Here is a 133,810-nt window from a genome sequence, read left to right as displayed (position 1 = left end):
GCATGCCTACCTGGTTGAGCGCACATGTTTCAATGCACAAGCACCTGGGTTCCAGCCCCCAGTCCCCACCTGCAGAGGGAAAGCTTTGCAAGTGGTGAATGAGTGTGACAGGTATTCCTCTATCTCTCTCCCTCTCTATCATCCCCTTTCCTCTCGATTTCTGACTGTCTCTACCCAATAAATAAATATAATACAAAAATATTTTTTTAAAAACTGATATGTCATTTTTTAAATTTATTTATTTATAAAATAGAAACAATGACAAGACCATAGGATAAGAGGGGTACAATTCCCACAACATGCAGTTTTATTTACAGGATTAAACTTGACCCAGTCAAAACTTGGAACCTATGTTCCAAATAGAAATAATAATCTAGGGCTAGGGAAATAGCATAACGGTTATGTAAAATGCCTGAAAAACAAATATTAATGTATTTGATATGTGGTTTTAAAATTATATGTTTCTTATTTTGTTCTCCTACCAAACATGTTATTTGTCTAAGATGTGCATGTTAACTCAGCTCTTGATGCTGTTAATCAGGGTAGGGAGGGTCTACACAGAGCGAAGACTGGATCAGGTCAGGTCAGGTTAGGTCAAGTAGACCAAAATGGGTACAAGTGAGGGAGATTAAAATAGGAGGAAGTCAATGCCCAGATAGCTGTTTGGACAAAGATCAGAAACCTAGTGGCTATGGGGGGAGGTGGGGGAGAGGGAAAGGGAGAGAGAGAGGGAGGGAGAGAGGGAGAGAGAAAAGGAGGGAGGGAGAGAGAGAGAGCTGATCAAGCAGCCACCCTGGGCTGGTCTTTGTCATTTGGCACAAGACTAAAGGAAGACAAGAGTGAGCTGTGAGGTAGAGAGTAATAAAGCCCTCGGAGGCTAGACAGCGTAATGGTTATGCAGATTCTCACACCTGAGGCTCCAAAGTCCCAGGTTCAATCCCCCACATCACCATAAGCCAGAGCTGAGCAGTGCTCTGGTAGAAAAAAAAGAGAGAGAGAGAGTAATAAAGCCCTTCTGATGAGGGCTGGCAGGAAGGTATAGTGCCTCTTCTCTGCGGAGGACAGATATGTTAGAAATATATTACTTTATGGGAGTCGGGCTGTAACGCAGCGGGTTAAGCGCAGGTGGCGCAAAGCACAAGGACTGGCATAAGGATCCCGGTTCGAACCCCGGATCCCCACCTGCAGGGGAGTCGCTTCACAGGCGGTGAAGCAGGTCTGCAGGTGTCTTTCTCTCCTCCTCTCTGTCTTCCCCTCCTCTCTCCATTTCTCTCTGTCCTATCCAACAACGACGACAATAATAACTACAACAATAAAACAACAAGGGCAACAAAAGGGAATAAATAAATAAAATAAATATTTAAAAAAAGAAATATATTACTTTATTCTGCTAATTCAGGAACCGTGAGAGCGAGTCCAAGTCCCACAGTCTAATGAAGTCATCCCATGGGGTTCTGACTCCCATCCAGTGCATCTACTATTGCTAAGCCATTCCATGCAAACTAGGCAGGCAATTCTGGAGTGGGGGCCAGGTGATAGTTTAATGGCTGTGCAAAACCTTTCATGCCTTGGGCTCTGAAGTACCAGGTTCAATCTACTCCACCATAGGGCAAAGCTGAGTAGTGCTCTAGTTAAAAAGATAATAGTAATGATAATAATAAGCTTTTTAATTAGAACAAATTCTGGAGTGAATGAACTTTGCTCTGTCCTAAACCTCTCCATACAGTATGCTAAAACTGCCTCAACTTTAACTACATTCAAGAAAACCCACTGCAGCTTCAAGAAGAAAAGCCCAAATTACAAGAATCCCAATGAAACTTGACTAATTCATAACTAGTAGAGTTCCCTAGAATGACTCTCAAGCCTAATGTCACTACTTTTCCTGCAAATGTCATTAAATTTTTAAAATTCATTTTATTCATATTTCTGTACTAAGAACACCTGGTTTGGAGCCAATTTTTTTAAATTCTTTTTCTTTCAAATAAAGATGGAAGAGAGACACACCACAGAGCAATTCTGCCATCCATGAGGCCTTCCTTCCCCAGTGCCATGTTGTCTCCATGAGATGCTCCTATTTGGTGGCAGGTTTCATGAACAGTAAAGTGTGAGTCCTCACAAGTGAGTGATCATCAGTCTGCATAGTTTATTTTTAAAAGATAAACATTCACCTACAGCAATGATGTCTCTATATGTAGAAATTGATTTTATTTTTACTTATAGACACAGTGAATTATACAGTACATCAGACTTTCCCTCTGGAGTTAAATTGGAGATACTAGAAATTGCCTCCAGGAAGTATTTAAACATCTTTAATAAACACTCTTGAATTAGGGTTCAGGTGCCTGCACAACGAATCCACCACTCCCAGTGCTGTTTAATTTTTTTCTTATTTTATCTGTTTATTTATTTTTGACAGGACAGAGAGAAATTACGATGCAAAGTAAGGATGTAGCTGGAGAGAGACGGAGAGATGCCTGCACACCTGCTACTCTGCTTCACTGTTCATGAAGCTCCTGCCCAACCCTTGTAGGTGTGAACCCGGGACTTGAACCTAGGCCCTCGAGCACTACGATGTGTGCACTTGGCCAGATATGCCACAGAGAAGCCTGCTCACTGACTTGTTTTTTAATCTTTTTAAAATTACTTTTACTTATTTATTATTGGAGAGATAGAGAGAAACTGAGGGGGTAAAGACAAAGAGGGAGTCAGAGAGACACCAGCAGCCCTGCTTCACCACTTGTGAAGCTTCCCCCTACAGGTGGGGACCAGGGGCTTGAACCTAGATACTTGCACACTGTAATGTGTGTGCTGCTTAACCAGGTGCACCACCGCCTGACCACCCCCCCACTAACTTTTAAAAAGTTACTGCTCACATAAGTTATCTTTATACACTTAAGTATTTAATAAGCTACATTCGATCCTAATGGAATAATGGAATACGTTAACAGAAGAGAAAGAAAGAGGTCAATAAAGAAGTAAATAATATGAATGTGGAGTGATAGCATCTTCCTAGGACGTTCTAATAGTAAGGCATTTTTCACTTCAGTAACTTTAGGCAGACAAAGCAGGCCCAAACTAAAGGCCCAATGCATTTTGGGTTACACACAACTCCTTTGCTCTGTTCCTAGTGCCTCAAGAAGTTCTAATTATTGATTCTACAAATGATGGTATCAGTTGTGGGACCTGTACTTACAGACATAGCCAACAGTAGAAGCAGGCAAGGCCTCATGCTCAGAAAAAAACAAAAAGCTGTGTCAGGAGGGGAGGTGGTAGTGCACCTGTTTGAACGCACATGTTACAGTGTGAAAGGACTGAGGTTCAAGCCCCAGTCCCCACCTGCAGGGGGAAAGCTTTGCGAGTGGTGGAGCAGTGCTGCAGGTGTCTGTCTCTCTAACTCCCCTACATTCTCAGTTTCTGACCGTCTCTACCCAATAAATAAAGATTTAAAAAAAAAAAAGCTCATGTTAGTCAGCAAAAAAGGCAGGGGTGTCACTAAGAGAAGGACATTGGAGAAGTCTCTGAAAAGTTTTTTTAAATATCACCAAAATGCAAAGTATTTAAAAGATCATCATAGCTGCTAACAACCCCAAACATTGAAAGCATGTACTAGGAAAACATTGGGGCTATATTTGAAAGTTATTTTCTTCTTTGGGTTGATATAATGCAATTATAGCCAAGGACTCTACCAAAATCATCAATTTAGTTTCACCGATCCAATCTTTTATGAATGTTCTCTCTGTTAAGCATTTACATGTCCCTTAGTTCTACAAGGAACTAAGGCTATGAGACAGATAAATGAGACAGTCTGTACTCTGGGACTCTACATTCTAGTAAGAGGTAAACATATTAGTAATAATAGAGTGTCTCTTGCAGTAATAAAATGTGGTAAAAGCATAATAATAAAGTGAATTCAGTCTGCCCTAGGCTAAAGGGAATGGAGAATCAGAGAAAGATTCATACAGGAGTTAAAATTCAAATTGAACTCTAGACATAAGGAGTCTATAAGCATCCACTCAAGATGGAGAATACAATTATCTGGAGCAGAGGCCTAGAGGAATGTAAGACATAGCCTGGAGAGTGAGGTGCTAAAAGCTGAGATAAGGATCTGGGACATTTCTGAAGTTCATGCCATATCTAGCCATCTGGCCTTTATCCTATACCTGGCACGAAGATGCTGTAGGATTTTAAGCAGCCAAACATAATCACAATTATATTTGTTAAGGATGACTGCACTAGAGGCAACAAACAGATCAAAACACAAAAATATGTACAAATCAGCTGGGGCCCTAGTTGGGGAGTCCTATGATTCCCACATAGACATGATGAGCCTAGACCTGGAATAGATCCTTCTCTCCATTGTCACTGGTCATCTCCATCAGGAACAACACAATAGACCCCTTTGTGGGGCCCCATAGGACCTTGCCCTCAATGTGGATCAACAATGGTAGAGAATGTTCCATCCTCTAAAGGGGAGGGGGGGTTGTATAACATACTCTATACCACACCTGAGGAAGATGGGTCCTGAAATTAGTGCAGCTTGGAATGTTCCTACTCATCCCCACAGAATGTGAGTTCAGACCTACAGGGATGTAGAGGTTACATAGGCTCCTATGTTTAATATGAGCCCCAGATCAAATCTATGGAGTTTACATCAACAATATTTATACACTTTTCACATATTTGAGAGCTACTCTCTTCCCTGATACAGCTTTCTAGCCCTTTTTCCAGCCGTGACGTCATCTCCCCAGACAATAACCTGGGTCCACCTGCATATCAGATTTCAGGCTCAGGCAAAAACTAATAAATTCATGGGCCCTTTGGAATATACCTAAAATAGACCTGCTGGCTATTTCTAAAACAGAGACCCCAAATCTTCATCTGCAATATTCCAGCCTTTAGTTTCATGATTAATCAACAATTTGTATAGTTTTGTATCTTAACTCTTTTTCAGCGACCAGGTTCCAGATGTTACCATGACGCCAACCGGACTTCCCTGGGCAAACAACCCCACCAATGTGTCCTGGAGCCCTGCTTCCCCAGAGCTCTGCCCCACTAAGGAAAGAAAGGACAGGCTGGGAGTATGGACCTGTCAAGGCCCATGTTCACTGGGGAAGCAATTACAGATGCCAGACCTTCTACCTTCTGCACCCCATAATGACCCTGGGTCCATACTCCCAGAGAGATAAAGAATAGGAAAGCTGTCAGGAGAGGTGATGGGATATGGAGTTCTGGTGGTGAGAATTGTACCCCTCTTATCCTATGGTCTTTTCATTGTTTCCATTTTATAAATAAAATTTTTTTAAAATGTGTAAAAAATAGTACAGGATAAGATACCATTTAAGACCATTTAGTTAAGGGGCCGGGTGGTGGTGCACCTGGTTGAGCGCACATGTTACAATGCGCAAGGGACCCAGGTTCAAGTCCCCGGTCCCCACCTGCAACTGTCTCTCTCTCTCTCTCCCTCTATATCACTCCCTTCCCTCTCGATTTCTGGCTGTCTCTATCCAATAAATAAATAAAGATAATGAAAAAAATTTTTAAAAAACCAGTTAGTTTTTGCAGTATCAGATTGAAAGTTATCAGCATGTGGGCTCATGATATCATCAAAACCATGAGGATGAGTGAATTCACTAGTAAATAGTAAGTATAAAAAGACAAGAAGAGGGGCAGTAACACACCGGGTTAAGCACACATAGTGCAAAGCACAAGGATCTGCGCTGCACAAGGATCCTTGTTCGAGCCCCGGTTCCCAACCTGCAGTGGGGATGTTTCACAAGGGGTGAAAAAAAGTCTGTGTCTATCTCTCTCTCCCCCTCTCTGTCTTCCCTTCCTCTCTCAATTTCTCTCTGTCCTATCCAACAACAACAGCAGCAGCAACAACAACAATAACAGTAAGCAACAACAACAACAATGGGGGGTGGGGAATGGCCTCCAGGAGCAGTGGATTTGTAGTGCAGGCACCAAGCCCCAAAAATAATCCTAGAGGCAAAAAGAAAAAAAAAATTTTTTAAAAAGACAAGAAGAATGAGAACTATGGTGGTTATCCTGGGGGAATTCATTGGTGGTAGGTGTAGTATGGAACTATACCCCTGTAATTGTATAATCTTATTAAATAACAAATTAAAAGATAGGAAGAAAGAGACAAAGAGAGGGATGAATGCAGTATAAAGCACCAATGGTGGGATGGGCTGAAGAAGATGAGCTACACAGATGCAGAAAACAGTCTGAGAAAAGAGATCAGCACTAGAAATGATTTTGAACAGGAAACTGAATTTGCAAATGGACCACATGGGAAAGGAATGGTCAGCAGTACCTAGCGAAGTAGGAAGTGGAGGAAGGCATTGAACCTGGCAGTGCAGGACACCTGTGACTTCTGCAAGGGCAGTTACAGTAAGGACTAAAGACAGAAGCCAAACTTAGTAGTTACATGGAGGTAACAGGAAGAGATCTTCTTTGTTCAGATGTTTGGCTGGGAAGAGAAGGGTGCAGAGGCATATTTGGAGAAGTCAAAAATTTGAGTCTCTGGGTAGATAGGGTAAGCTGGCTAAGAAAAGACAGTTTAGCATCTATAGAAGGAAGGAGTGGATGGGAATTGGAAGAAGAAAACAGATGACTCCGGTCTTGAGATGGAAGCTGGAAGAGGTAATCAGAAGAAAAAAGTCAGCTCCGGAAATCCTTCAAGTCTCTGAGAAAAAAGACCAGTCTAGGGGGCTAGGTGATGGCGCATCTGGTTAAGCGCATGTGGTATAGTGCGCAAGGACCCAGGTTCAAGCCCCCAGTCCCCACCTGCAGGGGAGAAGCTTCACAAGTGGTGAAGTGTTGCAGGTGTATCTCTATCTTTCTCCATTTCTATCACCCTCTTCCCTCTCAATTTCTGGCTGTCTCTATCTAATAAATAAATGAAGATAATAAAAAATTAAAAAAGAAAAAAGACCAGTCTAGCAAGTTATCTGACATGGCATGCCTGCATTTTTTAAACTGTTTCAGTCTGTTCCACTGAACTTTTTGAAAGCAGAGACATGGTGACCTATTTAAATACCAGCCAATAGAGTGACTCAAAATATTTTTCTTTTTCTTTTCCTTTTTTTCTTTTCTGTGTGTGTGTTGTTGTTGTTGTTGTTGTTGTTGTTTGCCAAGTAAATCAGCCTGTAAAAATGTTATCAATGCCTAGGAAAAGATTTTTAATCCCACTTTTTTTTTTAAGTTTTGATGTAACTGTTGAAGTTTTAAACGCACTTTTTTTCTTTATTGAGGGGATTAATGGTTTACTATTGACAGTAAAACACAGTAGTAGTTGGTACCTATGTAACAGTTGTCAGTTCTCCACATAGCACTCACCCCCACCTACGCCCTGCTCCACCATCATTTAGGACCTGAACTCTCCCCTCATCCCAGAGTCCTTTACTTTGGTTCAATACACCAACTCTAGTCTAAGTTCTGAAAAACATGTTGATTTTAAGAGGTAATGAATACTAAGATAAAATCACTTGTGAATGAATACTTACTGTTTGTGGAATTAAAAAACAGTAGCTTGCCAGCAACGAAACAGAAAGGACACTGTGACTGAGAGACAAACACTCCCGGATCCGTGTCCTTGGCTTCTCACCAGTATAGGTATTATTTCCAATCTTTGTAGACAAGAAACTTCAGCTAAAACTAGAGTTAATTAATTCCATGTTGTTCCCATCTTTAATGTGGCACTTCCTGCTGGGGAAGAAAAAAAAAAAAGACCAGTGAACCATAAAGTGTACAGAAACCCAACAATGAAAACCACAAGTACTTTCCTACAGCTTGAGGCTGGGAATATTTCTGTCCATAATTCTCATAATTTAGGGCACCTAGCTCATGGACCACCCTCAGTTGTAAATCATATTTCCAAATGGGAAGTTATGATTTTCTTTGTCCATAGGTTGCTACTAACTTTTTACTGAAATTTACTTTTTACTGAAAACACATTCTATTGTTGTCTTTTTTTTCTTTTGTCATTTTATAGTAGAGGGAGAAGAGGGTCTTAATATTACAGTACAGTTGTTGCATATGGGTACAATCTCTCTCTCCTTCTGATGAGTGTTTGTAAAACACTCTCACCCCAAGCCCAAGTCATCCCCCCATCATGCATCAGGACCCACAGCTGTCCCACTCCTGTCCCTTCCTTCCCTCCTTCTCTAGAGCCATCTGCCTTGGTGCAATACACCATACTTTTTATTACTTTTAACTAAATTGTACTAGAACTTATTTCTTCTTCCTCATTGCAAATTTTCTTTTGTTTTCCTAGAACTATTTAAGAATTCTCTACATGGACAATTCAAATAAAATTTAAAATATAATAAAATCAGGAATCAGAATTCTTGATTTATCTTATGTTAGAATAAATCTCTAATTTATTAAATAATAATAAATCTCTAATATTTTTACTAGAAATATAACAGGCTTTTAATTAAGTATAATAATTGCAAAATCAAAGACTCTTGGCTAGAAGCCTCAGAGCTATGTTTAAAAATACATTAAGTTCTCCCAGCTCTTCATCTGCACTATTCCAGCCTTTAAGTTCATGATTGATCAACAATTTGTTTGGCTTTGTATGTTAACTCTCTTTTCAGCCACCAGGTTCCAGATGCTAGCAGGATGCCGACCAGACTTCCCTGGACAGACAACCCCACCAATATGTCCTGGAGCTCTGCTTTCCCAGAGCCCCACCCCACTAGGGAATGAGAAAAGCAGACTGGGAGTATGGATCGACCAGTCAACACCCATGTTCAGAGGGGAAGCAATTACAGAAGCCAGATCTTCCACCTTCTGCATCCCACAATGACCTTGGGTCCATACTCCCAAAGGGATAAAGAATAGGAAAGCTATCAGGGGAGGGGATGGAATATGGCGTTCTGGTGGTGGGAATTGTGTGGAGTAGTACCCATCTTATCCTATGGTTTTGTCAGTGTTTCCTTTTTATAAATAAATAAATAAAATACATTAAGTTGATATTTATAAAGAGAGTATGAACTCTGCCTATAATGGGAAAAAGAATGTTTATTGACTACATACATACAGCACCGTCTCTGTGCCCCCGACCCCCATCACTAGGGCTTCAATGCTCCAGGCTGATTTTTTTTTTTTTCAGATAGAAAGACAAAAGACAAAGAGAGAAAGGTACAGACATAACAACACGAAAACTGGGAAGGGGTAGATAGCATAATGGTTATGCAAACAGACTGTCATGCCTGAGGCTTCAAAGTCCCAGGTTCAATCCCCTGTACCACCATAAACCAGAGCTGATAAGTGTTCTGGTAAAAAAACAAACAAAAAAACGTAAAACTTCCCCCAATGAGTTGGGAGTCAAAAGACTACACAGTTTCTTTACACAACTAAAGGAACAAGATCTCCAAGTCCCATTTGTTTTAGGTAAACCAACATGTGCACTACATGGCAGTACTGTGTGGCTGCAGAGAAAAGTGAACTCAGAGACATGGGTACTGGTAAATGAATATTTGACGGTATGTGTGTGTGTGTGTGTGTGTGTGTGTGTGTGTGTGTGTGTAGCTGGGCTGGGTTATGAGGTGGTTGGTCAGATTTCAATTACACAGAAACTGAGGGGGGGAAATGCCAGGGAGAATGGCAGAGGCAAGAACAGTATGAGAAACTTAAAAGATGTGTGTTGTTTGTCACACCACCAGAAGATGATCTCATCTCATCTGCCAAACTCTGAAATGCAGAAACAAACCTGATATGGCCCACACTCTCTGAATTCTTTCAGAACATGAAAAGAATAGAGGCAACAACTCCGCAAGATGCACCAGTGCTGTCTGCCTTTAGGAGTTGCATTGCTTGACACAACTGGAACTTCACAGGAGAAGGAACAAAGCCATGTGGAAGCAGTGTACAGAAAGAACATAACATTTAAGGGTTGGGCTATGGTGCTCCCCGTCAAGCACACACATTATCATGCTCAAGGACACAGGTTGGAGCCCTCACTCTCCGGCTAAAGGGGGGCACTTTTATGAAATGTGAAGTAGATCTAGTATCTTTCTTTTTCTCCCTCTTTATCCCTCATCCCTCTCAATTTCTGTCTGTTCTATCAAGTAAGTAGAAAGAAAGAAAAAAGAAAGAAAAAAAATTTTTGAATGGCCACCAGGAGCAGTGGATTCATAGTACTGGCACTAAGCCCCTTGTGATAAGTCTGGTCGCAATAAAAATAATAAGAATAAAATTTTAAAAAGAGCATAACATTCTTCTTGTTATATAATTATTGTTTATAATTATTTAAATATGTAAATAATGATATTCACGTTTATCAGACTCTCCGTAACTATTTGCCAGGTGTCCTTTGGAAGAAGACAGTGCCTTCTTTTAACAGACAAGGACATCAAGATAAAGGCCAGAGAGCAACGTGGGCACATTCACACAGCCTGAAGGAAGAATTTCAGTGTCGGAAGTCTGGCTCCAAAGCTCCCATCCCGATGGGGGGCTGAGTGGTGACACGCCTGGTTAAACACATATGTTATAATGCCCAAGGACCTGGATTTGAATCCCCAGTTCCCACCTGTAGGGGGAAAGCTTTGCAAGTGGTCAAGCAGTGCTGCAGGTGTCTCTCTCTCTCCCTCTCTACCACCCCCTTCACTCTGGATTTCTGGCTGTCTCAATCAAATAAATAAAGATAATAAAAAAGAGAGAGGTAATGGAAATGCATGGGGATATGCTCTTACTAGTTCCACAATTTGGGGAATAATTATATTTTTCAAATCCTGAAAGTTATCTGAAAGGTGGATGGTCTCAAGCATGCATTGACATTCTACTCAAGACATTTCTGAAACACTTATCTCTGGTTAGACAGGAGTGGACTCCTAGCATGTTCTCTACACAACATCTGCCTTCTGAGGACTTCTCTTCCACTTCTTTAACCATGGGACCCGGGGGTGAACTCCATGTTCTTGAATGACTTCATCACAGTTGATGGATCTAGCAGTGTGCCTACCTGGGCTTGATTCAATCAGAACTGAGAAATGACAGCTGGTTAAGATGTTGGCAGGGGCTGTGAACTGCAAATCTGGCATCATTTTCATCATGTGTTCTTGGTTGCACAGAGGACATTACTCCACAACACTTAAGCACAAGACCAACAGAGAGAAATTCAGTTGAAAGTTATGAGGAGTTATGAAGCCTAGCACGGAAGATACCATGATCACAAAAATGGTTTTCCCAGGGCGAGGCTTATCCACTGCACTCAGGATGTGCTGACCCCTGCGATTTCCCCAAATGTGGGAAACTTGACTGTGTAATTTGTGGTAGTGGGGGACTGCATTTGACCTCTCCCATGGGGAAAAAATTCTTTTTAGTTAAAAAAAATAAAGTCTAAACCCAGCATACCTGTGCTCCGGCTATATAACCACAGCTGTCTGAATTTAGGTCATTGAGATAAACCTAGTCTTTACATTTTTAAAACGTTTAAAAAATTCTTTTAACCAGAATGCTACTCGACTCTTGTTGATGCCAAGGATCAAAAGTGGGACCACTGAGATCAGGCCTGAAAATCTATTGCACTGCACTATCTCCCAGACTGCCCTGTTTCTCAAGTGGGTTGGTATTTGACTGGTAGTCGAAAGCTTCTGACTGCAATGAAATGGGTAGAGCACCAGACTTGCCTACGTAAGGTTTGAATTCACTCTCCAGCACTACATATGGCACTGACACTTCAATTATTGCTCCCTCTCTCCCCCTCTCTCACCCCGCCTCCTCCCGTTAACAAAAGAAATTTAAAAAATGTGAGTTCCTGACTGACACAAACTTAAAGAAGAAATGCACATGAGCATGCCCCCCCAAATGTTCATGAGACAGCCTGTATTACCATTTAAAACAGTATGTGAAGTGTAGAGAAAGTTGGGTTGTGCAGCACTTTGCCAAAGGTAGTGATTAGCAACAGCCATCTTTGTGCATGCTGGCAAGTGATCGTTTCTCCATAATTCTTGAGAACATGGCCTCAGAAATTTTAAGGTTAGGTGATTCTAAGTGCTTTAAATCAGGGCAGACTCCAACAGCTTCCTGGATTTAAAGCCGTGTGTGTGTGTGTGTGTGTGTGTGTGTGTGTGTGTGTGTGTGTGTGTGTCTGTGTGTGTGTGTGTGTCTGTGTCTGTGTCTGTGTGTGTCTGTGTGTGTCTGTGTGTGTGTGTGTGAGAGAGAGAGTGCATGCATGCCTGTGTGTGAGAGAGAGAGAGGGAGGGAGAGAAAGAGAGAGGGGAACACCAGAATCACTCTGGCACATGCAAAGCCAGGAATCTAGCTCAGGACTTCACTCTTGAGAATCCAGTGCATAATCGATTATGCCACTGTCCAGGCCACTCCTAAATTAGAAGTCTAAAAGAGATGTGTTTCTAAGACAAAGGTAATACAGAAGATAGGAATCCACAGTAAACAAATGCGTGACAAAGGTAATACAGAAGATAGGAATCCACAGTAAACAAATGTGCTTTATCCTTCGAAGTCATCCACTTCAAGTCATATACTTGGTCTTGAAAGCAGTCACCTCTCAAAGCAACATTGACACTTCATGGGGGGGGGGTGCGTAGAGAGAAGGGGGCCTTCACAGTTTACCTTCTACACATCTAAGTCTTTTTTTTTTTGCCTCAAGGCTTATCACTGGGGGTCGGGTGCCTACACTATGAATCCACTGCTTCTGGAGGCCATCTTTTTTTCCATTGTTGTTGCTGCTGGACAGAACAGAGAGAAATCAAGAGAGGAGGGGAAGACGGAGTGAGGGAGAGAAAGACAGATAACTGCAAACTTGCTTCACCACTTGAGAAGCGACTTCCCCCCCACCCCGCAGGTGGTGAGTGGGGGTGGGGGACTAGAACCTGGATCCTGCCAGTCCTTGCACTTCACATTATGTGCTCTTAACCCGGTGTGCTACGCCTGCTCCCCCTAAATATTCTTAATGGTAGCAAATCATTGGAAACAAGTCTAGGCTTTTGGAATGAGCCAAACTATTTGGAGCTAAGACTGTTAATTAAGGTGAGTAATTAAGCCTAGGAAACTCTTTGGTGTTACAAATAAAATTTAAATATAAATATGGAGATATATGTCTCTTTGTTTACAAGTTGCTTTTGACAGATGATTTTGCTCAGTTATATAGTTATAATTTTATAATTTACCTTCGATGTAAGATTTTATGTATATGATTTAGCTAACCAAGTTTTCAAATGAGAAAAAAACCTTCTTCCCCTCTAAGTCCAAAATTTTTCCACTAGAGCAAACCATGTACTTCCCCACCCTAAAATACTTGCATGTATTGTCAACTCATTACAGTAATAATAGCACTTTTGCAAGTATCACTCTGGGTTGTACAGAATCTTCATTTCAATAATACTGAATTTATTATCCACACTACCATTTGTCAGAAGGATGAGAACTAGCAATATGCAGAAATTCTTTACATTTCTCTTTGAAATATGTAGCAATTAAAATATAGGCAACATTTTGCCTGTTAAAATGCTTTCTTCCTCTGTAACCTATTCTGTTGTCCACCCACTGGATCAGTGAGTCCACTGAATGCTCTCTAAAGGTCCAGGAGATGAAGCTGTGTATGGCAGGATTCTTTTCCTATCTCCAGAAATGTTACCACTATAAATAACTTCCAGAATCTTTTCTACATATTCTCTGTGAAGTTTCAGAATATAAAGGCTGCCAAGTAATCACTCATATTTCCCAGGAAATAAATACATCTGATTTGGAGATTCTTAGATCAACAAGATTAGGCAAATATTATTTGTACATATTATTCTTAAAAAAATAAATAAATATCCCCCCAAATCTTTTTTAAACCATTTCAAACGACACAAATAGAAATGTGACGTGCATAGCATATCTGTCTGTTTCACTTGTACTGTTTTCCTGTTTCATATTCTGAGCAAACAGAGAGGCGATTTCCCCCCCCCCAAGGGTTCAGGAGGGCATAAAATTTCATCTCTTCAGAAAATTGTTTCTCAAGATTTCAATCTTCTTAGCTGGAGATGGCAAAACATAATATCAGAAACACTTATGCTTTTTAGCTACTATAGTTTCAAAGCATAAATAAAAGTTCAGTGTACATTTAAGACAGGTAGATTCAAACTTGGGTATAAATCACATATAAGTATTGCATGATAATTTTAAAATGTCAGAGCATTTTAATTTAAAAAGGTTTAAGAGAAGATATTCTCTTATAAAAGCCAAGTCACTGAAAATATTTTGCATTGTCACCATTATTCCAAAGATTGTATTCATAAGTTTCTAAATCTTGGGGTTAATGAGACAAGTAATAAAAAAGTAAATTGGATTTTTAGAAAAAGTTACTCAAATAGGCTGCATTCAACAAAAGCTTCTTTTCTCTACACAGTGGTGAACACTACTTTGGTTTTCAAGCTCATTACACTTCTACTCAGAAAGCATAGCACAGAAACTTTAAAACTCAAATGTTTTAAGAATAAAACAAATCATGCATTTATGAAAAGATGAGCATAATGGCTTTTTTGTAGCTTGCCTCATGCACTTCTCAACTGGCCTTGCACGACATTAGCGGAACCATACCCATTCCATGAATATGCTTTTACGTTTCTACTGTCCTGTCATTGGGACAATAATTTGAGGATCAGTTCGATTTCATGGGAATTTCACTCTTCCAGACTGGTTTTGGAGAAGAAAGAAGTTTACAAGTTGAGGCCCTGGTAGTCTCGAGGTTTTCTAGAGCACCGTCAAAGGTGTATACATGTACTCAGCACCAAAATATCAAGGAAACATAAGCAGGAAGACAGCTAATCAAAATACCCCCAGGTAATATCTGTATGCTCGGGAAATATGTGGCCAAGGATTATTGGAGCTTTTAGAGCCAGGACGGAGTTCTTTATTTACAACCCTTTGAAGACACGCTTATGATAATCAGCATTTTTGACCTTTGGGATTGTTCAATTAATGTATGACCAACAGGCTACATTCTATTTTGTTGCTTTCTACTGAAAGATTTTATTCAGGACTCTTTCTGTCACCTTATTGATGTTAAGCACCTAGCCCTTTTAATCTGCTTTATTCAGCAAGTACATATTAATATTAATATATATATTATACAAAAGAAAAGCAGCAGTTGACTTTCATAACTGCTTTTTGTCTTACCTTGCTGGCGCTCTTTTGACCTCTTTGAATAGTTCTGTGCCACTTTCCGATTCTGTTCTTAATGAGGTTATTTACCTTGCATATCCAACGTGATTGTACCTTTTCTAATAAATGCTCTTCTCTGATATTTGTCTGAGAATGTAGCCTATTCAACTATTAGAAGAACTTTTTAATCAGTAGTGGTTTTAAGCCAGGACACAACTTTCATGCTGAGCCTTCGATTACTTAAAGACGTCACGATAGTTTATAGAAGTGCTAATATTTATAGATACTCATAGATCAACCTTAAAAACAGCTATTGACAGGGGTCAGGCGGTGGCGCAGTGGGTTAAGTGCACGTGGCGCAAAGCGCAGGGACCGGTGTAAGGATCCCGGTTTGAGCCCCCTGGCTCCCCACCTGCAGGGGAATCACTTCACAGGCGGTGAAGCAGGTCTGCAGGTGTCTATTTTTCTCTCCCGCTCTCTTGTCTTCCCCTCCTCTCTCCATTTCTCTCTGTCCTATCCAACAACAAACAACATCAACAATGGTAATAATAATAACCACATCGAGGCTACAACAACAAGGGCAACAAAAGGGGGAAAACATGGCCTCCAGGAGCAGTGGATTCATGGTGCAGGCACTGAGCCCAGCAATAAGCCTGGAGGAAAAAAAAAAAAAAAACAGCTACTGACTTTGCAAACGGCTAGTAAGAAAAAAAGTTCATTTGAAAAAAAAATTCATTTGTTAGTATTGCAAATTAATGAAATATGTGTGTTACCCAAGCAAACTAGGATGTAAAAAATAATTATTTCTAATGCATAAGTATTGTGATTGATAGTGCATGCTACCTAATAAACTACATGGAGGGCCTGGTTGAATGCACATATTACATCGTGCAAGGACCCTGGTTCAAGTCCCCAGTCTGCACCTGCAGGGGGAAAGCTTTGCCAGTGGTGAAGCACTGCTGCAGATGCCTCTCTGTCATTCTCCTTCTCTATCTCTCTACCTCTCAATTTCTGGCTGTCTCTAGTCATTAAATAAAGATTAAAATGCATGGAGGTACAATCCATATGAATGCTTCAGATTTCCTCTTCTGTCAATAATCTCTCTTCACCAAACCTTTTGCCATAACATACATATACAATAGTAATATCTTACCATAACCTTGACTGTATTTTTTGATGTCATTCCAGGTGGAAGGCAGTAATAAAGTCAAAACTCTATAACTAGAAAATGAATGAGGAAAACTCAAATGGCTTAGATAATCTACCACGTGGACAATCAAGGTGGCTATAACTCAGTCACGTGGTGGCAGTAAAAATGAAGGGGAAGGTTGGTGGCTGAAGGCTAAGAAAATCACTTCCTTAGGCTAATGAATGTAATAAATATTTAAAACAATTTGGACTCTAATTCTCAGTAGAAGAGTAACCGAAATTAGAATCACTCCTGGCCATAACCCAGCTTGTCTGTAATCTCTGAAAGTTTTTCAGGAAAATCTAGTTTGTTGACTAATACTTGGGGTATAGAGTTACTAAGTGAGTAAGGAATGATCTCAGAGAAAGGATGGACAAAGAAGGGGACTAGCCAGACAAGGTGGCAAACCTATCTGAGGTCTTTGCAGAGGTCAGAAGCTCTAACTGAAAGCCTAGGCAGCTGGACACCGATACCCCAACGACCAGGTAGAATGCAAACAGCAGCAGCCCACTTCCTTCCAACTCCAGTAGAAGACATAAAGGCAAAAGGAAATCCAAAACTGAGGTTTCTTCACTCCAGTTCTTAACTTGTTAAGCTTACCAAATCTTAGAGGAGAAAAAAACATCTGTACCAGTGGCACCCTGTCCTGCTAAGAAGCAACTCAATGCAACAAACAGACTCAGAAATATATTCTTTCCAAGCACTGTTCTAAGTGGCGAGTTGAAGGTAAATCACTCAATGAGGTCTAGTTCAGAAAGAAGCCTACCTCATAGTACGAATCAAACCAGCATTTGATATAAACTTGAGAAAACATTTTGACAGATGAAAAATAGATTTTTCTGCAGTGCTTTCAGTGAAAATTCCATTAGACAGACAATTTTTCATGGAGCTGACTCAAAGAAATCAGATGTTTTAGAAATTCACTTAATACCCAAAATAATGTAGTATGAACAGAACAACTTTTAAACATCTTTTCTGCTGTTGTCACAAATTAGATCCACTCTGTCCAATATCATCAAAGAGACAATCAGTGGTAAAAGGAGAATGAATATGCAGTGCTCCTCAGTGAGGGAGCCACCAGTGATCATGATTCTCTTTTGTTTTTGATTGTTTTTGCCTCCAGGATGAATGCTGGGGCTTTCTGTATGCACTACAAATCCACTGCTCCTGGTGGCCATTTTACATTTTATTTTATTTTATTTTATTTATTGGATAGGCCAGAGAGAATCTGAGAGGGGAGGGAAAGACAGAGAGGGGGAGAGAAAGACACCTGCTTCACCGCTTGTGGAGCGACCTCCCTGCTGATGGGGAGCCAGGGACTCGAACCGGGATCTTTGCATGAATCCTTGCAATTTGTACTATGTGTGCATAACCCGGTGTGCCACCACCCAACCCCCAGTTTTATGCACTTTTTTATAGACTTTATTTATTTAATAATAAAATAAAAGAGAGAGAGGAAGAGAACCAGAAAATCACTCTGGCATTTGAGCAACCAGGGATCAACCCTTGAGAATCCAGTGCTTTATCCACTGTTCCATCTCCCAGGCAGCTAGCATGATGTTATCTTTTGACTTCTAAAATAAGGTAAAAATAGTGTTTCACAAAATCAATACAGTCAGAAGAGTTGCACATTAAAGGAGTTAAGATATTCTTCGGGGGTCAGGCGGTGGTGCAAAGCCCAAGGACCGGCGTAGAGATCCCGGTTCAAGTCCCCGGCTCCCCACCCGCAGGGGAGTCGCTTCACAGGCGGTGAAGCAGGTCTGCAGGTGTCCGTCTTTCTCTCCCCCTCTCTGTCTTCCCCTCCTCTCTCCATTTCTCTCTGTCCTATCCAGCAGCGAACGACATCAACAATGACAGTGATAACCGCAGCGAGGCTAGGCAGCAAGGGCAATAAAGGGGGTAAAGGTGGCCTCCAGGAGCGGTGGCTTCATGGTGCAGGCACCAAGCCCCAGCCATGACCCTGGAGGCAAAAGAAAAAAAAATATTCATTTTTCAGAATACTGAATGCATTATTATGGAGCATTTTATAGAATCACTTAAGCACTTTAAAGTGTGAAAGAGAAATGCACTGTTGGTGACAGATCAGTAAGGCAAGGTGGTGTGGACAGTGAAGCAAGCATGGATTTGATAATCATATCCACCCACTTTCAACTCTTTCTTTTGCCACATACTAGTTGTATAACCTTACATAAGTTACTTTTTTTTACTTCAGTTTTCTTATCTATAGTATGGAGATTAGGATCATCTATGTCAAGAAATAGTTATTAGTGATTTAATGATTAACAAGATAATAAGGTAACAGGGGTACAATTCCATACAGTTCCCGCCGCCAGAGTTCCGTGTACCATCCCCTCCACTGGAAGCTTCCCTATTTTTTTTCTGCCTCCAGGGTGTTGCTGGGGGTCAGTGCCTGCACTACAAACCCACTGCTTCTGGAGGCCATTTTTCCTCATTTTTTGTTGTTGTTGCGCTTGTTGTAGTTATTGTCATAGCTGGTGTTGTTGGATAGGACAGAGAGAAACTGAGAGAGGAGGGGAAGACAGGAGGAAAGACAGACACCTACAGACCTGCTTCTCCGTTTGCGAAGCGACCCCCTGTAGGCAGAGAGCCCCAGGCTTGAACAGGAATCTTTTGCTGGCCTTTGCACTTTGTGCCATGTGCTCTTAACCCGCTGCGCTACCGCCCGGCTCCCGAAGCTTCCCTACTCTTTATGTGAGTCAAATGACACTTAATATCTAAGAAGCTTAATAGGGTGGGTATGTAATAATGCTTTCCCTCAGAAACAGATTATAGGAGTAGACCCCTGGGACACTGCAGTTGGGGATCCTTGTGCTTTGCACCATGTGTGCTTAACCCACTACGCTACCGCCTGGCCCCCTAAATACATCTTTTTAAAAACAGAAGTGACTGTATGAATTAATACAATGGGGTGACTATCCTACAGACGGTGGCATATGCTATAATCTACCTGTGTGTTGCCGTAACATAAAGACCCACCATCACTAAGAATTCTTAGATGACTGGGCTAAAACTTCAATATATTTCAAGACACACATAGCAAAACTCTTGTGCAGAAAGTGTTTAACCCTTTTGTAATATAAACAGCTCATAAAATCTATCTGTACGGGGGTTGGGCAGTAGCGCAGCGGGTTAAGCGCACTTGGCGCAAAGCACAAGGACCAGCCTAGGGATCTCTGTTCCAACCCCTGGCTCCCCTCCTGCAGGGGAGTCGCTTCACAAGCGGTGAAGGTGGTCTGCAGGTGTCTAACTTTCTCTCCCCCTCTCTGTCTTCATTTCTCTCTGTCCTACCCAACAACAATAGCCAGAAGGCTCCAACAAGGGCAACAAAAGGGGGGAAATGGCCTCCAGGAGCAGTGGATTCATGGTGCAGGCAGCACTAAGCCCCAGCAATAACCCTTGAGGCAAAAAACAAACAAAAAATCTATCTGTGCAATAATCTTTCTAATAATATGAATCCAACAGTTAACATCTTTTGATATAAGACTAATACGGCACCTTTGGAAAGTCAAACTTATGTCAGAACTAAGTGCATAAGTGAGCACAATTCCATGCTTAATTTTATAAAATTCGTAACTGTAACTGAGATAGATACTTGTTTTCGCAATTGCTCTGAAGATGAAAACTAAAGCACCATTTCAATGCCGTAGAGGTAATTGCTACATTTACTGCTCTTGTCATGTTGATGTATGACTGTATATCAAAGGTCACCCTGCTGTACTCATACATTATCAAATTTGAAAGCACAATATTTGATTCTGAACAACCTTTAAACTGCCCACAATGTGTATGAAAAATAGATGGAGTTCTACTTTGGGCTTTGAAAAAATGAATCCATGTTTCGGAAGCAGAAGGGTCAAAAAGCCAGCAGCGAGGTTAGATGTCAGCACTATGAATCTTACACTGTCTTGGCTTATCAGTGAGGTCTAGGACAACGATCACAAGCTAAAATTGCTGTACTAATGAAGACAAAGGTCTAAAAAATTAGATAGCATAGACCCTCTGACAGAGGGCAGTACCTTGTGGACAATAACGCAAAAAGAAGGACATAAATCACTCTTTAGAGACAATAAAACCTATAATGCACAAATTGAATTGTTTACATGTCTACTGGAGGCACGGTTAAAAAAACGCAAATGCCAGCCACCATGTCTCTTCTTACTCATCTGGAACACAGCAGCCCTGAATTCCCCTTCTGTATTACAGGGAAGTCATCTGCTTCCCATCCCTCCTCTTCCCATTCCAAATACACAGCACTACTAGCCCGAGATACAATTTAGTAGCTTTGTGCTGTCCTCATGTAATAGGAGTGCTAGACAGTAAGCCTTGCTTCAAATTATTGCTTGCAGTTGTGTCCTGGGTGGACAGGTTGGTCTTATCAGAATTTACCAAAACCTAAACAGCTGTTTCGGAGTGTGTGTTAGAATTTTGCAGGGTAGGTCCTGAAATGTGATGGCAGAGGACCTAGTGGGGGTTGTATGTTATGCATGTACAAGCTATTGTATATACTGTCGACTGTAAAAATTACTCCCCCAATAAAGAAATTAAAGGGACCAGGAAGGCCAACAGCAAGGAGGAAAAAAACCCACTGTTCTGTAATGATTGTTTTTAAATAAAACACCTTTTAACTTTATCAAGTTCAAGCAAAAGAGGTTGGCTTGTTACAAAGATCAGGTATATGTACAAAGAGGACACAGGTCTCTAAAAATAAAGATAAAACATGCTGTAAATAATTCAAATCTACCCAAAACATGTTCTGATTATATCAAGTTTATTTCAACCTATACTCAATTATCTTATAAAATTCACAGCATCCTGTTCTGAAAAGGCATTCTATTTTTTTGGCTTAGTGAACAAGTAATTCTGAATACAAATCCATTCCAAAAATTATTAATATTACTTACCTAGGGAAAAGACTTTTTTTAAGCAAAGCACTGTACTTTAATAAAACAGATCAACTCTTGGCATGTAAGCAAAGCTTTTAAAATCCCTGCTATAGACAGTGAGACACAAATAGCCTGTTTCAGTTTTAGAAATTATGAATAATGATTATAATTTATAAAATAAACCATATGAGTGACATGTTTTACAAGTATGGTTCAAGCATGAGTTATACTTGCTACATATGGTATATACTTCCTGTTGGTGGTTTATTGAGGTAAATTTTCAACTTTAAGATCCAAATTCCTATGGTCTATATACCGAAAGAGGGACTCTCCTTACACACATGCAAGGCTCACAGTTCCCACTAGAGTTTAACAAAAGCAATTTAATACAGAAAAGTCCATCAGTTGTTATAAGCTTGAACTGTTCAGAAATAAGACAAAAATCAGAAACATGTTTTTTTTAAAGAGTTATCTCACATGAACACCGGAGCATGTTTCACATGAGAAAGGTCAGAGAGCACTCATTGCTCCGGTACATGCTGTGCTGGGGATCAAACCCAAGACAGGCATGCAAGTCATGCACTCTACTAGCTGAGCTATCTGCCCCAACCACAGACACACACACACGGCTTTAAACATGACCTTTCGTAACTAAGAAAAATATGGTATTGAGGTGGAGAAATAGAGAACTTTAAGAGAGGCTATGGGTGTGGCGTAGTACACCAGAGCACAGGACTCCGGGGAGGAAGGGGTGGGAGGGGAAGCAGAGGGCACTAGGTTGGAAATGGGTATCTTTGGAAGACACCTACAAAGAGAGATGAGACATTGTACCGATGTGCCAACAACTGTAATGTAAACCTCTACACCCTAGTAAATGATTTTTAAAAATGCATTTAAATTCCAATTATTGTATATACAATCTAGACATCTTGCCCCAAATAATAGATTTATGTGAGTTAGAGCTTATATTGTGCTTCCACCCAGCTTATTGGCACTGATGTCATTCCCATTCATCTGTTATTCCTTGAGGCACAAAGAGAAAAAAAAGTGATGGACTCCTCCCCCTCTTCAATATGCCCAGTTAGCTTCCATGTGCTCAACTCTTGTGTTAGCTTTTTCACTTTATAGCCCCATTCCTGTATTTTTAGGAAGTTTCAGTGAAAAGTAGAGCACCAATCACTGGTGCGAAGTGTTACTTATTCATATGCATTCACTCTCTAAACATGCCTATAGCAGGCACTGTGCCCAGTTTGATTTTGTTTTTTGTCTTCTGACATGCAGAAAATAAATATATTAGAAGCATAGCCTATCTTTGGCACTTACAATAGGAAAAGCAGACAGTAAGGAACCAATGAGCAGGAGGCTACAAGTTACAGATATGGCATACAGTGGAGGCAAAAAGGAAGTAAATGCTTAGGAATAATGACAGAGATCACAGATAAAGATGGGTCTCAAAGAAATGAGTTTACTAGGATAGTGTCATTAAGATCAGTACAGGAACATTCATCTGTGGCCACACATGAGAGTTATAGGAGTTACAGCTGGGAAAGTGATTTTTAGTCAGCAGGGCGTCATCAGAAGTCATCTAAGGAGCCTACAATACACAAATGAACATTTCCCCCTTTGTATTGTAAGGCTTCAACAGCAGTGTGGATTATGAATCAAAAAAGAGCAAAGGAGAGGACTGGAATTTGCCTGCATTGTGAGCAACAAGTTTATTTAGCCCTTTCTCTACTTGATAGTTGAAATAATCCAAAATTTGCAAGTTTCCCCCATACCATAAAATCTGTAGTTAAGGGGGCCAGGTGGTGGTGCACCTGGTTAAGCGCTCACATTACAGTTCACAAGGACCTGGGTTCAAGCCCCTGGTCCCCACCTGCAGGGGGAAAACTTCAGAAGTGGGGAAGCAGGGCTGCAGGTCTCTGTCTCTGTCCCTCTCTATATCCCCTTCCCCTCTCAGTTTGTGTCTCTATCCAATAATTTTTTTTAAATCTGTAGTAAGACTACAGCAGTATTTCCCATTCTGTGTGTACATACATATATTACCAATTTAACAGACACTTTATTGTGTCTTCTGTCAGACTAATAAGTAATAAGCAAAAATGAGCATGACCTTGCCTTTATAGTCAGTCTGTTCAGTCTGGGAGGGAAAACAGTATTAGGAAGCAATCTTAAGGGGATGTTATGTGAGTGGAGAGTCAGGTAAGCTAAGAGAGGACCCAAAAGAAACAAAACTTGAATTATCACAGAACTAGGAGGAACCACTAAGAACACTCACCTATTTCTTTCAAATACCAAAGGAAAGAATTCATAGGAAATAAAATGGACGAGAACTTAAAAGATCCTAAGTTCAGATTTTATGTACAGTATCTATACACTCTGTGGCCTTGAGGAATTGATCTAACCCCCTGCTTGAAAACTTCATATCCTCATATTACTGTTCTTCAAACTGTAGAATATATTTGAGAGTCCCCAGAGTACAGTGCCTGACCAAGAGAAGGTATTCAAAAAATGCTTGTTTAATTCCTTATTTTCTTCACTCTTCAAAATCAGACTAAGAAGTATTTATTCTGACAAAAACTAAATTATTTTTCCTACTTTTCCTAAACCAGGCGCCAGGGATCTGGTAAAAGTCTTTGGCATTTAAATACCTGGCCTATTCTCACATAATCTTGGAATAAGGACTTTAAAAAACTAATTTATGAGGAAGATTTTTGAGAACACTTTTTAGTCTTCTCTAAGTACTTCCAACTTCTATTATTTGCTGCCAAATAAAAAAGGATGACTTTAAACAAAAAATTAAAGAAAATTAATAAAGCAGAAAACCTGGATGGGGAAAAAAAAACAAACATTAGAGAACAATATGTAGTGTTTTCTTCTCCTAAAGTCCATGAGTAGCGTGATAAGCCACATATGGGAGTGGGGTGGTAGCACAGTGGGTTAAGCGCAGGTGGTGTAAAGTGCAAGGGCCGGCAAAAGGATCCTGGTTCGAGCCCCCGGCTCCCCACCTGCAGGGGGAGTCACTTCACAGGCGGTGAAGCAGATCTGCAGGCCTCTATCTTTCTCTCCCCCTCTGTCTGGCCCTCCTCTCTCCATTTTTCTCTGTCCTATCCAACGACGACAACAATAAAACAAGGGCAACAAAAGGGAATAACTAAAATTAAAAAAAAACTTTAAAAAATTTTTAAAAAGATAAGCCACATATAACAAGGTTCCTGGATAAAATGAAAGGGAACCATACGGAAATACAGACTTCATAAAAAGACACACTGGCAAAAGACAGTTGGGAAACCCACTATCTAGTAAATCTGCAATTTATTTAAAAGATGAATCTAAATAATATTAATGTGTACTAAAACTTACTACCTTGTAAATGAATACTCCCTCAATATAAAAATAAATAAATAAAGATTTAAATTGTGACCTTCAGAACTCTTGATGGTGGAAACTATGCCCCATTATCTTACAATTCTGTAAATCAACATTAGACCACTAAAATTAAATAAAATGCATGAGTCAAAAAACAAAATTAAGTGACTTTAAAAACTAGTCTTGGATATGGTCTAGGAGGTGGCTTAGTAGATAAAGCACTGGATTCTCAAGCATGAGGTCCCAAGTTTAACCCCCTGCAGCACATGTACCAGAGTGATGTCTGGTTCTCTCTCTCTCTCTCTTCCTATCTCCCTCGTGAATAAATAAATTCTTTAAAAAGAAGTAATGATGGGATTTTTAACAAAAACAGTCTTCGAGCCATCCCAGCAGCTCACTTCATAGTTCACTCTCTGCCAGGCATGCAGCCCACGTCTGAGGCTGGTCTTCACCCTGCAAGAAGTTTCAGTGTTGTCCTTTCTTTCTTTCCCCTCCCTAGGCAGAAAAATAAATAAATAAATGGTATTAGAGTAGAAAACATAGATTGTTCTGAGGAGTGAAATTAAACTGAGACAAACTAATTTATGGATAAAACTTATTAAGATTTTTAACTATGTACTCTTATTTTTATTCTTACTTATATTCTAACAAATGTACTTTTTTCTGTAGTTTTATCTAGGAAATTTAAATTATCTTATGAAAGAGAACTTACTATGTTATTTCCTTCCAATTTCTAAAGTATCGTTATTTCAGAATAGCTACCTAAAATTCATAAATTATCCCCATTCTCTAATGCCTTAATGATTTGCACACAAATTAGATAATAGTGTCCTGGAACCCCACTTCCCCAGAGCCCTTCCCCACTAGGGAAAGAGAGAGGCAGGCTGGGAGTATGGATCGACCTGCCAACACCCATGTTCAGCAGAGAAGCAATTACAGAAGCCAGACCTTCCACCTTCTGCAACCCCATAATGATCCTGGGTCCATACTCCCAGAGGGTTAAAGAAAAGGAAAGCTATCAGGGGAGGGGCTGGGATATGGACTTCTAGGGGTGAGAACTGTACCCTATATCCTACAGTCTTATCAGCATTTCCATTTAATAAAAAGATATATATGTAGCGTAGAGCAAAATAGTATTATAGTTTTATATCAGGCTCAACCTGATGCTGTTGACTGGCTACAGAAGAAGGGCAAACGCTAGAAGAAGAAGGAGGAGGAGAAGGAGAAGGAGAAAGAGAAGGAGAAGGAGAAGGAGAAGGAGAAGGAGAAGGAGAAGGAGAAGGAGAAGAAGGAGAAGAATAGTTTTATAAGAAAACCATTAAATAGTTAAATAGCTGTTGCAAGCTGCAAACATAAGACATCACATTTTAAAGTAGTCTTAAACATAACACCAGTATTGACAGTGTAGTATTGGCAGTTCATAGCATCTTGCAAGAAGAGTTGGAACTGGGGTGGGAGGGAGGCGGGGTCAGTGAGACAGCTCTCACAGAAGGGTATCACTGTTGCCATTTGTGCAACCCGGGTTCAAGCTGCTAGTGCACCAACTGGAAGTACAATATGCAGGGAGACTTTCAGTGCAATGGTATCTTTCACTCTTATCTGAAAGTGTCAGCAGCCCAGAGAGTTGGAACGCCACCCACGATATCAAGAGTTGAGTCTGCTAGCATAGTTCAGCTGCTAGTTGTGGCCTTATATATGCCACTTAACTGACATTCAGCATAAAACACTTAATAGAAAGCATATATATAGTACCTATCTCCACACACAAGCTGTAGCTCTACTGATTTACTTATTCTCTGTAACAATACTAATGGTGCCTAGTGCGTTAAATAAGACCAACTTAAACAATGAAAAACATAACAACTTGCAAAATTTGCAAATTTGGGTTTTAACAGACAATTTTAATGCAATCCAACGACTATTTATTGAATGTCCCTGTGTCTAATTACAAGAGAAGGAGGAGAAGAATGATGGGAATTAGGAAAAAAAAATGTTGCATATGCAAACCACAGTAAACATTACAGCTACGTTAAAATTGGGTGGGGGTAGAAGATGGTCCAAATAGTGTAACCAAAACCATCACAGGGGGCTTTGGGTCAATGGAAGGCGCTAGTTAAGTCTGAATTTCATCCTATGATCAAGGAGGAATGACTGAAAAGCTTTAGGCAATAATGTGTGTGGCATAATTCATCATTCAACTTTGAAAACTCATTCAAGCAGTGGTACACAGAATAGGTAGCAAGTAGACCAGACTCCAGACAGGGAAACAGAAGGGGGTTAGCAATGACTTAGAAGGCCAGCACAGCAGTCAGTTAAGAGCAGGACTTCGGAAGTCATTTGTTGGTTTTCAAATCTCAGACTTTCCACTTTCCAACTTGGTTATTCTCTCCACATTCCAATTTTCCATAATCTACAAATAACAATCTTCAAAGGTTTGTTGGCAAAGAGAAAACAAAACACATTTAATAGTTCTTGTTAAGATGTTTAGAAGACAGAAACTTCAAACCCAGGTAGAGGGGAGAGGGAGAGTTGACACTCTAGCTGCTCACTAAGATAAGGGTCCTGTTAAATGAGAAAGACCAAGTGGGAATGTTTTGAAGGCTTGAAGGAGGCAAGAGTGTTCATTTCTATATTTCTTTCAAAGATATTCCTCACTTCTTCTTGATTCAAATAAATTATATTTCTTAAGGAACTTTTAATTTTCAAGCAATATACACCATAATTTGAATGTTTTAAAGTAAGACTTAGTAAAGTATGACAAATATATTCATGGGTAAATAATACACAAAACCTGATGACACTCAAAAAAGTCTATATTCCATAGAGATTATATTTCATAGAGGTTCAGTTTCCTATTTTCTTTACATATTTATATACATACAGATGAAAAGTGGATGCAAAAGTCTTTAACTTGTTTCTGAGCAGTTAAAGGTTGCTATTATTTCTTTAAAATGTCATTATCTACAAAAGAATTTATGGCCCTTTCATATTTTAATGAAATGCTACAATTTACTTAATATCTATTAACTATCAGTGAACTGTGCACATTACATAAATTAATTTGAGTAGTCTCCATATACTCAATGTAAATATTTTTCCTATTTTACAAATGTAAAAAGTCTGCTCAAGATTATAGAGCTCGTACTTTATCCCATTTCTGTAACCTCAAAAACTCTAGTCACTACAGCTTGGTGCCTCAGACTATTAATAGATTCTGTTCCTTAAAACTAAAGACTACCAGATAAAATATATTAAAACAAGAGATGAATTTTAATAATAAATATTACTTTATTTAATTTTTAATATGCTGTTTACATCTTGGAAGTATTTGTCACGTACCATTCCTATATATTTCCCCATTTGGCTTAACTTGATTTCAATGTTATTTTCAATAAGGGAGAGGAGAGAGAAATGGAAGTCAGAAAAGATAACCACACCATTGAGGCCAAGAATCACTATCACAGGTCAAAATTTCTTCCTGTTAACCCTCTGGGTAAGTATTAAATCTAAGGAACTATCAATAACTACCTATCTTCATAAACTGTATTTGTCTTTCAAAATTACAAATGCCCTCAAGTGTTTCTAAATCAGAAAAATCTACTGATCAGAATCTCTAAACTTAACTATTTCCCTGAATTTGAAAGGTAGCAAGTCTGAATAAAAGCATCATAAAATATTCTCTTATCATGAGCTCATCCTACTAAGAGTCTTCTAAGGTAATATAAGCAATACACCAAAATACTGTTTGAAGAAGCCTGAACAGTTAACAAAAAGAAACTGCTGCCAGATCATCTTTATTTTCCTTAACAAAATACACACAATAGCACAATATTCACTTATATATCGTCATTATTCTACAAATATAAATAATGCTCAGAATTCAAGTACAGTCAAGTGCAGAGATGGTTCCTATATGTTAATATGTAAACATAAGCAAATCACAGACATCATGTGCCTTTGGCCCAGCTGCAAAATAAGAGACTTCTTAAAAAACAAACAAAACACTGCACTTGACTGTTGAATTATATTCTTACTGAAAATTCGTACCAATTCCTATGTGATTGCAGTGATGTTTCATATCACTTAATGTAAATGTTTACACATCCCTCCTACTCCTGGCAAACAGCTGGGGAGTTAAAATTCTAGCCAGTTTTCATAAAGACATATTCAAAAATTAATTCATTCCTCAAAAAAAAATCACTATTCGAACTTATTCTTAACTAGAGTTCCTCCTCTGCCAAAATGGTTAATATTTAAAAATCACCTATACAGAAAATAAGTTCTCATGCTTGCTTATGTACAGAATGGGAAGAAATCCAAAATTTGTCTTAACCAGTCTAGATCTTTGTACATTCAAGGGAACTTTACTGATATCATTTGTTTTTTATTTCAGTTCCCAGAAGCTAGACCTGTGACATATTGGAGTAGGCGAGCAATGTGAATTCAAATGCTATCAAGAAGTTATCTGGGGGTGGGGGTAGAAAGCATCACCTAAGAAAGAAAGAACCGACATCAACAAGACTGCAAATACCCAGCTGAAGGCACATGGCAGCATTTACTACATGGTCAGCAGAGACTCCGCACTCAGATCAGGGTTAGGAAGAGCATCAGCTCCAGAATCTGTTGAATTGGCTTCACTGATTGAGGTTTCTTCACTCTCAGCCTCTTGCTTCTTCTCTGGTTCTTCTTCTGTGACAGATGCTTTGTCAAGCGCTTGGTCTGTCTGCTCTTTTTCTAGCATTTTGTCATCTGTCTCATCTGTACTGTTGTCAAGAATATCTGGCTCTTCTAAAGATTCTGAAAAGATAGAGTCAAAATTTAGAAATAAAATACTAAAACTCATTGAGATAACCAAAATACAATGCTTATATGAATGAGAAACGATCTGCTATCCTCCTTAGTCTTTTGAATGTATAACTAACTAAATGTACTTACCTCCCTATAACATACCATATAAGAACTGGTACAAATGAAAAAAAATCAGTTTGGCAGAGACAAACCATAAAAATAGTTCCGTCCAAGGTTACTTATTTTCATGAACACAAGATCCTAATGAAATGTTTGAAAGTTTAATATTTAGTAGTCAAAGTAGCACAGAATCACATTCTAAAGAAACAACAGCCCAGAGTACAAGTGTATTAGCTCCAGTTTGTTTCCTGAGGGAACTGTCTCCCTTTTAGCCAGACTCTACGGTGCTATTTCCTACAGAGCTTACACCATTATTATCCAAAACTGAGAAAGTCAGGATCCACCGTTTTTCAATGGCATGACAAGTCTGTCCTCATCCCTCTGCAAAGCAAGTTCTCCGGATCTGTACTACTGCCAGTAAGACGTTCCTTGATAAGAACTTGTTATATGCCAACAAGGCAAGGGAGAGTAAGAAAGGGTCTTTTTTCTCTGTCTTCACAGAAGATAGGCTAAGTGTCTTGGCTCATTCCTGAAAATTCATGTCCTTTCAGCTCCCCTTTGACTTTCATTATATTCCAGTCATAAAGTTCCTTTTGTGGCAGAGGAAGTGGCTAGAGGAAGAATGAAGGGCTTGCATGTGTGAGTCTCTGGGTTTAAGCTCTAACACACTACATACACTGAAGTCAAGCTGTGTTCTGGTCACTCTCCCCCTTATAAAGTAAATCTTTAAAAAACAAAGACCCCGGAGGGAATTGGGTGGTAGCACAGCTGGTTAAGCGCAGGTGGCGTAAAGCACAAGGACCGGCATAAGGATCCCGGTTTGAGCCCCCGGTTCCCCACCTGCAGGGGCGTCGCTTCACAGGCAGTGAAGCAGGTCTACAGGTGTCTGTCTTTCTCTCCCCCTGTCTTCCCCTCCTCTCTCCATTTCTCTCTGTCCTATCCAACAATGATGACAAAAATAAAACAACAAAGGCAACAAAAGGGAATAAATAAATAAATAAAAAGACCCCTTCATTTCTTAAAGACAAAGAATGGGATAAAGGAGGGAGGGACATAAGTAGTAAACTCTGACTGCTCAATTTCCAAGCCAAAGATAAAATTCTAGATTTGGACTATTTCTTGTTTTCAAAATACATAGCAACTGATATTCTCACATCTTATGGTTAAGTCACATATGCCAAACTAACATGCAGACTGGCCTACCCCCAAAGGAAATTCCTTATATTACAAATGACACTGATTTTTAAAATCTGACAGATCAATCTAAACATATAAAGTTCTACTTAACAGGCCAGGGTATTGATCAATCTGCCAATGTCCTGCAATTACAGAAGCCAGAATTCCTTTCTTCTGCACCCCAACAAGAATTTTGATCCAAAGGGGTAAATGTTTATGGAAGATGACCAGAGGGCTCTGAACCCCAATTCCATCAGTAACCCAGAGAGAAGAAAAGAAAGGACATATGAAAGTAGCAATATATGTAAGTGTGTCTTCAAAAGGAAGAGAAGGCAAAATCATAGAAAAAGAGAAGACGAATATACATAAATACAGAGTTATAGAAATAATAATCATCCCCTATCTGTGACCTTGGAAGAACTACTGCAGTTCCCAGTGGAAGGAATGGAGACACAGAACTCTGATGGTGGGAACGGAATGGAACTATACCCATTACCTCATAATTTGGGAAATCAATTTTAAATCACTAATACAAAATTTTAAAAGTTCTACTTAAGTTAAAACCTAGTATACTACAGGCAAGAACTTTACTGAATAAGATTAATAATCTTAGATGAAATTATGTTATGTGTACATGTTAAAGTGGAGGTCTTACAGATTTTGGTTCTGATAAATCAATTTTTTAATATTTATTCCCTTTTGTTGCCCTTGTTGTTTTATTGTTGTAGTTAATATTATTGTTGTCCATGTTGGACAAGACAGAGAGAAATGGAGAGAGGAAAGGAAGACAGAGAGGAGGAGAGAGAGAGACAACTGCAGGTGGGGAGCTGGGGGCTAGAACCGGGATCCTTACACTGGCCTTACACCGGCCCTTGGCACTTTGCGCCACCTGCGCTTAACCTGCTGCACTACCGCCCAACTTTCTATAAATGAATTTTAATAATAAAAATTAGGGGGACCAGGTGACATCCTAGTTAATTAGGTTTAACTATATGAACATTTCACATGAGTATAAAAGTTACTGAAGAATACTGAAAATCATGTTTGTGTCAAATGTCACAAAAATCTTTTTTTTTTTTTTAAACAGGTCAAAATAGACTTACTACACCACTTGGAGTCTTTAAGACCACAGCAGAAAAAAACAGTAAGTAATTTGAGATTTTTCAGTACGCAAAAGAAAAGAAAAAAGTGCACATAAAACTCTACAGACATGCACAAATCATTTCAGCTACAAGGGCAAGTTCAACAGTGGGAAACATCTAGAGCTGCCAAATAAATGTCATTCTACCGTCACAGAACTCACCCGGAGTAGTCTTTTTTCCCCAAGTAGAATTTTAATAAGTCATGGTTTCCACAACCCTGGCCACAGGGCAATACTTACTTGCCAAGGACTGTAAAATTGTTATAACTTAGCAAACTTTCTGAAACAAACCAAAAAATTCAATGAAGGGGGGGGGAACCTCAGAACTCAGTACTTAACACACCATTAAAGTGCTTAATTCAGCACAGTCCCACACAGTTTGTCATTCTCTAACAGGTGACCTGATACTGACATTATGTAAGACAGGTACCAAAGTTCAAGGCTAATCACAGTCAAGTTCTTGTGGTGTAATTATCTTCAAAAACAGACATACTAATAGTCAAAATTCAATTCAATTTTTAAAATTCTGGGGTTTTAAAGACACAGCAAAGGGGCCAGGTAGTGGTATACCTGGTTGAGTGCACATGTTACAGTGTGAAAAGACCCAGGTTCAAGTCCTTGGTCCCCACCTGCAGGGGGAAAGCTTCATGAGTGGTGAAGCAGGGCTGCAGGTGTCTCTCTGTCTCTCTTACTCTCTATCTTCCCCCTCCCTCTCAATTTTTGGCTGTCTCTATCCAATAAATAAAGATAATATTAAAAAAGTTATTTAAAGTGGTCTGGGAGGTGGCACAGTGGATAAAGCATGGGACTCTCAAGCATGAGGTCCTCAGTTCAATCCCCAGCAGCACAGGTACCAGAGTGACATCTGGCTCTTTCTCTTTCCTCTTATGTTTCTCATTAATAAATAAATAAATAAAATCTTTAAAAAAAAAGTTATTTAAAAAAGACACAGTTAACACAAAGACGACACTGTGTTGGCATTCTTCATGTTGGTTTGACCCCCTTCGCCCAACCTCTGAGAGAAATGGTTTGGCCCTTGCTGGTTTCGCGCCCGCTTTCTCCCCGCCCCCTGTGCCAAGGACGCGCAGAGTCCCAGCAGCAGCGGAGAAAGAAACATGGGGAAGCACGTGGTGTGGTGATGCGCCCGCTCGTGAATAGAGATTCAACTGCGGCTTCTCAGCCCGGCCGTGTGTCCCCGAGTCTCTGTCGACCGCTGCGAAGCCAGCCCGGCCCGCTGGCGCCCCGAACCTTAACGACAAATGGCGCCCAACGTGGGGCTCGAACCCACGACCCTGAGATTAAGAGTCTCATGCTCTACCGACTGAGCTAGCCGGACTTGTTGATATGTAAAACTCTCGATTACCTTCTCTATTAGAAATGGTAGATTACACAATGGCTATGCTAATGATTCTCATGCCTGAGGTTTTCTTTCCTTGATTCTTATGTCTATCTTTTGACATTCTATTGTTTAAACTTTAAAAACCTTAAAATCATTCTAAAAAAGACTTCCAATTGTGATAGAGTTATCAATTGTGATAAACTTCTAACCTGCTACAAGTTTTGTTTCATAGTAAGTAAATTGCAGCTGCCAAGTTCTCTACAGAAAAGCAGAATTCCGATGGCTGACATTCCCCATCGAGACAGGAGTGCAACAATTCACCCCCTGGCAATTCTTCGGTGGACATCTGCTTTGGACTCGCTTCTATCGGACTCACTGGTACACCTCGGACACTTTGCACAAAACTAGCGGCTTCCCTTTATGCTGCTGGGTTTCTCAAACACTGACTGCAGCCATGCCTTGGGACTCTAGGCCTCACCCTCCCCCCATGCTAGAAAATGCCCGTGGAGGCAAGTACGCCCCCGAGAGGCAGGAAATGTTTTTTTTTTAAGCTGATAAAGTTTTGCCCACAGAGGCAAAAAATGGCCCCCTCAGGCCTTCCCTTGGCAGCACACTGGTTCTTGTTACTCGCTTACATGTTTCTCCATGTTTGTGCCAGTTTCTTTTTTGAAAATCCCTGTACGATATAGGTTTCTATTCACCCCACACCCCTGATACTGTGGTCATTTAGTTAAAAAGAAAAGGGGGGATTGTTGGCATTCTTTGTGTTGGTTTGGCCCCCTGCCCCCTACCTCTGAGAGAAATGGTTTGGTCCTTGCTAGTTTTGCATCTCTCTTTCTCCCCACCCCATATGCTAAGGATGCCCAGAGTCCCAACAGTAGCAGCAGAGGAAAAAACATGGAAAAGCACATGGTGTGGTGATTTTCCCATTCGTGAATAAAGATTAAACTGCAGCTTCTCAGCCCAGCTGTGTATCCCCGAGTCTCTCTACTGCCGCAATGCTAGCCCGGCCAGCTGGCGCCCCCGAACTTTAACAACAACACTGAAAATTGTAAATACTTATACCCTGATCTGTCACAGTAAGAAAATAACATCATGTACAAAGCTTACTGGTCAATACTCCAGAGAAAATATGGAGTATAATATGTATTATACTCCAGAGGAAATATGGAAGGTTAAAATTCAGTAAGTTATCAGGTGGAACTTGAAAATTATCAGAGTTTTTAATGACTACTTTTCTTCCCCCAGGTTAATTTGTTGGAAAGTAAAAAAAAAAAAAAAAGTATTTGATAAGACAGAGGGAAATTGAGAGGGAAGAGGAGATAAAGAGATAAAGGGGGCAGGGGAAGGCATCAGCAGGACTGTTTCACTACTCACGAAGCTTCTTCTCTGCAGAGGGGCTTGAACTCAGGTCCATGTAAATGGTAACAGATGCTCTCAATGGTGTGTGCCAATGCCAAGACCCTCAGGGAAGTAATTTTAACAGTAGTGGCACAATAAAAAAACTAGTATGAGAGTGGGGGGTATATAGCATAATGGTTATGCAGAGACTTTCATGCCTGAGGCACCAATGGTCCCAAGTTCAATCTCCCACACCACCATAAACCAGACTTGAGAAGTGCTCTGGTCGAGAAAATTAAAAAAAAAACTAGTGTTGGGAGTCAGGCGGCAGTGCAGCAGGTTAAGCGCATGTGGTGCAAAGTGCAAGGGCTGGCGGAAGGATCCCAGTTTGAAACCCCGGCTCCCCACCTGCAGGGGGATCACTTCACAAGCGATGAAGCAGGTCTGCAGGTGTCTGTCTTTCTCTCCCCTTCTCTGTCTTCCCCTCCTCTCGCCATTTCTCTCTGTCCTATCCAACAATGACTACAACAATAAAATAACTAGGGCAACAAAAGGGAATAAATAAATGAATAAATAAATAAATAAAGGACTTCCAGTGCTTCTGTGAAAGTCTGAATTCAGCAACACAACTCAAATTCATAAAACAGACTAAATCATATAATGAATATGGTAATCATGTATTTGCAAAAATAGATTAAAGCACCACTTTACAGGCTTTTTCCCTTTACTTTATTGGAAGAGGGGCTAGTGGCTGATAGCCCAGTTGCTGACACAGGGTACAGCGCATCTCCCTGTGATAAATGTCTGCAGACCGTCTCACAGCCACCTGTGTTCTTTCTGCCATCTTGCACCAGATTCCCCAAGGTCTCCAACCCTCCCTCCTTCCTCTCCTTCCCCAGACTGCTTTCACACAATCCACCAAACCCAGATTTTTATTTTAGTTTTTTTTTAAATAAATATTTTTACTTATTTATTATCGGGTAGAAACAGAGAGAAATTCAGAGGGAGATAGGGAAGGAAAGAGGCAGAGAGCCACCTGCATTCCTGCTTCACCACTTGTGCAGCTTTCCCCCTGCAGGTGGGGACCAGGGGTTTAAACCTGGGTCCTTGCGAACTGTCATGTGTGCACTCAACCACCACCTGGTCCCTTTATTCCAGTTCCTAAAAGAAAATCTTTGTAAGAATATAAAAGGCTTGCAAAATAATTTTAAATATTTCCCAAGTTAATATATAATTTCTATAGAATACATGATTCTATTTAGTTCATACCTTCAAAACTTGCTAGTATGTTAGTCAATTTATTTAGACTTCTAGGTATTATTGCTTTATAAAATAACAATTTTATTTCCTTGCTAACAAATCTAAAATTTATTGACTGATTAATTAGGGAAGGGAGAAGGAGCAGCTCTCCAACATATGCAATGCCAGGAATTGAACTTGCAACCTCATGCTTGAGAATCCAATGCCTGATCTATCTCCAAGGTCACTCAACTCCCAGATGTGATAAGCCAAAAAGAGAAACAAGAATACCAGGTAATTTCTCACACAGGTAGAACTTCAACAAGGACAAAACAGGAAAACACAAAGTGAAACTTGAACTGGGTGTGGTGTATAGCACCAAAACAAAGGATTCTGGGAAAGAAGAAAAGGGGCGGAGAGAGTATTGGGCTCCTGGTGCATGGTGGGAAAGAAACTATACTGGGTGTGGGGAAGACAGCACAATGATAATGCAAAACAGACTAATGCCCAAGCGTCCAAGGTCTCAGGTTTAATTCCTCACACCACCATAAACTAGGGCTGAGCAGTGCTTCAGAAAAGGAAGAAGAAAAAAAAACAATGTTGGTATGCATGAGACCCCTTCTGTTTCATTTGGTTTAAATCCCCCCTGCTTAACACTATTCTATTTACATAACCACTTCATTCTATTTACATAACCACTGTTAACAAGTTCCACCCTCCCTCCAGGGCATTTGTGGTTCAGTGATAGGATTCTCGCCTAATCTGCCCCCTTTTTGTCACACTCTGATTTTCACCAGTCACTTTTCTCTCCACCCTCTCTATGTCACATCCTGTTTCCGCCTTACTTGGCAAGTATATATAAAGACAGCATTGTGAGTTTTACGGTACTGTACTTTGAGTTTAACTTAGCTCGTCTTAGATTGTGCTGCGTCCTGCATGAATAAAGAGATACTGCCTACAGCTCAACCATGAGTCCCCTGGTCGTCTGTTACCCGCCCGTGAAGCCAGCCCGGCGAAAACAACATAACCCGTCGAAAACAACAAAACAACACCTAAATTGGGGGTAGGGAGAGTGTTTTGCAGACACCTATCACAGAGATAAGAAGTGTGTCAACAACTTTATTGTAAACCATTAATAACTTACCACAATAAAGTAATTTTTTGGGGGGGGAAATAAAAAAAATTTAAAACACGCTAGTCTAAAATCACTCTACTAGTATACCAATAATATAGAAATCTTGCAATATTACCATATCTAACAAAGACTGCAGTGTATCAGTTATTTAGGAAAGCAAATTAGAGAAAGTCAAGCTGAAAACCAGTTTAATATAGACTAGTAGAAATTCAAGCATTACTGTGCCATTCATTTAACCATAGAAACAAACATGGGCTCCTAAAAACAGTTCATTGCTTTGGCATAGAATATTTATTTAGTAATGCTCATAAAAGTGCTAATTTCTTGTTTCTCTAATATTCTATTAAGACAGATGGTTCTTTAAAAACAAGAATTAAAGAGAGAGGGAGAGAGGGAGAAAGGAGAAGAGACTGGAGGGGAGGGGAGGGGAGAGGAGACGGAGAAGAGATGGGGAGGGGAGGGGAGAGAGAAAAAAGGGAGGGGAGAGAAAGGGAGAAAAGAGGGAGGGGAGAGGGAGGCGAGGGAAAGAGAGAAGAGAGGGAGGGGAGTCGAGAGGAGGGAAGGGGAAGGGAGAGGAGAGGAATTCAAGTGAGTAATTAATGGGAGAAATTTCTCCTAGGCCTTCTTTGATGAACGTTTTTCCAAGATTTCACATGCTGTTTGCTCTAAAGAGTGGTCCAAAACTTCCAATAGCCTTGCGTCTCATTCTAAAAGCAAAATCTTCCAGTAGTAGAATCAAGATAAAACTTAACTTTTCAAAGTCTTGCGTTACAGATTGAAAAGGAAAAGGCTTCTTCTATTTTAGATTATTCATATAAATGGTAACTGCATTTGTTGAGAGAAAAATTCCAGTGGAAGAAAGTTACCTTTGGTTCCAGCTGCAAGTTCAATAGTCCCATTGCTGTGGTTCTTGCTGTTATCAAGGAGCTGTTTCAATACTTTTTTTTTTAAGTAAATCTTTAAAATATTTATTCATTTATTTCCTTTTGTTGCCTTTGTTGTTTTATTGTTGTTGTCGTTAGGACAGAGAGAAATGGACAGAGGAAGAGAAGACAGAGAGGGGGAGAGAAAGATAAGACACCTGCAGACCTGCTTCACTGGCTGTGAAGCGACTCCCCTGCAGGTGGGGATCTGGAGGCTTGAACCAGGATCTTCTGCAGGTCCTTGCGCTTTGCGCCACATGTGCTTAACTTGCTGTGCTACCACCCAACTCCCTGTTTCAATACTTTTAAAAATATGAGCATTTTAAAGTAGGGAAGGTATATTTTTCAGAGCTCAAATTTCTACATCAAGAATGTAGAAACAAAACTCTAAATCCTCTTTACATTGTAGATGGTTGAGAAGATATAGTCTTACTCAATAGTTCAGTTTAATAATAAGGTATGCCACCAGCATTTAAAACAAATACAACTTCATCTGTTCATAAGAAAAACTTCCAGAGTTCAGCTTGAATTGAAAAGCGTGCATCACAGTGGTGAGTCACCAGTCTTGAATTGAATTGAAAAGTGTGTATCACAGTGGTGAGTCACCAGTCTTGGAGGAAAAGTTCAGTCTTCTAATGAGTCAAAGAAGTGAAAGGTGCTTAGAATCATTTGGTGAATCAAAAGAGATTTATGAAAAATTATCACTGTAGTAATTATTTTAACCAAATGAAATTGTTGCTTCAATCTTTATTGCTAACAATTGTCAGACCCTGCCTCAAATTCTGTCTTCACCTATCAACATTACCTTATTAAGGTTGAGTTTGAGCCAGTTAGACTTCGTTCCGGAGATTTCAGACAGAAAATGTGACATCTGGGGAATTACTGCTCCTAGATTAGATGAGAAGGAAAGGTATAGCTGGGTGCTGTTTCCTAACTGTCCATCGCTCCCTTAACAGAAGACAAAAGCATGGGACTCAATGTCAATATTTTTGTTTACTTGGCTGACTTCTCCGCTTGTGTTTTTTAATTTCCTTTTTTTTTTTTTTTGGTTCCAATTATTGGCTTTCAAATATTCACTTTAGCTTTCATAACTAAGGTTTACTTATGGAAAGGACTTCAATTTTTCCTCTAGGCATCTTCAATATCAAATTCTTTAATTTCCAGTTCCAAGAGATTGCAATGGCAAGGCAGATGTTTTACATGTGATCACATGCAGCTCAGAGCCCGATTTAAGCAAAAACAAAAAAACAAAAGTTTCTGATACTATGTTTGGAGTTGATGCTGTAAACTTGGCGAAGATGAATAGATTGATTCAGTATTGGAAGTATGCAGGCCTCCTGTCATGGCTATCTGTATTTAAATTCATTTTGATATTTGTTAGTAAGCCAAAAGTCATGCCCAACCCCAAGTCAACACATACTTTAAGTTCACTCTTCAAAGGAAAAAAAAAAAAAGATAAGCATTCATTAAATTTCTGCTATCTGAAAAACTCACTGCATCAGATATTTTTCTTGGTTAATTTTTTTTAATATTCAATGTCTTTATAAAGAAGTACATATGCATAATTTTTAGAAACTATAATAGAAACATGAGTACTGACTGCTATGTGAACTAATCTTTCAATGTGGGTTTTTTTCCTGTCCAGACAATACTAGAATATCAGTCTGTCTTATAATTAATTTAGCCATCACCATAATTCAGAGTTGCTTCACAAATAGTTCCTGACTTAATATTAAAAACAAGAGTTCACAATTAACAGTTATATCTTCCATTTCATCTTTTCCATTTTTTTTTCCATGAAACTTCCAAGAAATCTCAAGAGAGAACTGAAAGTTGAGTCTAAATTCCAATCTGATTTCCTAAAATAAAGTTGCTTTATACCAAAGGTATACGTGGACAGTGCTAATCTCATGAGTATAAATTGTGTCAAAGTCCTATGAACATTGTCATTCAAAGAATATAAGGATAACTTTCTAACTCCAATGTTTCCTGCTTTATGGTAATTGATGTCAACTCAACTGGTAGGACCAAATTTATTTGTCTTATCAATATACACTACAAACATTATGAGAATTTTATGCCTTAAGTAGTTATTTCATACTTTTCGTAATCTGTTTCATTTAAGTAAATTGTAAGAAAAAAAGAAAAGATTCCATGAAAATACAGCCAGTCAAATTTCCTAACAATTATAACAGGAGAGGTCACTCCATAAACAATGTTTATCAAGCTGTTACTAAACACTGCACTTAATATAACCTGCACTTTAAAAATGAAGCATCACACCAATCACTCAAGGCTACAGCGCCACAGCAAAGTCGGCAGAGGCATGCTGCAAAGTTTGATAGACTGAACTTTTCTTATCCAAAAGCACTATGCTTTCACTGTTAAATAGCAAACTCTTAAGGCACAAGCTGTTTCAATTAATATGTCCATACCTTCACTGACTTGGTTCTCTGATGAAACCACAGTTTCTGAGGTTAAGTCCACTGAACTTGAGCATTCTACAACTTGTCTCTTCTCAAAACTAAATTCTGGAAGTCTTGGAGCCTGGGGTCTGGTTTTTCTTGCAGGATTCAAGAAAAAACAATAGGCACACCGAAAAGCTGTAGGGAATATGTAAAATTAAATAAAGCCACAAACCAAAGAAAAATCAAAGACTAGTCAGGTAACTCTCAAATATAATTTATATACAGTCAAAGAAACTTTCAAAAGTCATTTATTCCTTATGAAATTTATATGTGGTTTTAATATACTAGGTTTTTCTAACCAAGCTAACTTTAAACCATAATTTCTAGTTTATTAGGAATATTAGCTGTAATGCAAATAAATAAATAGTAGGATAAATAATATCAAAACCATTAATTATGATCTAATAATATTTAATAGAAATTATATTTTGAATCACCAGAATCCTAAGGTATTTTCAATGCATAAACTCAATCATTGTCTAACAAAATTTAGTCTGTCATATTTGAGAAGTATAATTTAGTATAGTAGCTTTGAATAATGGTCACACTACAGAATCATCTGAATAACTTTCAGGAAGATGCAGATGGCCCACTCCTTATCATTAAAACAGATCCTGTATCTATATACAATTCCCAGCCATTCTAATTTTTAGTTCCTCTGGTGATTCTTCTGATGCATAAAGAAGTATGAGGACAACTAACACCGTGAGGAAGAAACCAGAATAGTCTATCCTGCTATGAGAACCATGTGCATGAATACATATAAGTGTGTATGTGGTGGGTGGGGGTGGGCTTTATATCTATATATACGGAGAACCTTAAATAAATGACATTGCATAGGGATTAGCATAGAATGAGATATTTGAGTTAAATATTTAAATCTAGGTGTCAATAATTCTTACCAATGTATTCAAATTCTTCCTTCAATGCCATGCCATTATGAGAAAAGCATTGCTGACATATAAGGGCATACCTAAAAAAGGAAGGAAGGGAGGGAGGGAAGGAGGGAGGGGCAAAAAGAAGGGATAGAAGAAAGGTTGGAGGGAGGGAGGGAGGACCAGGGAGAGAACAGCTTAGCTATAAATGCAGTGAAAGTTCACAGGGGAAGGTACTTTAACCATCACAGAAAATTTATATTTCAACACAACCAATTATGTCTTAGCAGATTAAATGCTACTTAGTAGCTAACAGCTTTAAAATTAACAGGTAAATTTCAAATTTCAATCATTTAAAGGTATAATTTATACAACAGATTAAAAGTACACTAGATAACAGTCATATGAATATATTGGGTTGTTGCAAAAATCATGATGTATTTTTATGATATTCTATGCAAAAATGTGTTATGACTTTTCCAACAGCCCAACATCACTACTAGGTTATAAATAAAATAACCATTTGATATTAAAACAATTAAATTCCATTGTTTAAATATATATTCCTGAAGAGAGATTCCAAATCCATGGTCAGATAAGACAAGCAAATATGGGAAATCTTAGAAACTCAGAAGAAATACTATTAAAATATCTCAGTAGTCTCACAGTAAATAAGTATATTTAATTTTTTAGTAAAGTACAAAGATTAATTTTTATAGGTCATGATTCTTAGATCTATCTCAGCTACAGCTAAACATTTTTCTAATTTTCTATTTATATACTTTCTCTATTCTCTGTGTATGTATTAAAAAAAAAAAAAACTTGGTTCTACCAAACAAGTCTATTTGGAATAATATATAATTTATTATATTAACAACAAGTCTTATTACTTTCATTAAAGTAATAATATTAATCATTGATCTTGCCAAAATCTATTGTACTATAATAATTTATATCTATGTGAACTATTATTCTGTTCACATATTTCTCTTCCTATACTATAAGGATAAATAAAATAATTATAAAATAATCTATAATTCTTATAAAATCATAATCATTTCATTGAAGTACTAGCAGAAAATATTGCCATGTACATGTAAAATTATTGTCTGCTATTTAAATCACTATCATCACCACATTTAGTACTAATAAAACTCCACTGCTTCCAATCTATCAAAGTTTCAGTATTTTTTAGCCCTTTAAGTTTAAAAGTTTCAAGTAAATTATTCCATTTCTCTAAAAATAGCCATACAGTAGAGTATCACAAACTTTCTATTATAGGCAACGTTTTCGGTACATTACCGAAACTACTTTATTCAGTCTCCTCGTTCTTGGTTTGGATACTCTAACACATAAGTGAGACACACAGTGTTTCGTAATCAGGAAATAAGAGCCACAAAAATGTACATCTAGGGAGTCGGGCTGTAGCACAGCAGGTTAAGCGCAGGTGGCGCAAAGCACAAGGACCGGCATAAGGATCCCGGTTCGAGCCCTGACTCCCCACCTGCAGGGGAGTCGCTTCACAAGCGGTGAAGTAGGTCTGCAGGTGTCTATCTTTCTCTCCCCCTCTCTGTCTTCTCCACCTCTCTCCATTTCTCTCTGTCCTATCCAACAACTACGACAACAATAATTACTACAACAATAAAACAACAAGGGCAATAAAAGGGAATAAATAAATAAAATAAAATAAAATAAAATAAAAAATGTACATCTAGTGCATGAACACACACACATACCCTGATCAATAATTTCCTTTCCATTTAGCTATCACTTAAGTAAGCATTACCTGTTCTGCGGACCATCGCCGACTAAATACTCCACAATTCTATCCACAGCGCCTCTTTCTCGGGGAAGAATAGGTCTTGCTAAAGGTGGACCTGGAGGATGAAGACCTGGTAAATAGATACACAGATATGAAAATTAAATATAATACATTTATATTTCAAATTACTTACAAGAACTATGCTCATCAGAACCTGCAAAAAAAATTTTTAACAAAATCAGGTTAACACTGATTTTTACATATTTCTGTAGAGCATTCAAACTTTCTTTGGAATAATAGCACTACTGCAACCTCGTAGGTGGTGTAGTGGTTGAAGTGTTAGACTTTCAAGCATCAGGTCTCAAGTTGGATCCTAGCCTTGCACATGGCAGTGACTCTCTGGTGTTCTCTCTCTCTCTCCCCATCTAATAATTCCGGATTTTATTTGGGTTGCTATGACCATGTTACAATGCTCTATCCTACATAGTAACTCTGCTCTACAGGGTTGGGCTTGGCCTCTATTTATTCAGAGGAACTGTAAGGTAGCTATCATTCCAGTCACCTTGTTATTTTTTTCATATATTTTTTAATTTTTTTAACCAGAGCACTGATCAGCTCTAGCTTATGGTGGTGTGGGGGACTGAACTTCAGAGCCCTCAGGCATGAGTCTTTTAGCATAACGATTATACTATCTGCCCCTCCTTCTCTTTCCCTCTCTGTCCTTCATATAAATTAAGTAAGTAAGTAAAACTATACTACAAATAATGTTTAAATATGTACTATTCTGACTCACTAACATAGCCTATTAAGTCCAACTTTGTTGGGGTTCTGTAGAAGCTGACTTTTTATTGCCACCAGGGCTATTGTAGTCTATGTAGAAAATAATACAAAATATATAATTTTTTTAAATGCCACCAAGGTTATTGCTGGGGCTCCATACTGGCACTATGAATCCATCACTCCTGTTGGCTATTTTTTCCTTTTCTATTTTATTGGATAGAATAGAGAGGAATTGAGGAGAAGGGGGAAATAGAGAGGGAGAGAGAAAGATAAACACCTGAAGACCTGCTTCACTGCTTGTGGAACCCTCTACAGGTGGGGGGGGGGGGCTTGAACCTTGATCCTTGCACATCTGAATCTATCATTAAAAACTACTAAGACGGAGTCGGGCTGTAGCGCAGCGGGTTAAGCGCAGGTGGCGCAAAGCACAAGGACTAGCATAAGGATCCCAGTTCGAACCCCGGCTCCCCACCTGCAGGGGAGTCGCTTCACAAGCGGTGAAGCAGGTCTGCAGGTGTCTAGCTTTCTCTCCTCCTCTCTGTCTTCCCCTCCTCTCTCCATTTCTCTCTGTCCTATCCAACAACGACAACAACAATAATAACTACAACAATAAAACAACAAGGGCAACAAAAGGGAATAAATAAAATAAATATTAAAAAAAAAACTACTAAGACTAGTGATTGAATCTAACAAGGTTTCAGGGCATAAGATTGATATATAAGTTGACTATGTTTACATACATACATTAAATGCATAGTTGGAAATAGCCAATAAAATAATGCCACTGACAATAAGATAAAAATGTGAAATGATTAGATGCACAATTAACAACAACAAAAAGACCAAGTAAAACCTAAAACTAAATACAAAACACTGCTGAGAAAAACAAAAGATTTAAATAGTGGCACTATATATATTGTGCTCATATAATAAATTAGGCAATACCAACAAACACAGATGAAGGTGGAGGGTAGAAGGAGAATCTGGAATTTAGTTAGGGATGGTGCTTTGTTGGAACAAGTCTTAGAATGCAAGAATTTTTAAGACGGCTGATTCAAAACCCCTTTAAGTCTTTAAAACAAAAACAAACAAACAAAAAAATTACTTTAGAGCAGCCAGGGAGGTGGTTTGGTGATAGAACACGGGAAATTCAAGCATGTGAATTTGAGTTTGATCCCTGGCATCACTGATGCCAGAATGATAATCTGGTTTTCTCTGGTTCCTGATCTCTCTCTCTCTCTCTCTCTCCCTCTCCCTCCATTCCTCCCTCCCTCCCTCCCTCTCTCTCTTACTCTCTCTCTCTCGCTCTCTCTCTTCTCTCTCCCTCTCTCTCTTTCCCTCTCTCCCCCACTCCCTCCCCACTATCTATCAACACCACCCTCCACCTCCTCTTTTATTAACAAGTAAATCTAGAAAGAAAGGCTTTAGGGTAGAAATGCTATAGTAATATCATCAAGGTAAACAAAAAAGAAGAGGAGGAGGAGGAGAGAAAGGAAAAGATTTGCTATGTAAATAATCACAAACCTAAAGGGTTATTATCAACTGGAAAAGGGCAACTGGTGTGAAAATAACAACTATTAGTAAATGAAATTTAGATTCTAGAGTAAATTCCTCATATTACAAATAAAGGACAGTTTCCAGATTTTACTAAATAAAAGTTGTCTGCCTGTACTAACAGTCATTGCTATTAAAAAATAAGCAGAGCTGTAATCACTGTTATCTCTCAATATCAAATTTCAAACTTGAGTAAGTATGCCAAATAAAGTTTTGAAAGCATTTAAGCTAACTTAAAATTTGCTGTTATATCTTATTTCTCCATGTTTAAATTTTAAATGTCCATAAGGACAGGATAAGACTATCAGAGTTCATAAAAATATCTTAAATATTAATAACTTTAAAGATAATGCATCTTCATATTCATTCCATTACAGATAACTGTAATTAATACAAACATCAAAAATAATCATTGCAGGGATACTGGTCATTTTTACACAGCTTGGCAAATGATCAAGAACCTGCTGGTTATTAATTTTCAAACATATGGGAGCCCTGTGGTGATACACATTAAATTGATTCTCTTCCACAAATATGACATACTGAAAAAATGAATTATTAATTTTATTAGAAATCACCTCATTCATATTTCTGGTAATGTACATTCTAATACAAATAGCTTCTTACATGTGGAGGTCAGGTTATGGGAATTGTGCAGAATTATACCCCTCTTATTCTATGGTTTTGTTAATGTCTCCTTTCTTAAATAAAAAAAAATTAATTGAAAACTTCAGTTAAAGTGTTATGTTTACATGATCACAAAATTTAAGCCACTGTTCCTTCTATAACTCTATTCTTTTACACATACAATACAGCTCTTCGGACCTTAGATAATTTGCTGGATTTCATTTCTTTAAAAAGTAGTTAGTCCTGCCACCTGGGAAGTGACATGGTGGCTAATGTCGGACTGTCAAACAAAGTTCTGAGTCAGATATATCAGAGTGATCCTCTCTGGTTCACTGACACTTGCCTCTTCTCTCTCATACACACAATGAATAAATAAATCTCTTTTTTGAAATAAACAAAAGGCAAACAAATGTATTCAATTCATACATTCTCACACACAAAAAAAGATCTCTATGTGGTGAGAACTGTATGGAATCGTACCCTTCTAATCCCACAATCTTGTCAATCATTGTTAAAATACAAATAAAATTTTAAAAAATAAAATAAAAAACTAAGCACTTTAAATAGTTAAAGGGGAGCAGCTCAAATCAATCAGATAATGAGGAGAAAACAAATAATTTATAACCACCTTTATCTTGTTTGCTTTTGCAAAGCATATGGCTGCCATAAATAATATTCTTATGCCAAGTTCCATTTTTCAATAACTATTTTAAAAGTTAAAGTTTGTACACAGTTCATTTCTGGTCAATACTCCTTATTATAAATTAGTAGTTCTCTAAAATTAGGCTATTTTAAAAACAAAGCATACGTTATTATAGTAACACTTTGTAAATGTTTTTTTACTTTTATGAGAGAGACTGAGAGAGACTGAACCCAGAGTATTAGACAGTTTGGCCATCAGTTAGGTTCATTGGCACATATTTGGAAGAGGGGTGGCATTGTAACCTTGAGACAATTTTCCCAATAAAAAGTAAACTTAGGAAGAAAATGGCAATTTAAAAAAAAAAGTTAATCGTAGTGAAGAAAAAGGAAATTCAAAGAAATGAAACAGTAGTAAAGACAGTATGCTAACTAAGCAATTTTATGCTAAAGTATCAGGACACACTAAGATTCTAAAACTTAGAAAAAGGGGGTAGATAGCTTAACGGTTATGCAAAGAGACTCTCATGACTGAGGCTCCGAAGTCCCAGGTTCAATGGCCCCCACAACCACCACCATAAGCCAGAGCTGAACAATGTTCTGGCAGAGGAGGGAAAAAAACAAAAAAAAAGGAAGAGGAAGGGGGGAGGGGGAGGAAGGTGGGGTAAGCCAAGGCAAGGCTAACATGATAACACAAGTGAGAAGTGATGCCTTAGTTACGGCAACAATAATTAGTAGTAGTAGTATTGTACAACACAGTGAAAGAAAGTCTTCTTGATAGGGAGTCACTGGGCGGTAGCGCAGCAGGTTAAGCGCAGGTGGCGCAAAGCGCAAGGACCAGCAGAAGGATCCTGGTTTGGCCCCGGCTCCCCACCAGCAGGGGAATCGCTTCACAAGTGGTGAAGCAGGTCTGCAGGTGTCTATCTTTCTCTCCTCCTCTCTGTCTTGCCCTCCTCTCTCCATTTCTCTCTGTCCTATCCAACAACGATGACATCAATAACAATAATAGCTAAACAATAAAAAAAACAGCAAGGGCATCAAAAGGGAATAAATATTTAACTAAAAAAAAGAAAGTCTTCCTGATAATATGCTATTGTTATCAATATATATATAGTTTTTTTGGGGGGAAGCATGAATATATTCCAAAGCTGTTCTTCCCTATCCACACTTTATAAAAATCTGGGTTCACTCCAAGCCAAATATAAAAGTAGATGCTATACTGTTGAGTACGAAATACTACAAAATTTTATTGCCATTTCAACAAAGAAGCTATAACAGCTAAATGAGCTCAAGAAATAGGTTTCAGTCTCACAAGGTGCCAGCTGTAAAGAGTTATGGCTAATTGGAAATGGAACTCCTGCTTAATCAGATAACTGCTCTGCTATTTCCAAATGAAATGCCATTTCCATACTGTCTGAAAATGACCCGTTTTATTGGTAACCAGAGAAAACAATATAAACTGTAAATAACATTAAGTGCTCTGTTTACCCATTCCAGGCACTGAAGTAGCAGGGGATCCAAGACGTCTTGGTAACACATTTGATGATACGGCTGGAGTAACACATCTTTCTGGTGGTCCACCAGGGGCTGAAGAATCCTTTGGTGGCACAGGAGATCCTGGAACTTGTGAAGGAGGGCCCTGGCTAAAGCTTGCAGGTGATGAAGAAAGGTTTCTTTGAGCGGCAGTTCGCTGACGAATCTCTGAGAGTAAGAACAAACTGTAGCTATTAGATATAATACTCCGTGTACCACACTAGTCAATACCAAGTAACTTAGACTGAATAAGGTTTTGTGGCACCAGAAAGCATTGTTTTAGGCTCAAGTCTGCTAATGTTGAAAATTCTATTCCAATTCTGAACCTACAATTCAACTGCATATATTTACAAAATAAAACTTGACGTACGTCTATATACTGATAATACTTATCAAAATAAATTTAAATAAAATAAACATTACTGAATTCTGTGTTCTATCTTTTTATAGTAGTTCTTCCAGGTTTATGATAAAGGAAAACAGATTTATAGGAATTTTGAGTGAAAACTTTAAACAGCAGATTTGTCTTATAATAAAAAATTAAGTTAACCCTAAAAAGTTAGTTAATAATTACTCTCTAAATAAATACTTATAGCCAAATAATTTATGAGCTTATGAATTCAATTGATCATGTTGAAGTTTGTCCTTTCGGGTTTATTTCTGAGTAAACATTCTTTATTTAAAATACTATTTCTATTCTCCTCTAATAGTTTTACTATGTAAATCATTAAAGACATTTCTTGCAAGTATAATCAATAAAAACTTCTGTTCTATAAAAACAATGCATCATCATAAATAAATGTTATCTTTTAGCTGCATAAATTATATGAGTGAGTTTTAAAAAAGGGAAGTTGGCAGAAGTCGGGTGGTAGCACAGCAGGTTAAGCCCAAGGACCGGTGTAAGGATCCCGGTTCGAGCCCCCGGCTCCTCATCTGCAGGGGAGTCGCTTCACAAGCAGTGAAGCAGGTCTGCAGGTGTCTGTCTTTCTCTCCCTCTCTCTGTCTTCCCCTCCTCTCTCCATTTCTCTCTGTCCTATCTAACAACGACATTAATAACTACAATAAGAACTACAACAACAGAACAACAAGGGCAGCAAAAGGGAATAAATAAATAAATATAAAAATATTTTTTAAAAAGAGAGAGAGAAGTTGGCAAATATGACAGATCCAGACTGGGTTTTTTTTTGTTGTTGTTTGTTTGTTTTTGTATATTTACTGAAATCACAGTAGTGCTCTTATTTCCTTATGGTCTATGACTGTCTTCTGTATGCGTCTATGTATATGGTTGCAACAGTGACCTGGCCCTTAAAATCCATCACTATCTTTACTATATAGCCCTTTAACTGGAATTGTCACAATTCCCTACTTGAGTACATAAAACTTAATTCTATCATTCTCATTTCCACCAACATCTTACTTGAATATAAGAAAGATCTCAATTAAAAAAGCACTAACAGCTTTTTAATTCTACATATTGCATAGAGATATCATAAATCTTAAAAGAGCAGGCTGCTAGCACTGAAGCAGCCACATTTTAACTGGCATGATTGGATAAAAAAAAAAAAATACACACTTGGAGAAGCAAAACACTATTAGGATCGGAACTATTTGGCAGGTTACATTTTTCATGAAAATGTCCTGCAACTGAAAGTACAGCTCCACCATCAGCTCTGGGTTACTCCCATCTTGTCTACTAGTGAAGAACCCAAGTACTGTGGTAAGAAAGGTCTGGTCAGAATTCTGGTTGTAGCTTTGTGACTTATCATGGGTTATTTAATTGAGCCAAGCCTATATTTCTGTCTGTGGAATTACAATAGTAAATTCTTAACTCATAGAATTGTTATGAGAAATTTAAAAAAAGTCTGTGACTTGATAGTTCATATTTACTAAGTACATACTACTTCAGATGACAATGTTCTCACACAAGTATTTTTCCAATGACACTAACTGAAGTTACTGGGACTAGTTCCTTTTCCATTAGTCTCTAATCAAGTTACTACAATGGTAAATTATAAGCATGCCATTACTGTTTTTAAAAAGATGACACTGTATTTGCTTTTTCTAGGCAATTTATATAGGAGAATTCAGATTTCTACCTGGACAAATATCTCCTGCAAATTGATCACTTAGATAGCCTTTGTTCATAATGAAGAAGTTAATAGGAGGTTACACATTAGAAAAGTCATTAAACACTACAAAAGGTATTGAAATCAATAAAATTGTATCAAGAGCTGATTTTTTTTCTTTTCTATTGGAGGGATGAATGGTTTCCAGTTGGTACATGTGTAAAATTTCTAAGTCTTCTGTATAACACTTAGCCCCCCCCCCACCCGGGTCCTCCTCCACCATCATGCTATAGGACCTGAAACCCCACCCCTCACCCAGAGTCCTTTACTTTGATGCTATACACCAAACCCAGGCCAAGTTCTGCTTTGTGTTTCCCCTTCTATTCTTATTTCTCAACTTCTGTCTGAGTGACATCATCCCATATTCAAGTGCTGATCATTTAAATTGAAAATTAGGGCCTAGGAATTTAGAGCAGTGGGGCAGGTTATAGGCTTTGCATTAATCAGTCTTTGGGTTCAGTTCCCAGCACCAAAAAATACATAAAATGTCAATGAAATAAAAGCAAGGCACTAAATAGTGACACTTATTTTTGAGCCTATATTTAGGTAAAATAAAACTGAAAAATATCATTTTCTTCTAGAAAAATTCAATACTTATTAGACTATTAAAAATCAGACTACAGGACCAAACTGTCTTGATCTAACTTTTAGCTCTGCTTATTAAATGTGCATACAGTCTCTTCCAAATTGATGACAACATCTCTTGGTTCATTTTTCTCATAAGATACCTACCTCTTGTGGCATTAAAAAAAAAAAAAGCTAATCTATGGTGAGAATGAGGTAGCACAATAATCATGGCTGAAGCGCAGGTACTTAATATGAAGTGACTATAAACAGAAGCATTTGTCTAAAGGGCAATAAGAATATCTAAAATAATTATTAAAATTAAGATATTAATTTACAAATGAACTTTTTATAAAGTTATTTGTGAACCTGTTTGAATGTACACATTCATAACATATGTAAGAATTAAACCTACCAGGAGGTGGGCGGTAGCGCAGCAGGTTAAGTGCAGGTTGCAAAAATGCAAGGACTGGTGTAAGGATGCCAGTTTGAGCTCCCGGCTCCCCACCTGCAGGGGAGTCACTTCACAGGTGGTGAAGCAGGTCTGCAGGTGTCTATCTTTCCCCCTCTGTCTTCCCTTCCTCTCTCCATTTCTCTCTGTCCTATCCAACAATGATGACATCAATAATAACTACAACAATAAAACAACAAGGGCAACAAAAGGGAATAAATAAATAAATGAGATGCACTTTAAATGTAAAAACACACTAAATGGCAATGATAAGTACAAAAAAAATTAAACTGATCACTGTAACTTATCATAATCAATTCTTGAGCTAATGTCCTCTGATACAAATAAACATATCTAAATTAAAAGGCTTTCAAATATTGATTTGTCAAAATGTACTAGAAAAAAGTTTGTGTTTGCTTTTATATTAAACATCTAACAACAGTTAAGAGTCCTAAATTTTCAGGCTGAGGAGACAGCATAGTAGTTATTCAAAAAGACTCTGATGCCTGATGTCCCAGTTTCAATCTCCAGAACCATCATAATCCAGAGCTAAACAGTACTAGATAGGTCTGTCTCTATCTATCTATCTATCTATCTATCTACCTACCTACCTACCTACCTACCTACCTACCTACCTATCATCCTCTCTGTATCTCTCTATCATCTATCTTCCTCTCTGTATCTCTCATTAAAACAAAAATTTTTTTAAAATTTAAATATATATATATAATTTTTTTAAAGTCCTAAGTTTTTATCATAGCCACCAGGTAAAGTTAAAAGTCATACAGTTTCAGTTTCAAATTTCTTTGAAATCAAAAGTGATTTTATTTTCCTAGCATGGGTGCAAGGATGCTATCAGTAGAGAGGAAAAAACTTCAAGCCTATAAATGATTTATACATAAGAAGCTGTGGAGACTTAAAGGGGTGTACAGTTACTGCTTCAATCTTAATTTTCTTGTATTACTTAAAATAGTAACATCTACACAATTGCCAAACCAAAAACCGTTATCTTGACTCCTCCTCTCATCACATTTCTGTATCTAAGTGCAATGTAGTCCCGCCAGTCCACTCTTAAATGTATTACCTCTTAAATCTTCTCCACTCCTTTGCCACCCTTTTATCTCTTTATTATATGACATCCTGTATGATATATGACATCCTGGTAAATTTCTATGTATTCAACTGTGCTCTCTCCAATACATGCTAACAAAAAAATTTAAGTGTTCTTTCTAACATGTAGATGTAGGGGAGTACAATTTGGCAGTAAAGGGGGGGGGGCGCCTGATCATTGACAGACTGGGTAGTGGTAGTGCGCACACATTACCATGCATAAGGACCCAGGTTCAAAGCCCAGTCCCCACCTGCAGGAAGGAAGCTTCACTAATGGTGAAGCAGCGCTGCAGCTTTCTCTCTTCCTCTCTTCCTAGAGCCCCTCTCTCAGTTTCTATCTCTATCAACAAAAAGAAAGGAAGGGGGGGTGTTTGGGAGCAGAGAATTTGTCAAACAGGCACTGAGCCCCAGCCTTAGTGGCACTAAACTGTAGTCCTCACTCCTTTACATGGCACATGGCACTATTTGCAGTCCCTTGAGATACCAACTTATTTCTTGTCATTATATGTGAATGGACCAAAAATGTCTTTTGCAAGCCAGCTCTCGTAGTAAACTATTATTAAAATGTATAACGCAAGGATGGGACAGAGAACTCTAGTGGTGAGAACTGTATGGAATTAGTCTCTATTACCTCACAAACTTGTAAATGAATACTAAGTCACTAATTTTAAAAATTAAGTAAGAAAAGAAAAATATATATAATGCAATATAATTTGTGCCTACTTTTTTATGATCCTTAATATATTAAGATAATCTATTATGGTTATATCCGTTTTAACCAAGAGCTAATAAGAAGGAATTGTATCTTTGTAGCCCTGGGGTGTGCAAGACTGACTAACACAGTGTACGAACTGAGTAAAAGTCTATAAAAGAATTTACTTTCCTTCTGTATTTCAATATTTAAGTTCCAAATGCCTACTAGCTAACTTTATAGGAGATTAGACAGGACAATGACCTCTCAGACATGTCTGCATCCTTATCACAGGGACCAGTAAATATGTCATGCTACATTTGAGGAGAGTTAGGGTTACAAATGGAATTAAGATTATTAGTCAGCTAAACATGTGCTGCTTAATGCACTGAAAAAGGGCATCCAACCTTGAAGAGACCACATAGAAAGCTGTCACCAAGCAGAAAATCTGCTAGTAATATACCACTTGACAACATTCTTAGTTGTTCTGTTTTTTAGATTAAGAATGTATTTTGTTTTATGGTTCTTTATATTGGTGTTTACTTTTCATCATCACAGTGATGGTTTCACTCTATTCTAGTCTGCATTCTGCCTCTCTCAACTTTAAGCAATCTACAATTTATCATCTATCTAGTAAAATACTATTTTAAATTCAGGTGACATTCATAAATCCCAAAAATAGTTGCCTTTTTGTTTGTTTTATCTTACTTTACTTTAATGAGAGAAAAAGAAAAAGGAAGGAAGGAAGGAAGGAAGGAAGGAAGGAAGGAAGGAAGGAAGGAAGGAAGGATGAAAGGAAGGAAGGAACAGAGGCCAGAACACTGCTCAGCTCTGGCTTGTGGTGGTACTGAGGATTAAACCTAGGGTCTCGGAATTTCAGACATGAGAATCTTTTGCACTATCATTATGCTATCTCTCCAGCCAGTAGTTTGTTAACAAACTCTTTTTGTTAAGCTATCCTGATCCTGATGAGTAGCAAACCCCTACTGAAGGCAGAGGTGGAAAACAAAGATACCATTTACAATACACACGAATGCAAGATAGGTGCCAAAAAAGAAAAAAACTCAACAATATATCATAGAGGATTCGAGAAGAGGGAGACTGACCTCAATAATGGGAGAGTTTATATTACTAGTAACAGTCAAGTTAAACACTGAAAATCATTAAAAGAAGAGCCGCCCCTCACTTGTACACTAGATCTCACTCCGCCCTACCTCTTACACACAGTTCCCATCAGTTCTCTCTGCTGTCTCCTAACATCAGCCACTTCTTTGCACCTTCTGGATCATTCTCAGAAGTACAGAGCACACTCACTACTAATTCTTCCATGTAGCATACTCACGAATACACAGAGAATCTTTTTTCTTCTATTTATCTTTTCACTTTTTTTTTCAGGTTTTTGAGCTTTAGATCATTTTTAAATTGTCTTAATTTTATTTGCTGGGGCAGAGTAAAATTGAGAGGGGAATGGGAGTTAGAGGAGAGAGACTGAGGCATACCTGCATCACTGCTTCACAGCTTGCAAAGCTTCTACCCCACAGGTGGGAACTGGGGGCCTGCACCCAGGTCCGAGTGCCTGGAAACGTGTGTGCTCAACCAGGTACCCCACCACCTTTCATGATTTTTACTCAAAAACAAACTATCTTTCCTCATTGTCACTGACCTGGCTCTTTGCTCACTGTAGTACGTGCACTCAACCAAGCTGCCGTCATCTGGCTCCTTAACATTCTTTTAAAAATACTATTTAAAGTGGTGCAAAGTGTAAGGACCGGCGTAAGGATCCTGGTTTGAGCCCCCGGCTCCCCACCTGCAGAGGAGTCGCTTCACAAGCAGTGAAGCAGGTCTGCAGGTGTCTATCTTTCTCTCCCCCTCTCTGTCTTCCCCTCCTCTCTTCATTTCTCTCTGTCCTATCCAACAACAACGACATCAATAACAACAACAATAACAACCAAATAAAACAAGGGCAACAAAAGGGAAGATAAATAAATATAAAAAAAATTTTAAAAAACACAGAATTTAGATCATGTCGCTCCTCTGCTCAAAACAAAACAAATTTTTAATTGAAAACATAAAGAGCCAAATGGGAGAACAGAACACAATAGGCTTTTAAGCAGAAAGCACCGCGTGCTAACATACGTGAAAAATGTTTCCAGTATGGTAGCACTGACTATATTAATACATGACATTTCAAGAAAAAAAAAAACTAAGGAAATCTGAGTAAACTATGGACTTTCCATTAAGGGTAGTAAATGAATATTGGTTTGCTGATTTTTAACCAATACACTGTTAATTTAAGATAATGATAATACAGGAAATTTGGTACAAGGATATATGGGCTTTACACTGGCTTTGCAACTGTTCTGTAACTCCAAAACTGTTCTAAATGACAAAAAGGGCTTCTGTTCCAGTTAGATTGGTTAATTGTCCAATAGACTTAATGTTCCTTTCAATGCTAAGCTTAAGCAAATTAAAGATTATTATCCTCAAAATTTATAATCAGCAAAATATAACTACTAGGTAGCAAAATAAAATTATTATACATGAATCAATGATCTCGTTTCGGTAATCATGCACAAGAGTCAGTAAAATAAGGTCACCAGAAAAAGATTCAATTTGGAGAAGAGATATACTCAAGGACCACGTGTGTACATACATATATCCTTTAGTAGACTTTCCCTCTTTCTGTTATATGAGTTCAGAAAAAAGGGAAAGGAATGGGGGATGGGGCGGGCAGGAGAGAAAGAACAGTAGGTGAAGAAAACAAGTGTATGTGTACTTAATTTGAAACTTGCAGTAACAGTGCTAAGACTCTCAAGAATGAGGTCCTGAGTTTGATACCCAATGTTACATGTGCCAGAGTGATGCTCTGCTTCTCTTCCTCCATGAATAAATAAGTCCTAAATAAGTGAATAAACTCATAAAACTTAAATGTAATTTGAATTAATGACTGAGTCACCTATAAAAATGATAGGAAAACAAAAGATATTTGAAAAATAATAGTTATGTTGTAATTCTCAAAAAGTGTAATAAATTTGAGATACAATTTAGAGTTAAAAAAAAAAATTACAGACAGAATTAATTACCACAGACCTGAAGAGATAGAAATACTACAGGACAGAAGAAATATTTTTAAAAGAAAAAAAAATACAGGTTATAAGCTTTTTACAGTCAAACCCTTACTGTATCCACCTCTTTATTCCCTATGGTGTCAACACATAGTAGTTATTTAACAGATTCTCATAAGTGATTTGTTTATATTATAGGTAGATGGCAATGTTCCCTAAAAGAAAATCCAAATGCAAAAGGGATCCAAAGCAGACACCAGCAGTGGTTTGTTCTATACTTAGCATATGACATCAGAAGGAGAACATTTGGATTTTAGTTTCTATGGAAAGATAAGTTTAGATTCTCAAAATAACTTATTATCTAATATTAATAAATATTTAAGGAAGTCTACAAAGGGGATCACACATCTGTTTCTTTAGTAAGAGGAAAAAAAGGTTTTTAGTAACTATAGCTTTCTATAAAATATCACTTTAAAATATATATTCACTAAGATTTTTAAAGTATTCTTGTTTTTTGTTTTTTATGTTTTTGTTTTACCAGAGCACTGCTCAGCTCTGGCTTATGGTGAGGAAGGGGACTGAACCTGGGACTTTGTGGAGTCTCAGGCATGAGTCTCTTTGCAAAGCCATTATGTTATATATCCCCACCAATTTCTAAAGTATTCTGAAAAAGTTAGTGCCAGTTATTCAATAGAGTAAAAATTATAAAAACCTGACCTACAGATCAGACATCTTTTTTACAACTAGTAAAAAGTTTGCACTGTAGAAAAAATGTGACCTGATTCTGAAAGGAGTATCACTCCAAGTATCTGTGCCTGATTTATTTTAAAATATATGTAAAATTTTACTTTTATCACAAAAGCACACTAATGTTTCTATAAATCCAAATTCTATTTACAAAAGATGGACAAGGGTTCGGTTCCTCACACACAAGTCTACCAATGGAAAACCTAAAATTATTATGGTGAATTTAGCTACGGATAGCTTTACAAGTACTCACAAAGGATTTAATTCTCCAAGTTCTAGATTGTCATCTTTCCTATTCTTCCCTAACGGAAGACAACCATCGTAAACTCAAAGCTATTTTTTCACATGGCAGTCATGAGAACAGAGAGCAAACATTACAGTGCCTAAGGACCAAGGCTCAAGCCCCACGTCCCCACCTGCAGGAGGGAGGCAGGAGGGAGACTACAGATGTCTCTCTTTCTCTCTCCCTATTTCTCCTTCCTCTCTCAGTTTCTGTCTCCAATTAATTAATTAAATATTAAATATAAAAAAAGAATTTATAACCAGAGTTAGGGAGATAGTATGACAACTGTGCAAAAGTCTTTCAGGCCTGGGGAGTCGGGCGGCAGAGCAGCAGGTTAAGCACAGGTGCACAAAGCGCAAGGACCAGTGTAAGGATGCCAGTTCGAGCCCCAGCTCCCCACCTATAGGGGAGTCTCTTCATAAGTGGTGAAGCTGGTCTGCAGGTGTCTTTCTTTCTCTCCCCCTCTGTCTTCCCTTATCTCTCTCCATTTCTCTCTGTCCTACCCAACAAAGACAACAACAATAATAATAACTACAACAATAAAAATCAACAAGGGCAACAAAAGGGAATAAATTAATTAATTAATCAATTAATTTTTTTAAAAAGTCCCAAGTTCAGTTCCACACACCACACAGCTGAGCAGTGCACTGGTTAAACATAAATATTAATTTAAAATAATAACTTTAAACATCTTACAGAACACTTAATACCATAATAGTGATTTTAACTAATAATCTGCCAATTCAATTTCAAAAAAGAAAGAATAGCACTATTCTAGCACTAGTGTCGATTTTTTCATTTCTACATTATTTTATTCTCATTCTAAACAGATGCGTTATCTTACAAGAAACTTCAAACGTCATCATTTATCTTCTTCAAAAATAAACTGTTAAAACCTAAGAATTTTTATAATAACAGAGACCCTTATTTGAAGGTAGAAAATCTTCCAAAACATCACTAGTTAATTAAACTTCAGAAGATTAAAACCAATTCTATTCAATCAACAGACATTGAATATCTTATCAACATAATCCTATAAAATCAAAATAAACATACTGCCATCCACTCCAAGGCAAATCCCAAATCACCACACACAAATTCACATAAAAGCATTCTACGTCAGCTTTTATACACCTCTACCACTCTTTTTGAACTCACTTGGGTAAATATGGATCTTTCCAACAGCAGCAGCAGTTTCTACAAAGTTATTTACCTTGTCCAGGTCTGGCAGTTACAGCTGCTCCAGCAGATGGTGGCTCAAACTCCTGTCAATTACAATATGTTATTACAGTGACCTATTGCAATGTGCAACTTATAATAAAATAAAAGTGATATTACAATCTTACCTTTGCTTTCTTTGAATCAGGATCAAACCTTTCAAGAATTAATTTGGCTGTCTTATAAGTTTCTTTTTCCATGACTTCTTCAAGCTGGGAACAAAAATTCCCATAAATCATCACATTTTAAAGCACACACACTACTTATTTTGCAAGTCCTATTCAAAAGTGTCTGAGTACAAGACTTCAAATAAACAGCCAGCATATAATATATCCAGATAGCATTAAAGACTTCCTACATTCAAATAATTAAAATCCAGATTTTAAAATGGCTTCCAACCTCTAATGTGTTATTTGTATATAACAGCTTTACTGAAAGGAAATACCAAATATCGCTAATTGTTTACATATAATGAGGAGAATAATTACATGCACCAACTTCAATAATGGAATGTGCAAAAATCTATCAGCCATCATTATTGGAAGTTATTAGACATGACAAGCAAATGACAGGCAATTCCTCAGATTTATTTCCTCATAGCACTTAATGCTATTAATTTAAAGAAGGTCGTTAGCCGAGAGCTTTACAAAATAAAATCTCTGTGCCAATTAGCTGCTGTCAGCATCGATTTTAGATTATTTATTAGCAGAAGCAATTAGCTTGCTGCAAATGCAATGAAAATTCACTAACTGGGAGAACAGCCATCGAATTTGTTCAAATGACTTTTAAAAGCTGAAGCTCCCCCGGCCCCTTTATACTTAGACTCAAACAACTTTAGAGGGCCAAAAACTGAACAGAGTAAGGATTTAAGTAAAAATTTTACTGAGTTCTTTGCTCACACTAGAGACTGTCATTAAACCACTTCATTATTACAGCATTTTATTTACAATGCACTTAAATCACTTCATGGTTTAATACATTGATTTAATTTAAAAAGTAATCACTGGCAAAGTATCATTTTAGCAGTTATGCCCAATATCAGAAAAAGTTTAACTATTTTTTTTTTTAAAGTTTAACTTTAGTACAAGTCCTAGTTATGACAAGTAGCTAGTGTATAGAATAAAGTGCCTTTGCAAAAAATTGGAATGGGACCTTTTCCTTCTCAGTGACCACTGACAGCCACTTACACTCATTAAATGTCATATTTATTTCAAAGTTCATTTACTTTTAAATACTGCACAGAACACATTTACTATGTTAAAAAAAAAAAAAAGCTTAAAATATGCTGCCTTAACATATATGTATATAGTGTGTCCAGGAGGTGGTGCAATGGCTAAGGCACTAGACTTTCAAGCATGAGGTCCTGAGTTCGATCCCCAGCAGCACAGATACCAGAGTGATGGCTGTTTCTTTCTCTACTCCTATATTTCTCATGAATAAATAAGTAAATTATAAAAATATATATATACTGCCATAGTAATAGTTAACAGATTCCTCATTAAAAACTCAGTTTAACATTTAAGAAGTTGGTGCTTTAATAAAAGACTTATTAATCTTGGTCTAGAGAAACTAAAACATTTCACTATTTCAAAATTATGACAAATTCTGAAAACAAGCAAGTTTAATTTTTCTCATCAAAGAAAATGTTTACAATATCACTTTAGGGTTGGGGGAGAAAAAATATAAATGTGGCTGGAGAGAGGGTGTGATATAAATATATTCCCAAAATAACATAATTTACATGGAATAGCAAAGAACAGAAACTCTGATCCCTACAAATTAATTTTTGATGTTTTAGACAAATGTTGTGGCAATCAAGTTTATGTAATGATGGGAATGGTTTACGGCTACATAATACAGTCGCTACTAACTAAAATGTAGTGAGTACTAAAAATGTTCCTTGTGCAACTAGGGAAGCTGGATTGTCGTTTATTTCATTTTAAATAATGTAAATCTTTAAAAGTACACGGAGCTAGTGGTTACTGATTTACACAAGAAAGTTCTAGAATAAGACTACGTACGGCAGGGAGTTGGGTGGTGGCACAGCGGGTTAAGCGCAGGTGGTACAAAGCAAAGACCGGCATAAGGATCCCATTTCGAGCCCCCGGCTCCCCACCTGCAGGGGAGTTGCTTCACAGGTGGTGAAGCAGATCTGCAGGTGTCTTTCTTTCCCCCTCTGTCTTCCCCTCCTCTCTCCATTTCTCTCTGTCCAATCCAACAACAACTACAACAATAAAACAACAAGGGCAACAAAAGGGAATAAATAAATAAAATAAATATAAAAAAAAAGAAGAAAAATATCTGTACTCAAAGCACATCTTCATTCTTTATTAACCAGAAAGCCTTAGCAAGTCTGTTAACTCAGTTTCTTCTTTCCTAAAGCAAATACATAAAAATCTCTTCACAGCACATAAAATACAGGGGGAAAGGCTGTCATAGTATCTGACACCGTAACACAACCTTCAGTGACACTTCAGATATTCAGAAAACAAGCAGTGTTTCCGGCTATCAAACACAGTAATGCTGACAAGAGAGAAATTGGGTTCTTAGGTTCCCTAAATTATAAATTACCCTGAATTTATAATATATATATATATATATATATGTACTACTAAATGATAAAAGACTAGTTTTCTAGTATACTAAGTTTTGTGGATTTTTTAACTGAAAACAATAAACACATGGTTGTTTATTTCAAATCACTGTTTTGACAAGATTATATATTTTGATGAGATTACTTCCACCTGATATTGACTTTTCATCATACAGAACACTAAACAAAGGATACTAACATAGGATTAATGTCAAATTCTTATTGATTTTGAAAAATAATTCCATAAATATTTAATATTTATATCTATTTTATTTTTTAATTTTTTAATATTTATTTATTCCCTTTTGTTGCCCTTGTTTTATTGTTGGAGTTATTACTGTTGTTGTTATTGATGTTGTCATTGTTGGATAGGACAGAGAGAAATGGAGAGAGGAGGGGAAGGCAGAGAGGGGGAGAGAAAGATAGACACCTGCAGACCTGCTTTTATTTTTTAATTTTTTAATATTTATTTATTCCCTTTTGTTGCCCTTGTTTTATTGTTGGAGTTATTACTGTTGTTGTTATTGATGTTGTCATTGTTGGATAGGACAGAGAGAAATGGAGAGAGGAGGGGAAAGCAGAGAGGGGGAGAGAAAGATAGACACCTGCAGACCTGCTTCACCGCCTGTGAAGCGATACCCCTGTAGGTGGGGAGCCAGGGGCTCGAACCAGGATCCTTATGCCGGTCCTTGCGCTTTGCGCCACCTGCGCTTAACTTGCTGCGCTACCGCCCAGGTCCCCTAATATTTATATTTAAAAATAAAACAAAGCACTGATTGCCCTATCCAATATTTTTATCTTAGTTTCATAACAGATACTCGATACCTTAAAAAAAAAAAAAACCTTAATTTTACACAGACTTAAGTCAAATTTATAATAATGTGCTCAAAAAATCTTCAAATTATTGCATGTTACATTGATTAAACTCAACTTTTATAATACTAAAAATACTGTCTGCCTATCTTGAATTTGGTTGATTTTGCTACTGAAAATCAGTATCATTATTACTAAATCAGATTTTATATCATTTTATGATTTCAAAAAGAATTATTCTATAGTATTAGTGACATCTTTTCTTGCCATGTTATTCTCTATTAAACTGTTTACAAAGCTCTGTAGACAATAATGAATATTCAAACACTGAAAATGCCAGCAAGCACTGCTGGATAACATAAAAATATAATTCTCGGGAGTCGGGCGGTAGTGCAGTGGGTTAAGCGTGCGTGGCACAAAGCGCAACGACCTGAGTAAGGATCCCAGTTCGAGCCCCTGGCTCCCCACCTGCAGGGGGTTCCCTTCACAGGTGGTGAAGCAGGTCTGCAGGTGTCTGTCTTTCTCTCCCCCTCTCTGTCTTCCCTCCTCTCTCCATCTCTCTCTGTCCTATCCAACAACAATAATAACTCCAACAATAAAACAAGGGCAACAAAAGGGAAAATAAATATTAATATATATATAATTTTCAATACTAGTAGTATATTGTCAACAACAAGCAAAACTCACAAAATTGTATCACTTTTCCACAGGCTCTCAGTCTTCCCTGAAATACTCTGTCTCACTGAGTCCTAAGAAGATGTGCAGCTTGGCGATACGAGAATCCGGCACGAAGCCCAGCCAGTCTATCTTGGCGTTACTCTCGATCGCACTCTGTCATTTCACGAACATCTCATAAAAACTGCAGCAAAGGTGGGTGCGAGGAATCACATCATTGCAAGACTGGCCAGCTCCTCATGGGGCGCGAGCGCTGCCACACTACGATCATCCTCTCTGGCATTACGCTATTCCACTGCAGAATACTGTGCCCCAGGATGGTTCCGTAGCCCCCATGTCCACTTGGTTGATTCCAAATTATATTCCTCCATGAGGATAATTTCTGGAACCATCCGTTCCACCCCGGTTCCACGGCTGCCAGTTCTTAGCAACATCGCCCCGCCAGATATTCGTCGGGAACGGCATCATCTAAGTTCATTTCCCACGTCTACGCTCGACCGGACCTGCCAATATACGCGGATATCTTCGCCCACCCTGTCCAACGCTTGACGTCTCGTCACCCAATCTGGTCCCCTACACCTACACTGAACTTCTCTGTTCCAGACTCTTGGAAACAGTTGGCAGTCAGCTGAGGTCAAGAACAAACACCTCATCACAGACCCCTGCGAGCGTCAACCCGGCTTTGACCTAGCACGTTATGATCGGGCCCTCCTCAATCGCTATCGAACAGGCCATGGCCGGTGCGCCGCTATGTTCCATCACTGGGGAGCCAGAGACGACCCGAACTGCCACTGCGGCTACAGACAGACTATGACCCACATAGTCAACGACTGCCACTTCTCCAGATTCAAAGGAGGTCTCGAAACTCTACATCAGGCTCAACCTGACGCTGTTGACTGGCTACGGAAGAAGGGCAAACGCTAGAAGAAGACTGAGTCCTCAAATAGGATGCAATGACTTAGCCTCCCATGGACATTGCAAATGTCCATCCAACTTCTTACTACTGCCTAGTAATATGTTCACTATTTTCCTTAATTAAAATGCTGGCTAAAAGAATACTTATTCCTTAGAGAGCCATTACTTATAACATGCAAACAATCAATTTTTAATTTAGTTTTATATAAATTAACTTGAAATAAAAATTAACTTACTATTTTTTTCTTCTGGGATTTTAAATCATCCAATGCTTCATCTACAAAACAAAATTTAAATAAAAGTTAAATCAGATACTAGTATATTCAGGCAGAAGAAAATAATATGCCACATTATATACATAAAATACATCAAGCAAACTTTGTTTTGCTTTCTTGCCACAAACATGCATGATTCCACCACTCCTGATGGAATATTTTTGTTTGTTTTGTTTTGTTTTGTTTCGATACAGGGTGAAAGGCAGAAAGGAAGAAAAAGACAGGATGAGCTTTTTTTAAATATATATGTATTTATTTATTCCTTTTTTGTTACCCTTGTTTTATTGTTGTAGTTATTACTGATGTTGTTGTTATTGGATAGAACAGAGAGAAATGGAGAGAGGAGGGGAAGACAGAGAGGGGAAGAGAAAGATAGACACCTGCAGACCTGCTTCCACCGCCTGTGAAGCGACTCCCCTGCAGGTGGGGAGCCGGGGCTCGAACCGGGATCCTTAGCCAGTCCTTGCGCTTCACGCCACCTGTTCTTAACCCGCTGCGCCACCACCCAACTCCCAGGATGAGCTTTACCATTCCTGCAGCTCGCTGGATTCCCATGCTTGGTAGAGTGTGTACTCTACCAAGTGAGCCACCTTTCCTATACTCCCCTAAAACGTTCTTATTTCAAGGTTTCTCTAAAATCTCCACTCTGGTGAGACTTTTTCAGATAGAGACAAAGAGAGACAGATGGTAAGACATCAAAGCACCAAAGTTTGCTCCAGTGCACAGAGGTGCAGGTAGAGAGAGAGCATGGAAGAGTGCGCAACATGAAGCTTCCTCCACAATGTTGGGGGCAGGGTTTAAACCTGGGCCACGCACATGGCAAAGCAGCACACGACTGAAGTGAGCTATTTTGCCAGTCCTTTCACTGAGATTTTTCTGTTTGTTTTTACAAAAAGCTAGAACAGTAGCTTGAGCCCAGATAATGCAGCTGCTATAAACTTGTGTGAGAATGGAGATCTTACTTTCTTACTTTAACTCTTTTTTTACATCTTACTTATTGATATATGTACATATATATATACACACACATATATATTTTTTTTCTGGGTGGAGATAGAAGTTGAAAGGGAAGGGGGAGACAGGACGAAACACTTGCAGCACTGCTTCATCACTTGTGAAGCTTCTACCCTACAAGTGGAGAGTGGGAGCTTGAACCCTTGCACACTATCATGTGTGCTCTCAGCCCGGTGTGCCACCTCCCAAGCCCCCCCCCCTTACTTAACTTTTATTTTTATGTACTTTTTAGGGAGATAAGTGTTTAATGAGACAAAATTAAGTGTTTAATGAGACAATGATAGAGAAGAGGTAAATACACGCTACAGAGGCATATAGACCAGAGAGAAACAGAAGAGAACTTTTTAATATATATTATCTTTTGTTGCCCTTGTTTTATTGTTGTAGTTATTATTGATGTCGCTGTTGGATAGGACAGAGAGAAATGGAGAGAGGAGGGGAAGACAGAGGGGGAGAGAAAGATAGACACCTGCAGATCTGCTTCACCACCTGTGAAGCAACTTCCCTGCAGGTGGGGAGCTGGGGGCTCAAACCCATCTCCTCATGCCAGTCCCTGCACTTTGCGACACGTGGCTTAACCCGCTGTGCTACCACCCAACTCCAGAAAGAGAACTTTTTATAGAACACTTAAAAACTCATTTGTCATTGCAATGTTATTTGTTTACTAAAGGGCTCTACCACAGTCACAGTTTCACATGAAAGTCTTGTTTTGCTCTGCAACTTTGGGCTGAATTCATTAAAAACTCTTATCTAGTCTGCAGGAAAAGCTAATTTCCAAAAGCAATCAACATTCACTTTAACTGGAAGTAATTCTTCTCTCTAGAAAAATTTCAATCTGGGGCCTAAGCTAAAAATATAACAATAAAATTTTACCACTGCTAAGTCATCAAATCGTTATTTGACAGAGGCATAGACAGATCAGGCTATCTGCTTCTACACATAAAATTCTTCACTATCTGCTTCTTCACATAAAATTCAGTAGCACATGATGGGTTCGAATCTGCTCTGGAAAGTAGCTGCTGTCTAAAAATACAATGAGTAACCATTGATTTTAAACACCTTACAGACAAGTTTTGGAAATTAATCCAGTAAAGTCTCTGCTTCACACATTTGCTATCAAAGCTCTAGGACAACTTGTATCTGATTCCACTTGAGTTTGTACTGAAGTCATGCTTATTTATCTTCTTTGAAAATAATTTCTCCTGGAGTTGTTCAACACAGACTTTCATGAAAGCTGATTCTTCAGTCACTTCCGACTCAGTTTTGAATCCTTAAATCAAGTACATCTGAGTAGTTATCGGTAACATCTGTCAACTCAAGAAGAGTCGTGGAACATCACGTGAAGTCATCTGCCAACTGACTACACTGCAGGCAGCGGTCTCAAGTCTTCAAGTGACTGTTCTTCCCAAAAGGCTACTAATCTTAAATAAGCACATTTTCTCTTGACACATTTGTACAGCTACTGCAATCAAACACATTTTAGTTAACTCACCAGTCACTCGTAAATGACTTTCCTTGCTTCACATATAAGTCATTCAGAAACTCACTTTATCTGAAGTTCCATTTTCACTTTTTATTTTAATAGAGAAATCCTGTAATAAGCTATCCCATTTTAAATACTCGGTATATTTTTTCCTGACCACTATTTTTCTGAGCTGAGAACAGCATAATAGCATGGTGATATCAATGTATATTATGTTCTTTTAGCCCAGCTACAATATCATTAAAATAACCCATGTTGAGTTTTGACAAAATAGCCCACACACCAGTGTGTCCTAAAAATGCAACATTCAAAATTTTATTTTCTCTTCTAGTTTTCACATGGTAAGTTTGCACTTATAAATAAATAAGTAAACTGCCACACTACAGCAATACACATGGCCCTTTAAATGCTGTCAGTGCCATAACTGCATTTCTGTAATTTGTCTTGTGTCCCACAATTTTCTGAAATGTTTAGAGAGCTATACACAGTCTCTCACAATGACTCAACTCTGCGATTTGAATGAAAGCAGCTACAGCCAATTCATAAATGAATGAGTATGGCTTTGTTTCAATAAAAATATAAAAATTTAACATGCTACAAAATAGTTTTTCTACAATTTTCACATTTAATAACCATTCTTATAAGGTATTCAAGGTGGTAGGCAAGAATAGGCTTACATGTTACAAAGTGCCAACCTTTACTTTAGATTTACAGTAATTTCATCTTACAAAACAAAGAAGATAAAATAACAACAAAAAATAAGGACATGATCAGTAATACGAAACTTATAGTCTGTCTTAACGCTTAAAATAAATGTTTGGCTACATAACAATTTATTCTAAATGTCTATGTAATACCTATCGAGAGGAATCAGTAAATTTTCTAAAATTAGCCTGAAATAAAATGTTAAAGTAAAAAAAAAGTATTTTATATAATAACCACATGCTGATATATCTATAACAAGTTAAAAATTCAGGCATTTGTTTCCCAAGGATTTAAGGTTTCTTATAACTCCACTATTTTGCTAATTCCAAAAGATTAAAGAACATAATTGTTTTAAACTTCTTCCTGATCTGCTTGTCTTTATTATATTACTAAATATCACTGGAAATTTTCCTTTATCTGGTAAATATATATATATATATATGTATATATGTGTGTGTGTGTGTATAGATAGATATATATATATATATATATATATATATATATATATATATCAAGAATATTTAAAATACACCATGCTCAATGGTAAAAATTAAAAGTTTTTTAGCTGAAATCAGGAACCGAAGCATACTTCACATCAATTCAGTACTGTACTGGATCCTAGCCCATTAAGTTAGGTAAGAAAAATTTTAAAAATATATAGGTTAGAAAAGAAAAATCAGCACCAACCACTCACACTAATTTAACATCTTTCCTAACTTTAATTTATGATATCTTTGCCCATATGTTTCAGATACTGAATTCAGTTTCTTTTAAAATGGAATTTAGAAATATTAAAATACTTCAGACTAAACTAACTGTTCAGAATATTAATTAGATATCCCAGAAATGGCAGGGTATGAGCACTGACAATAATTTGCCCTCCATTTACCCCAAAATGTTTGTCAAAACTTGCCCTATCACTTGGACTCTGAAAAATTGCAATAAAAGAAGGAAGTCTGCGTGCTGGTCTATGTCCTGGAGTGGAGAATGAGAAAGAGGAAGAGGAACTTGTGGCCACTCTATTCTTCCTGAGAGTTCTCCAGCCCCACCTTTGTAGAAGTAGGATTTCCAATGTGACAGTCAGGAACCAATCGGGTCTATAGTCTTAAAACCTGGACATCTAGGGAATCCCTGTTAGGGCCACACAAGAGGTAGAGAGGAGCAAATGCAGAGTGGAGTCTGTCTACATGTTATTTATTTATTTTTTTTGGAGGGGTGTAGGGTGGGAGGTGAAAGGGAGCTGAGGGGGACTCTGGGGTCTGAGTGCATGATGGCAGAAAAGGAGCCAACATGGGGGTAAGAGTGTTGTGCAGACACCTATCATGAGAAGATGAGAAACTGTAGCCATATAACAACTGGACTGTCAAATATTAGCCCCCCAACATAATGATTTTTTTAAAAGAGAGAATAGAAAAGTTAATAAAACAAATCAATGATATGGCACTGTATTTCACTCTACAGTACCATAAATTTTAAATAAGGTTTAAATAAACGGCTTCATGATTAAAATGAACTGTCTTATGTAAAAATTCTAAATAAACAAATCAAAAATAAATCAAATAAAGCCATTTTGATCAGCCATAACCGTTCTTACGCTTCACAGTGAGCAATTCTATTTACTAGAGTGGCATCTCATTACAATAGCAAATCACAACTTTTCTTTCAACTATAAACCAACACAAATACTTATAAAAGTATAAATACTTAAAAAAAAACTCAACTTACTGTTTTTTTCTGTCCTCTTGGAAAAGAAGAAAATAAGCACTGTCCTTATGCTCAAGACGCTACAAGGAAGCAAAAGTCACACAAACAAAATTAGAAATAAAAATATTAAAATAAAATTATTTTATTAAAATAAAAATAAATACATATTTCCAATTTGAGTTAGGTACATTGTTTTACTTTTCATTTTGGAAATAAAAGATCTTTTAGAACACACCAAGTGTCTACCTGGGCTTTTTCAAAAAGAATTCTCAGTCTAAAATTCATAGACCCTCTCAAGATTCTCCTGAGTTGCAAAACCATCTTTGTATAAGTGCATTTTATATAAAGACCACAGCATTCATCACTCTCAGAGTCTCATGGCCTGGCCCTAGAGGTATTTTTATGGAATTCCTTCTTACTAAGTAAGCATCAACTCCAAAAATGGGTCCATTCTCATGCATTAAGGAAAAGTGCATTTTAACAAATCGTGAGCATTATAGAAATTTAAGCTGCTATCCTTTCCCCGTTATTGAACGTTGGAAGGATCTGCTCTAATGAATAAAAAGAATAAAGAATCTAGAGAGAGAAAAAAAAAATCTTCCCTTCAAATAAATACTTGAAAAATACTTATTAGCTAGAAATCTCCTTCTAAGCAGCAACAAATGCTGGAGAGGTTGTGGGGACAGAGGAACCCTTTTACATTGCTGGTGGGAATGTAAATTGGTCCAGCCTCTGTGGAGAGCAGTCTGGAAAACTCTCAGAAGGCTAGACATGGACCTTCCATATGATCCAGTAATTCCTCTCCTGGGGTTATACCCCAAGGACTCCATAACACCCAACCAAAAAGAGGTGTGTACTCCTATGTTCATAGCAGCACAATTCATAATAGCTAAAACCTGGGAGCAACCCAGGTGCCCAACAACAGATGAGTGGCTGAGAAAGCTGTGGTATATATACACAATGGAATACTATGCAGCTATCAAAAACAATGAACCCACCCTCTCTGACCCATCTTGGACAGAGCTAGAAGGAATTATGTTAAGTGAGCTAAGTCAGAAAGATAAAGATGAGTATGGGATGATCCCACTCATCAACAGAAGTTGAGGAAGAAGATCTGAAAGGGAAACTAAAAGCAGGACCTGACCAAATTGTAAGTAGGGCACCAAAGTAAAAACCCTGTGGTGAGGGGTAGACATGCAGCTTCCTGGGACAGTGGGGGGTGGGAGTGGGTGGGAGGGATGGGTCACAGTCTTTTGGTGGTGGGAATGGTGTTTATGTACACTCCTAGTAAAATGTAGTCATATAAATCACTAGTTAATTAATGTGAGAGGGGGAAAATTAATTGTATGTCTCGAAGTTTTTCAAAACACAAACTGAATCTTTTTAATATATAGGCTGTGTATTTGATATGCAGACTCTCTCAAAAGCCTAGACCAAGTAGATCAGAAGCAACCAATAGCACAGCTATATACAAGATACTGGGTACTGTACAGCAAACCCTTACAAAAGGACTTTTCAAAGTTAACCCAATTACCAAATAATGTGATGATAACATTAACTATCCATTGTCTTTTTGAACCCTAAGACAGCAGGAACCTCACATCTCCACTATACAGCCTCTACTTCCCCCAGTCCTAGAACCATTGTATAGGGCCCACTTTCCCGTATGCCTCTCCCAATCCATATCAAATAATATTGCATCTGCCGATCACAACCTAACCAACACAACGATTGCCACCTCAAGATGCTTCACTTCAGACTGTGTCCAGAGACTTCACGTGTGGAATGACAACCCTTCAGCTTCATTACTCGGGTGAGACCTTTCCTTTCATAGTATACTCTAATTCCATCTCAGGTGGTTCACTTTCTAACAAAGTCCCAAAACCTAGATATACACCAGTTTCTGTGAGAGAGAGCATATGTTCACACGTATCCGTAACTACTGCAAAATATATACCTGAAAGCAGAAGTACACTAGAGTTTGCAGTGAGTACCCCCCTAACACTTCCTCTCCACTATTCCAAGCTTTGGGTCCATGATTGCTCAACAATTTGTTTGGCTTCGTATATTAACTCTCTTTTCAGTCACCAGGTTCCAGATGTCATTAGGATGCCGGCCAGGCCTCCCTTGGACTGAAGACCCCACCAATGTGTCCTGGAGCTCCGCTTCCCCAGAAACCCATCCTACTAGGGAAAGAGAGAGGCAGACTGGGAGTGTGGGCCGACCAGCCAACGCCCATGTTCAGCGGGGAAGCAATTACAGAAGCCAGACCTTCTACCTTCTGCAACCCACAATGACCCTGGATCCATGCTCCCAGAGGGATAGAGAATGGGAAAGCTATCAGGGGAGGGGGTGGGATATGGAGATTGGGTGGTGGGAATTGTGTGGAATTGTACCCCTCCTACCCTATGGTTTTGTTAATTAATCCTTTCTTAAATAAAAAAGAAAAAAAAAAGAAATCTCCTTCCAAAAATTTTATAACACTAATCCTTTATGTGTTGCACTGGTTGCAACATATGAAATGCTATAGAAAGAAAGAAAACTATCCTCATCTCAGACATGCCCAGCTTTCTCTTAAATTCAATATAAATAAAATAAAATACCTTTTCCCACATAACATTACAGATATAATTATACAAAAATAATTCATGACTTTAAAGAAATAAATTCTATCTGAGTATATATTTAGACAGTAAGCATGAAAGGAAGCTCTGATACTTGAAATATCATATTGCTACTTTGCAGAGTCTGTCTACCAGCAAACTGTCTCCTGATAGCCACATATTTGCATAGTACTCTCTTGGCAGTATTGGTATGTATGGACCAGTAGTATATAGAAGTAATACTGAAGTCACTTTAAGATTGAATTATAAAAGATTGTAGCTTCTATCTTAAGTCTCCTCTGACTTGTTGTCTTTCTCTACTGCCCAGATGGCGTGGAACAGAAGTCTCTGGCAAGCAGCCAGGCAGTGAGTGAACCTTGCCAACAACTACGTGTGTGAGATCCCGCCTTGGTCAAACCTTGAGATCATGACAATCCAAGCCAACAACTTAACTGCAGCTTATGTGTAAAACATCTGGAGCCAGAACCACCCAACCATGCTGGTCCTATCACTGGAACTGGGAGAGACAATAAACAATTGTTGTTTTTAAGTTTTAATTGTTCTTTTAAGCTCTAGGACAATGTGTTATGCAACAATAAAAAAATAACACTTTTGGGAGTCGGGCTGTAGCGCAGGGGTTAAGCACATGTGGCGCAAAGCACAAGGACCGGCATAAGGATCCCGGTTCAAGCCCCCGGCTCCCCACCTGCAGGGGCGTCTATTCACAGGTGGTGAAGCAGATTTGCAGGTGTCTCTCTTTCTCTCCCCCTCTGTCTTCCCCTCCTCTCTCCATTTTTCTCTGTCCTAACAATGATGACATCAACAACAACAACAATAAAAAAACAACAAGGGCAACAAAAGGGAAAAATAAATAAATATATTTTTTAAAAATTCAAAAAAAAAAGTAACACTTTTACCATATTTGTGATGACTTACTATTATGGTATAAGCATGCCAAATAGCTAGCACCAGATTCATACATAGAAAGTACTGCGACACCTTCCCAAGCACTGAAGAAGACACTGCCCACGGTCCTCATGAGAAGGAAGATGCACATAGAAGAGTCTATTCACTCTCAAGGTTCCTAACACACTAGAGAAGCTTCCTACCATTTTTCCATGCAAAACTCACTGAAACAGTGGCAGACAGAGAGAGGAAATTTAGAGATGGAAAGATAAAAAAAAAGCCTATCCTTGAATGGCTCTTAATAAAAGAAAAATAAGAACACATAAGAAGAATCAGGGACATGACCACTTTTCTCAGTTCCTTTGCTTAAACTGTTTCCCTTATAGTCTCATTTTAGAAGACAAGCACAGAAGATTAATATAGCTAAATCTCTAAGGCCAACATTTAATAATTGGTCTTGAAATGATCTTAAAGAGAATAACATTTTTAGAGGATTACAATGTACGAGAATAAGTAAAAATGAGTAAAAAAAAATGTACAAGTGTGTTCTACAAAGGTAGAAACAAAAGTTTAGTAACTGTTTACTAAGAATACGAGTAAACGGGAGTCGGGTGGTAGCACAGTGGGTTAAGCACACACCTGGCGCAAAGCGCAAGGGCCGGTGTAAGGATCCCAGTTCGAGCCCCCGGCTCCCCACCTGCAGGGGAGTCACTTCACAGGTGGTGAAGCAGGTCTACAGGTGTCTCTCTTTCCCTCCCCCTCTGTCTTCCCCTCCTCTCTCCATTTCTCTCTGTCCTGTCTAACAACTACGGCATCAATAATAACTACAACAATTAAAAAAAGGGGGGGCAACAAAAGAGAAAATAAATATAAAACAATTTATATATATGTAAACAAGGAAATGCTAATCGGCCAGAAAGCCACAATCCTAACTGTAGCATGACCTTCTCTCACAATGGAGCATACATAACCTATTGACTCTTACAAAACTAAATTCAGTATTCAGATTACAATTTAAGTTTCAGTAATAGCTGGAAAAAAAAAAAAAGAGGTAAAGTGTTGGAAATGATTCTGGAATCATTCTATGCTCAGTCTTAATCAGGTCCATGACCTCTCTGGTCAGTAAAGACATTTGAGCAACAATCACTTTTTGCAGTTATAAAGTAAGCTCTGTAATCAATGTAGACAGTGAAGTTAAAAAAAAATTTAAAAAAAAGCATGTTTTTTTGTTCCTTCTTACTGTCTCCAGTTCTTTAAGAAAAACCCTAGTACAGATTTCAGTACTTCTATTTGTAAAGGATGAAAGTCCAAAAGAAGTAAGCTTGGGTAACAGCTTACGTTATAAACCAAAGAAATGGTCGTTGGTAAAACTTCTATTTACCACAATAATCACTTTTCACACTGTTGCATTTTATTTCATGCTTTTTTGATTGTCATCAATCAGAAAGACAATCCTTTTCTTTGTAACTGGTCTGTGCTTCCAAAAGTCAAGAGCTCACTGAAATAGAAGCTGCAACTGTTGAGAGCCAGGTCACAAACGTGAATGAGACAAAGTGAGAAATGGATCTGAACATGACAAATCAAAAAACACGACTGTAGATGTAGAGGACACAGGACAGAGGAATACACAGTAACATAGTGAAGCTTCATAGTACAATGGCAGAGAATGGCAGGGAGGAGAGCTTAATAGTTAATGCAAAAAGACTTCTATGTTAGAGGCTCCAAGATCCCATGTTCAACCCCCCAAATCACCTAAGCCAGAGCTGAGCAGTTCTCATGTAAAAAAAAATAAAGTCTAAAATAGAAGAGGTCAAGCTGAAAAAACTACAGACATCTTTTTAAATAAATAAAGACTAATTTTATTCTGTTTACTGAGGGAATAATCATTTATACGGTTATTGTTATTATGTGGGTTTTTCTTATTCCCCTGTAGAAGTCTACTTTTAAAAACAATTAGTATATGATTTGACCCCAACCCACCTCATACACACACACACATCCGAAAAAAAAAACTGTCTTGGGATTGAAAGTAGCTCAGCGGGTAGGGCATATGCTTTGTCATGTGCACAGTTGGGGTTGAAACCCCAACACCAAACAGGAGTACCATAGAACTGGGGGCGGGCAAGCACACACGCATGCACGCACACATACACTATGCTGTGGTATCTCTCCATCTATCTGTGTACACACACATACAAACACACACAATGCTATGGTATCTCTCCCTCCATCTATCTGTGTCTACATGAATTAAAAAATTAGCCCAAGAGCTGTAAAATCACACATGTATGAGGCTCCAGCTCCACCAAAAAAAACCCTGTCATGTCTCATGAAGAGCAAACCCTGCAGACCACATTTTGCAGACAGCCATTAGAAGTAGCGTAAATCCCACATACACCTCAAGGACATCTTTGATGAATCAAACCCAATTGCAAGGAAGACTAAAGCAGAAACAAACCAATGGGACTCCATCAAACTGAAAAGCTTCTGCACATCCAAAGAAACTATGAAACAAACAGAGACCCCTCAAAGAATGGGAGAAGATCTTCACATGCCAGACATCAGACAAGAAACTAATCACCAAAATATAAAAAGAGCTCAGCAAACTTAGCACCAAAAAAGCAAATGACCCCATCCAAAAATGGGCAGAGGAAATGAACAAAACATTCACCTCAGAGGAGATCCAAAAGGCTAACAAACATATGAAAAACTGCTCTAGGTCACTGATTGTCAGAGAAATGCAAATTAAGACAACACTAAGATACCACCTCACTCCTGTAAGAATGGCATACATCAAAAAGGACAGCAGCAACAAATGCTGGAGAGGATGTGGGGACAGAGGAACCCTTTTACATTGCTGGTGGGAATGTAAATTGGTACAGCCTCTGTGGAGAGCAGTCTGGAAAACTCTCAGAAGGCTAGACATGGACCTTCCATATGGTCCAGTAATTCCTCTCCTGGGGTTATACCCCAAGGACTCCATAACACCCAACCAAAAAGAGGTGTGTACTCCTATGTTCATAGCAGCACAATTCATAATAGCTAAAACCTGGAAGCAACCCAGGTGCCCAACAACAGATGAGTGGCTGAGAAAGCTGTGGTATATATACACAATGGAATACTATGCAGCTATCAAAAACAATGAACCCACCTTCTCTGACCCATCTTGGACAGAGCTAGAAGGAATTATGTTAAGTGAACTAAATCAGAAAGATAAAAGATGAGTATGGGATGATCCCAGTCATCAACAGAAGCTGACTAAGAAGATCTGAAAGGGAAACTAAAAGCAGGACCTGATCAAATTACAGCAGGAACCTCACATCTCCACTACAGAGCCCCTACTTCCCCCAGTCCTGGAACCCTTGGATACGGCCCACTTTCCCGTATGCATCTCCCAATCCAAACCAAATAATATTGCATCCGCCGATCACAACCTAACCAACGCAATGATTGCCACCTCAACATGCTTCACCTCAGACTGTATCCAGAGACTTCACGTGTGGAATGACAACCCTTCAGCTTCATTACTCGGGTGAGACCTTTCCTTTTATAGTACACTCTAATTTCATCTCAGGTGGATCACTTTCTAACAAAGTCCCATAACCTAGATACGACCAGTTTCTGTGAGAGAGAGCTTATGTGCACACGTATCCATAAACTACTGCAAAATATATACCTGAAAGCAGAAGTACACTAGAGTTTGCAGTGAGTACCTCCCTAACACTTCCTCTCCACTATTCCAAGCTTGGGATCCATGATTGCTCAACAAATTGTTTGGCTTCATATGTTAACTCTCTTTTCAATCACTAGGTTCCAGATGCCACCAGGATGCTGGCCAGGCTTCCCTGGATTGAAGACCCCACCAATGTGTCCTGGAGCTCAGCTTCCCCAGAGACACACCTTACTAGGGAAAGAGAGAGGCAGACTGGGAGTATGGACCGACCAGTCAACGCCCATGTTCAGCGGGGAAGCAATTACAGAAGCCAGACCTTCTACCTTCTGCAACCCTCAACGACCCTGGGTCCATGCTCCCAGAGGGATAGAGAATGGGAAAGCTATCATGGGAGGGGGTGGGTTATGGGGATTGGGTGGTGGGAATTGTGTGGAGTTGTACCCCTCCTACCTTATGTTTTTGTTCATTAATCCTTTAAATAAAAAATTAAAAAAATTTAAAAAAATAATAATAAATAAATAAAAAAGAAGTAGCGTAAAGAGTTACATGAGGTACCTTTTTCTGCAACTAGGTACAAAACATTTATAGTCAGAAAATGTATTTTCTATGGAAATAGATACCAAGTAGGATTTTTTTTTTAGTTTCAAGGTAGGTGGTTCAGTGCATAGAGCACAGAACTTGTATGTTTGAGGTCTGGGTTCAATCCCTGGCATTGTGTATGCCAGAGTGGGGTTCTGGTTCTCTATTTGTAGTATTTGCAATATTTCTCTCTTATAAAATATTTTTTAATAAAAAGATGTTTTGGGGAGTCGGGCAGTAGCACAGCGGGTTAAACACATGTGGCACAAAGCACAAGGACTGGAGTAAGGCTACTGGTTTCAAGCCCTGGCTCCCCACCTGCAGGGGAGTCACTTCACAGGTGGTGAAGCAGGTCTGCAGGTGTCTATCTTTCTCTCCCCTCTCTTGTCTTCCCCTCCTCTCTCCATTTCTCTCTGTCCTATCCAACGACGATGACATCATCAACAACAACTACAACAACAATAGAAAAACAAGGGCAACAAAAGGGAAAATAAATAATTTTTAAAAAGTGAGCTAAAAAAAAAGCTATTTTGGCAATGATACTTTCATACACCTCCCTGTGGTTATATGTGTTCGTATATACCGTACACAAAAATAAGTTTCCATAAACTGCCAGCTCTTTTCATCAAGTTCTGGCTCATACTTTAGTTCTCAAGACAAATAGCAAGGCAACATGAAAGGTCTTCCACAGTCACCCTAAATTAGACGGGCCTCTCTATCACATCACCTGTCTGCTTTATTTATAGCCCTTCCCTCTCATTCTTTGCCCAGCCCAATATCAGCCCTATGAGAGCAGGGCTTTTTCTGCTACTTTCTCAACTGACAGTAAGGAGCCCTATACCTAGAACAATGCAGGCACCCAAAAGTTACTGAATAAACAAATGGTGACCTTGATCAATATTCAAATGTTCCTAACCCCTAAGTTCTATCTCCCATTTAAATATCTATACTGAGCTTATTCCTATTTAACCATCTCACTTGGTAGCTTTATATGGAAAGAACACAAGTATTTTTTTGTTTCAATGGGTCTCCAAACCTCCTCCTCACAGCTTCCTATTTACATAAATAACTACCACCCAGGGAGGTACAGGGCTGAGGGTACGCGTTGCAATAACCACCCTCAATCCAATTTCCCAAGTCAAAACTTGGATTTTATCTTTGATGCAATTCTTTTTTCCTTCACCTCTGTGAAGGAAACTATGAACTGAAGAAACTATGAATTGTCAATGAAATCAGCCTGAACCCACCATCTTCTATGGAAATATATGTGTAAGCCAAAAAAAATGTCAGAACACAGAAGTTCTGCTCCTATGAAAAGCCCATACACCAAACTTCCTGACTCTGAAGAAGCACAGGTACAATGATAGTCAGTCATGAAGGCACAAAAAACAGCAGGTCTAAGACACCCAACTCCAGTTCCCAAAAGAATAAGTTATCAGGATAGAAAAAAATAAAATAAAATAAAATAAAATAAAATGACCATGCTTGGTCACCTCAATACAGAGATTATGCTACCTTGTAGAATCCCCTAGATACTTTATACATGTATATACGTTATATAAGATCTCCACACTAAAACCCCATCCTGATTCTCTCAAAGCAATGTAAGAATTTGTTTCAGGTTTGAGTTCATCCTGGACTCAAGTTGTCAGTTTAATTTTTTAATAAATTTACCTTAAAAAAACTAAGTATGGGGCAGGGGGAATAGTAAGTATGGGACTGGAGAGATATCATAGCAGCTTACATAACAGACTTTCATGTCTGAGGCTCAGAGGTCCCAGGTTCAATCCACAGCACCACCAAAAGCCAGAGCTGAGCAGTAAGTTCTCTGGTCAATTTTTTTAAAATCTAAGTTTGTTCTGTTCGTTTTTCAGTTAACACCTCCCATTCAAGCAATCACCAAGAGCCTCTAGATAAGACTTCAATTCGGTCTCCTAAGTCTCTCCATCTGTTCACTTCATTCAGTCCACCTGCTTCTCTTCAACCCTGCTACCACCACTCACGTACAAACAATTCTAGACAACTATAAAAACCTTTTTTGCTTTTTCTTGCTGCTCCTGATCGACTCTTATTTCCCTCTAATTTGGTTTCCATGTTGTAGTCTCAGTGGTATTTTCAAGATAATGATATGATCATGGGATCACTCCTTTTAAATTCTTTTTCAATGATTACCCACAACTCTGAGAGCTAAAAATCCTTACCATGGATTTGAAGGCCCAGGAGAAATATCATTTACCCAACTCATTAGTCTTTTCTATACGATTCAGCCTAAATTTTCCTTCCTGCACATCATTAAGTTCACCGTGTTCTTTCTATCTTCTCACAGACCTTTCAACTATGTTGTCCCTTCTGCCTAAAATACTAACCACCATTCACAACCATTATTATTATTACTCGTATTTACCCTTCATGTCTCAAGCTCAATCACTTCCTCAGGGAGGCTGTAGGCAGAATTCCAGCAACATCTTTCGCCCATTCTTCCCTAAAATTGTCACCCTCCGGTGATACCAACAGTAGTCTAGATAACAGCTATGAAGAGACTTTGCAGCTAGAATTAATTGTTACTCATCTGTTTTAAGACAGGAAGGTTATGCTGATGGGTATTACATAATCACTTAAGTCCTGTTAAAAGCAGAGCTTTCTCTATTCAAAGACAGGCCAAGAGTCAGATGATATAGTGCAAGTCTACCAACAACCTGTTTGAGTCGCGAAGAAGATTCTTCCCAGAAACTCCAGATAAGACTCCACTGACACCTTGACTTAGGCCTGTAAAACCCTAAAGTGAAGAACCAATGAAGTCACCTGGCCCTCTAGTCTAAGGAATTGTACACTTAAAATAAATAAATAAATAAAAAGGGGCATGCCTTAAACCACTAAATTTGTGGCAACAACAGGAAATTAATACAGAGGCCCATTCCTGAACCCCAGCATACACCTCAGAGTATTTAATATTCCCATTAATATACATCAAATTCCCCTTAACTTTCATCCTACTTACTATTTAATGTATATAAGATCTGCAGTCAGAAATTTTGTATACATGAGTATACTCCAGCATCTACAAAGCTGGTACCCACGTAAGTTTGCTGATTATGTGAGCCTGCTTTTTATTCAACTGCCTAACAAAATTCTCAACCAAGATCTATCTTCTGCTAAGAAAGATATACCTCTTTGCTTTTTTTAAAATTTTTTAATATTTATTTATTTTCCCTTTTATTGCCCTTGTTTTTTACTGTTGTAGTTACTATTGCTGTTGTTGTTGTCATTGTTGTTGGATAGGACAGAGAGAAATGGATAGAGGAGGGGAAGACAGAGAGGGGGAGAGAAAGATGGACACCTGCAGACCTGCCTCACCGCTTGTGAAACAACTCCCCTGCAGGTGGGGAGCCGGGGGCTTGAACCAGGATCCTTACTCCGGTCCTTGCGCTTCCCGCCATGTGTGCTTAACTCACTGCGCTACCGCCCAACTCCCTTTTCTTTTTTTCTTACACCAGAGCACTGTTCAGCTCTGTCTTAGGGTGGTGTTGGGGGAACTGAACCTGGGACTTTGGAGCCCCAGGTAGGAGAATCTGCATAACCATTATGCTATCTCCCATGCCCTATATTATACTATATATTTCTTTAGTAAAAAACAATTATTTTACAGCAGTAACTGAAAAAGAAAAGTAGGTCTGGATAAATTTTAGATATTCAGAATAATTGGGGAAGTTTTTCTTTCTGTTATCTAACCCTACTGAAATGCCCACTCCATACCCAAAACACCTACTACACAACTAATGGAAAAATCACAAAAGATGGTTATGCAGTCACATCACCAATGTCACTGGCCACGTTCCTCAGCTATGTTGGATTGTAAATTAATGTTTAAAATAGTTGTTGTACCTTTATTTAAAAGAAATAATTTTCAAACTGCAAAATGTACATACAAATTTACTCCATGTGAAATACTTATTTCATAATAAAAAGACAGAATATATTATAACCACATAATCAGAAAAAAGAAAGGCTGTAAAAAGAACAATTTACACCTTCTACACCCCACAATGACCCTGGGTCCATACTCCCAGAGGGATAAAGAATACAAAAGCTATCAAGGGAGGGGATGGGATATGGAGTTCCGGTGGTGGGAATTGTGTGGAGTTGTACCCCTCTTATCCTATGGTTTTGTCAGTGTTTCCTTTTTATAAATAAAAGGAAAAAAGAAGAACAATTTACTTACATGAATGGAAAAGCAAAAAATGGGAGTGTCATAACAAGTCTTGCTGTAAATTCATCAGGAAAATACCACAGCCACACAATTGAAAGTGTGAGCAGATACAGTACTAACGAGTAGAGAAGAAATCTTCCAACCCATAATTTTTGTAATCTCTGATTTTTTTCTCTAAATTCTTCCAATGCTTGAATTTCCTGAATAGAGAAAATATTTTTTATTCTCATACTTCATAATTACAATGTTTTATAAAATATTAACATGAAAGAAACTTTTAAATTCAAAGAAATATAATACTTTAACATTTTAAAGCAACATTTGAAAATCAAGCTAAAATGAAGTTTGAAAAAAGATGTGAAAAATACCTATTCTGGGCAGAGGGTAGATAGCATAATGGTTATGCAAACAGACTGCCATGCCTGAGGCTCCAACATCCCAGGTTCCCTTGAACCACCATAAGCCAGAACTGAACAGTGTTTTGGTTAAAAAATATATATATACCTATTCTGCCAAGTTACTTTTTTTTTTATTGCCACCAAGGTTTTCACTGAGGCTTGGTGAAGGTCAAGCACTACAAAACCACTGCTACCAGTGGCTATTTTTATCTCCCTCTCTTCCTCCCTTCCTTTCTTTCTTACTCTCTTTCTTTCCATGAGGGTTAGACAAACATCTGCAGACTTGCAAGGTAGGGAGTGGGGGGCTCAAACGGGTCCTTGCACTTAATAGGGTACGTTACTGCCCGCCCCCATCCCCTGACAAATTACTTTTTTAAATGCAAATTTTAGATTTGTTTTCCTTTAATGCAACAAGGTTACCACTGGGGCTCAGTGCTAGTACTACAAATCCTCTGCTCCTAGAGACCACTTTTCCTTTTTTGCTTTATTTTATTTGATAAAACAAAGAGAAACTGAGAGAGATGGGGCAATTCAGAAGGAGAGCGCCTGCAGACCTGCATCACTACTACTGAAGCCTGACATCCAAGATGCTATTTTTAATCTAAACTGGTAAATATCAGGGCAAGAAATTGACATAATACTTAAGTCAAACAATTAATAATTCTCCCTGTACAAAGGCTTTAAAGACCCTAGCTATAAAAAGAATCAATAAAAATTGAAACAGTGACACATACTAGACCCAGTCTACTCACTGCTCTCAATATTGCCAAGAATAGCCATCTTTGTAATGACAGAAAAGAACAAAAAGCTGTGAAGTTTATCTTCTGATAAAAACTATTGGGGCCAGGTGGTGGTGGTGCATCTGGTTGAGCACACAAGTTACAACGCACAAGGACCCAGGTTCAAGTCCTGAGTCCCCACCTGCATGGGGAAAATTTTTGCGAGTGGTGAAGCAGTGCTGCAGGTGTCTCTGCTTCCATTCCTCTCTACTTCCCCTTCCCTCTCCACTTATGGCTGTCTCTAGCCAATAAATAAATAAAGATAATAAAGAATCATTTAAAAAAATTATTAAATTATTTTATAATCTAGTTTATCCTAGGAATATAGCTAGGGGTATATTGTTTTACACCACTCTGTAGATTCAACTTCATTCTAATAGGTGCTATTACTTGCACTTAGAATTATTTTGACATCATGTAACCTTAAATTTCTCAGGTTTAGGAAGCCGGCGGTAGCGCAGCAGTTAAGCACATGTGGTGCAAAGCACAAGGACCAGCATAAGGATCCCGGTTCCAGCCCCTGGCTCCCCACCTGCAGGGGAGTCGCTTCACAGGAGTTGAAATGAAGCAGGTCTGCAGGTGTCTATCTTTCTCTTCCCCTCTCTGTCTTCCCCTCCTCTCTCCACTTCTCTCTGTCCTATCCAACAACAATGACATCAATAACAACAATAACTACAACAATAAAACAACAAGGGCAACAAAAGGGAAAATAAATAAATATTTTTAAAAATTAAAAAAAATACTTTAAAAAAATTTCTCAGGTATAATCATATCACCCTAAATTCCCATGCCAGAGCTCCAAAAGAATGCATACTAAATTAGCATTTACTTGACACTTAAATGAAATAAAAACACCTCATGGTCAAAGGACATACCTTATCTATATTTTCCAGAACTTCTACAGTTGAAGGTTTTGTCTGTTATAGAAACAGAACAGAACATCAGCACTTGTTATAGCAAACTTAAAGACTTGAAGTATAAAGTAACATTTTAATACAAAATTAAGTTTTTCAAATGCTGTCACGCTATATGTATCCCTGTATATTTATAGATTTAAATGAAATTATAAATATAAACAAAACTTCACAAAATTAAATATTTTCCTACTGATCCTTGTCTGAAACATTTTTAATTAGTTTGATTTTTACAATTTTTTTTAATATCAACAAAGTATGTTTTCCTTTTGTATTAGAGAAACAGTGATTTACAAGGCAGCTGTTATCACATGGGTACAATCTCTCATTCCCCCTAGGATAACGATCACACTGATCCTACCACCAACGCCAGTTCTCGTAGACCACTGTGCACTGGGTCCCTCGTGCACATTCAATCCCTCCCCAAAATACATTTATAGAAACACATTTTCCTCCAAGAAAAATTATATTTAATCGCTCAAAAGAAACTCATAGATTTGAGGCCGGGCAATGGCACACCTGGTTCGGCGCACATTACAATGGGCAAGGACCCAGGTCCAGGACCTCAATCCCCACCTGCAGGTAGGAACCGTCTCCAAGCCGTGACGCGGTGTTGCAGGTGGCTCTGTCTCTCTCCCTACCACCTCCTCCCCTCTCGATTTCTGTTTTCTAGCAAATAATTTTAATATTAAAAAAAGACTTGTAGATTTATATATAAAATATAAATATATAAATATTGTCCAGTTTGCTACTGCCAACACCACTTAACACTTGAAGGTAAAAATTAGTAGGCTACTTTGGTTCTTATTTCCAAGAAGTACTTTTGTGGAAATCAGATTTTAAAAGGGCATTCAGACTACTTCATTATAGTAGAGCTTGTATGTCAAAAATATTTTATACCACCTAGAATTTAAGTCAACCAAAATGGCTCACACAACACTTAAGAAAATACATACACTGCACAATCTAAAAGGGTAATAAATAGCTCCCTCAAGAGATGTTAACGTTAGGGTGAACTATACAAAATTGCTGTTTATGTAAGTCAAAGCTGTTATATACTGACAACTTCATATAACTCAATCTAACATGAAAGATAAAGCAGGAAAAATAAATGTGATCATTAGGCAGAATTTCAATAAGGGGATAGAGGTTCGATATTATGCCAATCAAAAATAATTATTCACTCTATCAATATCTGTTATATAAGTATGGATACATATGGGTTTATATACCAAGTATTGATAGACTCGATTATTATAGTAATAAGTGAAAAGCCTAAGTGAAGTAGCTTTCTTGGCCTGAATAATCTTCTCTTAAATTAGAAAAGATTATTTGTCAATATATTTTAATAGCTCTAAATTTGAATTATACTCTCTCCAAAGGCTTAAATAATAAAATCAAACTACATTTAAGATTTTATTTAATCTAAAATTGCTAAAGTACATTTACTGTTACTTCAGTAAGTAACTGTGATAAACTTTAAGCAAAATGATACAGCTGTGAAAATATGTAAGTACTATATATAGGATACTTACTGTTTTTTGTTTATTTTTAACAACACTGGGACCTCACCTGTGGGATATAACACTGCTCCTGGACCAACCTTTTTATTATTTTTATTTCAGATAGAGGGTCACTCTCCACCATTCACGGAGCTCCCTTGTTGGCTCCCACATGGTCCCACTTGTACGTCACCCAGTGTACTACTATCTGGCTCCAGAGTACTAATTTCAAGTGGCTTTCAAATAAGTTTGAAATTTAGGCAGCACAAGAAGAAAACAAGATAATCATCTGGACAGGAATACACAGCTAAATAAAATGAAAGCTCAGAAGTCAAAATGAATCGTTCTGTTAAAAAAGAAACTATTAAATCCAAATGAAAATCAAACACTAAGAAAAATGGATGAGTGGCGACCTTAGACTATTATTCAAGCCTACGCCACACCGGGGACTTTTACAGATAGCTTTCCGTGACACTCTCATGTTAGTAAGAACCGGTGCAGCCTGGGATGCTGTGTAGTACAGGAATCACCGGTTTCTTTCAGCAAGAGGTCATGAGATTGACCCCTTGTATCTTATGTACTAGAATGATGCTCTGGTTTTCTCTCCTCCCCTCAGAAGGAAGGAAAAAAAAGGAAGGAAGGACTGGAGGATGAAAGGGAGAGAGGGAGAAAGGGGTGGATGGAAGAAGGGAGGGAGGGAGGAAGGGAGGAATGGAATGTCTGGAAGGAAAAATAACTTACCCTCCATCTCGAAAATAATCCACCCATCATTTATTTGTAGAAATTAGGTACAGTCGAAACGTCATCAATTGTCCAAAGGAATTCACAGCTAGAAATAAAGCAAGTGTTTTAATTTTTTTAGTTAAAGGCAAAGCACACTCCTCTAAAATTTAGATGTTACAAAACTGCCTAAAGATACTATATTAATGTTCTGGACTATATTTATGTGGTATTTTATTCATTCATTCATTCATTCATTCATTGCCTACAACGTTATTGCTGGGGCTTGGTGCCTGCACTACGAATCCACTGCTTCTGGAGGCCACTTTTTCCCCTTTGTTGTTTATTGTTGTTGTCATTATTACAATTGCTGTCACTGTTGTTGGATAGGACAGTGAGAAATCGAGAGAGGAGGGGAAGACAGAGAAGGGGAGAGAAAGACACCTGCAGACTTACTTCATCGCTTGTGAAGCGACTCCCCTGCATGTGGGGGACCAGGTGCTCCAACTGGGATCCCTTTGTGCCATGTGCGCTTAACCCGCTGCTCTATGGCCCAAAGCCCTTATGTGGAGCTCTAATTCTGATAGCTGTGGACATAATCCACAAGTCAGGGGGTCAGGCGGTAGTGCAGCAGGTTAAGCGCACATGGCGCAAAGCACGAGGACCAGCATAAAGATCTGTCTGGTTCGAGCCCCCAGCTCCCCAGCTGCAGGGGCGTGGCTTCACAGGCAGTGAAGCAGGTCTGCAGGAGTCTTTCTCTCCCCCTCTGTCTTCCCCTCCTCTCTCCATTTCTCTCTGTCCTATCCAACAACGACGACATCAACAACAATAACTACAACAATAAAACAAGGGCAACAAAAGGGAATAAATAAATAAATACAAAAAAATTAAAAATTGAAATAAATAATTTAAAATTAAAAAAATAAAATGATCCACATGTCAGGGCTGAACAGTGCTCTGGTAATATATATATATATACATATATATGCAATAATAATTATAATTCTTCTTCTTCTAGCATTTGCCCTTCTTCCGTAGCCAGTCAACAGCGTCAGGTTGAAAGCTGTCAGGAGCTGCTTGTTGCTGGCTTTGAAAGTGACTGGGATCCATGTGGATTCAGTCGGCTAGGAAGGATCGTCAGTTTCCCCAATGAATGGGTACTCATGGGATGCACCATGGGAAGGTCGATCCAATGCATCCAATAATTATAATAATACAAATTAAAATCACATTCTTCTGAGCCAAGGTATGTTTAAACATGAAAATGAAAGCTGGCAAGGCATTTTAAAAACGTATGTTCATACGGAGTCACATTTTCTTATCTTGGTTGGCACCACCTTGTAAGCAAGCAGTTTGAAAGATTCTGGACTTGACTTTAAGAATGATGGGAGGGGGTCAGGTGATAGCCCAGGCAGGCAATAGACTAGCTTGCTGTGGGTGCGGCCTAGGTTCAAGCCCCACATGGGGAGCACCACTGTGGCAGTGAGCAGCTGTAGAGGTGGTGGAACAGTGTCTCTCCCTCTCTGTGAAATAGCCAGAACTAACCCAGAGAGGCTGCTCAGTATGTTGCTTGCACAAAGCCTTGAGCTTGTATATAGAATCATTTATACTTCTATATTTACACTTATTTTTGCCACCAGGATTATCACTGGGGCTCAGTGCTTCCACAGTGAATCCACGGCTCCTGGCATCCATTTTTCCTTTTTTTTGTCCATTTTTTATTATATAGAATAGAGAGAAATTGAGAAGAGAGGGAGTCAGCAAGGAAGAGAAGAAAAAAAAAAGTATGTTCATACTACTTTGCAATTTTCTTTACAGAGGTCCTTGTGTTCTTGCAACCATACTTTTGATTTCGCTTCTATACACTGCAGTAGTAAAATCATTTCTTTTTTTTTTTTTTTCTCCAGGGTTATTGCTGGGCTCGGTGCCTGCACCATGAATCCACCGCTCCTGGGGGCCATTTTTCCCCCTTTTTGTTGCCCTAGTTGTTGCAGCCTCGTTGCGGTCATCATTGCCATTGTTGACGTTGCTTTGTTGTTGGATAGGACAGAGAGAAATGGAGAGAGGAGGGGAAGACAGAGAGAGGGGGGGAGAGAAAGATAGACACCTGCAGACCTGCTTCACCGCCCGTGAAGCGACTCCCCTGCAGGTGGGGAGCCGGGGGCTCGAACCAGGATCCTCACGCCGGTCCCTGTGCTTTGCGCCACGTGCGCTTAACCCACTGCGCCACCGCCCGACCCCCAGTAAAATCATTTCTATCACTCAACTACCTCCAACTAAACTAATTTATTTGGAATCAAGGTCATTTTCCCATGTTTAGGATAGCATCACCTTATAAGTAACAAGAGAAAAGTAACTAGATTTTTAATTTTAAAAAAAGGGAGGGCTACAAGGCTAACTGGTGACTTGGAGAAAATTATTTGTTTCTGAGCCCTGATTTTCTTTTCTTTGAGAGTTATTATTACTACCACTTTTCACAGGATAACCATTACCATTTTATAAATTAAAAAAAATAAAATGTAGAAAAGGTGTAACAATTTAGCCCAACAGCGCACAAGACCCAAAGCCCGAGATCACTCACTCAGTCTGTAGCCTTCTCCACCGTTCACTGTTGTCCGGCACCCAAATACACAGGTTTCCTGTGGTAGTGGATTTAAGCCCCTTGCATTAGTCAACCTTCCTGTTAACCAAATCTACACCTCCTTTTCTTAGGTATTTTTTCTACAACTCTGCAATGTATTATATTGTTACCATACATGTGAAAAGATACCAACAATACTACATTCTATTAATTTACCAGTAATAACTACATAAATTTATATCCTATAAAATTGAAATGGGGGGCCAGGTGATGGCGCATCTGGTTGAGTGCACACGTTACAATGCGCAAGGACCCAGGTTCGAGCCCCCAGTCCCCACCTGCAGGGGGAAAGCTTCGCAAGTGGTGAAGCAGTGCTGCAGGTGTCTCTCTATCTCACTCTCTCTCCCTATCACCCCTTCCCTCTTGATTTCTGGCTATCACTATCCAATAAATAAATGAGTATTTAAAAAATTTAAAATATATATGTTTAAAAAATGTTAAAGTTGAAATAGGGAATGCATATTTCCAAATGCACATATTTTACTAGGCTAGAGTTATATATTAACAATATATAAAACCACTTCACCCCCACATAAAAAAGTTAAGGCATAATTCCTTTATGCTATTTTTAATCACTTTATTGAGGAGTGAATGGCTTATAGTACAGTTGTTGACACATGGCTACAATTTCTCATCTCCCCAAGATAGGCTTTTCCTCCATCATGAACCTCAACGCCCTCCTCCACTTCCTCTTCCCTCTCCTTCCCCAGAGTCCTTCACCTTAGTGGGATACACCACACCCAGTCCAAGTCCCACTGGTTTCCCTGCCTTAGGTTCCACCTGTAATATTTTATAAAATATAAATGGCAGTCACAAAATACCAGTGCCATATAAAAACATTTACTCTGTAATACTATTTATAAATGAATATACCATAAGACATAAGTGTCTTGGACTATCTGGTTAAAGAAGTAATAGAGTCAGCAAATAGTTCACTTGAACAGTGTACCTGCTTTGCCAGGTGTGGTGCCCAGGTTGGAGCTCAGCCACCACTGCACTGGGGTAAACTCCAATGCTATAGTTTCTTTTCTCTCTCCTCTCTCTCCCTCTCTCTCTGAAAGAGTTGGCCTAAAGTAGTGAAACCTCAAAATAACAAAAGAAACAAAGTATTTATTTTAAATATGCTCTGACAAGATCTTCCCAGGCAATACTTTCAGTCTACCTGCATGTTAGCTATCAGGCTCAAGCAAAAATTAGTAAAATCATTGCCCCTTGGGACATACCTAAAAGAGACTTCCTAGCTCTTCCTACCTGAAAATCCCTAATTTCATCTGCTCTACTCCTCCCTTTGGGTTCCTGTTTATTAAACAATTTGTCCTGCTTTATATCTTAACACGTACCAGCCACCAAGTTGAAGACATTACTATGATTCCAGCCTGACCTCCCCAGGCAGATGACCTCCCCAGCATGTCCCGAAGTCTCACCTCTCCAGAGCCCCGCCCTGTCAACGCCCATGTCCAGTAGGGAAGCAATTACAGAAGCCAGACCTTCCGCCTTCTGCACCCCATAATGATCCTGGGTCCATGCTCCCAGAGAATAAAGAATAGGAAAGCTTTCAAGGGAAGGAATGGGATACAGAACTCTGGTGATAGAAATTGTGTGGAATTGCACCCCTCTAATCCTATGGTCTTGTCAATATTTTTTATTTATAAATAAATTAATAATTTTTTTTAATTTTTAAAAGATGTTTAAGATTACCAAGAAAGGTGACTGGAGGAAGGAGATGCAGATGAGTAAACTATCTTAATATTCTCCAAGTATACAATATCCCACTATTTTTTTTTAAATATATGGTGTCTAGCATAGTGTTTTATACAAACAACCCATATATTTTGGTCGGTGATAGTATATCCTCCAAGTTAAATTTATAGTCATTACAAATCAAAATTTTCAATATTTTAAAGTAATGACAAAGAACATTCAGTAAACACAAAATCTCTAAGAGGCACTAAAAGCACTTTAAACAAATTTTATCATTGAGACTAATATTGCTGTTTTGCAAATGAGAACACTGAGATTAGGAAAGAGAAGGAATTGTGTTAAATTCTGAAAGGGACTAAGTAGCAGAACTAAACAAAGCATTTAGCATTCTTGTGATTTTTTAAAAAAAACCAAAAACATTTCCAATAACATAAAATTAGAAATAAAGTCTGCTCAACAGCATAGGTTGGGGAGGGGGGGATATATGTGTGTGTGTGTGTGTGTGTGTGTGTGTGTGTGTGTGTGTGTGTGTGTGTGTGTGTGTGTGTGTGTATATATATATAATGTGAAAACACTCTGACGTGTTCAAACATACGGTTGTTGGGAAAATCCTGATGCATTTTTGCATAGAAAAACAAAATATGTCCTGACTTTTCCAATAAGCGATAGTTGATAAAGAACGTACTGAAATGGAAAGTGTTGGAACTACAAGATGGTGTTATTACAGTATCAAGCAGCCCTCCCTGTTCTTCATTTGATTAAATCTGAATGCTTACATCTCTACAGAAGAGAAGCTACAAGATTTGCCCAAGTCATATACCTCCAGCTAGGGGTAAAACTAATACCAGAAGTCTGCAAGCACTGCTTTCACTTGTTCACTGTATTTCACAACTTTCAGATCACTTGTTTGCTTTAAAAATTGTTTTGGTGTGAGTGAAATAGTATGGTTTATTTTGTTTATTTATTTATTTATTTATTTTTACCAGAACACTGATTAGTTCTGGCTTATGGTGATAAAAGGAATTGAACCTGGACTTCAAAGCCTCAGGCATGAGAATCTCTTTGCATAACCATTATACTATCTACGCCCCCCCTTAACCTTTAAAATAGAGGTCTATGCCTGTGCCTTTTAATAGAGGTCTCTGCCTGTAAATCTGTCCTCTAAGACATAAAGTAGTCATCAAAGGCCAAGTCAAATTCAAGTCAAAGAACCAGTCAGTCCTCACTGTTCCAGCAATTTTCCTATCACATTCTCACAAAGAGTCCGATTTTCTATAATGCACATGGAATGGTGGTATTTCCAAAAGATATGAAGGCATAGCAAAAGTAAATAAATCAACCATTTCGGTAAAACTTTCCTTTTATACCCCTTAGATTTTCAGACATTGTTTTCTCTTCTTCCCAGGCAAACAACTTCATTCCAACTCCTGTTCCCTTGTCATTTACTATGGAACTTTGGTCAAATAAATTACTTAAACCTCTCAGTAGGAGAGAAATAGTTAAGAATTTTCTTAAATGTTGAAAGGCTTCAGTGACATAATGCTTTCTAAAGTATTTGCAACAGTACATACTAACTTTCCAATAGTTTCTTTGTTATACATCTGCTGTGTTTACTTGTTTTCTAACCCATGTCTGCCTCCTTCCAAAATATGCATGGAAACCCAGTAACTAGCATGTCTTTCTGAAGCAGTAGTCAATTTGCTAACCCTTAAGTGAATGACTCAATCACAAATGGCTTTTCTCCAAGGATTTTTCCTTATATAGTCTCTACTCTGATCTCCCAGTGGAATTTGACAGGACCTTAAGAGCTAAGTGTGTCTAACGTACTATAAGGTATATAATAGTGCCCTATTATTTGGATGTTCTTCATTAACTGCTATACAAACTGTACATTTTCAGCTCACTTCTAGTTATTATTAAAATAGTGGAGTAGGGAGTCGGGGGGTGGCACAGCGGGTTAAGCGCACGTGGTGCAAAGCACAATACCAGTGTAAGGATCCTAGTTCGAGACCCTGGCTCTCCACCTGCAAAGGGGTCGCTTCACAGGCAGTGAAGCAGGTCTGCAGGTGTCTATCTTTCTCTCCCCCTCTCTGTCTTCCCCTCCTCTCTCCATTTCTCTCTGTCCTATCTAACAATGATGACATCAACAACAATAAGTACAACAACAATAAAAAACAAGGACAACAAAAAGGGAAAAATAAATATAAAAAAAAATTTTTTAAATAGTGGAGTCAGAAGATGGTTCAGCTACATACTGACTATGTGATCTGGGAAAGCTAAACTCTGAACCTCAGTTTTTATATCTGTAAAGTAGTGAAAATATATTTCACAGAATTGTGTGGATTAAATGAAACTGTGCCCCTTGGCACAGCGTCTAACAAATAAAGTGCATGATAAATACTATCATTTTTATTGTCACAATGACAGGAAATACATTTAAGGCACAAAATACTCTTATGGGAGTCGGGCGGTGGCGCAGTGGGTTAAGCGCACGTGGCACAAAGCGCAAAGACTGGCGTGAGGATCCCGGTTCGAGCCCCCAGCTCCCCACCTGCAGGGGAGTCACTTCACAAGTGGTGACGCAGGTCTGCAGGTGTCTGTCTCCCCCTTCTGTCTTCCCCTCCTCTCTTCATTTCTCACTGTCCTATCCAACAACAATGACATCAATAACCACAACAATGTTAAGCAACAAGGGCAACAAAAGGGAAAATAAATAAATATTTAAAAAATTAAAAAAAATAATAAAGTACTCTCATATGGAACACAACTGTAACTTCTTACAAAGGACCTACTTCATAATTTTAAAATTGGAAGATGAAATAATTCAACTTATAATTTTAACTAAAGTTGTATTTCATCTCTAGAATAAAAAAAAAAAAAGACAAAGCACTTTAAACTCTGCCTTGGCAGCCTTTTGAGAAAAAAAAAAAAATTAAAGTTCCTTAAGTTTATCAATCCCCAATTTAAGTAGAAACTCTTCAGCTATCATCACCAGAACCTCTATACCACATTGTACTATTTAAGATTAAAAGTGATTTGCTGAGTACCGGGTGGTAGAGCACCAGGTTAAGAGCACAGTGTGCGCGCAAGGACCTGCTCAAGGATCCTGGTTCGAGCCCCCGACTCCCCACCTACAGGGGAGTTGCTTCAGAAGCAGTGAATCAGGTCTGCAGGTGTCTTTCTCTTCCCCTATCTTCCCTTCAAGTACTCACTGTACTATCCAAAAAAACATCAAAAATAAAATGGTCACAGGAGCTTTGGATTCATAGTGCAGGCTCCAGCAATAACCTTGGAGGCAAAAAAAAAAAAGTGATTTGTTCTAGCACTCTAACTTTCAAACATCATAACTGCAAAAGGTAATTCAAAATATCAGACTGTATTCACTACCTAGAAATAAAAACATTGGGGGCAGGGAGAAGTACACTTCAAAAGCACTTTTATGGTATGATGATTAAGTTCTGGCTTTGTGGCAAGTCAATTTTCATTCTAAACTGAATATTAGTCCTAATGAAGTCAGACCTGTTTGACACTTTGCTTTCTTATATTCTCTTTGGAGTTGACAATATATAAATATACCATGTAAGATTACTAACAGCATTGGATTGGTCTCAGTGGATGACAAAGATTTTGAAAAATTTTAGTTTAAAATTCCTGTTTTGAAATATTTGCTCCAAACCAACTTGTTCTTTCTAATAAGGTACTACAGGTGGGGGGGGGGGATAACATCTTTAGGGGCTGGGTGGTGGTGCACCTGCTGGAGTGCACAGGTTAGTTACAATGAGCAAGGACCTGGGTTCAAGTCCACAGTACCCACCTGCAGGGGGAAAGCTTTGTGAATGGTGGTGAAGCAGGTCTGCAGGTGTCTTCTCTGTCTCTCTCCCTATCTCCGTCTATGCTCTCAATTTCTGGCTGTCTGTAGCCAATAAATATAATTTAAAAGAAAGAAAGAGAGAGAAAGAAAGAGGAAGGAAAGAAGAAAGAAAGAGAGATGGAGAAAGAGAGAGACAGAAAGAGAGGAGAGGAGAGGAGGGGAGGGGAATACAAGAGTGGTCTGGAAGGTGGCAATGAATTCTCAACCCTGAGGTCCTGAGTTCAATCCCCCGGCAGTACATGTACCAGAGTGATGTCTGGTTCTTTCTCTCTCTCCTCTCTCATGAATAAATAAATTCTTAAAAAAAAAAAAAAAAAAAAAAAGGAGGGAGTCGGGCGGTAGCGCAGCAGGTTAAGTGCATGTGGCGCAAAGCGCAAGGACCGGTGTAAGGATCCCGGTTCGAGCCCCCAGCTCCCCACCTGCAGGGGCGTCGCCTCACAAGCAGTGAAGCAGGTCTGCAGGTGTCTGTCTTTCTCTCCCCCTCTCTGTCTTCCCCTCCTCTCTCCATTTCTCTCTGTCCTATCTAACAGTGACATCAATAACAACAACAATAATAACTACAAGAGCAACAAAAGGGAAAATAAATATTTTTTTAAAAAGAAAACAGAATCATTTACCTGTTTTGAGCATGTGCCTGGCAAGCAAACTTACTTCCACACAAACCACTGCTGAACGAGCTATCCTGCCAACGATGACACCAAGGCCACCGAGAGAGAAGAGAACTGCCTGCACCACGCACTACACACGAGCCGCCAACTGGAAAAGGGGAAACATCACCGACCGACTCACAGGTGTGGCCGGGCACTGGGGCTGCGGGTCCTCCTGAGCCCCCCACACAGCCTCGGACACGCAGGCAACCTCGCCACGGCCCGCAGCCTCGGCGCCCGCAGCCTCGGAGCCGCCGCGACCCCGCGGGAGCACCCCGCGCCCACGCCCCAGGCCGGGCGGCGTGACACTGACAGTTTTCCCTCCCTCCCCGCATCGCCGACCTCCGCAGAGACCCGACAGCCGGCTGGGACACTCGGCGCTTCATCGCAGGGCTTTTCAGACCCTCCGTCTAAGCCGAACTGCCCCGCACCCCACCCACCCTCCCCCCAAAACTAAAAATGATGCTCAACCCAACCCCGGTCAGCACCCAAACCCATGGAGACAAATGGGAAACCGCCTCCCCAGAAGAGGCCGGAAGGGGTCTCCAGCCCTCCAGACCCCCGACCCCACCCCGGGTGACCCCGCGAGGGGCTGGACCCGCGCCCGGCCGGCGGGCGGCTCCTCTAGGCGCTGCCCCGGGGCTCCTGGGCCACCCGGCAGGCGGCACAGAAAGGCAGGAGCAGCGGACCCCTGAGCCCACTTCCCGGCGAGCCTCCCTTCTGCCGAGTCCTCCCCGTGGCCCTCATCGCGAGCGCTCTACCTTCCGGGAGCGGGCAAGGCCGGCGCTGGAGTCCGCCCCTGCCAGCCCCGGCCGCCGCGGCGCAGCCCGCCTCCGCCTCCCGGAGCAGCGAGCAGGCGGCGGCAGCCACCGTCAGCCCTGGGCCCGGCCAGCTCCTTCCCATCAAACCCCGCGCTCCCGCCGCCACCCAATCGGCGCGGAGGCCGGCGCGCGCCGCTCCCCCGTCACGTGACTGTGGCCGGGGCGGGCAGTTGAGGGGCGGGGGCGGGGGCGGGGGCGGGGGGAGGAGGGGTGAGTCAGCCGGGCGCCGGGCCCGGGAGGCTGGAGCCGCCTGCTCGGGTGGCTGCCCGCGTTGGTTTCTCAGAATTGTACACACACTGATCCTGACGCTGAGCGATACTGCCAGCTACCTCTTAGTCTGCTTCCTTTCCATTTAAAGTCTGTTGTGCCGAGTGTCACTGGAGGAAAGGAAAAATAAAAATTAATAAAAAAAAAAAAAGATGAAAAGTCTAAAATAGATCCAGGTGGCGGCGAGAGAGGAGAGGAGAGTGGGCATGAAGGTGGTGATGGGAGGGGGGGTCCGGCCGCAGCCGAGCACGGTGATGCTACATCGCTTAACAACGAGACCAGTTTCCAAACAAGCCAGAGGACAAGATGCAGCCCAGACCCCGGGGCCCTAGTGGCTTTCATCACCCGCCGACGTCAAAAAGGGCCATTGGATGACCGGCCGGCCGCCCAGCAGCGCAAAGCTGCGGGTGCCAAGCGCCGTCGCTCTCCAGCCTCTGAACCACCAGGAGAGCTGAGTTTTCCGTCTTAAAGACTCTTCGCCTCAAGAGCACTCCCTTCCCAGGTCTTGACAGCAGGGCCCTCGAATAAGCCACCCAGGCTATATTTGACTCAGGTTTGAAACACTGCCTAAAAAGTGTTCCGTTTCCTAGCCAACTAGGAAAACAAAGTCTGAATCACAAAACAAACTTGAATGAGACAGATACAAGAGGTAGGTCGTGGAGAAGGCGAGGGAAAATCTGCAAGAGCTTTCCCCGTATGGCCTGTTTTTAATCCTGTGCACAAACATGCCTTGTGGAATTGCTCTGCTTAGATGTGTGCACATAGTGAACTTTAAATGCCCCGTGAGTGTTACAGAATATAATCCTTTTAATCTGCTGTGTTTAAAATCTGACAATGCGAACAGGCAAAGTAAGAAAAGAAACTGTGGCAGTATGGGATGGGTGATAATAGTTTATTGTACTAGAGCTACCAGAAAGTTACTTGTCCTAACTGCCAAAAAAAAATTCAAGTACAGCTTTGTAAATCTAAAAGGATGAAGGGAAGGAAACCAAATTCTTAACACATTAATATCAGTGACTTTACAAGTGAAAAATGTCTTAAAGGGGATTTCTCACTCGATGGTGAAATGTAGTGGCTTTGTTTTCCATCTCCTGCTATTTCAAAGTATGTGTATAAAAAGAAAAGTCCCGTGGAACTACACTAATGTGTATCCTCACTTCAGAGACATCCTCTCCTGTAAAAGAACAGTTTTCCATTTGCTAGTGATTTGTCCTCTTATTTAAATGAGCTTTCGACATCTATTGTAAAGGGAATAGGTAGAGAAGAAATAATTTGTACAAAAGACTTCCATCTTGAGACAAAAATTCCATGGAGATTTGTTCTAGGGAGAGGAGAGAGGTGTTCCACTGTTAAACCATTTAGTCAACTTAAACTTTCAAAGTACGTATCATTTTTCAAATGGGGAACTAAAAAGTCACATTATGCACATTGTTAACAGTAACATTATACCACCACTTTCTTTATATCAAGTGGTAAGCATTGGTAAAGTGAGGGAAGACATTACAAACAGAAAAATCGATTTATGTATGTCTAGACTACAGGCTGTAGAGGTCATACCAAATATTTATTGAGGACAAGGCCCTGTGTTAAGTGCTGAGGACACAAAGTTAAATAAACAGATGTCCTAGTGCTGACACTAACGAGAGAAACCTTCAAGAAAACAAAAAGGGCCCAAGATTTATCTCAGTGGTAGAGCAGCTGCTTCACATATATGAGGCCCTAATTTCATACATGGTACAAAAAGTTTTTTTAATAAAATTATGAAAATAAGTCTGTGATAGAGGCAAGTTTAAGGAATTGGAAAATAAGTCAGCAACAGGCGGAGAGGACATAGGGAAATCAATGAAAGTGGTATTTTCAGTGAGTACAAGTATTAAGTTACTACTAATCCAAAAATTGTTCTAGGATAGAGTCTAAAGAAGTAATATCTGGAAGAAAACACACACACACACACACACACACACACACACACACACGGGGTGAGAAGGGGTGAGGGGTGGAGAACTACTAAAGGCAAATGAATTCTGAAAGTTCAAAAGGTAATTAAATCACGTTGGAGTAATAAATGGAAATTGTCAGAGATATGAACTGTGAGAGGACTTTACTCTAGAGTCATTCATTGATGTGGTCAAGAAGACTAGAGAAGGCTTCCATAAGTAAGTCACAGCGGAATGAAAATGTGGCAAACAAGAAAATAAAGGAGAAAAAAACAGGTAAATATCATGTAAAGGTCTTTCATGGGGTACTGGACTGTGGTGCACCTGGTTAAGTACACATTACCACACCCAAGGACCTTGGTTCAAGTGCCCGGTCCCCACCTGCATGAGGAAGCTTCACAGTCAGTGAAGCAGTGCTGCAGGTACCTCTCTCTCTGTTCCCTTTTCCTCTGTCCTATTAAATTAATATTATATACATTGAAGGCAGAGAGAGAGAGAGAACCAGAGCATCACTCTAGCTCATGTGATACTAGGGGTCAGATTCAGGGCTTCATGCTTAAGGGTCCACCTCTATCCACTGCACCACCTCTTAGACCGCAGTTATTAATATGAAATAGATAGGAACACCATACTATCGGTATGGTATGTGGAGTGCTGGATATCAAACTTGATCTCATGTGTAAGTCCTGAGTTCTACCATTGAAATGCTTCTGCAGCCAAAATTTTGAATTTGTAATAGGTGTCATTAAGTCTTTTTTTTTTTTTTTTGCTGTCATTAAGTCTTACCACAGTTTCTCTAGACAGTGCTATTCTAGTGATAGAGGCTATCAATGAGTGTTATTAGAATTGCTCATCAAAATATAGACACTTGAGCCCTGTAGGCTAATAATACCTTTACAATTAAAAGGGATAGGAAGAACGGAGAGAGGAATATGACATTGTGTAAGATAGTCAAAAACTTTGCCTTTTAGATATTACAAATATAACCTAGCTTTTCTACCAAATAGTTCAGAAAAGAAAAAAGAAAAAAACTGTTCTCTGCTGGATGATGCATATGGAACCAGCAGGCAGTCCTCACAGACTGTGTAACAGCTTTCCTGGCTCCTAGCCCAGACCTCCTGCTCTATCCACTAAGATGACGTTCAATCCACAGTGATGAACTTTCCCTCCATCCCCATAAAAGTTCATCCTTCCCATCCAAGACCAGATCTTCTTGAATGTTATATTCTCATAAAGTGTCTACTCCCAATTCAAATTTTTGGTTTTGTTTTAACTAATCTCCTGCTTACGGGTGGCTCACGGGTAACAGAGAAATAGGATCAAATGTTATGTTTCATTCTCAGCAAAGTTTTTTTCTTCTAGGGGTGGGCAGTGACATACAGGCTATCACGCATGAAGACCCAGGTTCAAGCCCCCAGTCCCCACTTGCGGGGCAGGGGAGCATCCCTAGTGGTGGGGCAGGCTGCAGGTATGTATCTCTCTACCTCTATTTCTCTCGGTCTCTATCACTTTAAAAAATGGCCTCCTGGAGTAGTGGAATCATTACACAGGCACCCAGTGCCAGTGGTAATCCTGGTAGCAAAAAGAAAAGCTGTCTTGTCTTCTTGAATACATAATTAGTTGCTTTTTTTTGGTTTTATTTTTTTCCTCCAGGGTTATCACTGGGGCTTGGTGCCTGCACTATGAATCCACTGCTCCTGGTGGCTATTTTTCCCATTTTGTTGCCCTTGTTGTTGTTGTTATTGTTATTGTTACCATTGCTATTGCTGGATAGGACAGAGAGAAATCGAGAGAGGAGGGGAAGACAGAGAGGGGGAGAAAAATAGACACCTGCAGACCTGCTTCACTGTCCTTTCTCTCCCTTTCTATCTCCCACCCCTTTCAATTTCTCTCTGTCCTGTCAAATAAAAATAGAAAAAATGGCCACCAGGAGCAGTGGATTCATCATGCAGGTACTGAGTCCCAGCAATAACCCTGGTGGCAATAATTTTTTTTTTAATTTGAAAAAAAAGAATTTTGGTCCAAGTCCCCAGAGAGGGAGAAATGTTAGAGAAGGATGACCAGAAGACTCTGAACTCCAGTTCCTCCAGGACCCAGAGAAAAAAGGAAAGACATCTGGATGTAGCAATAGGTGTAAAAGAAGGGTAGACCCTAGAAATAAATGGGCAAATATATATAAAACTCTGGACACTTATAAAAATAATAGTCCACCCATGTCTGTGATTCTGGGAGAACTACTGCAGTTTCCAGTGGAAAGAATGGGGACATAGAGCTCTGATGCTGGGCACAGTATGGAGTCATACCCTGATACCTCAGTCTTCTCCTTCTAGCGTTTGCCCTTCTTCCGTAGCCAGTCAACAGCGTCAGGTTGAGCCTGATGTAGAGTTTCGAGACCTCCTTTGAATCTGGAGAGGTGGCAGTCGTTGACTATTTTGTAAATCAATATTAACTCACTAATAAAATTTTTAAGTGAGATCTGAACAGTGCTCTGGTTTAGAAAAAAAGGGGGTTGGGTAGGAGGTCTTAACTCATGCTGACATGACTGTAACTAGCTATTCATTTTCATTGCTGTAGTTTATTTTACTGAATAGATATATCACTATTTTTATCTTATTTTTGTAATTTTTTATTTAGTTTTCCCTTTTTGTTGTCCTTGTTGGTTTTTATTGTTGTTGTTGATGTCGTCATTGTTAGCTAGGACAGAGAGAAATGGAGAGAGGAGGGGAAGACAGGGGAAAAGAAAGACACCTGCAGACCTGCTTCACTGCCTGGGAAGCGACTTCCCTGCAGGTTGGGAGCCAGGGACTTGAACCCGGATCCTTATGCCAGTCCTTGCGTTTTGCACCACCTGTGCTTAACCCACTGTGCATCACCATTTTTTTAAATATTTATTTATTTATTCCCTGATGTTTCCCTTGTTGTAGTTGTTGTTGATGATGCCATTGTTGTTGAATAGGATAGAGTGAAATGGAGAGAGGAGTGGAAGACAGAGAGGGGGAGAGAAAGATAGACACCTGCAGGCCTGCTTCACTACCTGTGAAGCGACTCCCCTGCAGGTGGGAGCCGGGGGCTCCAACCAGGATCCTTACGCTGGTCATTGTGCTTTGCGCCACCTGCACTTAACCCACTGCACTACCGCCCGACTCCCATCACTATTTTTTTTAACCTTATTGTAGAACTAGTTCACTAGGCTTAAATATTTTCCCTTTACAAAGCCATCGAAGAATTATCCAAAATTATACCGATTGGTGTAATCAGTAATCAGCAATATATAAAGGTTCCTGGTTTTCCACATCGTCACCAACACTTGAATATCAGACGTTTCCCAATCAAATGAATGTGTGATACAAACTTATTGTGGCATTATTTTACATTTCTCTGTTATTGAAGAATAGCATCTTCTCATATAAACATAGGCTCATTTTTTAATTTTTTTATATTGGGATCTTTATTTCTGAGTTTTGCTAGTTGACTGCATAAATTAAGCCTCTTACCTTGTAGTAGGCAAAGTTCTGAAGATAACCACCCAAGATTCTGACTCCCTAGTTAATAAAACAATAATCTACATACTGCTTTGAAACAAGTGTACAGGTATAAGTAAAATTATGGGCTACCCTGTGAGGTCTAGGTGAGCCTGATCTACCCATGCAAGCCCTTGGAAAGAGAAAGTTTTCTCTAACTTTGGTCAGAGAAATTCCAACATAAGGATTCTACCCATTGTTACTGAAGATAAAGGACAGATCATAAACTAGACTTAGGAAACTGAAAAGGCCTCCTGGCTGGCAACCAGTCAGCAAATAGAAAAATCGTCCTGTAGCAGCTGCATAGAATTCAATTCTGCAACCAGTGACTAAACCTAGAAACATCTTTCCTTGCAGTCTCCAGAAAGGTACACAGCTTGCTGACACCTTGATTTTAGCCTGGAGAAAAATCAAAGCATAGGATGAGCAAAGCCACATTCTGCCTGATTTCTGACCTACAGAACTGTGAGGTCATTAACAAGTGTTGTTTTAAGATCTTAAATTTGTGAGGGCCAGGCAGTGGTGCACCTGGATAAACACTCACATTACAGTGTGCAAGGACCCAGGTTCAAGCCCCTGGTCCCCACCTGCAGGAGGGATGCTTCAGGAGAGGTGAAGCAGGGCTGCAGGTGTCTCTCTGCCTCTCTCCCTCCCCTTTCTCCTCTCAATTTTTCTCTGTCTCTATCCAATAATAAATATTTTTTTTAAAAGATCCTAAATTAGTTACTGTGTCTTATGGCAGCAGAAGAAAACACAGCTTTTTTTAAAGCATTTATTTTATTTCAATGAGAGAGATAGAGGGTGAGAGGAAGAGGGAGTGAGAGGGAGATCAAAGAACACTGCTCGGCTCAGGCTAATGGTTTTGCTAGGGATTGAACCTGGGACCTAGGAACCTCAGACATGAAAGTCTTTTTGCAGAAATATTATGCTTTCTCCCTAGACCCAAAACACAATTTTCATATTAACCAAACACATTTTTTCAATTTAAAAAAAAAAATTTTCCCTTTTGTTGCCCTTGTTGTTTATCATCATTGTTGTTGTTATTGCTGTTGTTATTGGATAGGACAGAGAGAAATTGAGAGAGGAGGGGAAGACAGAGAAGAGGAGAGAGAGAGATAGACACCTGCAGACCTGCTTCACCGCCTGTGAAGCGAACCTCCTGCAGGTGGGGAGACGGGCTCGAAGTGGGATCCTTACGCCAGTCCTTGTGCTTTGCACCACCTGTACTTAACTGCCCAGGTCCCTAACCAAACATATTTTGAATGGTTCATCTAGTGGTCTTGAAGTGGACTGAGGTTTGCACTACTCAAATACTTTACTGAAATTATTTTAGAATCGAGACTAAAACTGAGCATACATCAGGACCGCAGATACAGTTCAGTGATAGAACATGTCTCACAAGTATGAGACCCTAGGTTTAATTCTGGGCATCAAAAAGAAAGAACAGTTATTAAAATGTACATGAATTGAACAGAAGGCGCTACTCTCACCTACTCACTGACTTGGATTTGACAAGATGGGAGGAACAGGACCACAAGTAAGAAGAAACACATCTCCTCTGTAGGTGGTGATTTCTTTATTAAAGGGTTCGGGGTGTGTGTGTGTGTGTGTGTGTGTGTGTGTGTGTGTGTGTGTGTGTGTGTGTGTGTGTGTCGTTTATTGATTTATTTTTTGCTATACTGTTCTGTATTTATCCGTGATATTATTACTTATCATAAAAATGGTCATTCTGGTAACTAAAATATGTATTTCTCATGTCGATTTGGTCCTTGTCCATTGTTTCTAGCTTACAACTCTCCCGAACACTTAGAATGACCTGCTTATTGAGAGTTATAAGAAACTGACTGGGGGGGGAGGGCAGGCTGTGGTGCACCTGGTTAAGTGCACACACTATAACACAAGGATGTGAAGCTTCATAAGTGATAAAGCAGGGTTGCAGGTGTCTCTATGTCACTTTCCTCCCTATCTCTTTCTCCCCTCTCAATTTCTTTCTGTCTCTATCCAATAATAAATAAATAAATAAAATGTAAAAAGAAAAAAGCAAGATGGTCACAATATCTTTTTTTAATTTTTATTATCTTTATTTTTATTTATTGAATAGAAACTGAGAAATCTAGAGGGAAGGGGGTGATAGAGAGGAAGGGACAGAGAGAAACACCTGCAACATTGCTTCACCACTTGCAAAGCTTTCCTCATGCAGGTGGGGACTGGGGGCTCAAACCTGGGTCCTTGCACATTGTCACATGTGTGCTCAACCAGGTGCACCACCACCCGGTCCCGGTCACAATATCTTTAAAGGAAGGAAGAAGGAAGGAAGGAAGGAGAGGAGGAAAAAAAGAAGGAAGAAAAAAACTAATTCAGTATGTTAATGAGTTGACTTTTAGAGAACCAGCTAAGGCAGAATCAACCATGTGATTAAAGCACTGAAACTTCCAATCCTGCAACCAGACCTCTAAGGAGGAGAGGCGGCATAGAAGTGAGTTCAATTGCCAATAGCCACCTAACCAATCATACCTAAGTAATGAAGCCTCCACGCAATGAGAGTCTTCAGAGAATTTCTGGCTTGGTACACTTGTGGAGATTTGAAAGCACTGGCACTCCAGGAAAGGGCATGAAATACTCACACCCTTACACCACACCTAGGCATCGCCTCTATCTGACTCCCTGAGTTACACCATTTATAATACAAATGGTGAGCTAGCAAATGAGTTTTCTGAGATTTAGCAAATTAATCAGTCTTTGGGTTGGTCAAAAAAAATCATTTTATCATTGACATTTTAGTAAACTATTTCAGCTTGGTGTTAATGTCATGTATGGGTTTTATATGTGACATTCTTCTTCTTCTAGCGTTTGCCCTTCTTCTGTAGCCAGTCAACAGCATCAGGTTGAGCCTGATGTAAAGTTTCGAGACCTCCTTTGAATCTGGAGAGGTGGCAGTCGTTGACTATGTGGGTCATAGTCTGTCTGGAGCCGCAGGGGCAGTTCGGGTCGTCTCTGGCTCCCCAGTGATGGAACATAGCGGCGCAGCGGCCATGGCCTGTTCGATAGCGATTGAGGAGGGCCCAATCATAACGTGCTAGGTCAAAGCCGGGTTGACGCTCGCAGGGGTCTGTGATGAGGTGTTTGTTTTTTACCTCAGCTGACTGCCAACTCTGTGTCCAAGAGTCTGGAACAGAGAAGTTCAGTGTAGGCGTAGGAGACCAGATTGGGTGATGAGACGTCAAGCGTTGGACAGGGTGGGCGAAGATATCCGCGTATATTGGCAGGTCCAGTCGAGCGTAGACGTGGGAAATGAACTTAGATGATGCTGCATCCCAACGAATATCTGGTGGGGCGATGTTGCTAAGAACTGGCAGCCATGGAACCGGGGTGGAACGGATGGTTCCAGAAATGATCCTCATGGAGGAATATAATTTGGAATCGACCAAGTGGACATGGGGGCTACGGAACCATCCTGGGGCACAGTATTCTGCAGTGGAATAGCATAATGCCAGAGAGGATGATCGTAGTGTGGAAGCGCTCGCGCCCCATGAGGAGCTGGCCAGTCTTGCAATGATGTGATTCCTCGCGCCCACCTTTGCTGCAGTTTTTATGAGATGTTCGTGAAATGACAGGGTGCGATTGAGAGTAACACCAAGATAGACTGGCTGGGCTTCGTGCCGGATTCTCGTATCGCCAAGCTGCACATTAAGCTCACGCGAGGCCGAGGCATGATGTAGATGGAAAACAGATGATACCGTTTTTGCAGTGCTAGGAATTAGTCGCCATTTTTTACAGTAATCAGATATCAGAGACATGTCTTTCGTGAGTGTTTCCTCGATGTCGAACTTGGATGCCTGAGTTGCACAGCAGATGTCATCGGCGTAGATGAACTTCCTTGAAGAAGTTTCTGGGAGGTCATTGATGTAAATATTAAATAGCGTAGGAGCCAGAACAGAGCCCTGGGGGAGGCCACTTGAGACAAGTCTCCATCTGCTAGACTTGTCACCCAGATGTACCCGGAATCTTCTGTTTTGGAGAAGAAACGATATAGTGTTAGCCACCCATGGAGGCAGGCATCTTGAGATCTTGACCAGGAGACTACGGTGCCAGACCGTGTCATAGGCTGCTGTGAGATCAACAAAGACAGCACCCGTCTTTAAATTCTTCTGGAATCCATTTTCAATGTAAGTTGAGAGGGCCAGGGCTTGTTCACAGGTAGATCTTCCTGGGCGGAATCCAGCCTGGGCGGGTGATAGGAATTTCTCTATAAGAGGAGAAATACGTGACAGAAGCAGCCTCTCAAGGAGTTTGTAACACACGGAGAGGAGAGAAATTGGTCTATAGCTGGCGGCCAGTGTTGGGTCTTTCTTTGGTTTCAAAACCGCTATAATCTTCGCACGACGCCACACTTTGGGCATAGACTCAGATTCCAAGATGTGGGACAGGAATGAAGCGAGCCACTTCTTTGCCGCGGGGCCCAGGTTAAGAATGAGTTCTGGGGTGATGTTATCATAGCCAGCAGCTGTTCCCGGTTTAACCCTCTTCAAAGCGTCTTCCAGTTCAGACAGTGTAAAGGGAGAGAGTTTTGGAGATGGACAAGATAACCGGAAGTGGGATGACCACTCATGGGAAATTTCTCTTTTCCAGACTGGGTCGATCTTAGCACATCCAACTTGAGTTAGGTGACTGGCCACTGAGTTTGGAGATACAGGAGGATGGGAGATGGGAGGGGGTTGGCTACCGGCACCCAGTCTGTGAAGAAGCTTCCAGGCCTTCCTACTTGAGTGGGTGAAGTTCAGACTTTCCGTGAGTTGTTGCCAGCGGACTTGGCGTGCTGCATCCAGGGAGGCAATGAGATGGTCAGCCACATCTGGGTCGCCCGACTCATCATACTGCTTTAGTAGTTGCTCGCATTCAGCATCAAGACAAGGCGTATAGTTAGCACGTCTCCCACGAGGAATGGCTGGGGAAGCTGCTTTGAAGATGGCTTGGCGGAAGCGCCTGTAGGAATCTTCAGAGGGGATAGAGTTAATTGGAATTGCAGGAATAGATTTGTTGGTAAGATCACTGAACAGACGCCAGTTTGCTTTCCGAAAGTTCCATCTTAATTTATAAACTGTCAAATACGGGAAGACTACACCCGGTTGCTTTTTTTCTTTGGTGGACATACTGTAAGATTTCAGGGCATTTTAAATTGACTTATACAATAATAAATGTGAAATATTCTTTGAATCAATGAAAATTATTACCCACCTTTAGATCCATGTTGTAATGGCATATTATGAGTTTTATATTACTTTGTTCAACATAACCATTTTATATCAAATCAACAAGAATTTTAAGCCCTTTTCCATTGAGCTCATTTTATTTCTTCCTCTTAGTAACTGGATTCTCAATGTGAGACCCTTATTTACTACTTCTACATGGAATGTACTTCTTGCCAGTGAGTTCCTGCATTTGAGAATGACTTGAGATCTTTTTTGCTACCAGTACTTCTTGACCTCAGAATAATACCTATCGGGAGTTGGGCTGTAGCGCAGTGGGTTAAGCGCAGGTGGCGCAAAGCACAAGGACCGGCATAAGGATCCCGGTTCGAACCCCGGCTCCCCACCTGCAGGGGAGTCGCTTCACAGGCGGTGAAGCAGGTCTGCAGGTGTCTGTCTTTCTCTCCCCCTCTCTGTCTTCCCCTCCTCTCTCCATTTCTCTCTGTCCTATCCAACGACAACAACAATAATAACTACAACAATAAAACAACAAGGGCAACAAAAGGGAATAAATTAAATAAATATAAAAAAATTTTTAAAAAAAGAATAATACCTATCAATTTAATTGCTTGCCTTTTTTACTTGAATTTCATATTCCATTAATTTTACCTCACTTTTTCCCAGTTCTCTATAGATTTAAAGATGGCAAAAGCAGAATTTCATATAATTCAAATGAGATGATAGCAGTTCCTTAAATGTCACATAGAAATGTTTTAAATTTCAGGTAAAATGATGTGTTTAATTTTTATCAACTTTTTATTGATGGTGTGCATGTGTGTGTGTGTGTTTGTGTCTGTGTGTGCTTCTGTATCTGTGTGTGTGTGTGTCTGTGTATGTGTGTCTGTGTGTATGTCTGTGTCTGTCTGTGTCTGTATGTGTGTGTGACTGTATGTGTGTGTCTGTGTCTGTATGTGTGTGTGTGTCTGTATGTGTGTGTCTGTCTGTGTGTGTGTCTGTGTCTGTGTGTGTCTGTCTGTATGTGTGTCTGTGTCTGTCTGTGTGTCTGTGTGTGTGTCTGTGTCTGTATGTGTGTTTCTGTGTCTGTGTGTGTCTGTGTCTGTCTGTGTGTCTGTCTGTGTGTGTCTGTCTGTGTGTCTGTCTGTGTGTGTCTGTGTGTGCGTGTATGTGTATTAGGTTTTCTTTCAAATCTTTTCTTCCAAACCTTTACAATGTCCTTAACCTTTGTTGAAAGTTTTGAACAGCTTTATGATAGCCCACAATATCACTTTTATACTTTTTTAAACCCAAATTGATATGTGTATTTAAAATACTCCATTTATGAGAAAAACCTGAAAGGAAAATAACTCATAAAAGGCCAACATGGTTAACAACTGTGGAGACAGGTTTTTCTCCTAGTAGATTAAAGGAACGAGCTGCACATGGCATACATCCTGCGCAGTTGTTAACATCTTTAAAGAGTGCTGGGAGCCCTTGTCCTCACCTTTCATAGCAACCATGTTGTTGGACATCACTCCATGAATGTTTTCAGCCACAGGTTACTATCTTCCAAATGTTAATTTCACATTGTTGAATAAAACCACAGGTTGGCTTTAGTTGGTGAGAAAGTTTATACATAGTTTTTTTTTTAAGTGATGACAGTGGGGCTTATCGGTCAATTAATGTTGGTCACAAATAGCACAGAATCTACTTTGGTGAAACAGAATTTAGCACCACATTTATGTCTTAGTCCTTTTATTACGTATATATCTTCCCATTATGTCTATTCATTTTTTATAAACTTAATTTCTTCGTTTGGAGTTCCCATGCAAAAATTAGTTAAATTTAACAATTTCTAGCATTTAATTTCTATGACTTGAAACAATGTTTTCATCATTTATCTCTGACAGTTCCGTTTAAAAATATAGTGACCTCAACTACTCTTGTTAGCACTTCAGAATGGGAGTTTCTCCTTCCTAACTGGTTTATTATTCGTGTTATGTGAGAAAATGTGCTCCATAGCTGCCCTTTTCTCCTGGTCACCCAGCCGATGTCAATGATGTCATGCCAAAAGAAATTTACAAACAAAACAAAAGTTCGAACTGTTTTGGCCTTTGTACAAAGTAACTAGAAGCCCATAAATGTATGACTTTTAAAAATAATTTTTCAAAATGTGTTTTAGAGAACTGCACAGTTTATATTCTCTCTGATTCTATATAAGTATTATTGGAACCGATCACAGTTTTGAAGAAAAATTTATCTCTAACTCAATTATTAAAATGTCCTTATTTTTTTCTAGCAGGTCACAAGGAAAGGCCACATCCTTACTAAAATCAGTGAAGTCATCAGTATGAAACTGCTACGAGCCTTTGCTGACAATACAAATTGTATTTTACTCTTTTCTAGTTCTTCTGCTTCTCTGTTTACTTCATTTCTTAGGTTGTCATTTTAGTCATCTATGTTTTCTTGACTTTCATGAATCTAGTACTTTGGGGGAGGGGGAATTGAATCTTGGCAAGAGACTAGACTTCAGTCTTGGGTGGGTCACTTTTTTTTGACACAAGCAAATTCTTTTGAGTTTAAATTTCTCCAACTATAAAATAAGGATAAAATATATATACCTTGCTGACTTGTAAGAATTGTTTTAATTTAGTGCTTCACCAATTTTTTGCTCATTTTAATATCTCTCCTAGAGAGACTTTCCAGTTTTGGAAGTAACAGAGCAGGGCTCCTATTCTAGGGGTCTTGGGTTCAGACCCCAGCATCACAATACCCAGAGCTGAGTGGAGCTCTCCTCAGAAAGAAAGAAAGAAGCAGAGCATGGACTGGAGTTGGTGTATTGCACCAAAGTAAAGACTCTTGGGGGGGGGGGGGGGAGTACGGGTCCATAAAGGATGACAGAGGACCTAGTGGGGGTTGTATTGTTATATGGAAAACTGAGAAATGTTATGCATGTACAAACTATTGTATTTACTGTCGAATGTAAAATATTAATCCCCCAATAAAGAAATTTTAAAAAAAAGAAAGAGGAGGAAATTTTTAACTGTTTTTTGTCTTCTCACATTTTATTATTTGAGTGATCAGTGGGACTAATCATGCTAGAATGATTGCTGATGCTTCTGTCTCAGATCAGGGAGTCAAAAATCTCAGAAGTCAATATAACATTTTAGCTCGCTATTTTTAAAATCAATGCAAAGAAATCCAAGATGAACAAAATATCAAAATTTTAAATGAAGACAGAGTATCACTCCATTTTCCTTTTTCCTTGGGCTCCAGTATTGCTCATGCTGGCACTGATGATTTTAATTCAATGAAAGAAAAGGAACACATGTTTAATTTTCAATGATACACTTCTAAAACTTTTATAATCTTATAATGCAATGTTACTACAATAAAAGTATAAACCTACAAATATTAGTTCATGACATTGTGGGATTGGGTTAAATGCTGCTAAACCTTTTTAAAAAGTTTGAAATATTATTTATTTTGGTAACTAATTCACAGAGAATTTGAATTAGTCTCTTTACATTTCATCATTTTCTATAACTATTATCTTTCAATAGCTCCAATACTTTTAGCATTAAAACTGGACCCTACCCAACAAACATGTAAGAGTAAATTATCTTTGTTTTGTCTTAAAAATATCATTTATGCTTATCATTTATGAAAACTAGCAAACTGACCTTGAAATTTTAAATACTTTCTATTAGAAATATTTCATTCTAGAAAAAGTCACTGTAAAATGATATACTCCACTTGTTTTCTTCTGTGATGCTATTGAAACTCTCACCTTTTGTAAAATCACTCCTTTTAGAGTACTTTGGAGACTGTATAAATCCTTTAGGAATTCTACCTATATAGGTTATCTATTTCCTAGCTAAATTATTTAGCCAAATTTATTTATGACAAATCTCTGAGATGATGGAGTAAAATGCTTCAAATATTCTATTTGAGATGTGCTGTATAATGTATACTCTGAGACACTGTGAGCAGGACTATAAATTGTGTGTCAGTATACATCTGTAAAGGTTTCTAGAAGTGAAATTGTTGAGATACAGGATATAGACAATTACCATCTCAATAGAAACTGCCAAATAACCCTCCCCAGAGATTGGACTAAATTTCATTCCCACCAGGAATGTGCCTTTTTCTTCACTCTGAACAACACAGTATATGATTACATTTTTTTTAAGTTTCTGACAGTAAAATGGGCTGAAAAATAGAATCTCATTGTAGTCTTACATTTTTCTACTTATGAAGCTTGAGAATTACTTTATGGATTCAAGAGCCCATATATTTCTAAGATTCATTACTTAAAATCAAGTCAGTATTTCCTTCTAAGTTTACCTAGACTCTACTCACCTCAATAACAAATAAATAAAAATAAAAAACCTCAACAGCATTTGTCACAAATATACATATGAAAAACAATGCACCATCTTAAAATACAAAATCAGTGAGGTGGGGGGAGATTCCGATACTCATTTTTGAATTTATAAAAAGCATGTTAAATTTCACTGAAATTATCAGCTGATAAGATAACAAATTAGGGAACCTTCCAATGGAGGGAGTAGGATATGGAACTCTGATGGTGGGAGTTGTATGGAATTGTACACTTCTTATCCCCCACAATCTTGTCAATCATTATTAAATCATTAAATCACTAATAAAATTTTTTAAAAAGAAACTTCAAAAAAATTATCAACTGATAAAGTTAGAAATGTCCTGGGAGTCAGGCTGTAGCACAGCGGGTTAAGCGCAGGTGGCGCAAAGCACAAGGACCGGCATAAGGATACCGGTTTGAACCCTGGCTCCCCACCTGCAGGGAAGTCGCTTCACAGGCGGTGAAGCAGGTCTGCAGGTATCTATCTTTCTCTCCTCCTCTCTGTCTTCCCCTCCTCTCTCCATTTCTCTCTGTCCTATCCAACAATGACAACAACAATAATAACTACAACAATAAAACAACAAGGGCAACAAAAGGGAATAAATAAATAAATATTTTAAAAAAGAAAGTTGGAAATGTCCTGTTTGTATATCTTCTACTTGTTATATATCTTTAATTCACATAAGTATGTATATATATATATATATATATATATATATATATATATCCTCAATACCATGCAAAATATATACCAGTGGAAAAAATTTTCCCTTAAAACAGTAGCTACTGTATTATTTAGTAATGAAAGAGCAAACTTCTAAGACTTAGATAATAAAAGTTTGTCTTTAGGAGACCTAGTATCAGGATTATTGATGGATAATATGCATAGCATAATTTTAATGTATCTGTAAATAACATTTTCGCTGTTGCTAGTGTTTTATATAACACCAGTGTAAATGTTTAAATTATTGTCCATGGCAATGTTTCTTGCAGTCCTGTGTCATTTCAGTATTGATAGCATCATCGCTATGAATGTTAATCTTACAAAATACAACCTAGTACTTGAAATATCTCAAAACTCTCAACATTTTTCTAATTGGCTTGTATCAATTGTATGGAAATTGCTTAGTATCTTGAGGTTCTAGGTACAAAATATATATCCTGTCTCATTATTTGGGGAAGTTAGTCTTTCTATGCCCTACCTTTCCATCAGCCTCATCCAGAGAAATAAGCCTGAAATTACAGATAAGAGATGCCAATTAATCAGTTCTGGTGGTCACTAGAATGAAAGATGTCACTGCCAGATCCCCTGGTCCCCTGTATAGTGACAAAGGCTCCTGAAATTGAAAGAAATCCTGCTCAAGGGGTCATTTAATCCGCACTTCTCTCTGCCTGCAAGGCTTTGCCTGAAATGGCTAAGACAGATGGTTTGTCCTTAAAATTCACCAGGGACAGGGATTCTACAATATTACCCTGGAGCCTTTTCTAATACTTAATCACTATTACTGTCAGGTCAGTTTAAGCACTTTCCTGCTAGTTTTTCCTCTGCAATCATGGCAAACAGTTGGTCAGCAACCTTTTTATAATCACCTTTCCAGTATGCGGTTACCAAGGTGCCCTTCTACCTTGTTTGGTTTGTTTTCAAGATTTCATCATTTATTTTCCATTCGTTTTCAATATATCAATATTTTATTTCATTCATCATTTCATATTCATTCTTTTGTCACACCTGACCACTCCTAGAAAACTGCCCCATGGGGCATTCAGTACGTGCTGGAGTGTTGTGTCACCATTTCTTTGGTCTTTGCCATCATATCTGTAGTATAAACTGGGTCCACCCAAGCTCTGACCAGCAGGGAAAAGAAAGACAGTATAAATGAGATTACCCTAGACTCCAGAAGTGGCAATCTGTTACTTCCACTCTCTCATCAAAGAGAACACAATTCCATGGCCACACTTGGCAAGAGGGACTGGATAGCAGATTACCTATGTTCCCTGCAAGAAGAGAATGATGAGGGAAGAGGAGGAACCAGATAGGATGTTTCAAACATTCTCAATGTTTCTCCCCATATTCTTAGGTCTCTTTTACCTCTTTGTGTATTTCTGCTACCAATGGCAAACACTGGTCTTTTTCAGAATTGACCCTGGGGACCCCTTGCTAACATTGAAATGTGCCTAAAACCTTACTCCAGCTCACCCCACAGGAACTGATGAGTGTAAGAAGAGGAAAAAACTGCCCCCTTACACCTTGTCATGACTTACTTGCCAGAGTCCCCATGCAGGCACACACTGAAGATACAGTGTATGGCAGGTGACCTGAGATTCACCCTTGCTTCACTTCCTGTCCTTTTCCCACATTTCCTTACTGGCTTCTCCCAGGAGAACTTTCTTACTAACATGCACATGATTCCTCATCTGGTGTGTTACGTCTAGAAAACCAAATCTATGACCAAAGGTAAAGGGTTGAAAGTGTGGGGGCAGTCGAGTGTCTTCACACATAAGATCAAAAGGCACATCTGGGCAGGTATGAATGACCTAGCTAGCAGCTGTCAGCACGTGGGGGGAGCACTAAGATGCAGATTCCCCTCCTCTCCCCTGCATTTCATCAGTCTCACAAGGTAGTTTTCCCCTAAAATATGTTTTTGTGCGGTGTTTTGGTTTTTTGTCCCATTGATAGCTATATAAATTGAACTTCAGGGAGTTGGGCTGTAGCGCAGTGGGTTAAGTGCAGGTGGCGCAAAGCACAAGGACCGGCATAAGGATCCCGGTTCGAACCCCGGCTCCCCACCTGCAGGGGAGTCGCTTCACAGGCGGTGAAGCAGGTCTGCAGGTGTCTATCTTTCTCTCCTCCTCTCTGTCTTCCCCTCCTCTCTCCATTTCTCTCTGTCCTATCCAACAACAACAACAACAATAATAACTACAACAATAAAACAACAAGGGCAACAAAAGGGAATAAATAAATAAATATTTAAAAAAACCTTAAAAAAATTGAGCTTCTGTGTTATGGGCATATTAGAGCTGTTCAAAAAAAATATATGTATCTAGTTCTTTAACATCAAGTTAATTGTCACAAAAGCAACAGCTACAGTTGGATCTTTGAAAGGAAAACAATGAAGTTAATGAAGGGTACGGGCAGCAAATGCACTCAGTGATACTCAACACTGAGCAACAAAAACTGTAGAGCACTTCAGAATCCAGGCTATCCTGGATTCTAAAGTAACTGAAACACTCAAGAGTGACGTCTTCTGCAGGTCAATTAGATCACACATAATTATTTTGAGCAAGGGCACTGGCTATTGAACCATAATGAAAACAATGTGATTATGAAAGGGTTGGGGAATAGACTAGCTGATAAAACTTTAGTTGTAGCCAGCTATGATTTTCTTCTATGGTGTTAATTAGTAAATTGACACCAACACTTATATTACACAGGATTTTAATATAATATTTACACATGTAAATTTTAGATTTAATTGTGTACTACAGAACTACTAGGTTTTCTATGAATAACTGATTCATTAAGATCTAGTTTTTTAAAAATAAATGTAACTCAGTGTCAGAGTGCATGCTTTGCATATATCAAGCCTAGGTTCTATCCCCAGCATAAGAAAAAGAAAGAAAGAAAGAAAGAAAGAAAGAAAGAAAGAAAGAAAGAAAGAAAGAAGAAAGGAGAGAAAGAAGGGAAGGAAAGAAGGGGAGAAGAGAAAGAAGAAGGAAGAGAGAAAAAATAAAGAAGAAAGAAAACTGTTTTTAAACTTAAAAATAGGCTCTAAAGTATCACTGTTGAGTAGGATTACTTTATAAATTTTACCCTTTCAGAGCCCTAAAGACTTATCTTAGAGGCCTTTGTGGCTAAGATCACAGCTACAGTTGTACATTTATTTTTGTGGTTATTTAATGTTTTCCACTATTAAGCTAGAATTGTCATTCTTATCACCATTCATTCCCAAGCACCAAACACAATGCTTGACATATACTAGGTACTTAAAACATATTTTTACTGGAAAAATTAATATATAAATACAGAGTAGAATTAATTCTCAAATAACAGAATCCTTGCCAACTAAAAGTGCATGGCACACCTATTAGTCAACACTCTGTAAATTACAGAAAATGGATAACACACTATTCCTGTCCTTTCAAGATACACTTATGGGGTTGGGCAGTGGCACACCTGGTTGAGTACACATGTCACCATGCATAAAGACCCAGTTTCAAGTCCCTGGTGCCCACCTGCAAGGGAGAAAGATTCACAAACTGTGAAGTAGTGCTGCAGGTGTCTTTTTCTCTCTTTCTCTCTTTCTCTCTTTATGCCTCTCAATTTCCCTTTGTCCTAACAAATAGAACATTAAATAAAAACAAATAGAAAACCAAGAAAAAAGAAATATATTTATCTAATGAAACACTGTTGATTATTGTTCTCTACAGATCAGATTTGCATCAATTTACAAATGTGTTTTAGCTGTCCAAATTGTCTATAAGCATATGATTCTCTGTATTCTTTCCTGAATGATGATAGTATTCCTCTGGTTCCCCATATTAATACATTAAATATTTATTTAAATATTTATTTATTTTCCCTTTTTTTGCCCTTGTTTTCATTGTTGTTGTAGTTATTATTGTTGTTGTTATTGTTGTCTTCATTGTTGGATAGGACAGAGAGAAATGGAGAGAGGAGGGGAAGACAGAGAGGGGGAGAGAAAAATAGACACCTGCAGACCTGCTTCACCGCCTGTGAAGCGACTCCCCTGCAGGTGGGGAGTCTGGGGCTGGAACCGGGATCCTTACTTTGGTGCGGGTCCTTGCGCTTTGCTCCACGTGCACTTAACCTGCTGCACTACCGCCCGACCCCCATATTAAATAAATTTATTTAGTGTTGGTTATCCAAGTAATGATTTTACCTTCTTTAGAAAATATCCTTTAACAATTTAATAAGACCTTTGTAACAACCTAATGCTAACAGATTCTAGTAGATTATTCTATGTACGGTAAACATTGAGAGTGAGTAGCCTGAGTGCTGTACTGTGTCTGAGCAGAATAAACAAGTGTGGGGCTGGGTGGTAGTGCACCCGATTAAGTGCACATATTACAATGCACAGGGACCCAGGTTCAAGCCCCTGGCACCCACCTGCAGAGGGAAAGCTGTGCAAGTGGCAAAGCAGTGTTGCAGGGGTCTGTCTCTCTCCCTCTCTATCAGCCCATTCCCTCTCAACTTCTGACTGTCACTATCCAATAAATAAAGATAAAACATTTTTAATTAAAATAAAATAAAGAATAAACAAGGGCCAGGAATGAATAGTATCCTAGCACATCCTTAAAGAATGTTTCTAATTAAGCTGCAGAGAGATTAGTAGGAGAATGATTATTCGTACATACTGTGTTATCAGTGCTTCTAACCACAGACTACTTCACTGTACTGCGTCACTGGGACCCTGCCCTAGTTTCCTGGGATCTACATACTAGGGAAACACATTATGCAGATTGTTCATCCAAATAGTCCAACATATCCACGCTTAGCCTTACATTCATTTTTCAGTTTCTATTTTGTTGTTGTGGTAGTGGTGGTAGTTTTATTCTATCTTAGACATTTAAAAAATTACAGACAACTGGGAGGGAAAAAAATCACTCAAACAATGGAATTCCATCTCCATACGTGTTGCAAACAGAGCAAGAGATTGTATTTCAGGGGGTTACTAAAATTACAAATTTTTTTTCAAGAAAATACCAATTACAATGTCTGCTAATAAGTTTTGTCCACTTGGTAACTAAAGTCATTCGCATAGTATGTGAAGGCCAGATACACGACAATAAATATTTTTGGCATAGTTTCAAAGCTACATAATGCCAGACATAGGCATGTAAAAGTAATGGCAAGAACTACAAAGATTATAAAAGAAATAAAGTCGCAGTTCGTAACTCATATGATTATGTTCAATAGCAGACTTAGACAGCTTTTCATATAATAAGATCCACATGTAAAATCATCAGCTTACTTTACTCAGAAAAAGATAACAAATATTAAAATGGCCTTCAAAAGTAAAATTTTGCTGAAGGCATATAACTAAAATAGACTTTTTGCTTGACTCTTCCCTTTTCTGCATATAGAAAAAATTAAGTGAAAATCAAAATGCAGTCTCAAAAACTGGGACATTTTAAAAAGTAGTGTCCCTATAATTTGCAAATGAAAACTGGAGTTTAAGGGTGACACCAGTTCCCTAAAATTAAATGCACTGTATAGCACATTTAGCTAAAGGATGAAGAAAATAAACTTGTCAGATATTCAAACCTTGATTTAACTACTGGGAACAAATTACGGAACTCAAAACCAAAGTGAAGAAAATAGTCCAAAAGGACTCCAGATCTTCCACTACAAAGTGAATATCTTAGCGCTGATTTTTTTAAGTGCAGGCAGTTTGGTAACACTGTGCTACTTGGACTATTTTATTTTAGACTCAGAAAAAATCAAACTGAATTTAGTTTGTGATGGATTTGACTTTCAAGAGATAAAAGCAGCACACTTTTGTGTTTTTCTTCTGCTTAACTTGTAGATTAGAAATGGTCAGCCACCACCAGGGTGGGCTAATGAAAATCAAGTCTAAGGGGAAATGCTAGTGAAAGAAGGATGGAAGAAATGGTGGAATCTGAGATAAACTGTCAGTCCCTTAGGCAAAATCAGTCAGAGGACCACAGTGTCAAGAGTAACTAGCTAAGGTTTCAGTTCTCAGTCACAAGAAGTACTGTAAATTTGAGGTCTCATTTTTTAAAAGGAATCTTACCAGGATTAAAAAAAAATCATTTAGTAAGTATACTAAAAATAGTTACATTGTAAGAGTTTATAATAAATGTCATGAAATCTTTGTTAGCACCTTAGGACTACATTTTATTGAATTATTTTGTTGTGTAAAATATTTTTTTAAATCATTTTCTTTTCAACCCAGTTAACATTTATAATGTAGAAAAACTTACGTTGCATCTCTTATTTCTTTTTCTTTTTGCATCTCTTATCTTTCGATTGTAAAAACTATTTTGCAAACACATTTTCCTCATTAATAAGTTTTGCATGAATTTTTAAATACCTCTTTAGTAATGCAGTGTTTGTGTTGAATGTATGTGCCTCACACTGGTGATGATAAACATTTATCGAGATGTGGATGGAAACATTTATGACCAAAAAAAAAAAAAAGACACTTTCAAATTGAATTCTATAGCCCTTTACACATGGATCCCTTTAATGGATGTTGAAAGTCTTGATTTAGAACTTTTAATAGGCTCGTTTACATTTTGCAAATCTCTACCTTTGAAATGAAAATGCAGCGATTCACCCATCTGCAGACAATTAAGACCAGCAGCCAAGTATAAAAGGGTGGAGAACTTTTAATGGGTGTTTATAGATTGGAAGCACTGACCCCCTTTTAAATGAAAGAGGCCTAAGAAGAAATAGTAAGTGTTAAGGATAACCATGAAATTAACTTAACCCCCCAAGCAGAAGATCTGCTATCAAAGAATTGGCTGGGCTCTACACCTCCAACTTAAGGTTCTTGACCTAAGTACTTAGCAAAGGTACTTTAAAAAAGAAATATCTTCTTTGGAAGTGTTTTGATAATAAGTTCTTAGTTGCTCTCAAGTCAAAACACAAGCCCACAGGAAGACCAACAGTAAGGTATGTGATATAAAAACAAATATTCCCATAAAATCTTTGCCTTAGCAAAAAGAGAAATTCTTAGTAGGTCCAAGGTGGGAATTGAGGGAATAGTATTTTTTTTACAGGAAATACTGGTTAGGCGTTTTATATAGGGGGTTCTGCATTTGTGAAGGGATAATTTGCTCTAAAATATGTGGGCAACCAGCCTAAATTCTCTAATTGAGTAGTTTGCTCATAACCCCAGGCCATTAGGTGAATGTAAACTGGTTACAGGCTTAGTAAGAAAATAGTCCCATTAGGATTTTTGTATTTGTATGTGGTTGTGTGTTAGAGTGACTGTTTCTAAAATCATGGATTAATGAAAAGCTTTTTTCTTTTTTTTTTTTTTTGAGTTTGCAAAATGCTAGCTTTGAAAAGTTAAAACTCAAGTGAATTCAAGGATTCATGATTTTTGTTTGTTTTTCATTGTTTTGACAGTCAAAATTTTTTGACAAGATCAAGTCACAACTGTGAGTTCCATTGCTTGTTCTCTAAGGACAACTAGAGATGTTTAATAGCTAGTTGTCAATAATAAAAGAAAACAGCCTGTTTTCCTTGATACTGTCATTCAAATATTTTATGTCCTAAAATGTTCCAAGGAATTTGATGTGCAGAAACTAGGTGTGGATTTTAGAAAATGAAATTTGAACAGAAATTCCAGAAAGCCTTTTGCTTGTATTTCACTTGATAGATATGCTGGGAATAAACTGCTATTTCTGTGAAGGAGAAGACAACTTTATGTGCTGTGTGTTACACCCAGGCTTGGGATCCTCACTCATAATGAATGTCTTCAGCTAAACAATCTGTTTCTTTTCCAGAATCCCTGGAAAGCCATCACATGCTGTTTGTTACTAAGAATAATATACTTAAAAATCCCCAAGAAGGGCTAGGGAGAAGCCTAAAACAAACTACATAGAATTCTTTCAAAGTAAAAGTTAAATACAGAACAAAACGAGTCAAAGAACAGAAATTTCTGGCCAAATATATCACATAACTTTAATAAGCATATTCAAAATTTGAGATAATCTGTGTGGGGTTTTGTTTGTTTATCTCCGTTTTCCTTACTGAAATTGGATCTAGTATTAATAAAATTGTGGGTGGTAGTAGTTCACCAAATCTTCTTTTAAAAATTAAATCACACAAGAGCTTTTCTTAGCAATTAAATAAATAATAAAATCATAGTTGGAACCCAGGACCATCTCTTACCCTACAAGGACAGGACTTGGGACTTCCATAGACTGTGCAACTTTTTATTCTGCCTGGTCTTATTATTTCTATTTTAAAATTGCTTTTATCAAAGCATCATAACAATATGGCAATGCTATAAATAATTGTTTGCCTAAAAATTTAGTTGGCGAAATTAGAACAATGTGCTATGGTGAGAGACACTATTTTTTTAAAAGAAGTTTAAAAAAACTAATGCAGAATTGTTCTGCAATGATTTCTTATAGGAAGTGAAACAAACTCAAATACATAAAAGATAAGTGTGCAAGCAATTTTAAGAAAGGATCTCTCTAACTGAGAAGATATGTCTAAAACTTTTACCCGGAGAAAGGTGAAAAAAAAAATGAACTGAAGATTTCCAGGAATATTTGATGGTTCTGTATAGCTTTTGTAAAAACTTTTTAGAGGAATATACCAACAAAAGTAAATTTATTTTCTCCTTTAACTCATGATTGAAACTAAAATACTTGAATACAAGTTTTTGGACAAATTGAGAGATGAGATTTGCTGAAAAGGGATGGTAATAAAGAAAATACAACTTGACTCTGCTACTAACCAAACGGAAAAAAAAATTATCTTCAGAATTCATCTTGATTTCTAATTCTCAAAAAGTAAAAGTCAAGTACTATACAGAGGAAAGGCAGTGATTCATTTGATTCTTTAGTATACCAATTCACCGATATTTTTAATATCAGTGCAACTATTAATTGTGTTAACATTAAAATGGATGTCTTCATGAAGAACAATCCTAGTTGGAGTGACCAAAAGACAGTAAAAAATATGGATGACTGTGACTTAAATTCATAAATGCAACATTATATTGGAAACTCCTCACAAGTAAAAATAAAAACACTTCAAGAGGATCACAGAATAAATGTCCATGAAATGTTTAGATAGTATAGATTCCATCCTTATTCGTTCCATATTGTACATATGAAATCTTCAGTAAATACTTTTAGAGGAACGAGAGATAAAGAAGAAAAGCAAGCCTATTAGACAAAAGATCCATTTTGTAAGAAAACACTGTAAGTCTAAATAGATGCTCTCTCAACTTTGTTAGGTGTAGTTTATAATATGTTCCTGGCAGATGATTGTTGAATTCAGTTAAGTCAGTTCTCATGAAAGCATTCTCTTTTATTTGAAATTTCCCAGAATAAATGTTTTTTAAAAAATGAAAATGTGATCTCCTGAAGTTTAGAGAGTAGGACAGACTGTCACTTGCAAAATTCATGTTTAGTAATGAAACTTGGAAATTACTGTGTGATTTCTTCTGTGGAAAAGATGTGTTGGGGGAAGGGATAACCACTTGGTATTTGCTCTGTCCAGTGACAAGGAACTAGGTGGGGTGATGCGGGGAGGGATGTCAGGAGGGAGCAAGGCAGTCCTTTTAAGTGTGATAGCTATTTACATCTTACAAGACTTTGTTCTTCTGATATTTCCACCACCTCATTAACCTATGTGTCATTCTGAAGAATTTTGCCATGCTCTGATGATTATATACTTGCTCGCTAACAACACAACACTTTCAATGCAAGCTCTTCCCTGGAGTCATGGTGAATTAATTTTCAATTAGTTTTCATTAATGAACTCCATTGTTATGAGGTCTAATTGCTGTCCCAGCTTCAGGAAATTCAGTATATCCTTTGGTAGGACTGGAAGGGAACATCTATAGGAGTCAGAAATAATCTGGCTCTTTCAGAAGACTTTAATTATCATCCCCCAAAAAGTCTTAAGTTGTAAATCAAACACCTAATAGAACCAATATATCTTTTCTCCAATCTTCAGAGTAAATTTGATACTAGCTGCACCTGATATTTACCTTGTGTCCCCAAAAGTAGGCTTAAAGAGGAAGGGACAAGATTTAAGCAAAGAAAGAAAGGAAGGAAGGAAGGAAGGAAGGAAGGAAGGAAGGAAGGAAGGAAGGAAGGAAGGAAGGAAGGAAGGAAACAAGCTTGCTTTGGGCAGATCTTTTAGTCTATCATTGTCTTAGTTTCATCTTTCAGAAAAGGCTTCAGCCTAGATCCAAATAATATGAACGCATAATACTTGAAAACATCACAAATAAATCAAACAGATTAACACAGTGCAGAGTGAAACTCTGGATTACTAGCACACCAAATAATATGAACGCATAATACTTGAAAACATCACAAATAAACTAAAACAGATTAACAAAGTACAGAGTGAAAATCTGGATTACTAGCACACCAAAACTTTAGCAGATATCCAAGAAGAGCTTGATGCTCTGTGCCAAAACCACTACATGTTTTTTCTATGTACACTTAAAAAAGGAGTATTATGAGACACTATACATATAACCTGAGACTTTCACCTTTATAAAATTTAGCGAAATCTTTCTCATTATTTTTGCATGAGAAATTAAATTTGATGATTGCTTAATGAGTGTTTGCTCATGAGGAAGATATATCTATATATGAAATATATATATATATAAATGTATAGATATATGACTAGCTATGGATAGATATAGATATATGACTACAAGTTAATAGGAATGTACATAAACACCATTCCCACCACCAAAAGACTGTGTCCCATCCCATCCTCCCCCCTGCCAGTGAAGCTGAGCACCCACCCTCACCCTCCACCCAAAGATTTTACTTCGGTGCCCTACTCCAAACTCAGTCAGATCCTGCTTTGGCTTTCCCTTTCTGTTCTTCTTTCTCAACTTCTGTTTATGAGTGGGATCATATATTTTAAAGTATATTGTAATTTTAGAATTATAAGGTATATAATACCATTTTGTTACTTAATGTAAAAGATAAATAAAGCTCACCTCTCTGTCAATGGTGTTAATTCTTCACACAGAAATGGTTATTTCAATATTATTCTAGATGTACTTATTGAATGTTGATTTATTCATAATACTAAGATCTACAAAATCATATCTAAAAATAAATAACTAAAAAGATGGAGGGGTGGGGTTGCATGATAGTTATGCAAAAGACTTCCATGCCTGAGTCTCTGATGTCCCAGGTTCAATCCCTAGAAGTCAGAGCCTTGTAGCGCTGTAGTCTCTTGTTGTATCTTTCTCACTAAAATAATAAAATACATTCAAAAATAAAATAAAAGTTTAAAAAGTTAAAAGAATATATTATCTTTATTTATTGCATAGAGATAGACAGAAATCAAGAGGGATCAGTGGGAGATAGAGAGGGACAGAGACACCTACAGCCATGCTTCACCACTTGCAAAGCTTTCCCCCTGCAAGTGGAGACCTGGGACTCAAACCACAGTCCTTGAGCATTGTAGCATGTGCATTCAACAAGGTGCATCACCACCCGGTACCAAAGAAGTGAAATTCAAGTGAAATAACTTGGAGGCAAAAAAAAAAAAAGTGGCTGAAATGGCAAAATAGGAATTCCTGTAACTGTAGAATAGTGACAAAGGATAAATAAGTACAAATAATGCCATGAAACTATAAAGGGAACTGACCAGAACATGAAAAATATAGTAAATTATGGTAGTCAGAAATCTTACCTTGTGTTTTACTGTATTTATTGATGTTCTCATCAGAAGTAGTTTCTCAGTGTTGCTGATAATTATACTATGAAAATTAACTCTGATTTTCTATAATATAATTCTTTTAAAAATTAATGATATCTTATTTACAGAAGTATATGCTGGCATTAAGTTCTTTGCCTAAAGATTGTTTTAAGAATAAAGTTGGGGGAACCAGGTGGTAGCGCAGCGGGTTAACCGAACGTGGAGCGAAGCGCAAGGACCAGCATAAGGATCCCAGTTCAAGCCCCAGCTCCCCACCTGTAGGGAAGTCGCTTCCCAGGCGGTGAAGCAGGTCTTCAAGTGTCTATGCTTTTCTCCCCCTCTCTGTCTTCCCCTCCTCTCTCCATTTCTCTCTGTCCTAACAACGACGACATCAATAACAACAACAATAGTAACTATAACAACAGTGAAAAAAAAAAGGGCAAGAAAAGGGAAAATAAGTAAATATATATAAAAAAGAATAAAGTTGAGTATCTCCTGTATGTTGTGCAATGTCTTCCACAAAAGTCAGCAAGAAATTAGACACATGAATTTCTTATGAAGTAAACCACTTTTAAAGATCTCAGTTTTAAAAAATCCACATATCATAATCTAAGCTATACAGATATTAAAAACTAGAATAGAAAACAAAATGGGTGTAATGTACAAGCACAAAAATTACTTTCAAAAGAAAAAAAGCCTATTAGCTAATGCAAATAAAAAGCAATTTGTCAAAGCCACTGAGATTTTTTATGTTTAATAATGTTTGATAGCTTGTGTATTATCAACAAAATGCTGTTCAAATCATTGGTACAACTTTTAAGATTTGGAGTCTGGCCGTGACACAGTGGAAAGACTTCACGTTTTAGAATCAGATAAATCTGAATTAATCCCAGTTCTGGCATTTATGAGCAGATTCTTGGGAAATTTTATAACTTCTGAATCTGTTTCATAATAAGTAAATACAAGTAATAATAATGTCTAATTTATAAGGATTTTGTGATGTTTAAGTGAGATGACCCATAAAATCTTTTGCACGTGGCAACTAATAAATGTGCATACAATCACATGAGAATTATGGGAGCTGGGTGGTAGCGCAGCGCGTTAAGCGCAGGTGGCACAAAGCACAAGGACTCTGGTCCTGGCTCCAAACCAGGGGAGTCGCTTCGGAGGCGGTGAAGCAGGTCTGCATGTGTCTATCTTTCTCTCTCCCTCTCTGTCTTCCTCTCCGCTCTCCATTTCTCTGTCCTATCCAACAACGATGTCAATAACAACAACAGTAATAGCTACAACAATAAAACAAGGGCAACAAAAGGGAATAAATAAATATTAAAAAGAGAGAATTATGTGACTATTCAGGACTGGGAGGTAGCAGACCTGATTAAACGCACAGGTAACCATGAGCAAGGACCCATTTCCAACCTCCAGAACCCCACTTGTAGGATGAATGCTTTCAGAAGTTGTGAAGCACCAGGCCTGTAGATGTCTCTCTACCTCTCTACCTCTCTATCCCCCTCTTCCTCTCTCAGTTTCTCTCTGTCCTATTAAAAAAGAAAAAAGAAAAAAATGGCTGCAGGACCTGTGTATTCATATAGCCAGCGAGAAAACCCCAGCAAGAACTCCAGTAGCTATAAAAAAGAAATAAAGTAAAATAAAATAATTATTTGACTATCATTACTAGATGCTTGGTAGCCAATTAAATAAAACTGATAAATTATCAGTTTCCAAAAAAAAAATTATCAGTTTCCAAATTTCAATTTCTAGCACAAAAAATCAAGTTACTTAGTTTTAGTTTGCCTTCCGGATTCCACAGAAAACACCAGATAAATATCTGGTTGTAATTTATGCCCTAAAGTATCCTCAGTTAAAATGGAAATAGCATACTGGAATAAAACTTATGTTATCTTATTAGGTTGATGGAAAATAAAAGTCCCTATATTTCTGGATCTATTTTCTGCATATTCCAATATGAGAAATGTCCACTACCTTAAAGGAGTAGTGATAATGTTCTTATAAAATGGATGACTTTTTTTATTGGCTATAAGTAGAGAAATTGAGAGGGAAGGAAGAGATAGAAATGAGAAAGAGAGACACCTGTAGCACTATTTCACTGGGCGACTGGGGACTTGAACCTGGGTCCTTGCACATTGTAACATGTGTCTTCAACTATGTGGGCCATCTCCCAGATCCAAATGATTTTAATTTCTTTAGATTTCTTCATTTATTTACTACAGACCCAAGGCTTTCCACATCCCTGGTTTCAGCATTCCAGGGCCAGATTTCTCATTTACAAAGAGACATACACACAGAGATAAAGAGAAACTGCATTGTACCAGAATGTTCCACAGTACTGGTATTCCTGTTAAGTTCTGGGAGCCAAGCCTGAGCTATTCACACAACATACTACATGCCTGCCTCATGGCTATCTCTCTGGACCAATCTCCTTTTGAACATAGTCAAACTATAATGTTGTATGCTTTACATTGAGTTGTTCTAGTTCTCCCCCGCCAAGAGAATTGGATCAGTCCAGTTAGTTTCGCGGGCCGCTTGGCCCCGCCCCTAGGAACCCCGAGAGAGGGTTTCAGAGTTCCAGAGTTGGAGAGTTGCAGAGAGAGAGTGCTTGCGCCACGGCAAAGAGGCAGCAGAGTTCTGTTTGGTGATTAGCTTGGTTTAGTTTATGAATCGTTGTTCCTGAATAAAGAAATACAGCTTCCCTGCCCAGCCGTATGTCTCTGGTCGTCCCTGTTACCCGCCCGTGAAGCTAGCCCGGCCGGCTAGAGCCTCCGAATTTAAACAACAAATGGCGCCCACGTGGACCTGACCTGCACATCTCTCAGATAAGTAAAGACAATTTGGCTACCTATGCACTATGGCCTTCTCTTCTGCTTGTGAAGAGATCTCCAAAGGCCTCTGCTCTTTCTTCACGAGACTGTTTTGCTGTTTCTGGAACATTTATCTCTGGACCACTCTGTGGTTTCCACTCGCTCGGGCGAACTCAGAACAGCCAGCGGGAATAGCCAGCGGGTGGGAGGCGAGGCGCGGAGCTGCTGTTTCCATCTGGTTAAACAGCCAGCCAGCCGGCTGCGCCCAGACAACCCCGCGCACCGCGCCCGCAGCCCCGCAGCCCCGCAGCCCGCAGGAGGCCAACGCCAGCACGCAGGAGCCCGATGCCTCCACACAGGAGCCCGACACCAACACGCAGGAGCCCGATGCCACCATGCAGGAGCCCGATGCCAACACACAGGAGCCCGATGCCACCACGCAGGAGCCCGATGCCAACACGCAGGAGCCCGATGCCACCACCCAGGAGCCCAATGCCAGCACGCAGGCCAGCCCACTGGAGCCGGCTCTCCACTGCGTGGCACAGGGCACTGGACGTGTGATCCCTCCACGCTGCTCGGCGACTACGAGCAGGGCAGCAGACATGGCAGGGCCATGGGGTAGGGCCGCGGCGGCCTATCATGGCCGCCACCCTTGGGCACCTAGGCCCACGCCTTCTACAAAGCTGGCCCGCCTTCCCTCTTGCTATGAAATCTGGAATGATCCTGGACCTCCCGGACCCCCGGGCTCCCTGCCGAAACTGGGCACACGAGATCTCCAGCTGCCGGTCCGGTCTGAAGGCAGACAAGCTGGAGTATGCAGAGATTTGTGCAGAGATCGCAACCTGCAATTCCTAGAAGTGAAGCTGCCCAAGAGACCACCACTGGACAATGCACCCCCCCAACAACTAAGACAGTACAGATCTAAATTCGTGTTTGAAATGACATGTCTTCATAACAAAGGTTTCTCTCCTTGTGTATTAATGACCATGTTTATGTGTATGTTTAAAGTTTGGTAAACAGTAACTTTAAGGCTAAATTCTTACTAGTCAAAGTTAAATGAAAAAGGTTTTCAATGTAATTCTCATAAAGATAAAATTAACTTACATTTAAAGTCTGAGGTAAAAATTAGTTAACAATCAAAATATTTTAACTAAGTTGGTCTAAACAAAAGGTTAAATAGACTTGTTGATATGTAAAACTCTCCATTACCTTCTCTATTAGAAATGGTAGATTGCACAATGGCTATGCTAATTATTCTCATGCCTGAGGTTTCCTTTCCTGAGTACAACTAGGGTGTGTCTCCATCTTGAATGGGTGTAACAAAAGGTTAAAAAGACGTTGTTGCTATGTAAAAGTCTCAAATTCCTTCTCTATTAGAAATATGCTAATAACAAGTTTTGTTTCATAGTAAGTAAATTGCAGCCAGCTGCCTTTGGGACTCTAGGCCGTTCCCCACCCCCATGCAAATGTCCGTCGAAACAAGTACGCCCCCCAGAGGCAAGAAATGTTTTTTTAAACTGATAAATTTTTGCCCACAGAGGCAAAAATGGCCCCCTCAGACCTTCCCTTGGCAGCACACTGGTTCTTGTTACTTGCTTACATGTTTCTCCATGTTTGTGCCAGTTTCTTTTTTAAAAAATGCCTGTACGATATAGGTTTCTGTTCACCCCACACCCTTAATACTATAGTCATTTAGTTAAAAAGAAAAGGGGGAATTGTTGTATGCTTTACATTGAGTTGTTCTAGTTCTCCCCCGCCAAGAGAATTGGATCAGTCCAGTTAGTTTCGCGGACCCGCTTGGCCCCGCCCCTAGGAACCCTGAGAGAGGGTTTCAGAGTTCCAGGGTTGCAGAGTTGCAGAGTTAGAGAGAGTGCTTGGCGCTGCCGTGGTGGGAAAGAGGCAGCAGAGTTCTGTTTGGTGATTACTTTGGCTTAGTTTATGAATCGTTGTTCCTGAATAAAGAAATACAGCTTCCCTGCCCAGCCGTGTGTCCTTGAGTCTCTGTTACCCGCCCGTGACGCTAACCCGGCTAGAGCCTACGAATTTAAACAACACTATAGTGGCCAAAAAACCAAAGTTACTTGGGGTGGGGGGGGACAGAATAAGTAGAATTATAATTCTGGGTCTGCAAAATACTATTTGGACTATTTCACATGTGGAAAAACAACTCATGGCCCTTTTTTAGCCTAAAATTATGTTGATTTTTTTCATTTTTATTGAAGTATTCAATGTCCATACTTTGAAAAAATGACAACTTACTTGACTAAAAGTTTTCTGATTAAAAATTAAAAAATAGTAATCCTAATATTTCAAAAGGATATGCTCCCTTAATTGGTCTTTCAATTAAACTTGGTTCTTAAACTGGAGGCAACATCCAGTCATGAGCATTAAAATATAATTTTTCATTATGTAACTAATGACAAGGTATATAGGTCAAATTTCAGTCATATACATTAAAATCTAATTCTTTAAATAATGCGCAGATAGATTCACACATGCATACAAAATAAGAGTTTTTGTTTCTGTCTTTGAATATTATATATTACATTTAATATAATATTGATAATGCAGTATATTATATTAGAAGTAAATTAACAAGATTTAAATTGCTACAAGTCTTGATTTTCCATTTTGAGGAAACTGTCTATAGCTCAAGAATAGTCTATTAGAAGACTACTAAAGAAAACATCTTCTAGGGCAGTAGCGCGCGTATTAAGAGTACCTGGTGCGAAGCGCAAGGACCAGCCTAAGAATCTCGGCTCGAGCCCCCAGCTCCCCACCTGCAGGGGAGTCGCTTCATAGGCGGTGAAAAAGGTCTGTCTGCAGGTGTCTTTCTTTCCCCCTTCTGTCTTCCCCTCCTCTCTCCACTTCTCTCTGTCCTATCCAACAATTATGACATCAATAACAACAATAATAACTACAACAACAATAAAAACAACAACAAGGGCAACAAAAGGGAAAATAAATATTTTTTAAAAGTTAAAAAAAAAAAAAAAAGCATAAAGTCCTGAATTTAATCCCCAGCATTGCATATGCTGGAGTGATAATGATGCTCTGGTTCTCTGGTCCTCATCTCTCTTGCATTAGTAAATAAATAACTATCCTTTAAAATATTTAAATACTTATGTAAATCTATTTAAATGATTAAAGTCAACTAGATATTTTGTATATTAATAAATAATCTTAATAATTACATATATGAATCAACGATAGTAGAGAATGTTCCATCCTCAGAAGGGAGGATGGACAACATACTCTATGCTACACCTGAAGATGGGTCCTGAAATTGGGGCAGCTGGGAACATTCCTACTCATGACCACAGAATGTGAGCTCAGATCTACAGGGAAGCAGAGATCACATAGGCTCCTAAGCTAAATATGGGCCCCAGATCACATCAAATTGATGGGGTTTACAGTCAACAATATTTATACACCTTTCTCTTATTAGGGAGCTACTCTCTTCCCTGATCCAGCTTTCTGTTCCTTTTCCAGCTATGACATCATCTCCCCAGACAATAACTTGGATCTACCTGGATATCAGATTTCAGGCTGGGGGGGGGGGGGGGGGAATAAAAGAAAAAAAAAAGCTTGTATAGCCACAGGCCCATTGGAATATAACTAAAATATGCCTACTAGCTATCTACAAAATGGAGGCCCCCCCCCAACTCTTCATCTGCACTATGCCAGCCTTTAGGTTCATGATTGCTCAACAATTTGTTTGGCTTTGTATGTTAACTCTCTTTTCAGCCACCAGGTCCCAGATGCTAGCATGATGCTAACCAGACTTCCCTGGACAGACAACCGTACTAATGTGTCCTTCCCCAGAGCCCCGCCCCACTAGGGAAAGAGAGAGACAAGTGGAGAGTATGTATCAACCTGTCAACGCACATGTTCAGCGGGGAAGCAATTACAGAAGCCAGACCTTCCACCTTCTGCACCCCATAGTGACCCTGGGTCCATACTCCCAGAGGGATAAAGAATAGGAAAGCTATCAGGGGAGGGGATGGGATATGGAGTTCTGGTGGTGGGAACTCTGTGGAGTTGTACCCCTTATCCTACGATTTTGTCAGTGTTTCCTTTTTATAAATAAAACTTAAAAAAAAAAAAAAAGAATAGGAAAGCTTCTAATGGATGGGGATAGGATTCGAACTCTGGTGGTGGGAATTGTGTGGAATTGTACCTGTCTTAGCCTATGGTCTTGTTGATATTTTTATTTTATAAATAAAAAAATTATTAAAAAAGAAAAATTGTTAACACCAAAAATTATTTTCAGAAACTCCTATTGAAAAGAACATAAATACTTTATGGATGCTATGCTTTGAATTTTCAAAATGTATCAAACATAATAAATTGCTCCATTAAGTATTAATTTTATGTTTATCTATATCAACATTTGAATATTCATGTTTTGACAGACAGAAACAGAAACCAAAGGAAGCAGAGAAATGCATGACTTAGCCAGAAAAGAGACTGTGTTATCCAATACTCAAACACCACAGGATATGTTTAGAGAGCCATTAACACAGTATCTGTTGTGTTATAATGACATGTGGTAGGCTTCCAAAATTAGAAGACTATTTTGCTAGTACTGACTGTGTCACAGTCTTAATAGGGATGTGTGTGTGTATGTCTTTACAGAGGAGGAGAACTAAAAGTATCTTATATGTTTTCTTAAGTACTTTTGAAAGCTTAGGAAACATTAATCTCTTTTCAGTACATGGTTCTGGTTGAGAAATACTCAGAAATCACATTTCTTGTGTTTTTTTTTAGGGTACTGCCCTCTGATCTATACCTAGCCTCTGCTTCTTGTTTATGGGGGTAACTTCCCTATTCTCATCCTCTCAGCTAAATTGCCTTTCTATAAAGACACTCTTTTTTTTTTTTCAGTGATTTAATAATGATTAACAAGACTGTAAGACAACAAGGATACAATTCCACACAATTCCCACCATCAGAGCTCTTAAACAGATCACAGAACTGTAAAACATTAATCCCCCAATAAATAAATTAAAAATATATATATCGGGGCAGTGGCACAGCGGGTTAAGAGTGCATGGCGCCAAGCGCAAGGACCAGCGTAAGGATCTCGGTTCAAGCCCCCCCATCTGCAGGGGAGTCGCTTCACAGGTGGTGAGGCAGGTCAGCAGGTGTCTATCTTTCTCTTCCCCTCTCTGTCTTCCTCTCCTCTCTCCATTTCTCTCTGTCCTGTCCAACAACGACATCAATAACAACAACAATAACTACAACAACAATAAAAAACAAGGGCAACAAAAGGGAAAATAAATAAATATAAAAACATATATATTTACTAACTTACTATTACATAGACCAGAATTCCCATATTGATATCATGGGGTTAAAATCAGATTGCCAGCAAAACTGCATTCATTCCTTTCTGGAAAACTAGATCAAGAGAATAAATTTCCTATCCTTATTTAGTTTTGAGAAGTCACACATATTCTTGGTTCTTAGTGTTCTTCTTACATTTTCAAATCACCAATAGCAGGTCAGACACATGCCATCCTTTGGATTTGCTCTCCTTTTGTCCCTTTTTTTTTTTTTTTTTGACAAAAACTGGGACAGTCTTTCTATGCTCTTAAAGTTTATGTGCTTAGATTGTGCCTGCCTGCACAGTGTAGGTCCATCATGTGTCTATATACAGACAACAGTAATTTGGAGAGTGAGGCGTCCTACAATCTGTTGTTTGTAAACTAGAAGCCCAAGAAAGCCAGTGGTGTGGGGGTCAGGCAGTAGCCAGCAAAGTGCACGTGGTGCAAAGCGCAAGGACTGGCATGTCGGGGTCCCAGTTGGAGCCTCGGGCTCCCCATGTGCAGGGGGGGGTCACTTCACAAGTGAAGCAGGTCTGTAGGTGTCTTTCTCTCCCCCTCTCTCCATTTCTCTCTGTCCTATCCAATAATGACATCAATAATAACAATCATAACTACAACAACAATAAAAACAAGGGCAACAAAAAGGACATAAATAAATAAATAATTCTTACAAGTTTTTTTAAGTGTTTTTATCTTTATTTATTTACTGGATAGAGACAGTCAGAAATTGAGAGGGAATGGGATGATAGAGAGGGAGAGAGACAGTGAGACACTTGCAGCACTGCTTCACCACTTGTGAAGCTTTCCCCCTGCACGCGGGGGCCAGGGACTCAAACCTGGGTCCTTGTGCACTGTAAAACACATGCACTCAACCAGGTGCACCACCACCTGGCCCCATAAATGAACATTAAAAAAAAAGAAAGAAAGAAAAGAAAAAAAGCCAGTGGTGTGACAGTTCAATCCCCAATGGGCGGGGAGGGAGGTAGCATAATGGTTATGCAAAAGAATTACATGCCTGAGGCAAAAGAGGTCCCAGGTTGAATCTCCCAAACCACCTTAAACCAGAGCTAAGCAGTGTTCTGGTAAAAATAAATTAACACCTGGCCCACAGGCATATGGAAATGCTCCAATTCACTCATCACCAGGGAAATGCAAATTAAAACCACATTGAGATTCCAGCTCACACCTGTGAGAATGGGCTCCATCATTATAACAAGAGAAGTGTTGGAAAGGATGTGCAGAGAGAGGAGCTCTACTACACTGCTGGTAGGAGTGCGAGTTGGTGCAGCCATTATGGGGAACAGTCTGGAGAATCCTTAAACAAATACAAATGGAAATGCCTTATGGTCCAGCAATTCCACCCTAGGCATTTATCCAAAAGATATATTATCACTGATTTGAAGGGTATTATATATGCACCCCCATGTTCATAATGGCTTTATTCACAATAGCAAGAACTTGGAAACAACCAAAATGCCCTTCGACAGATGACTAGATAAAAACACCTACTGGACATATACTCAATAGAGTGTTATGCAGCAATAATAATAATAATAGATGGTATAATAAAAGATCCTTTGGGATCAGGTAGATGGAATTGGAGAAGATGATGCTCAGTGAAGCAAGTAAGGAGGTGAAGGGCAACCACAGAATGGTTTCACTCAAATTCTGAATATTGAGTATACAAATGTGGGGGTGATGTCAACCTATATCTAAGACTGTAGGAGAGCTGTGGTCTTATCAGTGGAGGTGAGGATGGTGACACAACCTTTGATGATGGGAGGGAGTGCTGAGAAGAAAACAAAGAACTAACGTGCTCTGGTGGTTATCTCTGGGACGCTGGAGGGTGGGAATACCGAACTTTGGTGGTGAGTGTGCTGTGTCAGGCAGTAGCACTCCTGGTTAAGTGCACACATTATAGTTCACAAGGACCATGTTCAGCCCCTGATCCCCACCTGCAGGGGGAGAGCGTCACGAGCGGTGAAGCAGGGCTACAGGTGTCTCTCTGTCTCCCTCTCTATCTCACCTCCCCTCTATTTCTGTCTGTCTCTATCCAATTATATGTAAATAAAATATGATTTTAGGGGGTTGGGCGGTGGCGCAGTGGGTTAAGCACATGTGGAACAAAGCGCAGGGACCGGCGTTAAGGATCCCGGTTCGAGCCCCCGGCTCCCCACCTGCAGGGGAGTCGCTTCACGGGCGGTGAAGCAGGTCTGCAGGTGTCTATCTTTCTCTCCCCTTCTCTGTCTTCCCCTCCTCTCTCCATTTCTCTCTGTCCTATCCAACAACGAATAACATCAACAATGCAATAAAAATAACCACAACGAGGCTACAACAACAAGGGCAACAAAAAGGGGGAAAAATGGCCTCCAGGAGCGGTGGATTCCTGGTGCAGGCACCGAGCCCAGCAATAACCCTGGAGGGAAAAAATTTTTTATTTAATTAATTAATTAAAACATTGAAAAATATATATGATTTTAAATGGAATTACACATTGTAAACTTAAAATCTTGTAACAAACTACAAAAAAGCAGCTCCCCACCTGCAGGGGAGTTGCTTCACAGGAGGTGAAGCAGGTCTACAGGTGTCTTTCTCTCCCCCTCTCTGTCTTCCCCTCCTCTCTCCATTCTCTCTGTCCTATCCAACAATGATGAGATCAATAACAATAACAGTAATTACAACAACAATAAAAAACAACAAGGGCAACAAACGGGAAAATAAATAAAATATAGAATAAGAAAAATTAGGGAGTTGGGCAGTAGCGCAGCGGGTTAAGCACACATAGTGCAAAGTGCAAGGACAGGCCTGAGGATCCCGGTTCGAGCCCCAGCTCCCCACCTACAGGGGAGTCGCTTCACAAACGGTGAAGCAAGTCTGCAGGTGTCTATCTTTCTCTCCCCTTCTCTGTCTTCCCCTCCTCTCTCCATTTCTCTCTGTCCTACCCCACAACGATGACATTAATAAGAACAACAATAATAACTACAACAATAAAAAACAAGGGCAACAAAAGGGAAAATAAATAAGTAAATAAATATTTAAAAAAGAAAAAGAAACTAAAACACTCAACATGTTTCTAGGGACCAGGTGGTAGCACACCTGGTTGAGCGCACATATTATAGTGTGCAAGGACCTGGGTTCAAACCCCTGGTCCCCACCTGCAGAGGAAAGTTTCACAAGTGGTGAAGCAGTGCTGCAGGTGTCTCTGTCTCTTTCTCTCTCTATCTCCCCTTTCCTCTCAATTTCTGGCTGTCTCTATCAAATAAATAAAGATTAAAAAATTAAAAAACAGGGAGTCGGGCTGTAGCGCAGCGGGTTAAGCGCAGGTTGCGCAAAGCATAAAGACCGGCATAAGGATCCTGGTTCGAACCCCGGCTCCCCACCTGCAGGGGAGTCGCTTCACAGGCGGTGAAGCAGGTCTGCAGGTGTCTATCTTTCTCTCCTCCTCTCTGTCTTCCCCTCCTCTCTCCATTTCTCTCTTTCTTATCCAACAACGACAACAACAATAATAACTACAACAATAAAACAACAAGGGCAACAAAAGGGA

The 133,810-nt window shown here is 39.0% G+C and overlaps 1 protein-coding gene and 2 non-coding genes across 9 annotated transcripts; 1 reads left to right on the top strand and 2 right to left on the bottom strand.

Annotated features, from left to right (window-relative positions):
• Positions 1 to 11,151: 11,151 nt before the first annotated feature.
• LOC132534457 (U1 spliceosomal RNA) lies at positions 11,152 to 11,311 on the top strand. The gene has a single exon (XR_009546182.1). It is a non-coding gene; the product is annotated as a U1 spliceosomal RNA (small nuclear RNA).
• Positions 11,312 to 27,843: 16,532 nt separating this feature from the next.
• LNPK (lunapark, ER junction formation factor) lies at positions 27,844 to 94,883 on the bottom strand. Of its 7 annotated transcripts, none has more exons than XM_060177665.1 (14): positions 94,354 to 94,491; positions 93,563 to 93,627; positions 84,754 to 84,841; positions 82,472 to 82,513; positions 80,432 to 80,619; positions 68,473 to 68,531; positions 63,507 to 63,547; positions 58,403 to 58,486; positions 58,270 to 58,321; positions 47,975 to 48,187; positions 42,911 to 43,016; positions 41,152 to 41,222; positions 40,217 to 40,384; positions 27,844 to 29,376 (listed from the first exon to the last, which is right to left on the bottom strand). In XM_060177665.1, the coding sequence occupies exons 3-14, from the start codon at positions 84,781 to 84,783 to the stop codon at positions 29,138 to 29,140; spliced, it is 1,293 nt and encodes a 430-aa protein (XP_060033648.1). In that variant the 5' UTR covers positions 84,784 to 84,841; positions 93,563 to 93,627; positions 94,354 to 94,491; the 3' UTR covers positions 27,844 to 29,137. The 7 variants fall into 7 exon arrangements, with proteins under 7 accessions (XP_060033648.1, XP_060033649.1, XP_060033651.1 ...); XM_060177670.1 differs by lacking the exon at positions 93,563 to 93,627 and adding an exon at positions 38,587 to 38,669 and having other exon boundaries at positions 29,235 to 29,376; positions 94,354 to 94,498; XM_060177666.1 differs by lacking the exons at positions 93,563 to 93,627; positions 94,354 to 94,491 and adding an exon at positions 94,743 to 94,883.
• Positions 33,068 to 33,140, bottom strand: TRNAK-CUU (transfer RNA lysine (anticodon CUU)). The gene has a single exon. It is a non-coding gene; the product is annotated as a tRNA-Lys (tRNA).
• Positions 94,884 to 133,810: the final 38,927 nt, after the last annotated feature.

This window comes from Erinaceus europaeus, chromosome 18 (genome assembly GCF_950295315.1).
Source record: "Erinaceus europaeus chromosome 18, mEriEur2.1, whole genome shotgun sequence".
Taxonomy (NCBI): Eukaryota; Metazoa; Chordata; class Mammalia; order Eulipotyphla; family Erinaceidae; genus Erinaceus; species Erinaceus europaeus.
The sequence above is the reverse complement of the archived record's forward strand: the minus strand, read 5'-3'. Positions and strand labels throughout refer to the sequence as shown.

Excerpts from the sequence above, each read along its gene's own strand:
- LNPK (XM_060177666.1), bottom strand. The coding sequence starts at position 84,783 with ATGATGGGTGGATTATTTTCGAGATGGAGG. Across the intron at positions 82,514-84,753 it reads GATTATTTTCGAGATGGAGG|ACAAAACCTTCAACTGTAGA; the intron begins GTAAGTTATTTT and ends TTTCTATAACAG. Across the intron at positions 63,548-68,472 it reads CAAGAGGACAGAAAAAAACA|ATGAAGCATTGGATGATTTA; the intron begins GTAAGTTGAGTT and ends TTTGTTTTGTAG.